Source organism: Camelus dromedarius, chromosome 2, assembly GCF_036321535.1.
Source record: "Camelus dromedarius isolate mCamDro1 chromosome 2, mCamDro1.pat, whole genome shotgun sequence".
Classification (NCBI taxonomy): domain Eukaryota; kingdom Metazoa; phylum Chordata; class Mammalia; order Artiodactyla; family Camelidae; genus Camelus; species Camelus dromedarius.
In genome coordinates this window covers 118,850,219-118,989,766 of record NC_087437.1, presented here as the reverse complement: position 1 = coordinate 118,989,766, position 139,548 = coordinate 118,850,219, and the positions used below count along the sequence as shown (strand labels likewise).

Genomic DNA, 139,548 nt, shown 5'->3' with positions numbered 1-139,548 from the left:
GATTTTTTCCTCTTACAGTCACTGTGCTGTGCATCACATCCCCAGGACATATTTATTTTATAACTGGATATTTGTACCTTTTGATTCCCTTTGCCTATCCCCTCCCCCTACCTCTGACAACCACCAGTCTGTTCACTGTATCTATGCATTTGTTTTCTTCTTAGACTGTATGTATAAGTGAGATTATACAGTATTTGTCTTTCTGTCTGACTTATTTCACTACTCATAGTTATTTTAAAATTCCAACCTGACAGCTCCAACCTCTGGGTCACTTGGAGTCTAGTTGTGTTGATTGCTTTGTCTCTTGACAGTGGATTTATTACCACCCGCCCCCCCCCCCGCTTTTTTGTATGTCTTCCTTGTTGAATCTCAGATATCATGTGTTCATTTCAATGGACATAAAGTGTTTCCTTCTGGGAATGGCCGTGTCTCTTCTGTAAGGCATCAATGTGTTGGAGGGAGGTTTGAATCAACCTGCTCAGGTGTTGGCCTCAGTTTGGGACTTTCAGGGTACCAGCAACTTCAGATTCCAGTGGGGATGCCAGTGTCTTGTGCTTAGGACAAGGGCTGGGGGACACAATGTTTTGCTCTGCCCTATGTTTTCAGCTGGCCCTGCTTGCCTGGCACACAGAAGGGACCTCTACACGTATCTGCCTTTCCCCGGTGGAGACTGACACAGTTCAGGCAGCTGCGCTGGCCGGGCTGGAGTCGGGAGCCAGGAGGGCTCTCTGGTCCTGGTCCAGGGCCAGCCTTGGCAGGCCCTGTGTGCTCGGGGATTGGAGGGTGAGGCTTTCTCAGACTTCCTGCCTCTTCTCCTGGGACATCCAGCCTCCCCTTTGTAAGTGTGGTGGGTTTGTGTGGGTGTTTCTGGCCCTCCCTGTGTAGTCATCCTTTAGGGACCAGGTGGGACCCAGGCCTGTTTCCCGTCCGCCACTCAGAGGGAGGGAAGTCCTCCCCCACCCACGGCATGAGCCTCGAGGGGTGGACATGGGGGCACACCTTCCTGACCCTCCACTCACCAAGGCCCCCCACCCCAGCTGGGCCGCCAGGAGGAGGCTCTGCGAGGGGCCTCTGCGCTGTGCTTTGTTCATACCTCCAAGGAGAAACTTCAAAGTATGTGATGATAGAAAGTGAGGATGATCATACTAAGTGAAGTAAGTCAGACAGAGAAAGACAAATGTCATATGATGTCCCTTATATGTGGAATCTAAAAAAAAGGTACAAATTTATTTATAAACCAGACATAAATTCATAGACAAAGAAAAAAACTGTGGTTACTAGAGGGGAAAAGGAGGGGCAGGGATAGATCAGAAGTTTGGGATTAATAGATATACATTACCATATATAAAATAGATAAACAACAAGGACCTACTGTGCAGCACAAGGAGCTCTATTCAATTTCTTGTAGTAAGTTGTAATGGAAAAGAAACAGGAAAAAAAAGTATGTGTATGTATCACTGAATCGCTTTGCTGTTTATCTGAAATTAACATTTTAAATTGATAATACTTCAATAAGAATTAAAAAAAATGGAGGGACACACTGCATTGAGAAAGCATGATTTATTTGTCACACATGGGGTGTGGCTTCCTGCCGGAGACAGAGAGGGACCCTGGGAACCAGGGCTTCCAGAGGGGATGCGCAGATTCATAGAAGGATCCAGATCATCCTGCCACGTTCTCGCCCCAGAGTTCAGAGGGTTGGTTCATCATGCGTTTTTCATCTGCCACGTGCAGAACCTGGAGGCCCATGGAGGACTCGTTCTGGGAGGGGCACAGGTATGAACTCATCTGCACAGGGGGCAGCTGGGAGGAGGCTCACGGTCAAAGGCACGAGGGGGTGCTACAGGAGGTGGGTCTGCAGACCAGGGTGGGGCAGGGGGGCTGGTAGCACCCGGAGGACTGGCAGGAGGGGGCCACATACACGACCTGTTTGTAGCTCACGGGCACACGCACAAAGGACTGGCAGGAGGGGGCCACACCCACGGTGGGCTTGCAGCTCACGGGCAGGCACACGGGCCTGCAGCTCACGGGCACGCACACAGCTGGCTTACAGGTCAGGGGCACATAGCAGGACGCCTGGCAGGGCCTGGCCGTGCAGCAGGACGCCTGGCCGGAGCTGGGCACGTAGCAGGCAGCCGGGCAGCCGGAGGAGCAGCTGGTGTGGCACATGGTGGCTTAGGGCTGGGCTGGCGTCGGGAGGAGGGCGGTGATGTCTGCAGCCTCCCTGCCCGGGCGGCCTTTATACCCGGGCCGTGGGCGTCCCAGCAGCGCAGAAGCTCACCTGCTGACTTCCTCGAGGTTGTTGCCAACATCTTATTATCCTGGGACGCGCTTTCCTGTATTGTTCTTCACCACAAGTTAGTTTGGCTTTGAGGCCAATTCCTCCTCCTGTAAACAGGATGTTCTGGTCTGAATTTACGTGGGGTGTGTGCTGTTCCTCCGGCCATCACTGTGCGCAGCACACCCTTGCATGGACTCAGAGACGTAACCTCTTACTCCTTTAGGTCTCGTGATGTCAGCGAAGACTTTGAGGCAATACTGTATTTTGAGGGTTTTTTGCAGAGGAAAACGCCGAAGCGGGAGCCTGTGGGACAGCGCTGGCCTGCTGCCTGTGTGGGAGCGGAGCTCTGTGGGCACAGCCCGCCTGCGTGCTTAGCATCCGGGGCCGCTCCCCCGGCCACGCTGAGCTGTGCTGAGGGAGGCCGCGTGACCGCAGAGCCTGAGAGTCTCGCTCTCTGCCCTTTACAGAAAGTTTGCCGGCTCCTGCTTCATAGTAATCAGTATAAGAGCTGATTCGTTCATGCAACAAATTACACTACGTGCTGGCGAGGGAGATGCCCCCGCCGCCTGAGCCTTCCAGGGCAGTGAGCAAATGAGTGCATGAAACATTCATGCATGAGATGATTCCAGAGGGGCTGAGTCCCGGAAAGGACGGCAGGCTCAGCAGATGGAGAGAAGTGGGGAGCTGGTGGGTGGTGTGGGGGCCTCAGCGGGGAGGCGGCGCTGAGCTGGCTCTGCGTCCAGAGAAGGGGTCGGGGCGGCACTCCAGGCAGAGGCAGCCAGGGGGCTGTGAGGACAAGGCTGCAGAAACGGGCAGTTCCAGGGGCAGCGGGGAATCCCACAGCTCGGGCTGACAGGGTGCGGGGGCCGGTGGAGGATTCCGAATGTGGGAACCAAGGAGCAGGCGTCACCACCCTGGGCTGATAGAGGGAAGGCTCGGTGGACCTGAGGACACGTCAGTGGAAATCATCCAACCTGAAGAAGGGGGACAAGGAGCTAAGAAAGACGGGGAGGCCTGTGAGACAACATCAGAGAGGCTAACGTGCGAGTGATTTCTGCCCGGGGAGGAGAGGAGAATGACACTGAAGTATAACAGAACTGGGAAGAAACAGCAGACAAAATTCCCAAATTTGACTTTTTAAAAAAAAATTCCAATCGACAGATGCAAGAATCTCAGAGCACACGCCCAGGGCCCCAGCGCACGCGGCACAATGTGAGGACTGGGGACCCAGGGGGCTGACACCTTCAAGTGCCTGCTTCTCCGTCTCAGCGCTGAGACCGTGCACCCGTCATGGGCTCCTTCTGAATCGCCCTGAGGGACCGCCTGTGCACACGGGCCTCCCGCCGCCCCCGGGCGGTGGCAGGACTGGTCATCAATCAGTTACGAGGGGGTCCACGTGAAACACTTAACTCAGCCCCGGCTCGAAGCTGGAACCCCGTCGCTGTGATCATGGCAGTAGTGTGGCTGCAGCTCCCAGTGAGGAGCCCAGCCCTGTGGAAGAACCTTCTGGATCACTGAGTTTCCAAATCAAAGTGGGGGACACTGTGCTTGTGCGGACAGACACAGGGTCTTTACAACTGGGGAGGACCCTGAGAATATGATGTGAGACTTCTGTCCCCACATGATGGCCCTTCCCTATCCAACCCAGGCTCCAATTACAGATGTCACAGGACCACTGTGTCACTGGGTGCCTCCCGCTGAGAAGGAGCTTCCTGAACTGGGTCACTTCCACCGGGAACTCCAGGAAGAGACTGTGGAGAGGGACGAGGAGGAAAAACAGCAGGCAGCCAGGAGGAGGGCACTCACATGCCTTGTGGCCAGGATGCCATGGCCTGGGCATAAAGGTCACCCAGGGGAGGAGCCTCCAGACCAGCCCTGTACTCAGTCCTGACCCCACCTCAGCGCCTCACCAGGTGTCACACTAGCTGCTCTGCGGGCTGCCGGCCGGCCTGCCGTGTGCCCAGCCCCTGCCGGGAGACTTGCTATGTGTCACTGAGCAGCAGGCCTGTCGTGTGTGTGCCTGTGAGCTGCAAGCTGACCACACGCCTGCCCGTGAACTGCAAGCCCCTGTGTGTGTGGCCCCCTCCCGCCAGTCCTCCGGGTGCTGCCCGCCCTCCTGCCCCGCCCTGGTCTGCAGACCCATCCCCTGTGGTGTCCCTTCCTGCTGCTGAGCCCAGGCCCTGCCGGGACCCCTGCCCGTGTGTGGGTCAGAAGCAGCCAACTCTGAACTCCCAGGGGGCGGCCCAGACATCGTCCTCTCCACACCTTCCGTGCCCAACGAGACTGCGTCGCAGCGAGGCTGCTCGATCCCAGCTGGCCAGGCCGAGGGCCTCGTCCCCGGCGGGGTCACCTGCCCGGCGCCCACACCGGCTGGGGCGGCGTCCAGGCTCGGCAGCCTCCCGCACCGAAGGTCTAGTAAACGTCAGAGCGCGATGCTCGCGGAGCAGTGTCCCCCCCCCCACCACCGCCATTCCCTAAACTGCTTCCTCCAGGGGTGGTTCCCCCGGATTCTAGAAAATTCCTTTTACAGAGCAGGTCAGGTCACCAGATGGCCATGTGGGTGACCAAGCTCATGCCGAAGGTGAACTCCCAGCGCTCAGCAAGGGACCCAACTCTGTACCCTGACCTTACAAGACCAGTCCTCACCCTGCTCTGGGTGGACCGAGGGCATTAAGGTCCTGAACTTACCCCTTTTGTGTAAAATGTCCTTCTGTGCAGCATTGATAGGTGGCGCTCACACCACTAAATTAAACCCGGATGCTCTGCAGACACGCAGGGCTCCTCCCCCTCCCCGTGGGTGGGAAAGAGCCTGGCGGGGCGGGGAGGACTTCTGTGGTTCCCCAGGGATGCCATGTCCTGCCCTCAGGACCTGCGATACGTCCCCTTACACGGCAAAGCGACTTTGCGGACGGGAGTAAATTGAGGGCCGTGAGATGGGAGATGGTCTGAGTCCTCCAGGTGGGACTGATGGGGGGCGGGGAGATGGCCACAGAAGGGGAGGCCCCAGGAGGGGGAAGCAAGACTCGAGGCCACAAGCCGAGGATGCAGTGCCTCTAGAAGCTGAAAGGACGGGGGTCACACTCTGCCCTGGAGCCTCCGGGGGAGCCCGCCCTCTCACACCCCAGCTGTGGCCAGGAGACTCCCTTCCCATTCTGCCTCCACGGCTGGGGGACAACACTTTTGAGCTGCTTCAGCCACGTTCGTGGTCACTTTTACGGCAGCCACAGGACGGCCCGCTTCTCGGTGGCACAGCCCCCCACTTCCACACTCCGTCTGTGATCCTTCAACTGTGTGGTGACCTTCAGGGTTGTGGGTGGAAGTGGGGACACAAAGGGCAGGAAGGAGAGCCACGCGGGGGCTGCGGAGCCGGCTCCCCAGCCCTGCTGCCGGTCTCGGAGCCCATTCTCCCCCTCGGGGCTCTTCCTGCCCTGTGCCCCCAGCCAGGGGAAGAGCCCCTCCAGCCGGACCTTCCCTCCTCGGTCACTTGGAGGCTGATGGTCTTCCTGCCCAGGTCTGTCCTGCTCCAGGCTCTCTCCCATGGCCTGAGTCCACCCTGCCCTCTCTCCTGTGGGTCCACACCGGGGCCGCGGGGACTCTCGGGTGGCATCCCCCTTGGCCCACACCTGTGCCCCCTCCCCGAGCATCCAGCACAGATTCTCGGCATCACAGCCCGGGGCAGTGGTGGTCCTCCCTGCAGGGGACTCTGCTGCCCTCGTGGTGACCCCCTGGGAGCCCCCTCCCTTGCCTGCAGAGGATGTAAAGGCCCCACCTCCCTCCCTCAAGGACAGCTTTCTCCAAGGACATGCTCTCCAGGGCTCAGCACCCCAGGGCCTGGGTCCCTGACCCACAGGCACCCTCTTCTTAGCCTCTCCACCCTCTGCAACGGCCAGAGTTGGGGAGGGGCTGCAGCATCCTCTTTGGGCTATCATGCAAAGCATCCAGACTGGGCGGCTTCAACCGCACAAACGCATGGTCTCACAGTCTGGAGGCCAAGGTGTGGGAGGCTGGTCCCTTCCAAGGGCGGCAGGGAATCCGCTCCATCCCCTCTCCTGGTTCCCCATGTTTGCAGGCATCTCTGGTGTCCTTGGCTCCAGGCACCACCCTGATCCCCGCCTGCATCTTCTCCCGTCTTCCCTCTGTGCATGGCTCTGTGTCTGCAGCTTCCTTTTTTATAATGAGGACACGGTCATGTGACCTCTGGATTGGGTCCCACCTTCCAGGCCTCATTTTAACTTGATCAGATTTGCAAAGATGCCATTTCCAAGTAAGGTCATGTTCAGAGGTATTGGGATTAGGGCTCCAGCATGTCTTGTTCAGGGAACACGGTTCAGCCCATCACAGGGGCAGCTCGAAGCTGCAAGACTGGTCTGGCCCCTCCTTTGCACACCACATGGCTGTGCCATGGCTTCCTTTGTTCCAAGGAGAGTCCAGTTTGAGGCAGGCCACACTCCCATCCGGAACCACAGCGATCGCAGGAACACTGTGTGTGGGATGCCTGCGCTATTCCGGGAAGGGGAAACCTGGCCCAGAAACCGGGGGGGGGGGGGGGGGCTGCCCTAGGAAGTGCCAGCTCAGCCCCCGTGGTGTGAACACAGGCCCCTGCAGAGCGTGGGCGCTGGGCCACCCTGGGCACAGGGCCGGGGGCGGGGGCAGAGATGCCGGGAGGAGGCATCAGCCTCGGCAGAAGGAGGCACTGCCATGCCAGGGTGCCTGCGGGAGCTGTTTGGGAACTGAGAAATAGTCTAGGAGGTGCACCACGGGGAGGCCGCCCTGAGCGAAGCCACATATCTAGAAAGATGTCATTGTGATGTCACGTGATCCCCAGGATGTGACGTGCAGAGGGAATCCTTACAGCACCCACTATGCCCGGCACTTTCTCATCCTTCATTCAATTCAAATCAAACCTCCTCTCCAGCCCTGTTTTTTTTTTGTCTCCTGTATCCAAGCCAAGCCATTTGATGTCATGTCCTGGCCTTGCCCACGCCCTCCCGGACACTCCCAGGAGCTGCCTGCGCTGTCCACCAGATGGGAGGAAGGCTTCACGGTTTACTCTTGTTTCATGTGGTACCTTGGTGGGTGGCATCTGTGAGTGGCCATTGTCTACATCTCAGTCACGTGGATGACAAAGGTGTCACAGTGACCCTGATCTGGAGGGTCTCAGCATTTAGAATTGTCCTTGTGTTACAAACATGTGCTAAATAAACTCTCCAAAGTAAAGACACCGTCATCTCGACTGATTCTTTCCTTTCATTTATCTCATTTTATTAATGATGGCAGTTGACCTTTGACACATGGAATATAAGAACCCAACCATGCAGAAGAGGGCTCCCAGGGCCGGCAGTCCCCCCACGGCTGGGGGGTTTGAGGGTGGCATGTTCAGGTCCCCTCTAGGCAGCAGCTGTGTGTCCACCAACGAGAGAGGGGAGGTCCTGGTGCCAGCAGAGGGGCTCCGGGGCTCCTGAGAGAGGACAGCTGGGCTCAGGGTCAAAGCCAGAAGCTGGAGAGAGGCCGGCAGTATAGCCAGTCAGCAGCTGGACTTCTAGGCTGAGTCGGAGACACAGCAGGCCGAGCGGGAGCACCTGGGGTGGCAGAGCAGGGACACGCAGGAGGCCGGGCGGCAGCAGCTGGGCTGGCAGGAGGGGGCGGGGGCACAGCAGGCGGGTCTGCACACAGGGCGGCAGAGCAGGGACACACAGGAGGAGGGTCTGCAGCAGGACGAGGGGCAGGGGGTGGGCTCACAGCACACGGGCCTGCAGCACACGGGCGTGCAGCACACAGGCCTGCAGGAGACAGGTGTGCAGCACACGGGCCTGCAGCACACAGGCCTGCAGCAGAGGGGCGCACAGCAGTCCTGCTGGCAGGGGGAGGAGGTGCAGCAGGAGGGCTGGCAGCTAGACTGCGGGCAGCACAAGGCTGTGCAGGAGCTGGTGCAGCCTGATTGGCAGGTGCTGGGCTCACAGGTCAGCTGGCAGCAGGGGCTGGGCTCACAGCTCACTGGGGCGCAGAGGAGGGTCAGGCAGCGGGGCTCGCAGCAGCGGGGCTCACAGCAGCTCTCTGGGCAGTCGTCCACCTGCCAGGAGGAGCCGGTGCAGGAGTCACAGGAACCGGGCAGGCAGACCCGGCTGCCGTAGCTCAGGTCGCTGGAGCAGGTGGACAGGGCGGAAGCAGCCATGGTTGGGGTGTGAGGCTGGAGGAGGGTGTGAGTGTGAGTGTGTGAGTGTGTGTGTGAGTGTGAGGTGCTGGGGCTGTCAGCTTTTATACCCCTCCCGGGTGTGCGCGTTGCCCCAGCGGGAGGAGGCTCCCACGCCCTCCCTTCCGTGTTGATGTTTGGAGCTGGGCGCACGGGACCCTGTTTAGTGCTGGTGTGTTTTCTACAATTAGGTTTTACTCACTCAACACGTGAATATTTTGCAAGAATCTGTTTTCCCATCTGTTCTTTGGCTCCAGAAAACTTGTAGAGAACATATGAGGCAAGTTTCTGCCAAGTGTCATGTTCATGGAGGGGCTGGGCGTGAGACACGCTCCCGGCCACTATCAGCCCCTCCCCAACACCGCCTGCGCCTGTGTGACACCCTGACGGGGAGAGGTGCCCAGAGCTGTGGCAGCCAAACTACAAAGCACCTAAGAAGAAAGTTAAGAAGATAAGTTGGGAACAAAATAGTAAACCTGACCAATGGACACACACCTCGTATGTCCACTGGGACCCGAGAGAGCTGTGGGCAAGAAACTCAGGGCTGTAGAGTCTCCACTTCCCCTGGGTCAATCCAGCACTGATGTGATTTCAGTCAGAACCCAAAAGGAATCTTTTTGATGTGCAAATTGGAGATATTGAACTGCCAGAAAATATCGCAATATAAAATCAAAGAGTCTTTAAAACAGGGCGAGATACAAAAGCATCAAATACATCCTCAGTTCAGATCCCCAATTAGCATATAAAAAGCTACTCGATTTCATTAAAAATTAAAGCTTCTCAGATTAAAACATAAATGTTCCACCTGTAACACCAAGCAAGGTTTTCAGCGCCGGTAACGCCCTGTGCTGCTGTGAGTGGGGGTCTTGCTCTTAGAAATCGTTAGCAGGCGTGTGTGTGTGTGATAATGTACAATATTAAAGTTACCGTTTTAACCATTTGAAAGTGTTCAGTGCAGTGGCATTTGGTACAGTCATCCTTTTATGTGTTTGTTGGCTGTATGTCTTCTTTGGAGAAATGTCTATCGAAGTGCTTTGTCCATTTTAAATTGGGCTGTTCGTCTTTTTGTTGATGAATTACAGGAATTCTTTATGTATTCTGGATACAAGGCCCTTATCAGAATTATGATTTGCAAATATTTCCCCTCGTTCTGTGGCTTTCTATTTTACTCTCTTGATACTGTCCTTTGATATATAGAATTTTTTAGTTTTAATGAATTCTAATTTATCTATATTTTTTGTTGTTGCTTGTCCTTTTGGGCTTGTATCGAAAAAATTATTGCCAGATCTAAGGTCATGCAGATTTACCCCTATGTTTTCTTCTAATAGTGTTAGTGTTATAGCTTTATCTATTATAGCCAGGTCTTTGATCCATTTTGAGTTAAATTTTGTACATGGTGTGAGGTAGGGTTTGACTTCATTCTTTTGCATACGACTATCCAGTTCTCTCAAAGTCACTTTTAAAGAGACTATTCTTTTCCCATTGAATTGTCTTGACACCCTTGTTGAAAATCAGTTGACCAAAGACATGTAGGTTTATTTCTAGACCCTCAATTTTATTCCATCAATCTATATGTCTACCTTTATGCCATTACCACTGTTTTGATGACTGTAGCTCTGTGCTAAGTCTTATTTCTTCCTTTCACAATTTGGATGTCTTTTATTTCTTTTTCTTGCCTAATTGCTTTGGCAAGACCTTCTAGTATAATGTTTAATAGAAATGGTGAAAGTAGGCATCCTTGTCTTACTCTTGATTGTAAGGGGAAAGTTTTCAGTCTTTCACTTTTGAATATGGTGTTAGCTGTGGTTTCTTTCCTTTTCTTTTCTTTTCTTTTCTTTTTTTTTTTTTGTAATGCCCTATGTTATACTGAAGAACTTCCATTCTAGTCCTAGTTCGTTGAGTGTTTTTATGATAAAATATTGTCAGCTTTTGTCAAATGCTTTTTCTGCATCAATTGAGATGATCATGTGTTTTTTTCCCTTTCAGTTCTGTTAATGTGGTACATTATACTGATTGGTTTTCATATATTGAATTACTCTTGTGTTCCTAGGATAAATCCCACTTGGTTGTGGTGTATAATCCTTTTAATTTGCTGCTGTATTTGGTTTGATTGTATTTCGTTGAGGTTTTAAAAAATCTTCATCTCTAAGGAATATTAGTCTATAGTTTTCTTTTGTTGTCTTTGTCTCTAGCTTTGATATCAGGATAATGCTGACTTAACAGAATGAGCTAGAAAGTGTTCCCTCATCTTCTATTTTTTTTTTTTTTTTTTTTGGAAAACTTGATGCTAATTTTTCTATAGATGTTCAGTAGAATTCAGCTTGAAACTTCCTGGTCCTGGGCTTTTCTTTTGGGGGAGGGTTTTGACTGCTGATGTAATCTCATCACCTGTTTTATATGTGTTCAGATTACCTGTTTCTTCTTGAGTCGGTTCACTCACTTTAGATCCAAAGATACAAACAGATTGAAAGTGAAAGGATGAAAAAGATATACTTTGTGCAAAAGTAGCTGAAAGAAAGCTAGATGGCTATAATAAAATCAGACAAAATAGACTTGGAGTCAAATATTATTGTAAAAGACAAATAAGGGCACTAAATATTGATAAAAGATCAATTTACCAAGAAGCTATGACAATTATAAATACATATGCACCTAGCATCAGACCCTCAAAATATATGAAGCAAAAATTACAGAATTGAAGAAAGAAATAGACAGCTGCAGTATTACAATAACAGTTGCAGACTTTAAAAAGGCATCTCCACTAATAAAAAACGAAGTAATACAACTAGACCAAAGATCAGCAATGGCATAGAGGGCTTGAAGAATGCTGCAAACCAGCCAGACCTAACAGGCGTATACGAAACGCTCAGCTCAACAACAGCAGAACACGCATTTGTCTCAAGTCCACATGGGACATTCTCCAGATTAGATCATATGTTAGGCCACGAAACAAACCTCAAGCCATTTAAAAAGACTGAAATCACACGAAAATATCTTCTCTGATTACAATGGAAAGAAACTAGGAATCAATAACACAACAAAAACTGGAAAAATAACTCAATAAAAAAGCTTAAAAATAAAAAAAAAGTACTTAGAGCTGTGCCTGAAAAAACAGAAAGAAAGAAAAACTGGAAAATTCATAAATAGGTAGAAGTTAAACAACACACATTTAAACAACAAATAGATCAAAGAATAAATCACAAGGGAAATTAGAAAATACTTTGAGATGAATAAAAGTGAAAACACAACAAACCAATGCTTATGAGACATTGCAAAAACAATGCTCACAGGGAAATTTATAACTATCAACACTTAATTTAAAAAGAAAAAAGATTTAAATCAATAACCTAACTTTACACCTTAAGGAATCAGAAAAAGGAAAGCAGACTAAAGCCAGAGGTAACAAAAAGGAGGAAATAAATGTTGGAACACAGATTAATGAAACTGAGACTAGAAAATCAATAGTGAAACCCTAGAAATCAATCAGTGAACCAAAATTTGGTTCCTGAAAAGAGCTACAAAATTGACAAAACTTTGGCTAGACTGACTAAGGAAAAAAGAGAAGTCTCAAAACTACTAAAATCAGAAACAAAAACAGGTACATCTCTGCTGACCTTACATAAATAAAAACGATCACAGTTGCCCCTTGAACAACACAGCGGTTAATCCACATGGCCTTCTATTTCTGTGGTTTCTCTGCATCTGTGGATTCAAACAACCATGCATCAAGTAGTTCTGTTTCATTTACTGTTGAAAACTATCTGTGTATAAGTGGACCCACGCAGTTCAAGCCTACATTGTTCAAGGATCAACTGTCTGTGAGACTAGTATACATCAAAACATTAGAAAAGCTAGATACAATGGAGAAATACATGTAAACTCGCAAACTACCCGAACTGTCGACTTTCCTGGTGTTACTTCTTCATACGGCTTCAAGCTACTGTTTAGTGCCTTTTGATTTCAGCCTGAATTATCGTTTCTTGTAGGGCAGGTCTGCTAGCGATGAACTCTTTTGATTTTTATTTATTTGGAAATGTCTTAATTTTGCCTTCATTTCTGAAGAATGCATTTGTAGGGTACAGACTTTTTGGTTGACAGTGTTTCCTTTCAACATTTTAAACATGGCATCCTACTCCTTCTGGTCTCACAGTTTCTGATGAGAAATTGGCTGTTAACTTTCTCTTTTGCTGCTTTCTGTCTTTGAATAATTTAGTTATAATGTGTTTCAGTGTGGATATTTTCAAGTTTATTCTACTTGGAGTTCATTGAGCTTCTTGGATGTGTGGGTGCATAGCTTTCTTCAAGTGTGGGAAGCTTTTGGCCATTAGTCCTTCATATATTTTTTCTGCTCCTTCCTCTCTCTTCTCTACTTCTGGGACTCCTATTAAGTGTATGCTGGTGTGCTTGACTCTGTCCACAGGTCTCTTAAGTTCTGTTTATTTATCTTCATTCTTTTTTCCCCCATCTACTCCTCAGGCTGGAATATTTCAGTTGACCTAGTGTCACGTTCACTAATTCTCTCTTTCGCCTGCTTAAATGTGCTATTGAGCCCCTCTAGAGAAGTTTTCGTTTCACTTATTGTACTTTTCAACTCTGGAATTTCTATTTGGTTCCTTTTTATATTTTTCTTTATTGATATTCCTTATTTGGTGAGAGATTATTCTCTTGGTTTCCCTTAGTTCTTTGTTCACAGTTTTTTTTTTTAACTCAGAGACTATATTGAGAGAGTTTTGTCTAGTAAGCCCAATTCCTAGGTTTCCTCAAAAATGTATTCTACTAATTGCTTTTTTTACCCTGTGAATGGGCCATATTTTCTTCCTTCTTTGCATGTTTCATAATTTTTGTTGAAAAATGGACATTTTGAATATTATAATGTAATAATTCTGGATATCAGATTCTCCTCCCTCCCTCTCATTTGTTGTTGCTGATTGTTGTAGCTTGTAATTTATTTATAGTGACTTTTCTAAACATTTAAGTTCTTCTATTTTGCTGCAGTTTGTTTTTTCTTGATGAAGAATTCTTTGGTTGTTGTAAACATTTGACTGTTTTCTGGAGTTCAGATAAAGATGATTCTAATAGTTTTGCTAATTTCCTCAGTGTTTCTGTGAAGGAGTGGGCCCTTAGATTTCTCTATTTCCTATGTTTTTTCTGACATCACTCTTGGCAAGCACAATTTTGAGGGCATTGACAGGAGGGTGGAATTAAAATTACTTTGTTATTATAAGGTATTAACACTACCTGTGAGTTAGTGTAGTGTTATTTGAAAGTGAACTTGGATTAACTATAAATGTATATTGCAAACTCTACGATAACCACTAAAAAGGGGGGAGGAGAAGAAGTGTAACCAATATGCTAACAAAGAAGAGAAAAAGGAATCATATAAAATGCTCAGTTAAAACCACAAAAGGCAGGAAAAGAGTGGAAGATAAAAATAAAATCAAAGAACAAGGGCAATAAATGGAAAATATTAACAAATAAGACATTAATCCAACTACATCAAAAATCACTTGGCACATCAGTGGTCTAAATGCACCAATTGAAAGACCAATTGTCAGAGTGCAGCAAAAAATAAGAGCCAACTCTGTGTTATCTACCAGAATCTCATTTTAAATATAAAACCACACATAGAATAAAAGGAAATGGACGGAGAAAGACATACCATGTTACTGCTAATCAAAAGAAAGCAAGATTAGCTATAATAACTTCAAAGAAATCAGATTTCAAAGTAAGGAAAGCTATCAAAAATAAAGAAGGATATTACATAATGATAAAAAGGCCATCTCTCCAAGTGTATATAGCAATTATTAGCATATGAGCTCCTAGCAACAGAGCATCAAAACATGTGAGACAAAAATGGATAGAATGGCAAAGAGAAATAGATGAACCCACTATCAGAGCTGAGGATTCAACATCCTTCCATCAAAATGCACAGGTCCACAGGCAGAAAATCAGAACAGACATAGTAGGTGATACAAAGATATTTACTCTTTGTGTCCACTCCCACCTGTCCATCCACATGGCTGTTCCCAAGACTTCCTAGCTGCCAATCTTCCCATCTTTCTCCTTCCGAGCCATTTGCCACTGCCTATTAATCTATGTGCACTCTACCCTCAGACCATCTGTACCTCCCAAAGTTCTGCTCATTGGGAGGATTTTCCTGATCACTCTTTCCAGGCAATCCCTTAGGAGCACTGCCCCACCTGCCAAGCCTACTATTTATAAACCAAGCTTGTGCTTTTGCCCTCTCCAAAATCTGATTGTAAAAGATCTTCCATATGATTATAGTTGAGGGAAAGCTGCTGGTACAGCAATGGTAGGAGCCATTGGGGTCTAAGCTACCTGTTCATGCAACTTGCGTGGATCCCCTGGCCTCAGTCTAACCATGGGCTGCTGCTGGATCCTCCCAACCTTATGATTTGGTGGGTCTGACAGAACACAGCTCAGCATGGGCAGTTTTGGTGCATGGTGCTCAGATATTCTGTTTCTATCAGAGATGAGGACCTGCTTTTCAAAAGGTATATTCCCCCCTACTGCAGGTGGCATGGCCTTGCTCTGGAACCCCAGTGTCCTGAATTGTGAGCCTACCACTGGACCTTGTCACGAATCCATATAGTATCTTTTCCTACCACTGATAGTTTCAATACCATACAGTCTGCTGGCCCAGCAGGGCCAGCTCGCTCTGGACTTGAACTTGCTGCAGACTCCTTTTTTTAAGGCTTTACTCAAAGCTGACAGTCTTTGCGTTACCTCATATGTGGGTCAAATTCATGTTTCCAGGTATAGAATATGTGTTATCTTCATCATACAGTGCTGCCTGTCAGGCACTGCACTTCCTTCTTAGTGGTGAAAAATACAAGACACGGTAATTTACCCTTTACCTTGAAGGGGGTGTCCTAGCATGCCCCAGAATACTGGACTCTTGAACATTTTACTTCTGTGGCTGCTTTCTGAATCTCTGAAGAGTTTATCTCCAGTACTCTGGAACACATGTGTCTTACCAAAGCTCCCAACATACTAGCCACTTCTTGCTCATGAGGGTCCAGTAGTCTGACAGTAACGATCCAGGGGACCAGGGTGGCGTTCTGCAAGAGGTCTTGATGGTTCAGATCTGTTTTGATATGTTATGTCAGCTATAAATATATAGCTTCGCTTGTTTTTTTTTTATTTTTTATTGATTTATAATCATTTTACAATGTTGTGTCTCCTTCGCTTGTTTGATATGGATGTGAACTCTTTACGATCCTCTCCTATGATAGGGATGGAAAAGTATATGTCGACTAAAAAAAGGCACAACCAGAAGTTGAGAGTTATGTTTTATTCAGCAGATTTTCTGAGAACTCGAGCCCCAAAATTGACCTCTCAGATCACTATAATAGACTGCTCCAAAGAGGCAAAGGAGGAGCCAGGATGTATAAGAGTTTTTGCAACAAAGACCAAATAGTTGGAACATCAAAAGATAATTGTTAATTAAAGAAAGCCAGACCTCTCAAGTGAAGGAATTTAGCGCTTTCGAGACGTGAGAAGGTGCAAAAGTCTGGGCTCACTGAAATCACTCCTTTGATGAGCACCTTAGCTGTCTAGGGCCAGTGTCCTGTTCTTTTCCACCCTGAGTTCCCCAGGGTGCACTGCTGGGGGTGGCTGCAGAGGCCAGACTCACAGTCAGCGGTGGCTGCAGTGTCTGATGACTTGATGGCCACCACATCCTTTGTTTACTGATCCGGCTGCAGTATTTCTCATTTACACATGCGCTCACCAAATCGGCAGGTGTTTACTGTGCATTGAATCCTGGGTGAGTCCTGGGTGAGGCTGCTCCAGCAAATAAGGCACGTCTGTCACAGCAGCTGCAGCTGGGGCTGCTCCTTGGCTGAGTTTGCAGTAGTTCACTGTCATTTTCAGGATCTGTCTGGGTGTTTCAGGGGCCGCACTGGTGAAAGGAGGTGTTATGGGAACCACCCCCACATCCTCCTGGTCTTTAAAGCAGCACTAATTTCAGTCATTATTCCCAGGTTGCAAGGCTGATTTTGAGTCAGTATCTTGACCTGTGGTGGGGGAGGGAGGGGGAAAGCAGATTCAGAGGCTTCACCTCCACCTCTCTTAATATGATCATTCCTTCCAAAGCCTAGAAATCAATGTGAGGGGTCTTTTAAACACCAAGGACATCCATTCCCACTATACATCCAGGGACACAGGAATGACCACTGGGATGGTCTGTGGGCCCAGTGGACTCACTCTGGGCTGAGTGTTGGCTACACTAAATACCTTCCCCATGTTGACAGGGAGCCCATAATGGTGTTTCAGGACTTGAACTCTGTGCTCAGCAGTCCTTGAGATGCTGGGGCAGTTCCCTTCCTCAGTGAGCTGCTGCATGAGTCAGTGCCTGGGGGGAAGGGCTGGGGTGGCTATTACCACATACTTGTGTCTTGACTGTAGGAGTCTTCCTTCTGGGGTGGGAGCATTTACATCAAGGAAATGGGCAAACACCGCAAACCACGACCTTTTTTTGGAAAGCCGGTTTACTAGCCCATCACTGCATGTCCTTCAAAATCTGTCAAAACAAAACAAAACACCTTCTCCCAAACCCTAAAATAACAGAAGTCAAAGCTTGTCAATCAGGAAGGGGAGGGCAATCGCCTCGATAGAAATCTGACCTCTTGCCTAGTTCCTGAACCGGAGCCAGTCCTCCGCCTGCAGCATCTTGACTATGTCTGATGAGAAGTTGTCAGCAGTGTAACAGCCAGCTTGCAGACATTCAATGCTTGACTCCTGCAACGTAGCACAGGTCAACTCCGGGCGGCTCCAGCAACCTGGCTGGCCGTCCAGCACTTCCCCGGAGGGAACCTGTGTTCTAAGAACCACTTCCAGCTACTCCCTGTAAGATTCGTTCACTGAGGTCTGCCTTTCACCGCAGTTCCCTCTACCTAATTTTAAAAAATTTCCTCTATGAGTAATAGTTTCATTAGGTTTTGGTTTATCCTTTCCTTGTTTCTTTAATGCAACCAAAAATCCGTGTGTGTTTATTCCCCCTTTTCACACAAAAGGCAGCGTATTAGACACACTGGTCGGTACCTTGCCTTTCTCCTCCCCCTTATACCCTGGGGACCACTCCGCAGCGGTATACGGAGACCCCCTCACTGCTTTTTAAGGCTGTGTGGCTCTCCGTATGTGAACATAACACAGTTTTATTGATGGAAAGCTGATTTTCCTCCGGTACTTGGCTGTTCTGAATAACTCAGCTACGAGCAGACATCGTTTACTGACTTTGCTGGTGTATCTTTGCAATGAATTTCTACAATTTGTTTTATTATTTATTGTTTATCTCTGGACCAAGAAGTAATTTTCCCTGATCCTGTCAAACTCCCCCGTGTACTGGGTTGCTCCATTTTGCACTCCTGTAGGGCATGAGAAGGCCAATTTTTTTTTGTCCAGTTTTTCCAACTGCACATGTCATCAAGATTTTGGCTTTTTGTCATTCTGGCAGCTGGGAAACAGTATCTTTTGTAGCTTTTAAAATATTTACCTTCCTCTTAACATGAGTTTGAGCATCTTCTTGTATGTTCAAACCCACGTGCGTGTCTTTTTCTGTGAATTGCTGTTCATGTCTCCCGCCCATTTAAAGTCTTGATGTGCTGGTCTTTCCCTTCCCTGACTTCTGGCAGCTCTTAAATATTAGTGATGAAACACATTTTCTGTGGTACAAGTTGTAAACATCTTTTCCTAACTTGTTTTTTGTCTTATACTTTCCTTATGGCATTATTCTTTCTTTCTATCTATCTATCTATCTATCTATCTATCTATCACTTACCATCTTTCTATTTTAATGTAGAGCAAAGGGAACAAAAGATAGTTGAGGAATTCTACAGCTCACTGATGGTTCTGTCTCTCTTATTTTAATTCAAGTTTCTTTACTGTGCAATCAAATCCAGTTCTCGGCCGTTGGCTGTAGAGAAAAAATAAGTGCTCACTGAATGGAAAAATGCATAAAATGCTTTATTCCAGTTGGAGAGCCTGTTTCTAGTTCCCATAAGTGTCACCTTAGAGAGCTCAATCGCCTTCACCTGTACAAGGGGGTAATGATGCCTGTTGGGCCAACACCGTGGGGCTGTGCCCAGATGCTCTCAGACCCCATCCCCCACACCCGTGCGCCTCCTGGCTTCTATGTGGGTTTGCCTGGGACAACCCTCACCTGCAGGTCTCCTTGGAGGACCTCCTGGAGGAGTCACTTTGCCACACATCTTAGCAAGTCTGCAGTGCATGGGGATTTCCATCCTCCCGGGCCCCACTTCCACCAGCCCAGGATGACAGGTGCACCCACAGCTTCCGTTCTCTGAGACGTGACATACGCACACTCGGTGCCCCCCTGGGATCAAGCTGGTACTTGGCCTTCTTCCGGTTCCTGAGCTGGTTGTCCGTCCCGGTCCCTTACCAGGCTCTCCTGGAAGCACTTACTGAGTGCACGACTTGTGCTCCTGGGGAACCTGCCTCACCGCCGGGCCGTGAGGATGGTGACGTGACAGTGTGCGAAGAGCTCTGTGTACAGGTGACCGGGCACCCCTACCACCACAGCCGAGCTGCAGTCAGTGTGACGGCTGCCCGGCACTGCTGCCCCTGCCCGGGCCTGTCCCCGCCTCACCTCCCTGCCCACGCCTGAGCGCCGAGGACCTTCCATGATGCCACCTCCCGGCCCCTCCTTGCATTCAGAGCCTCACTCTTCAAGGCTCAAATAACTTCACCTTCCTTTCAAATCCTTCCTCAATCCGCCTCCGCCCAGCTGGTGTTTCTCCCCTCTGAATTCCCATGAAGCGTCTCCCCTGGGCCGAACTGTGTAGTTCTTAAGTACAGACTATCTTGGTTTTTAATCTATTTCAGGTATAGAAGTCTGGTCTCTCTAACATGACAGCACACATCCTGTCAAGATGCTTAACTGCTGTACCTCCCGGACTCACAGCCACATTTTAACATCTCTGAAATGGGGAGACATTTTCTAAATGACGGCGTAGCGTAGTTCAGGTGGCAGCCACTACTTTTGGTTAGATGTTCATAAAATGATAGAGTATCTTACTGTGCGTGAGGTCTTTAGTCTTGAGAAAACATGGCCTGTCTAGGCCATGTGTGTGCACACGTGTGTGTGTGTTCCTTAGTACTTTGCCCCAAATGGGTCCAGTCTGAGCATTAAACACCCTGTGATGTGAATTATCTGAAAGCCTCAGGTAAAAGAAGGTGCCTAAGCGATTGTAGCCTCATCAGATCACTTTTTGAGTTTCAAAAGCAAGAGCAAGCCCTTCAAAGCCAAACGCATGTCCTTAAGTCAAATAGAAAAAGGATATCCCAAAGGAGGAAGCATTGGGCACTAACTGTATACAAGCACCATGTCTCGAGACAGAGGTACAAAATTAACAGCCTGGCCCTGAGTCCTCGGAGCGTGCAGCCGGAGAGCTGGCCCGGATCAGGACAGAGGAGCCAGCGCCGGAAAGGCGCGAGCCCCGGCCTCTCGGCTCCATCTCCCAGCCCGGCAACGTGCGTGAGCAGTCGGAGCTGTCTACAGGGGTAGTAGCAACAGGAGTTCTATTGTTGACAATTATGGGGGCAGACGAGCCGGCTCCTCACTGCTGGATTTGCGGTGCCAGGGTGGGGAGCAGGGCGGGGAGGACAGAGCAGGGAGTCAAAGGTTTCTGTTGGGTCCCCCACCCCCAAATCCCCGGAGCCCAGCCTTACACAACCAGTGGGGCTTGGATTTCTCAGGGCGGCCAGCCCTCTGGGAAGCCTGGCGGGAACAGCTCTTCCTGAAGGAGGCAGTGGGAGGGTCCCCGCATGGCCTCTGTCCTGTGTCCGGCTGCGGGGTCAGTGGATGGAATGCAGCCGGGTGGGTCTGGCCCCAGGCTGAGGATTTGCAGAGCAAGGGCCACGAGGAGGGAACCGTTCTCATTTCTCAGGAGTCTCACCCAGCAAATCGGGTCAAAGGCTTCACGTGTCCACCCTCAGGAGTCCGGAGCCTCCGGGGCCCCGGCCAGGGCGTTCTTTCCTGGGTACGTGCTGGTCCCTGAGCTGACCCAGCAGACCTGGGAGCGAGGCTAACTCACCTGGAATGTAAATATTTGTGCTCAGGTGCTGAGTTCATACCAACATCAGTGATACTCGGTGTGTGTTCTTGTAAAACAGGAAGGAAACCAAAACACTTCTCGGGTAAAACCCAGCTCTGTTTCACGTGGGGACACCTGCTCCCACCTCCAACAACAGATGATTATCTCATCAGAGTCAGAAAAGTTTTCCAGTGAAATCTTCCTGCCCTTTCCACCTCCATGTACTGGCAATCTTGCCGCCCTCAGCCGGGCAAAGAGAAGGATAGATCAGGAGGGAGGCCTAATTTAGAGTAAAAACAAAAGGGAATCAATCAAACAAACAAAAACTGGGGTCCAGAGAAGCCGAGCTTCTGCCTTTATGTTGCCTAACATGTTAGCAGACCACCCCCCACCCAGGACTCCAAGATCGCCCAGGGCGCTCGGTCACAGCGCAGGGCTCTGGGACGCACAGAACCCGGACACTCAGCCTCAGCAGGGGAAGCTGGCCCAGGAAGCCGGTCAGTGGTCACCTCCTGTGTCTTTACAGCAGGGCCTTCAGCCCAGGTCTCTTCTGATCAGATGACAAAGCCTCCGTGTAAACTCAGGTGCATCCTAGGAGCGTTCCCCTGCAAATCACATGCTCCCTGACCAACCCAGGTTTCATAATGTCTTTGTCTCCTGTTATAAGAAGTCACATGGGAGGCCCTCCATTTGGGCAGTGACCCAGTGATGCCATCAGGGACCCTTGCCTTTTTCATGTCTCTGCTCCACCCTCTTCAGGTTGGCTTTCATCCCCCAGGATATTGCTTCATGATTGTATGGTGGCTGCTACAGCTCCGGGCATTGCTTCTGCAGTTCAAGGAGGAAGAAAGAATGGGAGAAGGAAGAGTGGTGCCTGTTGCCGGGAAGTAAAAGCTTTCTCAGAAGTCCCAGCAGATTGCTGTTTATGTCTTGTTTGCCAGAAGAGTCAGGTGACCACCCTTAGCTTCAGGTGAGTCTGAAAAGGTGAGTACTTTTGCGGCACGTGTTACCTGCCTGGACATAACTGGAGTTCTGTTAGGATGCGGGGAAATGGATACTGGGTTGGCGATTAATGGTGCCTGCCCGTGTGGGTCAGTGAGGACACCAGGATCCCTGCCCGGCGGTGAGGTGTGCGCTTTAAGAAGCTGTCAATTCCTTGTGGGGAGGGACTGGCACGTACCATCCAGCCCTGTTTTCTCTGTGTCTTGCAAAAATTATAGTCTTAATTGCTAAACTCTCCCACTCTTCAGGGACTGTTAAGAGAACTTTTGCTTTAAAGAACTGAGAATGTCAGACACTGGTGTCTTTTGGCAAAATTAGGTTCTGTCTAGCCCAGCTGGAGAATTCCACGTGCTGGGAACAGAAGACACAGGAGGGCGTGAGGCTCTACAAGGCAAAAGGAAGAGATGGGGCTTCTTTAGCATGTGAGTTCCCCTTGATGGGGAAGAGGGTCCCAGGGCCCCCCAGGGTCCCCCACCCCACATGCCCAGGTCCCACCCTGCTTAACCCTGATTTCAGACCAGGCCCTGTGGCTTTAACCACAGTCAGTGGGAAAACCACGCCCCTCACAGTGAGGACATTCTGGATCCAACTTCCCTGACCCAACTCTATCCCTGAAGAGGAAACCTGAATCCCAGGTTGTTGAAAACTTACAGTGAAATTTGGCAAATGCTGACACAGCCCTGGTGACACGCAACACTGCACTGGGCGACCCGCCTGCAGCCCGGAGGAAACTGAGGCTCTTACTGATCTTGGCAGCCCCCCGAGTCCCCAGTTTGCACCCACACACGTTCTCCCAGACAGGACTTGCGCGGGACTGTGGTCCGCATCTCCTGGGGTGTGGGCCCTGCTCCCATCCACTTCTGTGGGCTCTGTGTTTGGGTGACTTGGCTACTTGGCTGGTTCTCCAACACAGCATCCTCTGGTCACCATCATAAAAGCAAAGGGACAGACAGACAGGCAGACAGAGATAGAGACAGAGAGATGGGGAGAGACACACAGACAGAAAGAAAGGAGAGGGAGCGTACTCTTCCTCCTGTGGACCAGGTGCTCTGCTCCCCCACTGCTGTGTGTGCTGCCCAGCGCCTGCCGCAGACGCGGGGCGCTGCCCCCTGATGGGTTCAGAAGTGCGATTCCAGCTGCCAGGGGGCAGCCATCTGCGTGCTCCCTGACTCCCAGGGATTCCCAGGGGGCACGGCCTCTCAGGCGTGGGGAAAGCTCCCTCCCCGGCACGGCAGAAGGCCCAGCTACCTCCTCTTACAGCGAGACATGAGGCTGGGCTTCCACCCAAAGCCCACACGAAGAATGGCCTAGTGGTTATGAATTCACATGAAAGACATTTTTCCCTCTACCCAGAACCAGCCCACAGCAGGGGCCTTTGCCGGCCGGCCCCTTCCCACGGTGGGCGGATTGCTCGTGCACCTGAGGGCACAGCCTTTCCAGACAGCAGCCTTCCGCACAGGCCCCCCGCAGCCCCCCCCCCCCCAGGGCTCGCCGCCCTTTCTCCTGCCTCCGGCTCCACGTTGCTCCGCCTGCGCGTAAACACGGAGAGCTCCCGTCCCCACTGGGAAGGACAGTCCCCAGGGCTGCAGGAGAGACGCCATCTCCCACTGGGCTTGGATGCCCCCAGGGTGTGTGTCTATGATTAATGCGCTCCAGGGCCAGAGTGACCTGGCCGCCCCTCTGTTGTCCCGGTGGCCATTAGGCTTAACTTAGGAGAGGGGAGTGGATGACGCCCGGGTGCTCTGGGAGGAGGTGATGAGTAGAGTGTTTGGGTAACCCACCTGTGCTCCGAGCGGGGACCTCGGGAGGAGGATGGCCAAGGAGGAGCTGAGGGGGCTTCTCCCTGCAGTCAGCGCCTCCGGGAGCCTCCTGGGCGCAGCTGCCCCGCCAGCTCCCTGGCCCCTTTCCACCTGCGTCTCTCCTCTTGCCACTTCTGGGGCCCCTCTGTTCAGTGTCGCTCATCACAGGTGGGGCCCAGGGGTGGGGTCTGCACTTGGGAGGGGAAAGGGAGCAGCCCAGGGCCCGCCTAGAGGAACCCATCCCCTGGGTTTCGCCTGCACCCTGGGAACCAGCAGTTCTGGAATTAACCTCTCCGCTCAGGTGCTGACTGGTTCCGTGACGTTATGGTCCAGGGGTGTTTGCTCAGTTCATTCCATAAAATGAAAATAGCACTCCCATCTACTTTACGAGAACGGTGTGAAATGAATCCAGCATTTTAAAGCGCTGTAAAATATGCTGGAGCCCGGCTACAATTAAAATGCTATTCAGAGTAATGTCAGCTGGATCCGCCCAGAGAGGGCTGAGGCCAGAGGGCACCCCCATCCCTCGGTGGCTCCCTCCCCCGCCCTGCTTCCCCCCCACCCCTCCCCCCACCTGCCTGGAGGAAGGCCACCCGTCCACCTGCCCGGCTTCTGTCCTCCTCCTGGAAGGCCACCCACCAGTCTCTGTCTCCTCTGGTCCTGTACTGTCATCCAGGCTTTTCTGGTCTCATCAACATTTACAACTGGCTTATGGGGCCCATGGCTCCGGAGTGTTCAGAACCACAGTTTGTATCCTAAATCTGGACCTGCTGCTGTAGAAAGACAGGGTCAACATGTCCATGTAGTGTTTGCTCTCGAAGCTGAGTTCAAGGCAATTGACAGTGAACTTAGGAGGATGCGGGCGGGTAGCAGGGTCTGTGACGGGTCTGGGAAGCAGAACCTGGGGCTGGGCTGGCCCCAGGAGGGAGGCCTCGGTCTGGGGGACTAGACTCCCCCGCGGGAGCCCCCACAGAGAAGTGGAGGTCCAGCCGCAGTGGCCGCACAGGCGGTTCCTGCAGGGCCGGGAAACGCCAGTGCGCGGTCTCTGCACAACACTGTGCTGATCCTGAAATGAACACACACTCCCTGGAGGTGGCTCAAGCCCCCAGGGCAGGTCACTTTCTTGGTTCACTGTGACATCCTGGTCCCAAACAGCAACTGCTGAGATCCCTTGGCCGCTCGGCCCGAGGAGATGGAATCCAGGGCCAAGGCCACGGGTACCAGAGGGGCCCTGGCCGCAGGTGTGCTTTTCTCCCTCCAGGGGGAGGCCCTCAGAGAGGGCCGATCTCAGGCATAAGCGGAGACTCTTGGGGTCCCCAGAGGGACTGCTGCACACACACCATGGCCCATGGGCCGGCAGCTCACTGTCATCCGTCCCAGAGGAGGGATTAGGCAGGTGAGAGTCGATCCTAAAGCCAAATTAGGTGTTTCTGTGGCTCTTAGGTACCAGATTTCTTCTCTGGGGCTTACAAGGGAGGCAAGGCCAATCCAGCAAAGATGGCAAATTGAACACAGATTGTCTTCAGGACCCTTCCATTCCCTCCTGGCACTTTAAATCCCTCAGCCTTTGGAACCCAGGTTCTCCCCCAAACCTTCTTTTTTCTATACAGCCGGTGGGGTAGGAGGAGGGCAAGCTATTACTAATTCTCACTTAAGTGTAAAGGACTGATAAGGATTGTCATAAGAGAATCCCCTTTAACAGAGAAACTCATCTCTAAAAGTGGCCCCCAGGCTATTATTGGCCCTCACTCATTCCTCCACGGTCATTCATTTAATTTCACTGGAGAAGCAGAGGAAATCCCCTCCCCTATGTGGCAGGACCCAGGACATGCTTTACCTCTGTGTGGGCCCCTGCCCCCACAAGGGTTCCCAAGGCTGAGGTCCTGCTAGCTCTGAGAGAGCCCCACTTAGATAACTGAGTAGAAAACAGGGGACAGCTAGAGGGCTGTCCTTTCCTCCCAGGAAAAGGCCAGAAGGGCTCCCTTGCCCCTTTGCAGTTCAGGTTACAAATCAGGATTCAGGGAGTTCAGAGGGAAGCCAACGGTAGGGCAGCTATTGGGATAACTCAGCCACAGCCAGATCTAATTTAAGGAAAAGCTGGGGGATCTTTAGCTCAGTGGTGAAGAGCTCCTGGAATTCGGGCTCCCACATGCACCAGCCACTGGCCTTTGGGCAACGTGTTTACTACCCCTAAGCCTCAGCTTCCTTATTCATAAAACGGGCTGGTGGCAGCCCCTGAGGTTTGCTGTGGACACTCACTGTGGTAAACGTATCAAGCACTTAGGACGGCGCGTCCTTCGTCTGGCCTCTGCATGGGCCGTGCTACTCACCTGGGCAGGGACAGGTGTAGAGAGAACGCTGCAGACAGATGTCATCTGGCCCCACGGACCACCCACAAAGGGTGTGGGTGCTGTGAAAGCATGAACCCTGGAGATGTGAGCCCCTCTGGAGGTCAGGGAAAGATTCCCCAAGGGACGAGGGCTTTGAGGCCAGAGCTCAGGTTGATTCAGCCATGTCAATGAGGTGAAGCAGTGGGAAGAGTGTCCAGGTAGAAGCAACAGCACGTGTGGGACTCCTGAGGCGAGAGGGAGCGTGCAGTGAGCGTGAGGGGAGGGGAGGAGCAGGGAGAGGGCGCACGGGCTCGGGGGTGGAGCAGCTTCCTTCGGGGGTTTGTCCTCGTTCTAAACCACTGGTTTTATCAGGAAGGGGACATGCTCAGACATCAGAGTCTCTTCATTTTCTCCTCTTTCCCCATATGACTGCATGCATTAAATCTAAATGTCACCCTAAAATCGATATTTTCTCAGTCTACAAATAACAAATGCTGGAGAGGGTGTGGAGGAAAGGGAGCCCTCCTACACTGCTGGTGGGAATGCAGTTTGGTGCAGCCATTAGGGAAAACAGTATGGAGGTTCCTTAAAAAACTAAAAATAGACTTATCCTACAATCCAGCAATCCCACTCCTGGACTTACATCCAGAAAAGATGAAAACTCTATTTCAAAAAGATACATGCAACCCAATGTTTACAGCAGCGCTATTTACAATAGCCAAGATGTGGAAACAACCTAAATGTCCATCAACAGATGCATGAATAAAGATATGGTGTATATACAGTGGAATACTACTCAGCCATTAAAAAAGAATGAAATAATGCCACTTGCAGCAACATGGATGGACCTAGAAATTATCATACTAAGTGAAATAAGTCAGACAGAGAAAGACAAATATCATGTGATATCACTTATATGTGGAATCTAAAATAGGACACAAATAAACTTACTTATGAAACAGAGAGTCACAGACATAGAAAAAAACTTATGGTTACCAAAAGGGAAAGGGAACCGTGGAGGGATATGTTGGAATTTGGGATCAGCAGATACAAACCACTCCATATAAAATTGACAAACAACAAAGTCCCACTGTACAGCACAGGGAACTGTACTCCACATCCTATAATAAACCATAATGAAAAAGAATATGTATACATGTATAACTGAGTCACTTTGCTGTACACTAGAAACTAACACAATATTGTAAATCAACTACACTTTGATAAAAGAAAGAAAATAAAATTGGTGTTTTCTCCATTCTTCGACATTGGAGTACAGTGGTCACTTTTATTACACCAAGAAATTAATAAATAACGTCATATCTAAAACTGAATTAGAGTGAGTGGGCCCCACACCGAGCTTTGGGTCGTTGGAGAGGGGTCCCCAAACCCAGCCCGGTTTGGACACAGCCTTTGGGAGAAGGAATTTGAAAGGCCCGCTGACAATTGTTTGAAAGACCACAAGAGACATCATCCCACAGCAACCTGCCTATGTTTCCCAGACGGGGACCCTCCAGCTCACAATACCACCAGCCGAACTGTGTTATCCGGGGGATGTACTTCACAGCAGAATTTTGGGGAAAGGAGAGGAGTGACGGGGAAAAAGGAAACGTGTTGCGTGTTAAGGGCAGTTTTTCGGCAGCAGGAAATAGGGGTGGTTATCTTGGAGCCACTGGGGATGATAAGTTATGCAAAAGGAAGAAGGCTTGGGGAAGGAGAGGGGGCACCCCGAGGAAGTCACACTGCACTAAACACCTGTCGAAAACCATTTGAAGAAAAAGCCGAGGAAAAGAAAACCCAACAGATGAGCAACAAGGAAGCAGCCTGGCATCGGGGGAGCTGCCCTTTGCTCTGCTTTCCACGGACCAGTGACTCACATGCCACATGAGTCACCCCTGGAAACGGCGCATTTTGCTACACTCACTGAAGAAATACAAAAAGGTGTCACGGATGGGGCAAGTGCATTCTGGGCATTTCCTATGACATGGCAACAATGATTTACTGACTGGGGAGAGGTGAAGAGGACCCGAGTCACCACTGGAAAAGCCAGACCTGGGGTGCACGCTGAGTTCAGGTCTGACTGCAAACCCCATGCACCTGGCCGGCCTCTGTCCGAAAAGAGACGGTGAGTCAATCCAGGATGAACCTAAATGTGAATTTGTAAACACTCGCTTACCAGGAAAGCACGGTCCTTAAGCTGAAAATATGTATCAAGTCTAAAATCAGAGAGAATGTTAGTATCTATTTCTTTCTGGAAGGTATGTACAATGAAGCATAGTAGAAAAAGGCAATTTGGAATTGTTGCCTTTCCCTAATCTTTCATTTCAGGAGAGAAAGAGAGAGAGGGAGAGAGAAGGGAGAGGCACCTGTTGCAAATATTCCCGAGTGAAAACGCTCCCCCTCAGCCCCAGGCGGATGCCTCTTTTCCTCGTCCCTTCCCAGCTTCCTCGCTGCCTCTCACTCCTCGGTGGTGCTACTCCTTCCCCTTCCTCATCCCACCCCCGCGGAAGGTGCAGTCACCTGGGGATGCGCCACCCCTGGGGTTCTTCCCTGACCTGGCTCCCTCCAGGTCCTGCAGGATCTCTTTCCCGCCTTCCTGGCAAACTTCCCGAGCCCGCAGCTTCTCACAGCCCCCTGCCCCCGTGTCCAGCCGTCAGGTGTCCATCTAGACTTCGATGGAAATTGCTGGACACCTAACCACCGCCCAACCACCTAACCCCAACCGCCTCCCCAACACCATCGCTTTGGGGGATTTAACATATAAATTTGGGGGACACAGACATTCAGACCATAGTGAGGTCAGAGTGGACACAGCAGACACAGGGCCACAGGGGACAGAGTGGACAGCATCTGCTGCCTGTAGGTGCCACGCCCCAGCGTTGGTGACCCACCAAGGCAGTGTTTCGTTGGATAAACAAGCCCAGCCCTTTAGGAGTTTCAGGTTGGGGAGGAGCTACAATGAGGGCAACGGTTCATAATTCTCTGTCCTATGGGCTGATTGTTGGGTTTTTTTTTTTTTTTTTAAGTTTACTTTCTTATCTGTAAGACAAACTCTGCCAACACTGGATTTTGGTTAAAATGCAAAATGCTGTGAGCCATGAGTTGAGTCACCTGCCCAAGGCGACTGTCGATCCTGCGGGGGCTTCAGTGGTCTGTGCCCTTGGCCATGGGCCCTAGGAACCCAGGGGACAAAGGCTCATTCTGGCCACCACAGTGGGGGCCTCAATTCATCCCTGGCTCTCCCTGTCCGCCTGGTTTGGGGGGCAATGAGGATACCGCTGGGCGAGGCTAAGGCTGTCCTGGGACACAATCCTGTCCCTTCTTCAGAACTACTGTGATCTGGGCCAGAGTTGACCTTGAAAGCCCCTAATCTAGGAGGTGTTGGGGGGGTAAGGGGGGTCAGGGGGGCAGGGAGAGAGAGAGGGAGCAAGCCAGCGCTGTGCACTCCTTACCCTTAGATAAGAGTCGTGTTTGCAGCCCTGCCAGATTCTATTCAGGAAAACTGCCTGGAGTCAGGTGACCAATTCTGCCCCAGGTAGAACCAAGCTACTACAGGGGGCCTGGGGGCCTTTCCCCATCTCGCTGTGGCCACAGACCTCGGCTTCGGACAAACTCCAACTGTGTGAGTTTGCTGGTCCAGAGAGTCAGCCAATCCCAGATGTTCTGTGCCGACGGAAGCACTCAGGATGTGGGATGCTGGCTGTCCAAGGTCACCCATCATGGGAGAATTTGGACCAGGAAGAGTCTGGTGAAGCAAGGAAGAAAGGAGTGGGGCTGAGTGGAACAGAGGGGATGGAGCAGAGGTCTGAGCACAGGCTGGGCTCTGCCCCGGTGCTGGGACCTGGGGAACCAGTAGCCTTGAAAGCCTGTTTCCCCATGTGTGAAGTGAGGAATCAAGGCGCTCCATGCTCCTTGGACACACACGAATGGCCCAGCTCTTGCAGCAGCATGCCATTAGCTGGGTCCCTGGGCAGCGCCGACAGTCATGGGCCCCTCGACCTGCAACTGGGTGACAGTTTTCATGGTGACAGCTGTCACCCGAGGCCACCAAGTCTCCAGCAAAGCAGCATCGGTACTTGTGAAGTGTTCTGGGAAAGGACCGGTGGTAAATCATCGTTTCCTGTTCTTGTAGCAGTTACTCAGGTGTGCGGTGGATTTCAGGGCATCGGGGAAGTGACCCCAAGGATGTCAGCATTAGGAGAGACGCAGCCGAAGCACCTGCTGCTGGGGGGAGGGGGGAGCCACGGGAGGAAGTGGCCAAACCTGCAGGGAGTGGTGTGTGGCGTTTCTCAGAGTGTGGCCGCCCCACCTGCAACAGCTGTCCTGGGAGGCTGGTTTAAAATGCAGACTCCTGGGCCCCGTCCCAAACCCGCTGACTCGGAGCCTCAGAGGGTCAGACCAGGCAATCTGCATTTTTAAGCTTTTCTGGGGGGGAAGGTAATTAGGTTTATTTATTTTTTTAACGGAGGCACTGGGGATTGAACCCAGGACCTCTGGCATGCTAAGCCTGTGCTCACCACTGAGCTGTACCCCGCCGGGAATCTGCATTTTAACGCCACAGGCTTAGGGGGGTTTCATGCACGTTCAGGTGTGAAAACAACAACAAGCTGGGCGGCAAAGTCTGACTTATAAAAGTCAAACCCGTCCAGGTTGGCCAGCTCTTATCCTATTTTAGTGAAAAATGCTCACCTAAGTCAGCCCAGAAATGCCCTTGGTGTAGACAGCCGTGTCCACGGGCGTAGACAGCCGCGTCCACGGGCATGGAGGTTTAAGCCCCCGGGTAAACCCTCTCCTATCAGCTTGCCTTCCGGTTCCCAGTGTCATCGTCTGACTCCTTAGGTGTTCACGTTTGCAGTGCTTGTTCCAAGAATGGTGATTGAGACTGACTCCAGGCTTCAGGCCACGGATGTTTTCTTACCCTTTCTGGGCTTGTTTACGGCAGGGCAAGAGTCCACGCACAGGGAACACTCCACGTAAGTGCTCGTTGAAATCGATTAAAATGAAGCACTTGGACAAAAGTCACTAGGCATCTGTGGAAGCCCCAGATAATCGCCTTATCTTCCGAAACCAAACTCAATGCTTTCTCGAGAACCCATTATCAAATTATTTTATAACCGCACATACATACACATGGGCTTCCCAGAGATAACCTCACCAAACAATGAACAACAAACTGATTTGTCCAAAGTTCCCCCAGTAAAACCACAGCTGAGATAAGAGTTCTGAGCCACCATCCGCCTCCAGTGAGCTACCAGTCGTTCCAGTTGGGAAAAGCGGAAGTAAGCTCAGAAAAAAAATATGAGTGAGCAATTATTTAAATTAATCATGAATTCTCTAGACAGTGCCAAAGTTCAGAAAGTGTGAATGTGGTTCATGCACGAATTCTTTATCTAAGATAATTGTGAAAATGAGCCATCTTTATACCTTCTCAAGGGCTCAGCGACCCATTATTTCTAAGAGGCTTCAGTACAGTTCACTGGACTCAATGCTTCTTGGTCCTTGGCCCAGAGAATCCCTAATTCAGGGATCCTCAAACTTGGCTGCCCCTGCGAAGATCTGAAAGCTCCTATCAGAGAGGCCTCACCCCTTATTGATCAAAGCAGCACCCCAGGGAGTGAACCCCAAGCACTAACAGGTTTAAAACATTCCCCAGGTATTCCCAACAGGCAGCCAGACTGCAGTCCACCCCGTCATAGAATCACACCTCTGAACTGTGCCTTCTCCCCCAAACAGATGTAAATTCCCTGGCAAATGAATGAGAAAAATTCACCTGGGATAGAATGAACCAAGTGAAATTCAGATTCTCCAATAGCTGCCTCACCAGAACCAACGAAGCTGTTGCCAGGAGTCCTAATTTCCCCCAGACAATAGCGAGTTGCATTAGCTGATGCGGTTTACTGATTCCCGTGCTCTTGTTTTAACCTCCCCTGTATTTGCTTTCCTTCTTCCTGAAGTTACTAGGTAGCACAGTGATTTCAGTCTTGGCTGAACGTTGGCACGACCTAGCGAGCCCGAAAACTACCAACGCCTGCTTCCGGAGCGTGGCCCGGGCACTGGAGTTTAGGGTTTTCCCCAGGTGCTTCCATGGGTATCCAAGGTGGAGAGTCACTGACTTTGTAGTTCCTTCATCAAAAGCCTCCGTTAAACTCTTCACTCTTAGTAAGTCTGAAGTTGTTCTTTTGCGCTCAGTCTTCATAACCATTTGCTTGTTGATAGAATTCCAGGTTGAAGGTCGTTTTCCTCTGCCTTTTGAAGTTTCCACTCACTGTTTTCTATCCTGAATATTGAGGTGTCAGCTTTTAGTCTATCATTCCTTTGTGTAGGCCACCTACCTTCTTCCTTTCTGCCACCCTTTAGATTTTCTCTTTTCCTTTGTTCTGCATTTTTACTGCGATGCATCTGACTGTGGGCTTATTTTATTCTCCTACTTGCTTCTCTGTGTTATCTTTCTGCTTGGAATCCCATATCTTTCTTCAACTTTGGAAAATTCCCTTCTAGGACAAGTTGGAGAGCTCCTCCGTTCTCTCCCGTATTCTCTAGTCCTGGACCTGCTATCAGATGCGTGCTGCAGGGTCTCATTTCATGGCCATGTTATTTAAGTCTTTTCCCCATTTTTTATCTGTTTATCTCTCTGTCCCGCCGGCATTCATTCCTTGGTACAATCTTCTGTTTCACTAATTGTCTCTTTAACTGTGTCCACGTTAGGGTTTATCCTGTGTATTAAGTTGTTTATCTCAATATTGATTTTATTTTCTAAATTCCAGGGTTTCCAAGTGTCCATTCTTTTATCCACTTCTTCTTGATTGACAGCTGCTTGAGTCATTTCACAGAATCCTAATTTTTGGTCATTTCTGTTTTGGTCCTTCCCTCTGTCTCATTGAAGGGCACACACAGCATGTTAAAGTCCTTTGATGACTGCTGAACTCTGGATTTCCTCGGAGCATCCTTCCCGTTGTTACACTTACTGGAAATGTTTTCAAGGCATTTCTTTCCCCTACACTTTGAAACATGATTTTGCGTCTCCTGCTGGTTTGTTTGTTTGGCTTCCTCTTCCTCCTGGCATCCTGTTACTGCTGGCAGGCTCATGGTTAACTCACCTGCAACTCCACCACCTTCCCAGGTCAAGCAAGCAGCCCTTGCCAAAAGCAGTCCCGCTTTCTGTTCACGGGAGGAAGCCCTGCTCCTGCTCTTTCTTCCCTAGTGTGAGCTGGCTCCCGGGTGCCTCTGGTGTCCTTTCCCATTTAGGGCGTGAAGTCCTGGTGGCCCTGCCTGTGTCAGGGCCTGGACACCAATAGGCTGGTAGCTTCTGCCTCTTCTCTTGAGTTTCCTCATTCAGTTTTGTGCCCATAACATTTTTTTTAAATGTGCACATAAAATACTTTATGTCTGTTAGGATACTTTGGGGTGCAAGAAACAGAAAGCCCAATTTAAAGTAACTTTAAAACAAGGAAAGTTACTTGTCCTGCAGCTGCACGTCCGGCAGTTCTTGCCCGATCATCCTACACTGCGCTGGAAGTTTCCACTTGCCCCTCCAGACTGTCCCAGCCCTCCCTGTGCTGCCGGACAGACTCCCAGCGAAATCTGGCTAATGAGGAACATGAGCAGGAGAGCCCAACAGGAGAGGGGAGTGAGGACGGTATCTCCTCTCCCACTTCCCCCCTTGCAGGGACCCCCGCAGGCCGGCTGCAGCCCACGGACGGGCCCAACCCCTCTGAGAAGGCCATCCCCACAGAGCCCCTCTGCCTCCAGGTTCCAGACTTCTCCTCCTCTCTTTCAGGACTTGGTGGAGTTGGGGGCGGGGGCAGAAGGCAGGAGGAGACAGCACCCCCCACTGGTACTATCTTTACGGGGGCACTGAACTTAACTCTTCTGCACTTTTTCAAGCAGTTGCTTTATTAAACTCTCTTCAGATCATTCCTATTTCAACGTGCCACCTATTGGGAACTTGCCTGAAAAAAAGTCACCAGAGATCAGGGCCTTTTTGTGTCTCCAATCTGCCATCCAGAGTATGAGCTCCCTCCTGAAGGTGGTTGGCTGTCAGATGGTTGTGGGCAGTCATTGTGAGTCCACAGTAACATCCAGTGAGAGAGAAAGAGGCCATCTCTTTAGACAATACAGAGTCTTTTCCAGAAGCCACCAGCCAACTTCCCTGGATGTTTCACTGGCCGTAGTCAGTCTCACGTCCATTCCTGAGCCAGTCCCTCTCCACCAAGGAAATGCCATGTGTTGACTGGCTTAGACAAGGTCGTTCTGACCAATTGCTGTTGAAGAAGCTGGAGTTTCTATGATTGGCTTAGATTCCCTAGCTCTGAGACCCACCCGCCAATCGTAGGGCTGCTGCCACAATGCGGCAGGGGTGGGATGAGTGACAAGGAGATAACCATCCTCTCTGCCACATTTGGAGAGGACAGAGGAGGACATGGTGAATCTGAAGGTGTGTTTCCATGACAACTCCCTTGACCACGTGGCTCTGCAGTCTACAGAATTTTGTGGTTCAGAAGATACCTCTTATTTGAAAGTAATGGCTCCTAAACCCTTCATAAGTCCCCAAATCCAAGACTACAGCCAACACACAAAATGCCTTTAGCCTCCTTTCCTGAAACAGAATGAATATCACAGTGTTGCTTTGAAGACTGAACATGATCTGGTGTCCCATGAGGACATCCATGCCGGGTGGGGAGGCAGCGGCCACCATCAGGCACCGCTCTGTGCGTGGCCCCTCTGACTTGGTGTGGCCATGGCAACAGTCCAAGGACAATGTTCAGAGCCTTGGAGGATGGCTTATGACAGGCCAAAGGCAGCCTGAGTGCCGAGTGTTGTGTATCACACCCTCTGTCCTTTCCTGTGGAACTGAACCTTGAGGTGATTTTTGTTTCCAGATTTATCACTTAAGTACTTGTCTTCGTGAGAAGAAAAATGAGCAGTTACATGAACCATTTTAGATCATCGTATACAACAATAAAAAGATGACTATATACGGGGCATATGCATTTAATAAAGCTTAAGCTTAATTTAAAAAATTTAACATATACACACTACTGTATATAAAAAAGATAAACAACAAGGTCCTACTGTACAGCACAGGGCACTATATTCAATATCCTGTAATAGCTTTTCCCTAATGGAAAAGAATCTGAAAAAGAATATATATATGTATGTGTAACTGAATCACTTTGCTGTACACCTGAAAGTAACATAACATTGTAAATCAACTATGCTTCAATAAAACAAGCAAACAAAAATTTAAAGCTTTACCTGCTCTCCTGGGGGTATCTTGACCTAGAGAACAGAGTTGTAGAAAAGAAAACAAAGGATGACAGATGTGTGTGTGTGTGTGTGTGTGTGTGTGTGATCAGGTTTGAGCACAGGTACACATATGAAGCAAAATGAATGCATATGTATATATAGCTGGGTGTGCACACCTGAGCCCATAAGCGTGCGTGTGCTTTGGCATGTGGGCATGTGTGTGAACTCCTGTGTGTGTATGTGCACACAGCTGCACTCTCCACTGTGCATATATCTCCCGGGCGCCTAGAAATCCAAAGGAGAATAGAATTTAAAGATCACAAATCTCACAATCTCTTTTGCTCCCAATCTGAATTTAATTAGCGCAAAAGACCCAGAAGGCTACCAACATCTGCCCACTGTCATTCTGCAGCAGGAAAAACTTGGTGAAAACAACAGCAAAAATGGAGAGAGGTAAATATTCAACTTGCCCTAGAAGTGTATCTGAATCATTGATTTATGCCTTCGCTGGAGAAGGATGTCAACGTCTGCATGGTGCTCGATATTGTTAACAACGCTCTATCTATAAAGCTTCAGATGATGTCTCAAATCCCCCGGCGGTTTCAGCATACTGATCTTGAGAGAATTTTGCAGACACTTTAATTTGCGCAGACTCACAGGCAGCACATCGTTACGGCCCCAACAAGCTCCCTGGGCGTGCGGTCTCCATCCACATCTGCCCATCAGGAAGGGTTTGGGGAACACCTATGAAGTCCAAGGCACAGGGTTTAGTTATTAGAAAATTCTAGACCAAAAATCCTATGGCTGTACCACTCTTCAAATAACCAAACAACTCAAAATAAGTTAAATTGATAATTTAAAAAGCTTAACAAAACAGTAACAGCTTGATAGTGGCAACTGAAAACAACTGCCAACTCAACACAACACAAATGATGCCAAGAAATAAAAACCTCTGGAAATCACCATCAGAGCACAGATCCCTAAATAAGCGTTTTCCCTAAAAAATTCAACCCCCAGTAAAGATCAGGTTGTCTTCTCTTTAAGTTCTTATTAAGTTTCTCACATTGTAAGGCACTCATAATTGCTTTTTAAAGTAATGTTGTTATTGTGAAATATAACACCAGATCTTTTTTTTTTTCTTTTTACAAAAAGCCAGCTTCTTCTCCCTGGAAGCACAATAACCTGAAATGACCTGGATCAGGGGTTGGTTGGGATGCTTGGAGTAGTCACCTGGTTGAATCACTCACAGAAGATAAAGAAGAAAAGACATTGAACAGAGACGGAATTATTCCAGAAGGAATGACCTCACACTCAGGGACCCAGGGTGTTAAATAAGCCTTTTAAAGACCACATTAAAAACAGAAGGGTATCTAGGTTATGTAAAGTCACCTACAAAAGGAATGAAAAAGAAACAATGTTCTAATGTTTTGTCAACAGATTCAGTTTGGGATAAAGTTTCTAGTGACAGCCCTCTGCCTGAGCCAGCTTGCTGTAACTCAAAGAAATTAGACAGACAAACCAAAAACCACATGAGTACCTCGGAAAACTATCAGCTAGAAAGCGGTGGCTTCCATGGCGGGGAAACTGGATGACAAATTTGTAAGTCACAAGTTGGAACAAAACGGCTTCATCCAAAGGGAGCGTGAAAAGTCAGCAATATGGTCAGCTGGAATTTATACAGGTGGTGTCTGATATTTTATGGTGTGTAATGAAATTAAAACATTTTATATTTTAAGTAGAGTTTTGACTATTTCTTCTGGGTCATTAAACCTTTTCTGGATTTTCTCATATGAAAATGTCTCTAACAGCCAGTGTCCCCTATCTCCGAGGACATGGGCAGCCTCTTGAGTTTAGGGGAAGCAGGAGACACTCTGGGCTTCTGCATTTTTAGTAAATGAGCAACTTGCTAATTTTCTTCTAGGACCTACAAAACCTTAGTAATCTTTAACCATTCGTTTCATAGGCTACAAGTAAACCACCCGTTATTTTACACAAAAAGCAAAGTCAACGCAATTAGGCCTCTTTTTCAGGTAAGAACCACAGACAGGTTCATTCTCTCTGCCCACGTTAGTCCTCCAGGAGAGAGAAACTTTGAGTTTGGGGGAGTAGATGGGCCAGTGCGGGAACAGAGAGGGCAGAGGGCGGGACAGGAACCCCACCAGTCTGAGACGTGGAGATGCTTGTAAATCTTTGCTCAGAGCCCCTCTCCTATTGAAAAGTCCCTTCCCCTCCCTTGCAATAGCCTTTCAAATACAGTCTCTCCTTTCTACATCCAGATGTCATTTGTTTTTAATTTGACAATATGTATTTATAGCTTTGGGGATTAAACTGTCCTGCTTCCTTAGAAGAAAATGTAGTTTTTAAATAACCTGCAACATAGGGTACCGAGTGTCAAAAATAGCTCTGGAAAGAAATGCAAATGGCCAAGAGGCACATGAAAAGATGCTCATCACTAATTATCAGGGAATGCAAGTCAAAACCACAATGAGCTATCACCTCACACCTGCTAGAATGGCCATCATCAAAAACACCCAAAAGCCCACAAATGTTGACAAGGATATGGAGACAAGGGAACCGTCATATTCTGTTTGTGGGAAAGTAAATTGGTGCAGCCACTGTGGAAAACAGTATGAAGCTTTCTCAAAAAACTGAAACTGGAACTACCATGTGACCCAGCAATCCCACTCCTGGGTATGTATCTGAAAAAAAAAAAATTAATTCAAAAAGACATATGCACCCCAGTGTTTGCAGCAGCACTATTTACAATAGCAAAGATATGGATGCAACCTAAGTGTCCATCCACAGATGACTGGATAAAGAAGATGTGGTATATTTATGCAATGGAATACTACTCAGCCATAAAGAAGAATGAAGTAATGCCATTTGCAGCAACATGGATGGATCTGGAGATCATCATTCTAAAGGAAGTAAGTCAGAGAAAGACAAATATCGTATGATATCACTTATATGTGGAATCTAAGTATGATACAACTGACAAATACAAAACAGAAATAGACTCACAGACATAGACAACAACTCATGGTTACCAAAAGAGAAGGGGTAGGATAAATTGGGAGTTTGGGATTGAGACAGAATGGAAGGGGGCAGGGCACAGCCATTCAAGGAATGCTACAGCAATTAACATCCAAATGGTGAAAGATTCAACCCCCAGGAGGCCTTGAGGCCTCAAGATGATGGGAGATTTAACTTCTAGTAGATCTTGAGCTACGTTATGCACTCATTGAAATATATTAACATGGTAAGTAACACGCCCACAGGCACCCTGGCAGTCCCAAGGCTAGACACAAAAGGTCAAAGAGTGGGAAATGGCCAGATTCCTGGGAATCCCAGTCCCTTCCACAGGCTACTTAGACTGGCCCTTCCACTTATTAGCATATGAAGCCACCAAGCCCATGAAAACTAGCAACACAGCGCCTGGAGGCCGCCTCTCTCTCTCCCTCTTCAGAGATGGCCCACATTCTGTCTATGGAATGTGTACCTACTTTTAATCTGAGCACGCAACCCCCACACCTCTTGGACTTTCTTTTGCCTTTCAATGTATCTCTCTGAATAAATCTACCTTCACTCAACTGTGGCTTGCTCTTGGATTCTTTCCTGCATGAAGCCAAGGACCCACACATGGCGGGGCACGTCCCAGGGGCTCAACGGAAGCCTGGGACACGGCCCTCCTCTCGCCCCATGCCTGTTTTCCTGCATCAGGATTAACATACACACCACTCATCTTTGACGTCTTTCACCTGCTGGGCCGGAATCATGTGATGTAAGCCAGGCTGCCAGGTTCCTGTCTCTGCCACAGGTTCACTGGCTGTGTGACCCAGGACAGGTCATGACACCCCTCTGCCCTGGTCTCCTCACCTGCTGGGTGCGCTGCAGGGTGTCCATCCCGGGGCTGAGAGGATTCCTGGGCTCTGTCAGTGGGGTCTCTAGCAGCATGTGGCAGACACGAGGGGCTCCCTCTGAGTGTTAAATAATGATCAACAGGCTTTCAAGGATCTCTGCCTGACAACCCACTCAGGTCCCTCATCTGCTCGGGTTTAAAGCTGTGAATTTAAAATGTCACCTGCCAAGTCAGTAAACAAAGGATGTTGTAACCATCAAGCCATCACTTTGCAGCCACTCCCAACAGTGCCCCATGTGGGGACTCAGGGTGGGAGAGAACAGGACACTGGCCCTGGGCAGCTAAGGTGCACATCAAAGGAGTGATTTCAGTGAGCCCGGACTTTCACACCTTCCCACGCCTAGAAAAGCGGTAAATTCCTTCACTTGAGAGGTCTGGCTTTCTTGAGTTAACAGAGATCTTTTGATGTTCCAGCTACCTGGTCTTTGTTGCAAAACCTCCTATACATCCTGGCTCCTCTCCTGCCTCTTTGGAGCCGTCCCTCAGAGCGAGATGAGAGGCCGCCTCCCTGGTTCGCGTCCTCAGAAAGTCTGCTGAATAAAACGTAACTCTCAACTTTTAGGTTGTGCTGTTTTTTCGGTTCAGTGGACAAAGCAAGCTGGAAGCTGCACCCCTCACCTCCTCCCACTTTTGGCACGTGGGGGAGGGGCGAAGTCAGCAGGTGGAAGGGGGCAAGGAATTCAGCTGATTCTCCACAGAGCAGTTCGAGTAAGGAGCCAGTTTAGGGGACGAAGATCTAGACTCTGACAACCTCTTGCGGAAGAGCCGTCAGGGACTCTCCATCACCCCTGAAGCAGGCGCCCGTCTCCCTCCCCGGGTCCTTGGAGTCCTTCCACCCCCACCAGGAAAGCCTGCAGGGAGCTGCCTTTCCCCTTCGAATGCAACAAAAGGCATCTGCATTTAAACACAGCTCCCTTCCCCAGGGCCTCCCCCTCCCTCAAGCCCTCCTCCCGACTTCTGCTCGGAGCCCGACGGCCGGTAGGCTGCCCCATCCGCGCGGCAGAGAGCGGGGAGGCGGCCCGGCGGGTCCCCCGCGCAGGCGCGGCGCGGGGTGCGCTTCCTGACCCGCGGGGCGGAGCGCGGCGCTGCGGGACGGAGCCCCACATAGCGCAGCCCGACGACCCAGCGCCTCGTAGTTTCATGAGTCCCGCGCATACAAAGTGGATGTTCTCCTCCGGTCAGTCTGCCTTACGTCAATTTGATTATTAGCCCAAAGACTTGAGGAGGGAAGAAGGGAAGAGCTTCCGCCCCTGCGTGGCGTTCCGTCCGCGCACGAGCCCGGGGGCCCTGTAGGGCCACATACCCCTCTCCCTGTGAGGACACCAGTCAGGGTGGACGCGGGCCTCTTTTAGCACAATCTTCTCTCTAAAGACCTACCTTCCAATACGGTCACATTCTGCGGTGGGGCGGGGCGGGGGGCGGGGCTTAGGGCTTCGAGCCTGCGAACGTGGGGGAGGGCACAGCTCAGCCCCCAGCCCACCGTGCCGGGCTTTCCTCCTGCCCCTTTGCAGGTTCCCTGCTGACCACGGGCTCCTCCCGGGCTTCCGCCCGCCCAGCCGCAGGCTTTAGCCGTCTCCGTCTCGGCTTATTTGTGCGAAGGACTCCCACCTCTCCCCTCCAGCGCAGCCCTCTCTCCGCAGCCCCAGCCTCCCTCAAGTTCTCAGTTCCCTTTCTGACGTCTCCATCTGGGCGTCAAGCGTGCATCTCGGATTTAACTTGTCCAAACCTGAGCCAGTCATCTCCCCACAAACTTGCCCCTTCTTATCTCATAGGTGACAGCTCCATCCTCCCTACAGGCCAGGCCAAAAACCCTGGAGGCTTAAGACCTGAGGGCCGTTCCTTCGCACCAGGAGAGCAAGACAATGAGCCCGAGTGCCTCTCTTCTAAACTAACACAAAGAGGCTGCAGAGAAACCCAGGCCCAGATGCTGCCAGCTGATGGCGGGTCTGTGTTTGGTACCGTCTCCCTGCATCTGCAGAGGCAGCTGGAAGGGCTTGGAGTGTGCAGGTCGCTTCCCAGCAGGCCTGTGCTGGCTAGGCGTCTGTCCTCGGGCCAAAGCTCACCTGCTGAGAGGCCAGGCTGGGTCCCAGAGGGTCGCCGTGGACCGTGGAACTCGGAGCGGGGCGTTTCCTGGATACTAACGAGGTGGGAGCCTCGGTCCCCTTTACAAACATTGCACAAGTAAGATGTCATGACTGCAGCCCTGAGGACCGGGGCCGCCGTCTCTCTGCTGGTGGGCTCCTCCTGTTCTCTTGCTGATGCCGCAGCCTCTGCGGGAGTCCTATTTGGATGGGTGTTCAGGGGAAGCTGAGTCCGGGGTACATTTCATTTGGGATGCATAAATGTTATATTGTCTGCCGTCATGTGTAGCTAATTTGCTGTTAACGGTGAGGTGTGGGAATGGCTTCTCCAAATGCTCTACCACCCACAGGGCCGGCTGGGGGCAGGGATGCAGGGCAGGCGTCTCCTCGGGACATGAGCGCTGTGTGTGCTCGGGTGCCTGGTGCCCTGCGACTGCGGAGTGCAGTGGAGCAAAGGTTCTAGACGTACGGGGCCAGAAGCTCCCTGCTAAGTGAGGAAAGGCAGAGGGTCCCTTCCATCCTCTCCACAGAAAGACTATTTTAAAATTGTTCTCTTAAGAAGTGTGAACGAAAAACACTGCAAGCCATATCAGTAAACAGAGAATACTGAAGCCATCAAGTCATCAGCTGCTGCCGCCGCCCCCCAGTGAAGACAGACCTGCAGCCCGACCTCTGCGGCCACTCACAATGGTGCCCTCTGAGGGGACTCAGAATAAGAAAGGACAGGACATTGAATTCAATGAGCCCAAATGTTTGCTTCCTCTGATACATAGAAAAGCACTAAATTCTTTAACTTGAAATGCCTGTTTTTCTTTAGATAACAAGTAACCTTTTATTGTTCCAACTACCTGGTCTTTGTTGTAAAGCTCCTGTATATCCCAGCTCCTCCCCTACCTCTTCGGAGCAGCCCCTCAGAGCCGTCATCCCGGCTCAAGTCCTCCCGCCAAATAAAACATAACTCTCAACTCTTAGGCTGCGCGTTTATCTTAGTTGACAGAAGTAAACAGAGTGTGTACCCCCAAAATGTAGTTTAAAAGTTACAGTAGAATTAATACGACTGTTAGGTTCTTTTTCTTAATTTGTGATATGGTGGTAATGTTAGCGGTTGAGAATTTGCAGTTTATTGTGGATTCTCATTTCAAATAGATGTCTCCTTTTGATCTGCTCTTGGAGTGATGATTTTGTATTTTACACCTTAAAGAGGGTTTTTCCAAGACAGGTAAGCTTCAGCTTCAGTGCAGTGCGGCTCTGGCCCTTGTAGGCGCTCTTGCAAATATGCATCGCATCCCTCCCCACCCCGCTTCAGCAGTGCTAGGCTCCCGGGTCCTGTGTAAATACTGGTTTGTTTTGCTATTGTTGACCTAGAAGAAGAGCTTGAACAAGCGACACCAAAGAAAACCAGGTTTCCCACAGGCCCCGGTTGCCGGCCCTGGTTGCCGGTCCCGGCCGGTTTGGGTTGTGGTTTTGTTTGGATCTCTGCAGTGTTTTTGTGCTTTTTTCTCTTTTCAAATCACTTCCAGATCCATCATTTCCTGGGCCCGTTGGTGCAGTGATGTAGGACGGGCACATCGCCAAGTCCCTCCCTTTCAGAGTTAGACACGATCACTGGCAGGCGGCCACCCTGCCAGACACCGGGGGTGCCTGGAGCCCAAACCCAGATTAACTGGCCTGGATGCTCGTCTGTCCAGTGAGGGGCCTGGTCTGGAATCTCAGCAACAGACAGCCGAGATTTGCTCAAGGCAACTTCTGGCCTCCGGTCCCAGGGAAAGAAGCCCTTGAGCCCCAGGGGTTAATTGTCTCTGCAGTTTCTGGTCCAACTGGACAAACCAGGCAGGACAGGCGAGTGGGAAGAGGAGGAATGCTTCCTGGTGTAACTAGTGAGACAGGAGGGAAGACCATTCACAAACCACCCAGTCCGCCCCTGGAGGGACAGAAACCGATCCTGGGTGCCGCCTAGGCCCCTCCTGCGAGAACCCCGGCTGTGGACACGGCCACGCGGAAGGATCAGGGCTCACCTAGCCTCTTGCTGAGTCCCCAGGTCTACCAGCTCCCCATCCAGCCTCCCAGATGTCAACCCAGCCCCCAAATAGGACAGGTGACCACACCACATGCGTCTCCTACCAACCTGGCCAGCCCTCCCTCTGCAGAGCAGACTGAACTTGGAGATGCCAGCGCCCGGCTCTCTGCCCTACTGGGCCTGCTGGGGGCAGAGGAGGGCCTCTGGGGCTCAGGCCTGGGCCCGGCTGTGCTGCCACCTTCTCCAGGCAAGGTGCCTCCTGCTGCCTCCCCCGCATCTCACCCACCTGGACGGCAACTCCTTGGCTCACGAGATCCCTCAGCCTCTGCAGCCGCCCCCAGCGTGCCAACTGTGGGGACTCAGGATGGAAAAGGACAGGACACTGGCCCTAGACAGCTAGCTGCACATCAGTGGAATGATTTCATTGAGCCCAGACCTTTGCACCTTCCCAGACACAGAAAAGCACCAAATTCCTTAATTTGAGATGTCTGGTTGTCTTTAATTAACAGTAATCTTTTGATGTTCTGACTACTAGGTCTTTGTTGCAAAAACTCCTGTATATCCTGGCTTCTCCCCTACCTCTTTGGAGCAAGCAGGCTCCTAGAGCCATCTCCTGGGCTTGGAGTCCTCAGAACGTCCACCAAATAAAACTTAAGTCTCAACTTTTAGGCTGTGCACTTTTTTTAAGTGGACAAAGGACACCCAGTGGGCATGGACTCCAGTCCACCCCACCCCACCCCAGTCCTGACCACACTGCAGCTCCAAATAAGATGCCCCAACCCCACCCCGTCTGTCAAGCAGGGCTCGTGACACTTAACTCCAGCCTTGTTCCTGGAATCCGAGCAGATCACATTCAGGAAGCACCATCGAAGAGCAGAGCATATGGTAGATCCAAGAAATTAAAAAAAAAAACAAAAAAAAAAAACCCAAAACTAAACCTATTTTCTTCATCCATTCAGGCTGCTATAACCTGAATAGCACAGCCCGGCTCAGACAGCAAACACCTGTCTCAGCTCTGGAGGCTGGGAGACCAGGATCAAGTTGCCTTGTGTTCAGTGTGTAGCTGGCTGTCTTCTCGCTGCATCCTCATGTGGCTCGAGGGACCAGGGAGCTCCCTGGGGTCTCTTCCGAGAAGACACTAATCCTGTTCATGGGGGCTCCACCCGCATGACCAAATCAGCCCCTAAAGCCTCCATCTCCATACACCATCACACTGGGGGTAGGATCTCAGCACACGAGTCTGGGGGGCCACAAGCATCTAGTCTATAGCACCTATGAGTCACCTTGAAGGTGTCCCTTCTTTTCTGGAGATTTTAACTTTTAAGTTAAGAAAGGCAGCAGGAGAGCGGGCTCTGGGGCACGGATGGTCCAGGTGATCTCCACGGAAGACAGGAGGACGCCCCCGGTGAAGGCACAGGCGCAGCTGCCCCTCACCCTTCCAGGCTGAGACCCCTCTAGAGGAGAACCCCTCGGAGAAGCGTTACAGCCCACAAAAGCAGGGGCGACCGAGAGAGGGTACAGAGTGTGGTCCAGACCACCAGTGTCAGCTCCACCCCAGAACCACCAAAGTGGGCTCTTGGAGGCGCAGCCCAGAAATTTGCATTCTTTTAAATTCAGGGTTTTGGGGTGAGTCTTATATTAGAATGAAACTTGAGAATTCTGGAGCTGTTACACCTACACACATAGGACCTCTGTGATGGCGTTCTTCCAACCTTCCAGGCTGACCCACCCTTCTTCTGAGTGACATGTTCTTCTGTTTTGTTTGTCTGTTTGCTTGTTTTAGCCGTTTTTGTACTTTAATTGGAGTAAGATAAAGTCTCACTGGTTTCGAGCTATTTTCTCTCTTAAATGGGGGCGCTGAACACCTATGCTCGGATCTGCTGTGAACTGCCTGCTACGGTGTTAACTGTCAGCAAGCAATTGTTTTATAATATTCAAGTTCTTGGGTCACCTCCTTGTCATCTATGTAGGGACAACAAATGCTTTTAAAATCCTGTTGTGCTCATGAAATCTCACCATTACAAACAAGTCTGCAAAGTCACCTTGTCCTTTGCAGGGGTTTTAGCCGTGGTTTCCTAGGTGGCGGGAGAGCTTTCAAAACCAGTTGCTAACAGCTTTTCTTACACTTCCCCTCTGCCTGCTCATTCCCACCCCAGCTGGCTCCGGACTTTATTTCTCTGGAGATTGGGGTGGCAGATGGAGGGTCTGCCAGAAGGGACCAGGAGTGGGTCTTTCTGGCTCTTTTAGTCCAAAAGCCCAAATCCTTAGGAGAACTATTTGGAGAGCACACTTTTGAAAGGCTATAAAATGAAGAGAGGAGAGAATTTGCTGAGAAAGAGAGGAACTTCCCTCTGCAGGGGAGGTGGGGGGGGCGGGGGGGAGGGAGGAGGGCTGGGCTGTAGGTACTGCTGTATACGCTGTGCCCTTGTCTAAGTGGGGATTGTTTCAGCTTCATCTTTTCTTGTCTTTTTCTTTCACCTTTTTTGTGGGGGAGGTAATTAGGTTGGTCTATCTATCTATCTATCTATCTATCTATCTATCTATCTATCCATCTATTATTTTTTAAATGGAGGTACTGGGGATTGAACCCAGGACCTGCTGCATGCTGAGCATGAGCTACACCCTCTCCCCTCAACTTCCTGCTGTAGACACTGCTGATCACTTTCTCCGGACGGGGTCTGAGGCTCCTGGTGCGGACCGTTTACCCTCCGGCACCCTAAGTAGCAAGTGCCGTGGTTTTGCAGGTTTCGCCAGTTTTGCCCTTTCCCTGCATGGGACCCTGTTCCCAGCACGCGGGGCCACGGAGGCAGCCACCAGCAGGGAGTCCTTGTCCCCAGCTAGTCTTCAGATTTGTGCCTCTCTTTCTACGGGGCTGCATGGTATCTATTTTTAAAATTTTAGTTTGACGTGAGTGGATTCATTTGGTTGGAAAAGTTGAGAATTTAATGTCACCATTATGATTTTGAAACATACCTTGAAAAAAAAAAAACCAGGACTGGGCATCCCTGCAAGGAGGCCTGGGAAGACTGCACGGGTGTTTTATTCGCTCGGATTCATTTATAAGCGCTGTCTCAAAATTTGGGTGCAAGATTGCAAAAAAATCCCCAAAAGACATAAGCAATCAGGTGACTAAAGTAAACAAACAAGAAGGATGAACAAGGAACAAGACAAAGCACGCTGACCACAGAGGGGAGCACAGAAAATTCGTTTCCAAGCTTCCTGGTAACTGAGGGCATCAAGGGACACACAGCAGTTCCCTGAGGGAGCAGACAGTCTTTTCCAGAAGGACCAGATTCCGCAGGGAAACCTCCCCACAGGCACAGACAGGGCTGTGTGATGCAGGGTGACGCCCGCAGGGAGAGCCAGTCCTCGGCTGGGTTTCCTTCTGTAAATAATGTAGAAGAAAATCTCCCACTCTTGGATGGGCTTTAATATTTCGCCTCCAAAAGGCATGGAGTGTCACCGCCTCCCCTTTCACTCTCTCTCGACTCCCCAGCACTGGGGTTTGTGTCCCCCTCGGTCCGCAGGAATTGCCCTGGCCATGGTCCCTGGATGGAGCCAGGGTGCAGCCTGGTCCTCCCTCACATCACAGGTCAGCTGCCGCTTCTGCTTGGATCCCATCTTCATTCATCCTCCCAGGCCCTCTCGCCCCTTGGTCGCTCCTGCCCACATCCCAGGCTGTGCCCTCTCTCCCTCCTTCTGGGCTCCCCCAGCCCTGCCCCAGCTCCATCCACGGGGGACACTCCCTTCCTGGGGGCCTGCCTAGATCCCTGGCTCTCTCTCAACAGCACCTTCTGCTCGTGGCCCCGACTTTGTATCTCCCTTCCTTCAGCTCCAACACAAACGCATCATCTCCACTGAGAGGCTCAACTGGCAACCGTGTCTGTTTCCTGGGGCTGCTTTGACTAAATGCCAAGACAGGCAAGGGCCTTAAACAACACATTTTCCCCCCTCATAGTTCTGGAGGCCAGAAGCCCAGGGTCAAGGTGTTGGCCTGTTTAGTTTCTCCTGAGGCCCCCTCCTTGGCTTTCAGATGACCATCTTCTCGATATGCCCTTCCACGGTCCTCCCTCTGTTGGCACACATGCTTTTAGTCTCTCGGTGTCCAAGCTCTCCTTCTCGTAAGGACGCCAGTCAGATAGAATTAGGGTCCACCCTAAATGCCTCATTTTAGCTGAATCATCTCTTTTAAGGCTCCACCCCCAAATGTGGGACATCCTGAGATCCTGGGGGTTAGGGCTAACCAGATGAACTGGGGAGGGACGTTCACCCAACACAGCTGCTCACAGTCAGCCTGCCCCAGACCACGTTCTTCATCACTCCCACGTCTGCTTCCCCATCTCCGTAACTGGCACTTCCAGTCCCCCAGCTGCTTGGACTAAACCCTCGGGGTCCTCTCTGGCTGCCTGCTGTCTCTCAGCCCCCATCCAGTTCATTAATGCCGCTGCTGTCAGTCCCGCAACGTCCCAGCTGCCGGGACACCGTGGAACGCGCCCTCTCTGTGGACCCTCCTCATCCGCGTGGTGTGCCAGCTGCAGGCTCCAGTCGCAGCGGGGAGTAGAGTGCGCCTTCCTTCCGACAGCCCTGTGATCTCTCTGCTGCCTTCCAACTACTAAAAACAAGCCAAGATTCTCTGGGTTGCCCCGAGGCCTCCGACAGTCTGCCCCAGTCCCACTGCCTTCATTTCCATCTCTCATCTGGTCTCTGCCAGCCTCTGGTTCCTTCCCCACGCGCTCCGGGAAGGTCCTTCCTCCACTCAGGTGCGCCTGTTTCCTCTCCCGCCTCTTTTGGGGGCCGCCCCCCACTCCTGTATGAGGAGGACTCCCTCGTATCATCACTCTGTCCCCACCCCCTGCCTTGGAGCAGTTAGCCCCATCTGACCCTGTGTGTTTATTGTTTGTTTCTGCTTTTCTGTTGGACCAGAAGCTGCACAAGGACTTGCAGTCGCGGTCCCCAAGCCCCCAGCACGGGCCTGGCGGTGGTTCAGTAAACTTGGCAGCGCCCCACAGAGCACAGGCAGGAGCCAGGAGGGAGCACAGAGGAAGGTGGGGAGGTTTTGTTTGCTTGGCAGAAGCGTCTGACCTCAGCCTCCAGTGAGACAGGGTCTCGGGAACAGGCTGCAGGGCACGCGGCATGGACCAGATCCAGCACCTTCTGGGAAAGCTCACACAGTGGTTCCAAGCGTGTCCCATGCCAGGGCTGGCCACGCAGATGCCCACATCAACAAAGGAGGCCAAAGAGTGTCGCTCAGCACCCAGTTCTACCGGGACTGAGGCGCGACCCACCGCGGTACCTGCCAAATGGGCACTGAGGGAAAATCAAGGCACTAACAGAAGGGGCCCTCTGTGCTGTGGACAAGCAGGTCCCCGGCATCATTAGATGCATATCTCAGGAAGCCTCTCAATGACCCGGTTCCCTGCTTCTCCCACACATCAAAAAGCACTCACATCATTAACTCGAGATACCTGTTTTTTGGAACCAGCAGTAATCTTTTACCCAGATGTATGCTTGACTGCATGAATTCCTAGCCAAAAAAAAGAAAAAAAGAAAAAAAAATCCTGTATAAACTGGCTTCTCCCCCACCTCTTCAGAGTAGTCATCTCAGTGTCACTGAGAGGCTGTCTCCCGGGCTATAGTCTTCAGTAAGTCCCCGAATACAACTTAAACTCACAGCTCTTACGTGCTGTGCGTTTCCCGTAAGTCTGCAGCTACAGGGCTGCTGGGGCTGCCCCGGCTCCATCTGAAAGGTGTGAGTCCAGTCAGCCAGGTCTTCCAAGTCTTAAAGAGGAGCTGGAAGGCTGGATTTTATGTGACATCTCCCGTTTTAAAAATGTTGGTTCAAAATGCTTTTAGAATTCCATGTTTCTGCTAAGACATGTCATACAGACCTCGTTTGGCCACTACAACCAATTGAGAGCCTTGTCCTAGAGCAAGCTAAAGTGGCTTTCCTTCTGGTCTCGAGTCATAAAGTCAAAGAACAATTAGGACACAAACCTGTAATTTAACCTTGAAAGCCATACAGAGGAGAGCACCGCTGTAGAGGTCCTTCCTCCCATCTCACAAGATGGACACAGATAGGCAGTCTCACCTCGAGCTTGTTCAGCACTTTCAGGGGAAATAGGATAAGTGCCCCTTTCCACAAGGCACTTCTTGGCACCTGCTGGAAACTCCCACGTGAAAGACCCACATCCCTCATGACTACAGATGTGAAAGGCACCCCCAGGAGTTGTGCAGTCCACAACCTGCACAGCCGCACAGGACAGCCTAGGCCTGGATGTCTCTGTCCAGCCCATCCCAGACCTACTCGGGTTTGAGAGTTGTCTGAACTCTCCACTCTGGAAAAAATGAAAACTTGTATTTGCCTGGCTCTCCCCAGTTGGCAAAGTCTCTCCTTATTCATTGGTTAGCCTGATTCTCCACGACCTAAAAATGTGTTATTGTGCCTGTTTTATGGATAAAGGGACTAGCTGAGCAGTTTGCCTCTGAGGTTACGGAAGCCGTTAGAGGCAGGAGTGCCGACCCCAGAGCCCTGCCTGCAGGGCTTCCTGGAGGCCTGGGGTGCTCCCCCAACCCCCGGGCGGCCCCGGACTCCCTAGTCCTCATCCTCAGCGCAGGCTCGTGCTCCCACTCCCACCCCCGCACCCTAGGTCACTGGGGGGTCACCCCCAGTCCCTCTCAGGGCACTGCCCCAGGGTTACTGGGGGGGACTGGGAGCCGTACTTTTTCAAGGAAGCAGTTGGTAAAAGAGAAAGGAGATTGCTGCCGTCTTCCTTTTTTACGTCAGAGTAATTCACTGTTTTACAGCAGATTTTTTCGTACCCAGAGCTGAAAGACTTTTACAACGGGCAACATGACTGCTGTTTAATTTTCTTTATTAGCTGTATTGAGTAATTTATCACCATCTACACAAAATCGGCCCATTGTTGTCAGGTGCAGGCTCCCCCAACACTGCTCACCCAGCAGAACAAAGCCTAGCTCACTAGTCACGGCAAAGGTGGGGTCTGCAGAGGCCTGGAAGGCTGGGTTAAGGCGGGGCTTTTAGGGGATGGGGGCTGGGGGTGGAGACGGGTGAGATTAGGGTTGGTTGTGGGTCACAGGACCAGAGCCGGACCGGCGAGAAGAGCCAGGCCAGGAGTTTGAGGCACGGCTTCAAAGAGCCTTAGGGCACGAATGGTTGGTACTTTCCATTGAAGAGCTGGTGGGCCTTCGGGGGATTTCTGTAATAAATGATGGAGTCGTTTGCCTGGGCCTTCTGGAGTAGTAGAGTCATGCTAATGAAGGCAGAGGAAGTAAAGCCTTGTTAATGTGGACAGTGAGCTGTGTGGGGCGTGGGGCGTTGGTGGTTTCAGTTTTGATATTTTAAAGGACAGATTCACTGAAGCAGCTATAGCTTCTAAACACCAATGAAAAAAGGAATAGCTGTGTACTTAGATCTTAAGTGTATATACACACACACACACACTTTACATATATACAGTGTTTACACACACGTACGTGCATGTGCACACACTTATGTACACGTAAGTGCACAGATATCGAGAGAGTGCTCAGCATGTCACAATCTCAGATAAACAAACGAGAGGCACTCGAGCCCAGAAGAACGATGCCATTTATTCATCAGCCTCGGTTCATCTCCCGAGCGGATGGATGCAGCTGCAAGGCGGAGCATCTTCGCGCCTGAAGACACGGGCGGGCCGGGCCGCCACTCAAGCTGCCAGCCTCCTTGGAGGAGTCGCTCCTAGTCTGCTTCGCATCGTGTTGCCCCCATCCTAACAGCTCGGCTGCCTGTCTCACACTTTGACTTACGGCTGGACATTGTGTTTCTCAGGGGAGAAGGAGATTCAAGGGTTTTATGAAACTTTGGGCCAGCCATTGCCAGGAAAAAACCCCCAGAAACATGCGCACCGCCCTAAGTTGCCTTCCTGACCCAGAGCTGAGGGGTTTTGGGGGTGTGGAAGGAGACTGGGGGCAGTAAATTCAGCATCAGTGTCAAGGTCTGAAAGTGTCATACATGATCTCAGTGCAGGGGGGACGTGCAGTCAGCACACGCTCAGGCAGAGGCTTGCTGCCCGTCACGAGGAACAGATGTCACCGTTAATTTTAGTGCTTTTCTAGATATGAGGAGACACAAGAATCTGGGCTCATAAAATCTTCTCCTGAAAATATCCGTCTGAAGGCCTGTTCTGCAAGTTTTCCCAGAACATAGAGCGCCTCATTCCTGACCCCACCCTGAGCTCCTTGCAGTGGGTGTTGGAGGTCCGCGGCTGCAGCGGCCCATGGGTTAATCCAAGCAGAGGTAGATGGCAGTGCCAATTTCAAGGTGGCAGTTGTTTGCGTGGATTTTAGCCATAAAAGAGAAATCGTGTGTAAGCGTGAAAAACTTAAGCATGTTTTATAATAAAATACTTGTGGGGAAAAAACCTCTGAAATTTCGGTTTTTAAGAAGTTAACTATGAATAAAATAATATTTATAATTTTTCTCTTTTTCAGAGAAAAAAGTTACTCAGATCATTGATACTCTTGAAAAGACTTGACTTTGTAGGGTGAGGGCGGCAGGAGGGTGAAGGTTCAGGGCTCACATAGGGATTGAGTGGGGCCTGTTTCATTAGAGCAACCCTTCTGCAAACACATTGCATTTGGTAATTAACGTGTTAATTTCTCTTGCCAGACCCCGGGTAATATGCGTTCTACAAAGAATAATAAAAACTGTATTGCTCATTTAGAAACAAATTTTAATAAAATGGTAAGAAAAATAAGAGGGGTGTAATATTATTTGCAATGCAAATGAAGCTTGTCACTAGGTCCCTGGGCTGACCACACTGAGCCCCTCTCCAGCCACAAGCACCTCCCCCTACCTGCTGTGTACCTGGTCGGGGAGGGGAGGAGGCAGAAACCAGAGGTGCAAATTCATCTCCTCTCTCTTCCTAAACCCTTCGAGGGTGTCCTTGCACTGAGGTCGAACCAAGCTCTTTGAATGGGCAGGCGAGGTCTCCGTGGTCTGACCCAGCCCGCTTTCAAATGTTCTCAAGCAGCAGCACCTTTCTAATGAAATATTGGCCACAGTCTGCAAAATGGACCCAAGCAGAGGTGGACAAAGGAGAGGGCTCAGATGTACCAGGGGCCGCCCTAGCTTGGCCTCCACGCCCCATGGGAGCTGGCCCTCTCGGAGCATGCGCGGTGGTTACAGGCCTTCCTGCCCGGGAAGCGGGGCAACGCAGCTCCTTTATGCTCTCTGTCCCGCAGTGGCGCCACTCACTGCCCCTGCCTCCCCCACCTTGCCAAGGCCACCAGCCTGGTCTTCAACCTGGCCCTGGCTGGGGAACCCCCAGCACCTGGACAGTCCCCGAGGGACAAGCTGGCCAGCACTTCTGCCTGCCTCACTCTCCTGGGAAGCATGGAGCTTGAAAGGAAAGGATCTGTGACGTGACATGACCCAAAGAGTGGCCCCTTTATGCCTCACACCCTTGACTTATACAACCTTTCATTCAACTCGGTGCTTTTCTCAAAGCCCAGGATGTGGGCTTGAAATGTAATTCAGGAGGTGGACCTGCAGTCAAGTTTGTTTAACAATAAACCGTTGTCATTGGAGCAGTGCTGCATCTACTAAAACGCTCTGAGGGCATGGCGGGCACCCAGTACACTCCTGCTTGTATTTCCCCTGCAGCTACACTGCCATTTATTATCTGAAAGTGTTGGCATTCAGCAATGAAATGAAAACATTAGTCTTGACCTGATGAAAAAAAGTCTTTCACTCACTAAGGCAGAGAGAACTCAGTCCACTGGGTTCCTGACAGAGGCTAGGTATGTGGGGGCTCTGGTGAGAACAGAGTTTTTAGTGCTTTGAGGTAGAATTGTAGTTTGACCAGAAATAGACTCCCAGACATAGAAAACAAATTTATGGTTACCGAAGGGGAGAGAAGGCGGGGAGGGATAAGTCAGGAGTTTGGGATTTGCAGATACACACCACTGTATATAAAACAGGCAAACAACAAGGAAGGTCCTCCTGTAAGTACAGGGAACTGTATTCAATATCTTGTAACAACCTGTAATAGAAAAGAATCTGAAAAGGAATATACATGTGTATAACTGGCTCACTTTGCTGTGCACCGGCAACTAGCACAATAGCGTAAATCATCGCAATCCTTCAATTAAAAACAAAACAAAGCAAAAAAGAAATGTAGTTTGACAGGAGACAGCTTGAAATTCACCAGGCTGAGGTTGGCGGTTCATCCAACAAGAGGTTGATTCCAGAGTGGATTAATTATAAACAAATCGGTGCACATACGTAGGAAGTGCACACCCTTAATTTACGGTTCCCAGACCCAGGGGTACCATCCTGAGAGGCTAGAATGCGTCTGCTTGATGCCGTGGCTCTGAGTCAGGGTAGGTGTGTCACGAGAGCCGTAGCAGACTGTTTCAGGAAAAGGTTGTGTGTCTGGGCACTGCTAGCAGTAGTTGTAATAATCACTGTGTAATAGTGACACTTTTCTAAACATTTTCCATGCTGTCACTCATTTAAACTGAGTTACCACCTTTCCACAGGAGGAAACTGGGGCTCGGGGAGGTTAAGTGACTGCTGCCCTGTGTCAGTTTCCCTGGGAAGCGAGAAGTTTCTCAAGGAGTGTTATTGGGGTCAACACTTCGGGGGCTGAAGGAAGCAGATGTGGATGGAAGGAAGTGCTGAGCTGTGGTGCAGTCACCATGGAGGCCTCGGCCAGCCCCGAGGAGCTGGGAGCTCAGCCCACCCCAACCCACCCGTCACTGGTGCAGACTCCGTCCTGGTGGAGAAGGGTCAGAGGACTAGGGGTCCAGTGCCTCGGAGCTAGAGGTGGGCTTTGGGGAAACACGTAGCCACTTCGGACGTCACGGAAGAGCCAATGCTCTCCGATGCACCGCAGCTATCTGGTTACAGGGCTGTCCCTTCACTGCTGTGAGAGCGGAGAGTCACAGATGAAGAAACTTGTCAGCTCAGGGATTCATACTCTCTAGAGGAGAAAAAACATCAAGCAAGAAAACAGGTACTGAATCATGGAAAAAGCCAGAGAGGTGCAGTCACCTGGCCTGGCCAGCATCCTTCTCTCTCTGAACCAGGACTTTGGCTGGTGGGGACCGAGGACCAAGCCTGAGTCTGGCTGTGGACCTGAAGACCTTCTCTCTAGACATGCGCTGGACCTGGCGGTGGCATCTCCTGAGATGCATCATCTCACACAGAAAGCCTGCAATCCCTCCGCCCCTGACTGCAAAAGGAAGTCCCCTGAGGGTAGAGCGGGGAGCCAGCAGCTCCTGTCGGGACAGCAGGCCGGGGGTCCCAGCCCTCCGTGCTGGGCAGGAGTGGGGGACCTCCAGGGGATCACTGACTGCTGCTGCTTCTCCTCCTCTTTTCCAAGTAGGGTTTTTTATTGCCATTGCCCTGTTTTCTCTCCATTATTATGAATTCGGTGTGTAGGGGACAGAGTTAGAAGTTAGCCCCCAGGGTCAGGTTCAAGGAGGCCTGCTGACCTCAGTGAGCACCCATTCACCAGCGTTCCTTGTCCCAGGTGCCTCGATGGGGGCGGGGGATGGTCTCCCCATGGAGTTGAGAGCGGCCGGGTGGGGAGGACCCAGATCAGATGCAGGGGACTCAGGGCCCAGAAGGCGGACAGAGGGAGGCGGAGGCAGGGCTGGCTGTTCCTCCGTCACCTTCACCGCCACCGCCAGTGCTGGTGACGCTCCCTCCCTACCCCGCACACCCTTTCCCCTGTAATTGTCTCCCTCTGGGCTCTGAGCAAAGGGGGCTCTGAGCAACTTGGCACACAGACTGGGGCCCCTCCCAAGTCTGGGAGCCACAGCCCCTCTGTCTGATTCAGCCCACCAGATGGCTGTGCCCAGAGACCCAGCTCCGGTCTCAGCCCCGCCTGTGTGCCAAAGGCAGGTCAGGTGCCACCGCCCTGGGCCCCAGGGTCCTCAGCTGTGAACGGGGAGATCAGCGTGCCTGTCTCCCAGTGAGGCAGCGCAAACTCCAGTGTGGGGCCCGGCGTCGTAAATGTTTAATGAGAGGTAATTGCTATTTTTACAGGGCCGAGAACCAGTACATACTGAGCCTCGGAGCAAAGTCTTACAACTTGCTTCAGCCACAAAAAACCCCAGCAAATACTGAAAACTCTTTCCTTGTTTGAACAAGTGGGATTTGAATTCACCCAAAGAACTTGCTGCAAGTGTGGTGACTGTACAAAGGAGCCCACAGGCGAGGTTATCTTCCCAGCAGTGGTGCTTGGATAAGGGGCCTCAAAACCCTTGGAGGGACAGGCCGAAGGTCCTGAGATCACCCGGGGTGGTTTCGTGTGGCTTCTGAACACTCCTTGCCTCCTTTTGACTCAGAATAAATCCTCTGTGTCCTGCATGTCTGTATTCCAAGGGGTTTGACTCTTTTTAGTGCCTCCAGGCTCTGGGTACCCATGGGAATCTTAGGGCTGGTGAGCATCAAACCACAGCCCAGTTATCCTCTCCCTCTCACCAAGTGTGGGGCCAGAGATGGATTTCTTTTTTTTTTTTAATGAAGAGTTTTGTCTTTATTAAGTTATGCATTTTTTGTATTTGCATATTTCTGGGTTTTTTTTTTAAATTGAAGTATAGTTGATATACAATGTTGTATTAGTCTCTGGTGTACAGCAAAGTGATTCAGCCATATGTAGATTACATTCTTTTACATATTCTTTTTCACTATAGTTTATTACAGAATATTGAATACAGTTAGTTCCTTGTGCTTTACAGTAGGACCTTGTTATTTATCTATTTCATATATAGTAGTTTGTATCTGCTAATCCCAAACTCCTAATTTATCCCTCCCCCACCCCCTTCCCCTTTTGGTAACCCGAAGTCTGTTTTCTACGCCTGTGAGTCTGTTTCTGTTTCATAAATAAGTTCATCTGTGTCATATTTAAGCTTCTACCCCCCAGTGATACTGTATAGGATTTGTCTTTCTCTGTCTGCCTAACTCAGTATGATCATCTCTAGGTCTATCCATGTTGCTGCAAATTGCATTATTTCATTCTTTTTATGGCTGAGTAGTATTCCACTGTGTGTGTGTGTGTGTGTGTGTGTGTGTGTGTGTGCGCACGCACACGTGCCACAACTATACCACAACTTTATCCAGTTGTCAGTTGTTGGACATTTAGATTGTTTCCATGTCTTGGCTGTTGTAAATAGTGCTGCTATGAACATTAGGCTGCATGTGTCTTTTCAAATTAGACTTTTCTCTGGATGTATGCCCAGAAGTGGGATTGCTGGATCATAGGGTAAGCATATTTTCAGTTTTTTAAGGAACCTTCATACTGTTCTCCATAGTGGCTGCACCAATTTACATTCCCATCAACAGTGTAGGAGGGTTCTTTTTTCTATGCACCTTCTCCAGCATTTGTTATTTGTAGACTTTTTAATGATGGTTATTCTGAACAGTATGAGGTGGTGCCTCACCATAGTTTTGATTTGCATTTCTCTAATAATTAGCAATGTTAAACATCTCTTTATGTGCCTGCTTATCGGCCATTTGTATGTGTTTTTTGGAGAAATATCTATTTAGGTCTTCAGTCCATTTTTTTGATTTGTTATTTGTTTTTTTGTTATTGAGATGTATGAGCTGTTTGTATATTTTGGAAATTAAGCCCTTGTTGGTTTCATCCTTTGCAAATATTTTGTCCCATTCTGTAGGTTGTCTTTTCATTTTGTTTATGGTTTCCTTTGCTGTGCAAAAGCTTATAAATTTGATTAGGTCCCATTTGTTTATTTTTGCTTTCATTTCTATTTATTCTATTTATTTTTTATTGCCTTGGGAGACTAACCTAGGAAAACACTGGTAGGATTTATGTCAGAGAATGCTTTGCCCAAGTTCTCAGAGATGAGTTTATTGCTGACAGATATATAGCTCCCTCATTCCCATTAAGGGACGTGTTTTCAGGGACACACATTTAAAAACCAGTTAGTTTAATGATACATACATCACGTGTAAAATTATGAAATATTCCATACATACAACAGGATTATATATAATGCAGAAAGGTATAAAGAAATCACAAAGTGAACACCTGTGTAGTCACCGTCCAGACTGAGAAGGATTGTCACCAATGCCATGATGCATTATGTCCAGTCCCCCCAGTTTGCATCTCAGCCCACTGAACCCCATCCACTCCCACTGGGGGAAAAACCACAGTACTGAACTGGGTGTTTATCCATTTCCTTCTCTTTCCTACAGGTTTGCCATGTATCAGTGTACCTCCAAAACTGTTATTCGATGTTGGATGTTTAGGACTTTATATAAAAGAAGCCCCCAGTATGTTGTCTCCCTGCAACTTGCTTTTTTTGTCTCACATTTTGGGAGATTCATCCACAGTACTGCGGACAGCTGTGGTTTGCCCATTCTTATTGCTGGGTAATGTTCCATCATATGAACAGACCAATACATATTTATTTCTTTTCCCATTTGGAGGAACCGACAGGGGTTTCCTGTTAGTACCTAGGTTGTTTCCATGATTTTGCAATATAAACAGTGCTTCTGTAAACATTCCTGTAGAAGTTTCTGGGCACCTTGCAAGAATTCTAGGTACATCCTTGGGAGTGAAATTCCAGGGTGAAAGTTTTACACATCTTCAACATCACCGCAGAACACCAAACCGTTTTTCAATGTGGTTGTACTAATTGCCTGCCTCCTCCTTTACCTCCCCCCTTTCCCTCCAGCTGACTCAATTTTGGTCATACATGGTACTGAGCAGATTTAATTTTTAATCAGTCTGGTTTGGTGTTTGTTTTTTTTGTGTGTAGTAAAATATACATTACATAAAATTTACCATTTTTCATGATGACTTCTACCTTTAAAAAAAAGTAAAAATTCACCATCTTAACCATTTTTAGGTGCACAGTTCACCGGCAGTAAGCACATTCACACTGTTGTGCAGCCATCACCGCCATCATCTCCAGAACTTTCCATCTTCCCCAACTGAAACTCAGTCCCCAGTAAACAGTAACTCCCCATTTGCCAACCGCAGCCCCTGCCACACTCCACTCTGCTTTCTGCCTCTGTGACCTTGACCCCTCCAGGGACCTCGTGTGAGTGGATCAGACAGTGTTTGTCTTTCTGTATCTGGCTTATTTCACTCAGCATCATGTCCTCAAACTCCCTCCATGCCGAAGCACTCAGTTTTAATTTGGGCTCCACGTCCTACAGCGATGTGTGTCTGTGCGTTTTTAGAAGGGGTTGGTTAGAGGACCTGCCCCACAGGAGCTGTGCAACCTGTCTCTGTGTGGCTCTTGTGCGCTCATCTGGTGCTGAAGCTTGCAGACCACAGGGGATGATGGCATGTTACTCTGCTCAGGATGCTGCAACAAAACCCCACAGTCTGGGCGGGTTAGACAGGAGACATTTACTTTCTCACAGTTCTGGAGGCTGGAGGCCCAAGATCAGGATGCCTGGCTGTTGGGGTCCTGGTGAGGGCTCTCTTCCTGGCTTGCAGACAAGTTCTCACGTGGCCTGTCCTCAATGCATGCACGCTGAGAGAGAGAGAAACAGACAGACATAGACACATACAGACAGAGAGATCGAATCTTCTTTCTGTAAGGCCAGCAGTCCTGTCAATCACCAATCTACCCTTGATCTCATTAAACCCTGATTAAGTCCTGTCTCCAAATACAGTCACATTGGGGTTAGGGCTTCATCAAATGAATTTGGGGTGCATGGTTCAGTCCACAAGCGGAGTAACTGGGGGGGGCAAGGACAAGCTGGAGCCCTTACAGTTGAGCTGGAGCCCACAAGGTCGGACTGTTGCCCTAACCTTGACCAAGTTGTCCTGCAGAGGCTGGGGTGGGGTTCACCATCACAGAGCAAAACACACACAGCCTTGAGTCACAGAAGCCGGAGGATCAGGGGAAAGGACCTGGCCACTGCCTTGAGCAGTGAGTGCCTTGAGTGGTGAGCCAGCTGAGCAGCAACGAGTATGGAGCAAACACTGGCCCTGATTCACTTCTGTCCGCCAAGCCTCCCAAGGGCTCATGGCCCAACCTAACCAGAAACGCACATGAAAGGAATTCTAGTGAGACTGTCCCTTTACAAAGCCACTCCGTCATCTAAACATTCTAGTCTTTTATTTTCACATGTGATCTTTAATTTACCCAAATTGATTTGCGTATTTCACATGATACAGGATTCTAACGTCACCTTTTTCCTTCTGGGTAATGAGATTTCCCATTAGACGTCTCCGCGGGCCTGTATGCCCCTGAAACATTTCGTGCTTCCGTACGGAGATGGCTCTGTGTCCAGGCTCTCTGTCTCTTCCCATTCACTGTTTCCTCTTCTCCCTACATTAATACCCCGATCAGCTTTCTGCCATAAAGTCGGGAGGCTCAGTCTCCTTCATTCGGTCTTCCAAGTGGGACAGTTTATTAATTTAGCCAAACCAGCTTCCTTTTACATACGTCCATTCTACATGGGTCTCATAAATTGTATATTTCAGTCTTTAAATATTAGACAATCTGATAATCTATATCTTTCAAAAAATCTATTCATATTATCTGGACAGTGTGGAGTATTTACATGTGTTATGAATTACATTCCACTACACAGTCTAAGAGTTTGCTTCTGCCGTGTGCCTGGGACATCACCAGTCTGGGACCACTTTAGATTAAATTCTTGACTTGATGTTCCTCTGACTACAGAGATAGTGGGGATTCGGGTGCAAAACTTAAATTCTCATAAGAGGGCTTGTGGTAGTTATAAATTCTCAGGAGAGTGTTAGTGCTGCTCCACTGAGAGCTGAGACTAAGAAATGGAAGTGTTTACTGGTCATCACCCATCAGTGGGATAGATACATTCTTAAAAAATCGTCTTCTTTTTGAGGGCAGGGCTTTTTGGTGCTGACTTGGTGCTGTGGTGCCAGAACAAGTCCCCCCCCCCCCCCCGCCCCGCTGAGGACTGTGACGTCGTCATTCACCCTCACCCTCTGCAAGACAGAGGTGGCTGGATGATTTCAGGATCTCACAGCCACCCTGACTTCCCCACACGGGAGCTCCCGCTTCACTTTTGTGTCTGAGGATTTGCCAAGTTTTCTTGCAAAATCATCTGTAACTTTAAAAGATTTTCAACAGTATATATTCTATCAAGTCCTGTTGGCTGTTTCCTAGTGTGGACAGTATCTCAGGATGTCTAGTCTGCCCTATGGCTATGAGAAGAACTCTGTTGCTTGTTGTTTTTTTTAATATCTAATAATACTGTTCTGTTTTCACTGTATTACAGCTACTCCCCTTGGTCAATAATTCTGATTTCCACTTGTATTCATGAAAGAAGTGGGAAAGGGGGCTTACTTCAGAGTTGGTTTGAGTCAGTGGTTGGATGATGTCATCAAGAGCTGGGTTCCCTGTCATCACTATGCTACAGGTTTTGACGGAAGAGCCATCTTTATCCCGGTACTCGCTGCCTGGTGATGGGAAGATGGCTAGCAACATTTCTGAGATGACTGGCTGCTTCTTTCTCCCAGCACAAGGAGGAGGGTCTCTGGAAGCTCCCATAGAAGAGTGAAAATACACCATCCTCCCCACCCCGACCCCACGCCAGGAAACCTCTCTTCCAGGTCTCACTGGCCAAAAGCGGGTTGTGTGTTTATCCCTGAAGCAAGAATCCTGGCAGGCAATGGGCTTAAGCTGCTGAACCAGACACTGGCCACAGGCCTGCTGCTAGCACCGGGATGGAGCTGGCTCCCCAAGTCGGTGATCTACTCCTGGGAGACGTGTATACCTCCAAAAAGTTCCAGAAAGTTGCAAAGAGAAGGGGATGTGAATAGTGAGAGAACAGCCACAAGAGGGATGAAGGTGCGGACACATATACAGCCTGGTGGACAGGTGGACACTGGTGTTCTGTGGAGCAATGGTGTCATTTGGAGGGCTCCAAACATGCTACTCAAAACATAAATGAGTCACTGCCAAAGACCCCGTGACCTGACCTATCTGCAGGAGACAGTCCTCAAGGGTCTTCTGCTTGGACAAACTTGACACCAGTGAAGGATGAGAGATGAGAAGGACTGGGGCATGTGCCGGAATGTCCCCTGTGGTGGATCTAAGGGTGGGAGCCAAAGGAAAGGATGCGAAGAACTTACTAGGTAAGTCCAGCTCCCAGGACACCTGCTCAGGAAGGAGCTCTGAGCCGATGCAGCAGGTGATTTGGAATGAATTCAGCTTCCTTTCTCTTCTAAAGCAATCCGCCTTAATTTACATATTGCAAACAGCATTGGAAAGAGCCTCGTAAGGATGATGGAAAAGCCATGCCTTCTGAACTAAGATTTCTCTCACCCTCTTTCCTCACCCCCTGTTTCTCCTCTTAGGTGGGCGGGAAGACTTCAGCCACTCTTGGGGTTGTTCCCAGGGAGGGGGAGGGGCTTGGGACCTGAGGGCAGAGAGATGCCGCCCCAACGGACTGCGGAGGGTCCTTGGCGCGAAGGGCTCCGTCCTTGGGCTCTACTGCCCGGGCCAGCGGTCCCTGGGCGCAGACTCCTGGGTCCTCGCCTTGGGCACAGAGGCCATGCCGGAGCCAAGACCCCGCCGGCCCATACAAGACTTGATCAGCGCCCCCAGGATCCCTCTCCTGAATCCAAACTCGACTCCTCGGGCCGCGAAGCGCCGCGACCTGCTCGGCCAGGGAGGAGTACGGCGGGAAATGCCCTCCTCCCCAACCCAAAACTGCCTGCCGGGGACGGAAGCGTCCTCGGAACTCCCTCTGGGTCTGGCCAAGGTCCCGGCCCGGGCTTTCCCTGGGGGAAACTCCTCCTCCCGCAGCCCCCTCCCCCGCCCCGATCCGCCCCGCCTGGGACAGCCGTTCCCGTCCGTCCCCTCCCCCTGCCCGAGGTGACCCGGGACCGGCGCTTGGGGGTGTCTCCCTGGGTATACTCGGACACCGCCTCCCGGGATTAAAGCGAGAGCCGGGGAGGATCGGGGACTCGGCGCTGGGCAGAGGAAGACGCGAACCCGGGGGGAGGCGGAGGAGGAGGAAGGGTGAGGGGCAGGGAGCGCCGCGCCCCGGAGCTCCGCAGGTAAGCGGCACTCGCGGTGGGTTCCCTGCGCAGGGCTGGGGGCAGGGAGGGGGTCCCGGGAGCAAGGGAGAACCTGGGCGCCAGGGAGCGACCTAGCCGCCGCCCCGCGCTGGGTGGGAGTAGCAGCAGGTGAAGCCAGGTGTGAGCAGCTCCGGCCCTGCAGGCGCGTCCTCCCACCAGCCGGCGCGCGGGGCCGAGCCGGGCAAGAAGACGTCCGTGGGGCCTGGAGGGTTCCGCGCGCCTGGGAACCCCTTGGCGCGTCGGTCAGTGGCCTCTGGCTGACACGTTGGCATCGCTTGCCTCGGGCAGGCTGCCCAGCGGGTCCTTAGCCAACTGGTCGGAGAAGAGAGTGCCTCCGGGTCCCTCAGGGTGGGTCCCCTCGGCGGGACCCGACTTAGCTCCACCTGCTTCTGCGGAATCGGGGATGCGCCTTTTCCCCTGGGGACGAGTTAGAGGGGGAATTGTCGACTCGCTTCTTTGTTTCGGGAAAATCTCTGCAGTCCCGGAGTGCTACCTGAACTCCTTCTGCTTCTTGGTTCCCTCCCGAAGTGGGGAGAAACTGGAAACTCGCTGAGATGCTGGGAGCGATACGGGCGGCGCGGCGGGGACGGCGGGGACAGGCCCGAGGGACTCGGGGCGAGGTGCAAACCGCTCAGCGGCCCCGGGGAGGGACTGCCCACGGCCCGGGCCCCGTTGCCGCGACCCGGAGGCGATGATCAGAGCTGGACCACCTGGGCAGCGGGCACCTGCGGGTGCCTCCCCCGGCCTCGAGGGGTGGTCTTGATCCCAAGGCGCGCACTTCCTGCCAGGGACGAGGCCGGGCACCCGGGCGCTGCGGTCCACCGCAAGCCGTCCGGCAGGACGCGGGATGGTGGACTGGCAGCCGAGCGCACCAGCCTGTCAGTGGGTGCCCTGCCCGCGGCTGCACGGGCCTTGCTGAAGAATTGCCTTATGGCCCCAAATTTCGTGCTTCCACTCCCCAGGGGGCCTGGTTGCTGGTGGCAAACGACATTGGCTGGAGCCCTGGCATTTTCGTGCATGGAGCCTTGAGCCCATGCGGCCAAGGGCCCGCCTCGCTGGAGGGCACAGAACGGTGATTCTGAATCAAGATTACTGCCTCTGAGGCACAGGCCGCGCTGGCGAGCCTGGTCAGGTGGAATCCTAGTGGATCGCTTGAGAGGGAAATGATAGCGACCCGAGGTCCGCCTGGTGGGCAGGGGTCACCCAGGGCTCGGCCTCCAGGCTTCGAATCCCCAACCTCCATTCAAACAGGCGCGGTAGCCTCGGGGCTCAGGAAGGAAGGAGGCACACAGGTGAAGCGCTGATTCCCTGCACTCCTGTAGTGAGCCACCCGAATAATGGAAAATTACAAAGGCTGCTAAGGAGAGTTCCAAGGTGTTTAGAAAACCTGAATTGAGAGGAGGGTTGTTGACTTAGCCTGGGAGGTCACGGAAGGTTCTCCAGGAAGTGAGGCTGGCGCCAACGTCTCCCGGAGAAGGGGTGGCGACTGGACGCGTGGGCAGTGCTTACCAAGGACAAGGAGCCTGGGGGAACCAGCGCTGCTGCAGGAGAGGGGGGTCTGGTAGGCCAGGTGGGGGGGAGCCCCCAGGGAGTCACTGGAGGGGCACTCTTAGCTTCCTCAGCTTTATCATGTGGCGCCTGCCTGTGTCCCCCAACCCCACCGACCTTTACTGGACCAGTGAGGTCAGAATGAAAGGTCCCGGCGCCATTTCTAGGGCCTAGGGGAGTGCTTGGAGCTTGGCCCCTTGGTGCCCTGGGCTGCTCCACCCTGGCTCAGTCACCTTACTTGTAGGAGACACTTTGGCCACACTGGTACCATCATGATACCAGTGGATCGGCACTTTCTTCCAGGCAGGCATCATTCCAAGCTCTGTAGAATGGATTTAACTCAGTTGTGTGGAAATTGAGGCAGAGAGCTGAAATAACTTGCCCTATGTCCCGAGGCCTGTAGGGAGAACTGGGGATGAAGGCTGGTCATCTGGTTCCAGGGAAGCTGAGTGAGGCCTGGACTCCTCATGTGGTCGGGGCTTGTTCCCAGACAGGGCTGGTTTCCCCATCATCCAAGAGCAGGGGCCCCCTTGGGCTCCGATCTGCCCCCTTCCGGTGAGACCTGGGTGGGAGAGCAGGGGATGCTTCACTGGGGCAGCGCAGAGAGCTAACCTCCCAGGTGGTGGGGCTGCAGGTGAAAATGTCCTTTAGGCGAGGAAGCGCAGAGACACGAAAGCTAAGTGGGTAGTGATGGTCATCATTCTGTAAGTGGCTGACCACTGCTCTGGGCCCAGCCGGGGGTGGGGGTCAACCAGGAAGTACAAAAGTGAGAGCGGTGGCTCTCAGCCTTTTCCACCTAAACCTGTGGTGGGAGTCCCGGGGGCTTTGCTAGCATTTGGGGTCATGGCCCTGCATCAGCCTCTGATGGAATAGGAAATCTCATTTTCTGAGCCTTCCAGAGAATTCCAGGTTTGGGAACCAGGGGTCAAGTCTGAGCCTTGGGCATGGACGTAGAGAGGAAAGGCGACTGGGTCAACTTAGAGCCTGGTCAGCTTTGCTTACTTAAGGTGTGGACGCTGGCCCTGCTGGTGCGGAGGGTGGAGGAGGGGCACGCCAGGCCCCAGGTGCTCTTCCGCCTCTGCTGTTTTCACAGCTCTGGGTCTCCTGGGGTGGTCCTGCTTCCCACAGCTGCTCTTCCTGGCCCCTCCTTTACTTTTCAGGGGCCCTGCCGTTGGGTCTGCCCCAGGATGAGTTGAGTGGCCTCTGGGGATGGGGTGCACGCACGGGTGTCACATGCCTGAGTGCTGAGGTCTGAGTCGGGCCGGCCGGCCTTAGTGAGTCCCTTGCTAGCTGGGTGTTGGGGAACATTGGCTCGCAAGTCCCCAGGGCTGCAGGCCTGGGTGTAGGGGAGGGGACTCCTGGTGCCCCCGTGCCCTTGACCATCCTGGTTCCAGATCCACGTGGATTCCTGGGGAGTAGCCAATGGCTCAGCTGATCATGCAGGCAGTTCTGGGGGACACACTAGAGGCAGAGCTTGAGGTCAGGAAGGAAGGGTATATGACCTGAGACTTGGTTTGCCCCGGCCACTGGACAGAGGTCAGGCGAAGAGGATTGGGAGTGTGGAAATGTCGTGGGCAGCCTAAGAGGCACCGAGGGAGAATGGCAAACCCTGATTTTCTGATGGAGGTGTGGGCAGTTCCTTGGACTGTAAACACTGTGGAATTTGAAGAAGGAAGGTGACTTAAGCATGCTTTTTCTCTTGTTAGAGGTGAGGAAGGAAGGAAGGACTTGCTGTATGGGTGGAAACTCCAGGCATTTCGTTTGTGTGTACAGAGTTAAGCCATCAGGCATTGGTGTGGGGAGTTGGAGGTGCAGGAGGGGGTGAGGATGCAGAAATGCGATAAGAAAGCACGAAATGTTTGAAGGCACCAGGTGAAGCCTGGAAGCTGAGGCAGGGTCAGGCTGGACGGGGAGCTCAGTCAAGGAGGACTGGGAAGAGGGGCTGTGGCGAGCCAGTGGACATTTGTTAGGAAAATATTTTCTAGTGACTCTGAATTGGCAGATGAAACTAAGGCCCGGTGTTAATGATCGCTTGCTGGTGCGTGGCCCGGCGTCAGAATCCCTTTAAGGCCCTTGCTTTCTGAGGGCCTTCCCGGCAGCGCGCACACCTGGCCTCATTTGAGACTGGATCTGAACCCCGGACGTGTGGAGTTCATTCTTCAAGTTCTAAATCACAGGTAATAAAGGAACATCATGTCTGGCCTCGCAGCTCAAGCCCAGTTTGGTTCTAGAATGTGCTTGAGAAACGATCTTCCAGGCCTGGAGCAAACTTTTCTTGGTTTGAGGAACTCTGTTTCTTCCAAAGCAACCCAGTCAATATTGAAACGTTCTCATTGTTGGAAACTTGGTTTCCCTGGATTGAGCTAAACCTGCCTTTCTGATATCGCTGACCATTTTGATGCTGGATTCAGAGTCTGCTTTCCACATGACAGTCCCTTAGCTGCCATCAGTATCTCATTACTGAGGGCTGCCGTGTGTTGGGGTCGGTGCTAGGACACTCACACACTTATCTGTTACATCTATTTCACAGACTGACCTGGGCAGGTTCTTCCAACCTTAGACAGTGGCCTTTGCACATTGTCCCTCCTGGAGGGACCGGGCCCCTCTCCAGCCCACCTGTCATGGCAGCATGCAGTCAGTTTTGTGCACCAGACCTGTGAGGTTACCCACATCCTCAATTTGGAGGCTGTTTTTTTTTTTTGGTGTTTTTTTTTTTTTTTTTTTTCAGGTGCAGGCTTTCCAGCTCTCTCTCTCTTAAATTTCATCTTACTCATTTGGCCTTTGGGATACCTAAAAAAAAAAAAAAAAAAGGAAGACTTTCTTTGTATGGTACAAAGCTAGATTTTAAAAAAAACAAAGGACCAGACCCAATTCCTGCCCTAAAAAGTTTGCAATCTCGTTTGGACAATGAGGCATTCATAGAAAAAGAGACCTGGATGAGGCAGGCAGGGCCTCTCCTGAGCTGGCGTGCCCGCCCCACTACCCTGTGCCGGTCGCTGCGCATGCCATTTGTCTGATCGCCTTAGCCTTGTTTATATTGAACTCTTCCTTAAACCCACCACTGTCTGTTAGCTTTCCTCTAGCAGTGCATTTTATCCCCAACAGTCGAGAGCATCTTTACGTATAATGTGATTTTATGCAGTGGTTAAGGCATCAGTGATCTGCTGATCATCCATCTGCTCATTGGGTAGGGAGTGTCTGTTGCTCCTGCTTGCTGTGGAGTTTAAAGAAGGGGTACCGAATCTGAGGTCAAGGAAGTGCGGTGGAGGGGCTTACAGCCCATCACACCTCATCATACTGCCAGCATCTCAAGGCACCTGGAGGGCTCAACTCAGGAGCATGTGCATGAATGGCGGTGTGTGGAGAAGTCAGTGGAGCCTTCATTATAGGGGAAATTCCTACCCCTGATGTGAGTCAGTGTCTATGAGATTGACCTCATTTGTGTTGGTTTAGTAGTTTTCAAAATAAGCCTCCAGTGTGTTCTGAGATCAGAGGAGCGATAGCGCACGAAGAGACTCCTCTGATTTGGAAATAGTTTCATTACATCAAGGGGTGCAGGAAGGAGGGATGGCCGGCAGGTGACTCGAGGCATGAGTCAGCTCCCCCGAAGGAAAGCCAGAGTGGACAAGACAGCCGTGTTCCGTTGTGTGACTCGAGTGGACGGCGTTGGAGCAGGGCCTCCCCCCCCGAACAGGGAGGGGGCGGGGCTTCGGCTCGTGTTCTCTCTGTCACTTCAAGGAGAGGTGCGCCATTAAGACTGGCTTTCACGAATCAAGGGCAATCACCTGTATCCTTTAACAGATGGGACAGAACATTCGAGAAACAGTGTTGTCTCTCACCATCCAGGTTGTCTTGTCCCTTTCAGGGACCAGTTAAAGAGACGTGCTGCCTTTTGTGGGCCTGGAATGGCTGGTTTTGAAGATGAGCGGCACAGAACGTGCTCTCCTGGTCTCCTTGGACAGCGGGGCGTCTCCCGTCGGATCCAGTTCCCAAGGGAGACGCTTCTCCCTTCTTTCCTCTTTGGCCACTGGGAATCAGAGGCAGCACGACTCTCACCTTCTCTCCCAAAGTCCGTGGTGGCGGGTCTGGGCGTGGCTGGTGCTCTGGTTCAAAGGCTCTATGGGCTGTGGGGTCGCTGGATGAGATAGGATTGTGCTGCGATTATTGCTGGCTCCTGGGCTTATACTGGGCCATTCATGGCCATGGCCCCCTGGTGCCCCTTCCTCTCCTGGCTTCCTGGTCTCTCGCTGTTAGGGATCTTGAATGAACAGAAAGCGTGGATTTCAAGCACTGATTCATTCCTCCCTTCAGAGGGCTCTTAAACTGGGAAAGCAGCCAGTGGTATCGAATTTTCATTTCCTGAAACTTCAACCAAACCTATAACTGGTGAGATAGCTCAGGGGCACAGGGAGCTACCGCCTGAGGGCAGAGAAAGCAGCGGGTGAGAGTGCCCACCAGGGCGGGTCTCCCTTGAAACTGATCTGAGGAAGGTGGGACTTTTCTGCTTAGACTAGAGGATTGCGCTGCTGTCAAGTCTCAGGACCCTCTCTTTTTACAGAGCAGACGTGGGAAAGGTTATTAATATGCGATAATCACGTCCACTTACAGGCTGAAATGTCATGTATGTTCTAAATTGTGATCTCTTCCTCCTGTACACAGGTCAGGTTTCTTTCCTCATACCCAGAAGGTGTTGACTCTTTTTTCTAGTCTTAAAAAAAAATCTCAAAGCTATCAGTACGAACTGGTCTTTTTATCTTTATTTGAAGAGTTAATAAATGAGCTGGTGCATTTTTCTTGTGACTTGTTCAACAAGGTCTCCCAAGATTAAACAGCCATACTCAATATTTTTATTTATAGCAAGTTGATGTTGGTTTGTTTTTTTTTAAAGTGCAATGAGTCAAATAATAACTTTGCTTGGGAGGCAGAGGGGCAGAGCCGGCTGGCACCGGCTCTGCAGCGTTTGGGCTCCACTGGGTTTTCAGAGCTGGCGGATTTTGTGTCAACATCTCAGGATCACTTTCCAGATGCAAATCTTAGAATCTGCAAATGCTCCAAATGAGGCCCACCCTGCCTCTGTGGGCTCTTCAACATGTACCAGCTTTGCAATCACTTTTATTTAGCGAAAACATATGGAGCCCTGATTGTGTCCCAGGCACTCAGAACTTCACTGTCAGCTCGTTTTGCTTCCCTGATGACCCTAGAGCGGCTGCCAGTGTCAGCCTCCTTTGCACGGGAGGACACCGAGGCTCGGAAGCCCCATCTGACCTGCCCAGGTCGCAGCCAGCCAGTGCCTGAGCGGGGTCTGGACCCGGGGTCTGGTCCCCGAGGTCGAGGCTGCCGCGCTGCCCCCGGCTGTTTGAGCACCTGCTGTGTGCCGGGCACCTTGGGGGGAGAACCTTCATGCCTGATCTGGCCGGCCTTGAGGCCTCGAAGCCTCGAAGCTCAGAGCTTTCTTCTCTCTGGGGACCCGGCCCTGGGGGCACGTGATGGCAAAGGCCGTTTCCTGGAGCCTGCTTGGTCATTTCAAGGCAGCCGGGAGCAGAGGACAAAAGCTGTCCCTCGCTCGTGACGGGAGAGTGACGTCGGACGGGCTTTACTATGAGGCCCCTCATGCCGAGGTCTTCCTAGCTACTGCTGTTAGCTGTTCACAGACGTTGGCAAACGAGGTGACCGGAGCTTTCTTGTCACTACCGATAACTTTAGAAACCACCAAAATGCTTAGTTCTGAATTTCTTTCTTTTCTGGGTTTGGGGTAGGAAGTGGAGTAGCCAGTGGATGTGAATGTGTTTTAAGAAAACTTTTTTTTAACATAACGTGTTTATTAACATCGAGGGGATTCCATACGGCTTCTCTGAAAAGTCAGGTGTGCCCTCCACCTGGGACTAAGCCCTACACCGCCCGCCCCACGGTGGGGTGGCGGCTGCTCCCTGGGCCCGAGGATGCTCCGCGGGGACGAGCCACAGCCCCGGCGTGCGAGGCATCTGCCTGCACCCTCGCGCTAAATCTCCACCTGGGCGAGCCAGTGTGATGTTACATCCACCTCTGTCCAAGCTTCCAAGAGCTCACCTGCCCAATGACTCCTCGGACGTAGCACTGCCGGGAGTTGACCCTGGGGCTTTGCCCTCCCCTCCCTGCTGCCAGACTCAATGTCCTCTCAGTCCTTGTGCGTGTATGCCTTCCCCGGATGCTCCTTTGGGTGGAGGTGACGTTGGGGAAGTCTGGGCTTCCCGGTGAGGCCGGCTCAGTGCAGCAGGCTCTTGACTTAAGGACCAAGCAACTGGGTCCCCGTCTTTTTCAGGCGGAGCAGCTGCGGCAGGAAGAGGTGGTGAGGTGAAGGTTAAGGTGACCGCACAAGGCCGCCGTGGTTCTGGAGAGAGGTGACCCTCGCCCAGACGTCCAGTCCTTTCCTGATTCATCTTCCGCACACTCGCCGGCATGGAAGTAATAGTCTTGCCCTTCCATCTTCTAGGTCACCTTGAACGTTCCAAATACCTGCCTTTCCCTGATGCTGCTGATAAAGTCAGGATGGCTCTAAACTCAGTAAGTGTTTAATTATTAGCTTCCTGGCCTTTCCTCTGCTCCCTGTTCCTTCTGTTGCTTCCAGCAATGTGTGGGGGTCAGCATTTTAAGAGCTGCTTGCAGGGAATGCCTGTGCTCCAAGGATGCTCTGAAGGCATTCTTGGGGTTGGGGCTGAGCAGGAAGGGGTGGGAGGGGAAGCCATGTGGCAGTTGGACAGATGGGGGTCTTGGAGCTGCTGGGTGGGGTGGGTGATGTGATCTCCCAGGGCCTCTTCTCTTCCACTCTGAGTGAGGGTGGGGCAGGGGTCAGGGGTGGGGCAGGGGACAGAGAGAGGCAGAGGGAGTGAGTCCCCTGGAGGAAAGTGTGCGGGATCCCCCGGCCAGCAGACCACAGTGTGGCCTTGCTTCCAGGTGGGCTGGGACAGGCCACGGTTGAGTCGGACACTGCGCTGACCGCCCCTCAGCCCTCCCTGAGACCCTCCCGCAACACACACTTCGGCGACAAGCGCACTGCCTTTATTCTCCATCATACACACATCACCGACTCACCTTGTACCTGCGAGTGAGCACATTAAATAAAGCATTAATAACAGAAATCTGCGGTTAATAACAAAAGTTTTCCGTATCTTCTGTCTGGAAAACAGATCTTTGATTTCCTCACCCCTGCACCTGGTGGGATTTCTTTTCACTGGATCCTTTTAAAATGTCAAGTCAGGGCACAGGCGTTCACAGGGACAAAGCACGGGGCTTGCTGCGACCTTCCCGGGAAGGACAGTGTGTTCTTAGAGGCCAGCGCCTGTGCGGTGGTGGCTGTTGGTGTGTTTTTTGCCTCTGGCACCATCATTTAGATTAGAGATTACATTTCATTTTCCTTTTCTGTTGCTGCTCTGGTTTAGAGTGTAATCTTTGGACTTTTGAAGGAGCCCGTTGGTGAGTTATTAAGCTCCTGTTTGGCTCAGTGGTTTATAACCGCACTCCCTGGAGGCCCCTTTAAAATTCTAAGCACTCCATTGCTTTTAGTCAACAAGAGACAAGGGGCAAAATTAATGGGTGAGAAGTTGTCTTGCACAGGGACACTCAGATCAGGGGGCAACCGTGGCCTCCCAGAGTGTCCCAGCCAGTGGGCAATCCAGGGGACCTGGGGAGGGCAAGGTCACAGGCTGCTGGGGTCCGGAGGGGCCTCTGGGGGGCGGGGTCTTGAGGGGTAGGTCTGGAGAGGGCAAGTTTTAAGCAAGCAGAGTGGGAGGAGAGGGCTTTCTAAGAAGACAGAAGCCAGTCGAGAATGGAGCTGAGAGTGAGGCTGGCTGGCTCCCTCCACACTTCTGGATGGACACACTGCACCCCAGAAATTCCACTCCCAGGGGCAGAGTTGCTGAGCACACTCTCCACACAGTCGCAACTGCTGTAAGGTTGCTCACAGCAGTGGAGCTGCTAGCAGCCCCACCAACACACACAGAATTGTAAACCGTTCAGGTAGATTTCTTAACCTCTGTCACTCACATTCCTGTCTGCAAAATGGGCATATTGATCACCCCTTAGGGGTCACGGTGTCATCCTAGGGGCTCTGGTCAGGTTTCAAGGAGACCATGAATGCAGACGCCCTGCAGCAGCAAGCTCTCAAAGGTCAGCGATCACTGTTCTCATTACAATTCTGGTCTTGCTAGTTCGTAACTTTGCAGCCCATTCTCGGGGCGTAGGACATTGACTCACTCTCAGACTTCTATGCATTTTTTCTTGAGTTTGTTACAAAGTCTCAATGTCAATTTAAAAAAATAGTAGACAAACACAAAGCAAAAACTATTGCCAATTAGTTTAAAACGTGCTGGTTAGTTTATTTTAGGTGAGGTCAGTGTTTGGCATAATGGAAGATGCCCCCGGGGAATCTGTGGCTCTGTTCCAGGGCCTTGTCTGAGTGCGACGGGCTGTGCAGTCGCCCGCTAGGATAATCAGTGTTTACATCGTTCATCTTTCTCGTTGTTCAGGGATCACCACCAGGAGTCGGACCTTACTATGAAAACCATGGGTACCAACCCGAAAGCTTCTATCCTCTGAAGCCCTCTGCGGCCTCCAGTGCCTACATGGTGTATCCGGCTCAGTATTACCCGCCTGCGGTGCCCCAGTATACCCCAAGGGTTCAGACGCACACTTCGACACCCGTCATCCGCATGCAGCCCAAACCCCCGTCGGAGACAGTGTGCACCTCAAGTAGGTCCCCTTTTGCATGTATTTCCTCTAACGGAACCCGGGCCTTGGGTCTGCCTTCCCCGGGGGGCCCTCTGCTCCCCCTGGCTCTGCTGCCGGCTCTCCTCTGCCTACCGGGCAGGTCTGTCCCAGGATCCTCTCACCTCTCCCCCGCTGCATCAAAGCTGCAGCCCGGGTCTCGCCTCCGGCCTGGGGGACGCCCGGCTGCAGAGACCTTCATCTCCCATTATTGCTCGTGTGCCAGCTTGGCCAGTACCACCCAGGGGGGGGTCTTTCCAGCCAGGTTTCCCTGAACTGCTTTTTGCCAGTTCATCTTGAGCAGATGGTAAGCCCCCAGCACAGGAATAAGCGAGCCAACCTTCCTTCATGGTACTGATCCCTGGACACGTGCTCAATGAGTATTTCGTGTTCGGTGAATGAAGTGGCTGGTGGGGCTGTTGCACAGAAGCAGCCACGACATTTCTCTTGGCTATGAGGATCTTGAGGACAGACCTGAGCGGCCGAGGAGGAGGGCTGAGGGATCAGAGGTCGCGTGTCCTCACCCATCACCTTAATTCCACATCTTTCTTATCTCATTCGTCTGTCTCCTTTCCCTCTGACCCTGTTGCCACGCCCCTCTTTTAGTGCAGGCTCATTTACATGGCAGGAGCCACCCAGGCAGGACTGGCAGAGCGGTAGACCTGCACAGCACACTGGTTCTAGCACAGGGCTAGTGCCGGGGCTCACTCAGTGAACACTTGCATTGATAGGGTTTTTATTTTGTGAGATATGCAATCAGACACACACAGCTCATGCAGTTAAAGATGAATGGCAGGTGGATTTCCACGCCACCATAGCGGCAGTGGGTCATACTCGCGCTCTCTGAAGCCCCAGGCCCCCCCAGACCTCTCCCACACTTTCTGAGCGCCTTCACTCTTGTATTTCTGCCTCCAGCCTGGCCTCTGCCCCCCGATGCTTCACAGGTGGCCCTTCCATCCTTCCTTCTCCCCACCGCTACTCTCTTCCATCCTTGCATTTTCTACCCCTTGAGGGTCCTTCCTCCTTAATCACCCCTGCTCCTTTCCTCTGTGGCTCTCTTTCCCTCCATCAGTTTCTTTCAAATCAAGGAAATGCTCGTCTCTGCACTTATGTCCTTCTGGCAGTGGCTGGGTAGGTTGAGACTAGTGACTCCTAATTGGGGCGATTTTGACCCCTAGGGACATTTGGCAATGTCTGGAGACAGATTTGCTGTTATAAATTGGGGGAGTGATACTGGCATCTCCTGGGTAGGTACCACTGACACTGCTAAACATCGTAGTGTGTAAGATGCCCCCTGACCAAGAGGGACCCAGCCAAGACGCCAGTGCTGCCAAAGCTGAGGACTTCTGGCCTCGGTCCACCATGAAGGTTGGAGGCAAGCCAGGCCGAGGAGGGTTAAGGATCTCCTGACAGGGGCATCTGCCTCCCCAAGAAAGAATACCAAGGGTGGTCAGAAAAACCAAGGGTCCTCTTGAGGTCAGCATTTTCAAAAGGGGGTGCTCAGACCAGTGACTGTCCAATCCGGGTGCACAAGAGGGTCCCACTTGCCTAATAAGCACATTTCAACTTTTCTGGAGGAAAATGCAGTGATGACAGAGAGTGGGACAGGCATGTATAAATCCCTCATCTGTTGCTTCATAAGGAAAGACTATGAGCCTACATGGATGACTTTGCATGAAAAAACTGTCCTTTAAAAGCTAGCTTAGTGACCACACTTAAACTTTAAAACACTTCCTTGACTTCTATAGAAACACATACCTTTTATAAGTGTGATGTTTGATCTTGGAAGTATTTTTTTTAATGAATAGACTATTCTTTAGAGTAGTTTTAGGCTTATAGAACAATTGAGGAGGGAGTTCCCATGAACCCTCTTCTGTCCGCCCCACGTTTCCCTTTGCATCTTGCCTAAATGTGTCACATTTGTTACAATTGATGAACTGATATTGAAACATTGTTATTAACTAAAGTCCATAGCTTTACATTAGGATTACATTCTTTTTGCTGGATATTCTCTAGGTTTTGATGAATGTATAATAATGTGTCCAGGATTACAGTCTCACACAGAGCAGTTTCCCTGCCCAGGAGGTCCTTGGTGTGCTGCCTGCACGTCCCTCCCCCCAGCCCTTGGCAACCGCTGGGCTTACTGTCCCCATCGTGTTGCCTTTTCCAGAATGTAGAGTGGGAAGCCTGTAGCCTGTCAGAGCCTTGACAGTATTTTGCAAGTTACTTAAGTGACACAAATTCAAGGGAACTCCATCAGGATTGCAAGGAACATGAAATTTGAGAGTCTGATTTCTAAGAAATTCGACCACTAAATTGTGTCCTCACTTCTTTTCCTCCAGAGACTAAGAAAGTGCTGTGCGTCACCCTTGGCCTGGGGGCCATCCTAGTGGGAGCAGTGCTGGCTGCCGTCCTGCTCTGGAAGTTCAGTAAGTGCTGAGGAGCTGCCCTGAGCCGGAGAGGGCCAGGTCGTGGGGGGCTGGCCCTTCCGCGCCCCTGCTCTCTGGGCTGGGGGACCACCCACAGTCCCTCTTGAAGTTTCCCACCTCTTGCCTTCTGTTTGGTTACGTGATGCGTGAATAACCTTCCTTGAAAGCAGCCAGTCTGGTCTGTGTGCTTCATTGTAATCTGTGGTTTGTCAAGATCCCATGTGCTTTGTGTGTCATGGACACATGGGAGAAGCGTGTGGCACTTACCCTGTGCTTTGGGGCACTAGGTGGCACCTGGCATTCGTGAGCACGGCTGCCCCACCTGGGGCCACACCTGGTCCCTGTATCTCAGTGTTCAGCGGTGGCTCCCTGGGCCACCTCCTGTAACCCAGTGCAGGTCTCCTCCATCAGCCCGGGGCAGCGTTTGTGGACTGCAGGACTCACCTGTGTGGCAGAGAGGACGGGGGCGCGCTGTCCAGATTCAAGGCTAGGGGTCCTTCCCTCCGCCCGGCAGTAACGGACCCGAGGGGCTCGGCGTTGCTGACGGCCAGCCCCGGTTCCTTTGATATACGCAGTCCATGCAGTTGGCGAGGGCTCATCCCCTTCTTTCAAAACAAAGGGGAGGAGCTGACTTCCTCTCATCACGTGGGCGCTGGGAGGTTTTCTTGGTTTCTCAGCCTGACGAGCACCTCCCTCCCGTTTCTCTGCAAGAGGAGAGCAGGTGCTCGGCGTCCGAGATGGAGTGTGGCTCGTCGGGGACCTGCATCAGCCCCTCTCAGTGGTGCGACGGCGTCCTGCACTGCCCCGGCGGCGAGGACGAGAACCAGTGTGGTGAGTGGGAGAGGGCCGCTCCTCCTGGGCTCCGGGCTCTGGGTGTGTACTGGAGGAGCGGCCGCCAGGCTGGGAGTGACGGTGCGGGGCCCGTGTCCAGCACTGTGATCGCTCCATCACTGCATTCCTATCTGGAGGCTGAGCCGTGCATCTAAGCCAGGTTTTCAGATGAGGAGACAGGCTCAGAGTGGGTGAGCTGCTGCCTGACATCGCACAACCGGGGTCCGGGGAGGGAGAAGACAGCCCAAGGCCAGGCCAGCGTGTGCACCCAGCTGCCACAGGATGTCATCTCTTGGCAGCTAAAGCGAGCAAACTGTTTAAAAGATAAAGTTGGGAGTGCGCTGTGCCTTTTTCTTTAAAAAAAATTTTTTTTACGGTAACTAGGTTTGTTTATTATTTAATGGAGGCACTGGGGATTGAACCGAGGACCTCATGCATGCTAAGCACGCGCTCTACCACTGAGCCACACCCTCCCCACGCCTCGCTATGTGTTTTCTAAACAAGCTGAACTTAAAGCGATCTGTTGTCACAGGTGGGCACCTCTTCTGCTTCTATAATTTTCTATTAATTATTTCAGGGGTGGTAAAGTCCTGCAAAGGGGAAATCGATTCTCTAGTCCGAGGGCTGCGCTAATATCCACCGATGGCCGTACCAGAGCCTGAAGTCTGCTGTGTGCTCTGGGAGCCATTAGCATTTAATGCAGGTGGTGCCAGAGAAAGGCCGTGCTCGTGGGACCTGCAGGAACCTGCAGCTCCCGCCCCGGGAGTGTTTGCACGTGTCAGTGGCTCACTCACTCCCTAAACTGTCAGCGGAGTGCCTTGCCTTTATTTTGGTGATAATATATTTGTCATCATTTTCTTAAGTAAAGGAGGGAGCTTTTGAGATTGAGCAGATGTGGTTAAGATGTCAGGCGGTTTTCCTGCACACGCGCGTGTGTCAGTAAACTCCAGCCAGACAAACATGTAATGTTCCTTGGAGAGACTTTCTCGCTCTCTTCTTAGTATTGAAGTTGTATTTGTTTAAATACTTTGAGTCCATGTGCTCAAATAGATCAAAATTCAGAAAGTCCCTAAGGGTGTGCAGTGAAAAATCTCATCTCCCCACTTCCCTTACACTCACACACAACACACACACACACACACACAAATGCACTCACATACCATGAGACAATAGAAAATACATGCTGGTCTCCACCCCTACTTCCCGGCCCGGAGCTCCTGGAACCCTGGGAATTCCTAAGTGACAAGAGCACCAGGAGCATCGTTTGTCCCAGCGTCTGGTCCCTTCCTGACACAGGACTCCTGAAACCCTTGTCACTCCCTGGGTGACAGGCGTGTCCTTTGTTCTAACGAGGTGACTGGGTGGCTCCTGGATGGGAGCTGGTCGCCACAAAGAACAAGCCGTGGTTAGAAGCTTAGAACTTGCAGTCCTGCCCCCCCGTTCTCGAGAGGGGACAAGGGCTGGAAAGGGAGTTAATGATTGGCCGTGCCTACGGGATGGAGCCACCACGAAATCCCAGAAGTGCAGGGTGGGGAGCTTCTGGGTTGGTGACCGCGTGAAGGCCTGGGGAGACAGGCGCGCCCAAAGAGGGCGCGAAGCCCCTGCCCCTCCCCACATGCCCGCCACACGCGTCTCTTCCTCTGCAAGTTCATCTCTGTCCTTCCCCATGTTCCTTTATAATAATCTGGTGAACAGAAAGTGAACGGTTTTCCTGAGTCCTGTGAGTCACTCTAGCAAGTTAATCGAAACTTGAGGAGGGGGCCGTGGGACCCTCTGACTTACAGCTGATCATTCAGGGGCACAGGTGACAACCTGGACTTGGGACGGGCATCTGAAGTGGGGAGCAGTCCTATCGGCCTTAACCTGTGGGATCTGATGATCTCACCAGGTAAAGAGTGTCAGAATTGAGTTAAATTGTTGGACACCCACTGGTGTCCCCGAGAATTGCTTGTTACGGGGTAAAAGCCGCCCACGTTTGGTGATCAGAAGTGTCAGGAGGAGAGTGTTCCGCATGAGCAGTGAAGGGACGCACGGTAGACAAGGACTCCAGGAGAATGAAGAGCTGGGTTGTTTTACCATCACACACGTGTGTGCTCACACGCACGCACACACGCCTGTTCACTAACCAGTCATGTTTTTCCCTTGGGGGCAATTAAAAGAGTATCTTGTTTGTGCAGTTTTTGCACCAGAAGTAAATACGTGTTTGCATTCTTGATCTGCTCATTTCCCAATGGTTGTTACCATCCGGCTGATTCCACAGTACTGGCCACACATCCTCAAAGTCATTCTCCGCCCAGACCCCAGCCTCCCGTTTCCCTCCACTGCCCTCCGCTGCCCTCTCCGTGTTCCTTTGCATGGAACACCGAGCAGTTTCATGTGTACAGAAAATCGAGCAGACAGCACAGAGCTCTCTTGTCCCTATTTTTAACATCTTGCATTGAGTGGTTTGTGCGTTGTAAGTGATACATCAGTATCAATACATCCTTTTTTTCTTTTTATTTTTTTAATATTCTATTTATTTTATTAATGTGTTAATTATCTTTTTGTGGGGAGGAGGTAATTAGGTTTATTTATTTTTAGAAGAGGTACTGGGGATTGAACCCAGGACCTTGTGCATGCTAAGCATGTGCTCTACCACTGAGCTATGTGCTCTACCACTGAGCTATACCCTCCTCCCTTTTTTCTTTTTTTTAAATTGAAGTATAGTTTACAATGTTGTGTCAGTTTCTTGTGCACAGCATCATGTTTCAGTCATACATATACATACATGTTCGTTTTCATATTCTTTTTCATTATAGGTTACTACAAATTATTGACTATAGATCCCTGTGCTATATAGTAGAAATTCGTTGTTCATTAATTTTATATATAGTAGTTAGTATCTGCAAATCTTGAACTCCCAATTTACCCCTTCCCACCCCCTTCCCCCCAATAACAAGCTTGTTTTCTATGTCTGTAGGTCTGTTTCTGTTTTGTAAACAATTTCATATGTGTCTTATTTTTTAGATTCCACATATAAGTGATTTCATATGGTATTTTTCTTTCTCTTTCTGGCTTGCTTCACTTAGAGTGAGGATCTCTAGGTCCATCCATGTTGCTGCAAATGGCATTATTTCATCCCTTTTTATGGCTGGGTAGTATTCCATTGTATAAATATACCACGGCATCTTTATCCAGTCATCTGTCAATGGACACTTAGGTTGTTTCCATGTCTTGCCTATTGAAAATAGTGCTGCTGTGAACATTGGGGTGCATGTTGATACATTATTACTGACAAAAGTCCTTAGTTTACATTGAGGTTCATTCTTAATATTGTGGACAAATGTCTAATGTACTTAAACTTGGACAGTAGGTTTGGACAGATGTATAAAGACATGCATCCATCATTACAGTATCGTACAGAGTAGGTCCACTGCCCTAAAAGTCCTCTGAGCCCCGCCCATTCACCACCGAGCCCCCAGCCCTGAGTAACACTGATCGTTTTACCGTCTCCATGCTTTTGCCTTTTCCAGAGTCACAGAGTTGGCATCACACAAAGGGTAGCTTTTTCAGATTGGCTTCTTTTACTTAGACACATGCATGTAATGCCTCCATGTGTCTTCATGGTTCGAGGGCTCATTTCTTTTTAGCACTGACTCATAGTACGCTGCCTGTTTACCACTCACGTGGTGTATGGACCCACTCATCATGGAAGTGTTAGGACAGGATCACACCAAGGCCGGTCATCCCATGGAGGAGTGAGCCCAGACATCAGGCTGGCCGTCCAGGGAGTCGGGGTCACCGAGGGGAGGCGAGAGTGAGCCCGGGGAGCAGCCCGGTCCTCCCCTCACACTTAAGCCCACATGCATCGCCCCCAGCCACAAAGCGGCGTTTTCACGCTGCGACTTCCCAGAGGTCGTGCCACACAGAGCACGTCATTCAGCACCTCGCCATCTTGTGCACAGTGCCGTCTTCTGGATCGTTCATGTTAACGCAGGGCGCGCTGGTTAACCCTCAAGTGTTAACGCAGGACTCCCCTCTGCGAAGAAGACACAAGGTGTTTCCCCCACAGCACGAAGAGTCTCGGAATTCTGCAGGAGGAGGGAGGGGGTGGGCAGGGAGGGGGCTTCAACTATATTTATAATGTTTTATTTCTTTAAACAAAAGAGTTGGGGTTGTTGTGGCAAAATGTTAATGAAGTTAGAGGCAGAGCTTTCCAAAGGACTCAGCACATCCCCGGGAGCTCTCTGTTGGGCCGAGGGGTCAACCTGCTGCTCAGAGTGATTGTCTAAAAGTGTTTTTCAAAGACAAATGAAAAATCCATAAAACCAAACAAAAAAACACTTTTTAAAGCCTCTTCATCTTATTCATTTATTTTCTTAAGAAACAGTTTTATAATACACGCATAATTTGCAGGCCACAAAGCCAACCTTTTACTTAATTAATTTAAGTGAGGTACCACCAGTTACAACGTGTCAATTTCTGGCGCACAGCACAAGGTCCCAGTCGTGCATGTGCATACATACGTTCGTTTTCATGTTCTTGTTCATTAAAGGTTATTATAAGATACTGAACATAGTTCCCTGTGCTCTACAGAAGAAACTTCTTAAGCCAATCTTTTAAAAGGCTCAGTCCAGTGGTTTTTTGTTTTTTTTTTTTTTAAGTAGAGGCACTGGGGAGAGCACCCAGGACCTCGTGCACGCTAAGCACATTCTCTACCACTGAGCTGTCCCCCTCAGGCCAGTGGTTTTTATCTATTCACAGAAACTGGCAGCATCAGCACAATCGTTCTAGCACATTCTCTTCATCTCGTAAGGAAATCTCAAGCTCTCGCCCCCTGACCCACCTCCTGCGTCCCCCTGGGCCCTGAGCAACCACGAGTCTACTTCCTGTCTCGTGCGTGTTCCTGCATGTGGTGTGTGTCAGCGCTCACCCCCTTTCATGGACGAATAATTCATGTTCCATTGTGTGGGCACCATCCTTCGTGCGTACACCTGTTGACGGACATCTGGGCTGTTTCCGCCTGTGGCTCTTGTGAATAACGCGCCCAGGAACATTTGTGTACCATGTTTGTTTTGTCTGAATACTTGTCTTCAGTTGTTGGGTGAAGGGCACTTTTTTTTGCCGGGAAAGGCTGGATTCTCAGCACACCTCATGAGTGTGGTCAGAGCCTCGGGAAGAGGGAGCCCTGCACGCCCCCTCCCGAGCCTCTGTGTCCCCGGGCGGGAGGGGCTCGCCCGTGGCAAGACCATGGTCTGGAGCTCACGAGCATCTCCCTTCCGCAGTGCGCCTCTACGGACCCAACTTCATCCTTCAGGTCTACTCACCTCAGAGGAAGTCCTGGCACCCCGTGTGTCAGGAAGACTGGAGTGAGAGCTTCGGGAGGGCCATGTGCCAGGACCTGGGCTACGGGTGAGTTTGCAGCCCCCCGCCTCAGAGGTGGGGCCGTGACGGTGACAGGCATAGAAACGTCAGAAGAAGGACCAGTGCTTCCCTCTGCCCCTCCCTGGCAATGCCAGGCCGCGGACACCACAGACCCTTGTCTCCATCCCACAGCTGCTCCGGGAAGCCAGCAGGGAAGCGTGTACCACACCAGCCCCCTCCACGGCATCTCCCAGCTCTGCCTCCTCCTGGGCCTCCATCCGCCCCGGTTACTCAGGGCTGTCCAGTGCTGTGATCACCAGGGTCCGGGGTGCTGGCCGAGGGCCTTGGGTGGCTCATTTCCTGAGAAGCCTCTGGGCAGAGTTGAGACCTTGACTTCATTTGTCTCCTTGATGGGGGCTGGGGCTGGAGGGCGAGCAGGGAGGGCTGCGGGGGAGGTCAGAAGGAACAGGTCCCACGTGACCTCCCCTGCATGAGTGCAGGAGACGTTCAAGGCTTCTGAACAAGAGACAACTGATCATCAGACTGATGCATAAGAGAATTCACTCCTCATGCAGCCACCAGAGGAGGTGGGAGAGGGAGGTGGGAGGGCCCCTCCCTGGGGTCCCAGTTAGTGGCTCACCGGGGCGTCCCTGCGGATGCCTGGCAGCCGTCTGGCCTCCCAGAGGAAGGCTGTGTGATTTCACTGCCTCCTTTTCTTCCTTGGGGGTGTCCCTGTGTGACTTCTGTGCAATTCTAGGGTATTCCCTGTATGCCAGTTTTCAAAATGAATTACCACTCCACAAGAAGGCTGGCTTCTTAGTGAAATACTTCAAAATGCCACCCCCCCAAACTGTAGCACAGGGCACCATGGCTGACAGTGAGCCCCCAGCACGGTTCAGAATCTGTGTTCCGTAACAGAGCATTTTCACACGTGTACCTTGGCTCATTCACAAGGCCTCACACACCCTTACCTTCACTGCTTCTTCAGCCTCATCCAGATTAGGCTGGACGCACGACTGCTGGACGACTGTTACCTGACACTTCAGGGTCATCAGCTGGAAGGATGGTTATCAGGCAGTGTCACTTGATTGGAACTTGTGGTTTTGTTTTTCGAAATGCTGAGGTGTTCTTAATCTGAACGTCATGCAAGAGAAGGATTATGACACAGCGTAGGATCTGCGTAGGATTTGCAAATGCTTACAGCAGAACCATTATTTTAAGCAAGATTTTCTGTCTTTTTTAGGAATAGTTTTTATTCTAGCCAAGGAGTAGTGGATGACAGCGGGGCCACAAGCTTTATGAAGCTGAACATCAGTGCCAACAACATCGATCTCTATAAAAAGCTGTACCACAGGTATTTCATTTGGTGGTTTCTCGTTTCCTTCCAAAAGTTTTACAGGTAGAATGAGTGGGAGACATCGGGGGGGTCACTGTCGGAGTTTGATTTCTCTGCTGCAGTTGTGGGTTTGGCGTGGATTCTCAAGGGGAGGATACTGGACTCTGCGCAGGACCCATTGCTCTGGCAGCTCTGGGCTCGTTCTTGGGAAGCGGCTCCGTGTATCTGCCATCTTGTTTGTGCCGTCTGCCCTCTGTGGCATTGGGTAACACTGCAAAATTGAGATTCTTCTTCCCTGATTTTCTTGGCTCTCCAGACATTAAAGGAGGACCTTACTATGTGTCTGGATGTGGGTCTAGGAATCCAAAAGAATGTCTCGAGGTCCCAACCCAGGCGACCTACTTACTCATCCTGGTTTGCCCAGGACTCTGCTGGTTTCACACTGGAAATCCTACTTCCGAGGCATGCCCCGAGCCCCAGGCAGCAGGGGCGGTTGGTCCTCAGCCTCAAGGCGTAGCTGTCCGACGGTGCTGTGTGTGTGTGGGTGCGGGGGCTGCTGGAAGTGAGCAGCTGGTCCCTGCAGCGGCCCACACATCCTTCTTCCTGTATCTTTGTTTCCTGTGCCTGGAGGCTGACTAGCAGTGCTGGACGGTTCCCAGTGTGCCCAGTGGGTGGGAATGAACCTAAGCTGGTCCCCTGAGGGATGGTTTAGCTGGTTAGGAGGATGGGGAAGAGGGCTGGGCTTTAACTAGTCGTTTTACGTTGCATATGTTTAAAATGATTGCGGTCTTCTTAGCATCATTACTATTTATTTGAATGGTTTTTTTTTCTTCTGACTTTTCTTCTGTTTACAATGTTGTATTATATCTGAATGTTCTTTAATGTGGAAGATACACAGTGTCCTTTGTGCAGAAGCCTCCCAGGTCTCTTATCACTCGTCCCCAGGTGGCCAGCCAGGCCATCACCTCCCTGCTGGCCAGGTGCCAGTCACTGCATTTAGGGGAGAACGGACTGGTCATGTGTCCCCTCCTTCCCTGTGAGTGGGAGACTGGAAGCAGGTTTGCATTCCTGGCGGCCCAGGCTGAGGTGTCTGGGGACTGACTTCTGCCTGAGGCACCTGAGCTTGGCCGTCTGCCGGAATGGGACAGGGCGAGCCCAGGAGGAGGGGTGGGCACAGCCAGGTGTGCCCATCAAAACAGCGCCCCATGGTTTGCCCACCCAAGAAGCTAAACACAGCTGCCCGGGCTCTTTTTAAATGCCGAGTGTCTCTTTGTCCTCCTGGTTCCGTGGAATCGGGGCTGAGCAGGGGCAGGAAATCTACCACCTCTCGGTTAAGAGCCTTGGAAACTCTCCGGGTAGCTGTAGGGTTTGGAGGAAAGAAGAGAAAGTCATTGGCAGCTGGTGTTCTGGGTGCGGGGCAGGGGTGGGAGGACTTCCTTCCTCTTGGCTTTCAGAAGTTGCTCATTATTACCTGAGTCTCGGGCTCTTGGTGGGGTTTCTCCAAATGGCTGCTTTGTGCCCTGATGCTGGTGGCTGGACAGTGTGCCTCCTTGTGGAGGAGAATGGTCCTTAGAAAACATCTCTTAATGGCAGTGTGTCTTCTCTTGGCATCCCAAAACCTCTCAGCCAGAGACCACCAGGACACGCTGTGTCCTGGAGTCAAGGGTGTCTCAGTGGGACGGTGCTGGAAAGAACTTATTATAGGACATAGGCTTGTGTTGGGTCATTTTGGGGAAGGTTCCAGGAAGCAGAGCTTTGCCCTGGATTGAAAGCTGTCAGGAAGTGACGGTGATTCTGTAGTTGGTGTCTTAATGCTTTTTTTTAGAAGGTGGGTGGTGGAAACCCGGTTACAGCTGAGAAGGGCAAAGAAGCATGGTCACTCATGTCAGCCAGCAGAGGGGGCTGTTGGTCACTGTGTGGTTTGGACCAGGTTCATCACGGTCGGTCTGCTCAGAGGGGACATTGCGGTGGGCTTGCCTCTGTTCTGCTCCATCACATGACAGTGCTCTGGTCTGATGCTTTGTGGGGTTTTCTTCCTTTTTTTTTTTTTTTTGATGGGGGTGCCGGGGATTGAACCCAGGACCTCGTGAATGCTAAGCACGAGCTCTACCACTGAGCTCTACCCTCCCCTACCACCCCCGGCCCAATGTTGATGCTCTGCAGTCTATGTTCAACGGGAGACACAGCCAGCTGTGACCCCCTGGCTGTCAGGGCTGCTTCTCTCTTCAGCATATTGGGGAGAAACTCACTCTGTGACAGACGCATTGGTTATTTCTTGTCTGTAACTCTGAATGTCTGTCTCCCAAATGAGTAACTTTTCTTTCTTTTTGCTCCCAGGCAAATGATTGGTTGTCAACTTCCTGTGCAGTAAATGTAAAACAGTTATTGGAACCCAGAAGTTTACAAATGTCTTCCATACAGAATTAAAGGATGGAATTTAAGTTCCAAGAAAACAAATAATAGCTGCTCTGTTGTGTGCTGCCCTTCCCAACCGCCTTATGAGTTGGTGCTATTTAGCCCATTCTGGAGATGGGGAAATTGAGGCGCAGGGAGGTTGAGTGCTTTCCCAAGGTCACAAAGCTTGAATTTGAATCCTGCACTTTGACTCGGCATCTGCTCTTTGCTACTGCCCCCTGTGGGTGTAGATTCACTTTCCTTCTTCACTTTCCTTCTTCATTTGTGGCCTCTTCTATGTCTGGGGAGGCAGGGAGTGAGAACACTGGAAGAAAATATTTATTTCTAAGTATTTTGAGAATCAAGTGTTTCATTTATTATAGTGACCACAGTGTCCCCTCTTCTTTTGTAGTGATGTCTGTTCTTCAAAAAGAGTGGTTTCTTTGCGCTGTATAGGTAAGTGACCCTTGGTTTTCCTTTCTGTGCTTCTAAGTAGGAACCCTTCTGTACTTACAGAAACGTGTCCCCGTGTCTTTGGGGGGCGTGGAGAGAAGAAGGCTGGGACGTGGGTTGGGATATGCCCAGTGCTCTGCCCCAGGGAGCGCCTTTCTTCAATTTTGATGCACTTTCGGTGCCTTCTGCCTCGGGTCCAGGAAGCAGCTGTCCCACGAGAACGGGCACGTTCAAGACACCGACGGGTCCCGCTCTGTGGTGTCCCCAAGGCAGAGCTGGGGGCCTGTGGGAATCCCCATCCCTGGGTTCGGATTACTTAGTTTCCAAACTTTCATCAGCGTGGAGGACACTGGGATCCCTTCTCTGGGATGGCCCCACCCTGTTTCCACACGAATCTTGGGCCTGAAGCTCAACTTTTGAGTTTGAAGAGGTAAAACGAGCAGGTACCCCCAGTGGACGCATGTCCCAGTTGTCCCATCAGTAATTTCCCAGCCAGGCTGGCTCAAACTTCTTGACGTACCCAGAGAGCGTGGCACCCCCTGCCCGTGCCCCCTGCCCTCCTGCCCAAGCCGTCCCCTTGTGGTGGCATGGGAGCAGCACACGCAAGGAAGGCCCTCCTTAGCTTGTTCAGGAATCTTCAGGCCTCTGAGCATTCAAGGAGGTCCCAGGGCCTTCGTTACCCATGCCTCTGCTCCACCTGAGTATGTGGGGGACGCTAACGAATCACACTAGCGCCAGGAGAAGGCGGCACCCAGTGCCAGCAGAAGTGGTGCTTTCTGACTTGAAGCGAAACACGATGAAAACTTTAACATAAATTCTCTTAATACATTTACAGTCTTGTATTTACAAGCTAAATATATATAGGAAATCACAAATAAATCCCTTTTAATTAAAAAAAAAAGTGGCACTTCCTCGGGTGTGGGGCTGGGGGCTAGAGGAACGTCCTCTCCTCTCCCCCACCTGAGAGAGACCAGGACACATTTTCTAAAACTCAGACCCCAAACAAACAGGAGCAAGAGGTGACAATGGTCATCCTCGAGCCAGGCAGAACCCCTGGGATGGGAGCCGTCTGGGCGCCCGGTGCAGCGGCGGGTTGGCCCTGCTTCTGCTCACCGGCCCGCTGCGCTCTGTTTGTCGCCCCCAGAGTGCGGGGTCTCCGAGAAGACGAGCCGCCAGAGCCGGATCGTGGGCGGCTCGAGCGCCAACCTGGGGGACTGGCCCTGGCAGGTCAGCCTGCACGTGCAGGGCATCCACGTCTGCGGAGGCTCCATCATCACCCCCGAGTGGATCGTGACTGCCGCCCACTGCGTGGAGCAGTAGGTTCCCAGTCCTAGGGGGCGGGGCCCGCGGGCAGGGGCGGGGCCTGAGGGCAGGGGAGGGGCCCTGGAGCGGAGGCGGGGCCCGGGGGCGGAGGCAACGCTGTGCCCTGTGGCCTTGAGGGAAGTCTTTGACCTGTTCAGGCTCCGGTTTCCGAACAAGTGGGGATTCTAAGGGAGCCCACTTCGTGGAGTCTCTGGGAGGGTTACATAAGTCGTGATGTGAAGCCCGTGGCCAAGCCCATCCCTTCAACAAATGTCCACCGCAGTAGGGCTCCGGAGCAGGGATGCCCTGAGGGGCTGGGGTGATGCTGTGATCAGAACTCCTTCCAGCCTGTGGTCTTCTCAGCTCCAGCCTACCTTTCTTGAGGCCCCTGCCCTCTTGGGAAGCCTGGTCTCCCCTGGGTTCTCCTCTGAAGAGAGTGTGCTCAGGGACACTCAGACCTCACTCTGTCCTGCCGGAAGATTCTCTGTGGTTCCTTAAACACCTTTGGCCACAGCGTTGCCCAGACAGATGTGTGGGGAGGGGTGAGGGTAACCATCATTTATAGCTTTAGCTTTTGTAGAAGATGTTGTCCCTGTCCCCACTTCTTTTTTCTTAAACATGGAGTTTTTTGGTCACATGCTTACTTTGAGAAAACCCTACTCATCAGAGTGAGGGTGAGCCTGGCGTGGCTCCTGGCCCAGCCGTTCTCTGCCTGAGTAGCCCTGGACAGCTCACTCGGGGCATCTGACTGGACCGTGTGCACCTGTGAGCCAGGTGCGCCGCTCCTCCCGGGGCTGTTGTGAAGGCTGAAGGAAGCGATGTTTATTACCCAAGAGTGTCCCTTCCTTCCATCCACTGGATTCCGTGGGCTCCAGGATTTGGGATTCTCTTAGAAGAGAAACAGCTAGGTGAAGGTAATGCCCGGATGGCTATTAGACCTAGAGTCCATTAATCAGCACACATTTATCAAGCACCTACTGTGTGCCAGGAAATGCCCTAGCTTATAAAGATAAGTCCCAGTCCTGCCAGAAATGGGGCTTCAAACCCCAGGGAGGCATTTAGGCTCCAGAATACGTGTTCTCAGGAAATTCGAAGGTTTGCAGGCTGGTGCCGGAGCACAGGATGAGCAGGATTCGTTAGTGAGGTGAAGGGGAGCTGTGGGAGGGCGAGGCTGTGTGAGAGGGGAACAGGGAAGGGCCTGAGACCGCCAGGCCAGTCTTGTCGGGTGGCTTTCGGCAAATTGTGTCACCTTGGGGACACTTGGCCCTGGCCAATGACTTTTCAAGATCCTTGTGGTTCCTTTGTGGTTCTGAGATGCTGAGGGGTGTTCATCTTTGTCTTCTAGGCCTCTTAGCAATGCCAAGATTTGGACAGCCTTTGCAGGAATTTTGAGTCAATCTCTCATGATCTATGGAAATGGATATCAAATAGCAAAAGTGATTTCCCATCCAAATTATGATTCCAAGACCAAGAACAATGACATTGCTCTTATGAAGCTGCAGACACCTCTGACTTTTAACGGTAATACCTGTGTGCATGTGGTCCCGCGTGTGTGAACAGTTTTGACCAAATCTTAAGGACAGATTGGAAATAAAGCATGCTGTGATGCAGGAAGGACGGAATTTGCACTGAGTGAGGGTGTGTGCAGGGAGGGGGTGGGGAGGGGCTTGGCTGATAGAAGAGGGCTCAGCAGAAGACAAGTTACCCAAAAATGTGCCCGCGGCCACTGAGGGATGCGGTCAGCATGCTTCCTCCGCCGCACAGAATGAGATCACGGAATAAGTCAGCACACGTGAACGTCTGGAAGAGGCGAATTTGGTGGGCAGTGTCCGGCCAGTCAGCTCTGACTGGCTGCTGGCTGTAGCTGCCCTGCTGTGAGGTTCACTGCAGCAGGCTGACCGTCCACCTCCGTCCTTGTCCATTTAGTCTGTTGTTGACGCAGCTCTGCCGTTTCCAGTGTCAACTGTTTGCATCCAAAGACTGTTGACCTTCAATCTCCCAAAACATAATTTCCAGAAGAGGACGTCTGGCCTCTTAGAAGGGGGCCAGGCAGGGACAGGAAGGGGGCGTGCTAGGACACACTGGAATCCGGACGTCTCCTTAGGCAGGATGGTGGTGGTCCCGGTCCCGGGCCCACGCATGCACATGGCGAAGGCCCAGGTGGAGACCGTGGCCCCAGGTCTTTAGTTAGACCAGACCCCCTCACCGTGTTTTCCTCTCTTGAGACAGACAGAGTGAAGCCGGTGTGTCTGCCCAACCCGGGTATGATGCTGGAGGCGACACAGTCCTGCTGGATTTCCGGGTGGGGGGCCACCTACGAGAAAGGTGAGGCTCACGGGACGGGGTCAGCAGGTCCCACAGAGCAGAGCACGGGGCTCCCGAGAGGGAGGTCTAGGTTTCAATCCTGATTCTACCGCTAAATGATTGGGTGACTTTGGGCAACTGACCCAGTCTTTGTGCCTCAGTGTCCCCATCTGCTAGATGGGACAATGCTACCTGCCCTACCTAACAGTGTTTTTATTACGATAAACGGAACAATGTGTAGAAATTGCTTTTCGAAGTGTAAAGGCCACGTAACGTGAGGGGCACACGGCCCCCTGTGTTCACACCCCTTTGTTGCTAATGGGCCGCCCCAGAAGTCCACCTGCCATGGACGCTGTGTGATCACAGACTCGGTCAGGACGGGCTTGCGGGACCGGCGATGTCCGGCTACAGGTCATCAAAGCCTTTGTCCTCCTGCCTCGACCCCCTAGAGACAGAGGAGCTAGACCACCCTGCTGCGGGCAGACCTGGCTCCCTTCTTTTATAATGTGCTTTCATTCATCTCAGATGTTTTTCAAATGAGGCGATCCTGGCTGTATCATTTTTATGAAGCGTTGGAAGTACTTAGTGGTACAAAAAAGCATTTTATATACTGTTGACATCCTTCCAAAAAGTGTTTGGGGCACCTGCGTTGAGCCTTCCAGTAGCGAGCAAGGATTCCCAGCAGCCAAGATGAAAGGGAAAATCAACTACGTTTTGCAGGGCACCTACCTCGGGCTGGGAATGCAGCAGTGAACTAAATAAGACAAAATCTCTGCCTGCGGGAACTTCACCTTCTCTGTGCATGTCTGGGGGCAGGATGTGGTCAGAAAGGAAACAACCAAACTAGGTGCTTTATGACAGCGAGGGGTGGTCAGGGAATACTTCTAGGAAGAGGTGACATTTGAACTGAGAGCTGCATGACAAGAACATCTTAGGAACAGAAGGGCCAGTGCAGCTAGGGCATGATTGAGCAGGGGCGAGGGGGCAGGCTGGGGCCAGATTGTGTCGGGCCTCGTAGGCTGTGATGAAGACACTGGCTTCTATTCTGTGTGAGACAGGGAGCTGTCAGGAAGTTTTAAGCAGGGGAGTGACATGATCTGATGGCTGTGTAGGGAGTCTCGGAAAGGGTGGGGCGAGAGTAGACAGAATGGTGCAGTGAGGGGACCACTGCTGCGTCCTCTGAGATAAGAAGGCAGCTCAGACCAGGGAGTTGGGTGTGGAGGCACCTTTGGGTCAGAGCCACTAGGTCTGCTGATGGACTGAGCGTCAGCAGGGAGAGAGTGAGGAGTCAGGGAAGGCGGCTACGAGCTTATGGTCTGAGCCCCTCGCGGGTGGTGGAGCCGGTTCCTGAGCCAGGGAGGACTGGGTGGTGTGGACTGGGGTGGAGGAGGGCTCCGTGAGAGGTTCAGCTTCGGCACATTAAGCCCACAGAACCTAAAGACACCCTAGTGGCGGAAGCAAGGTGGGAGATGGAGCAGAGGCAGCAAGGACCGGGGAGTGTCTGGCACTTTCACAGTCATGGTGCAGAGGGTCGGGTGCGATCGAGGAAGGTCAGTTTGTTTGAGGTGGAAACACAGGAGCTCCTTGTGTGCCCCTGGGAATATTCCACAGAAGACAAAGTGACGAAGGAGGAAAAGTGACCTCAGGAAACCAAGTGGCTGGGTAATGAGAGGGTGACTCTAGGTCACAGGTGGAGCCCCACAGCCCCAGAGGCAGGCAGTCTTCCCCCCGAAACAGAATCTAAAGCCACTTTAAACACAGGCTCCCGCAGCTGGAAGATGCCCTGGTTCCCCAGGAGACGGCACAGGAGCAGGGAGAGAGGGGAGGGGCAGGGTAGTCCGTCCACGTGTCCGGGAGGGAGTCCAGGCTTCCTGGGAGAGCCCAATGCCATCCTCTGTCGCAGGGAAAACCTCAGACGTGCTGAACGCCGTCATGGTCCACCTCATTGAGCCCTGGAAATGCAACAGCAAATATGTGTACAACAACCTGATCACATCGGCCATGATCTGTGCGGGGTACCTGCAGGGAGGCGTCGACTCCTGCCAGGTAATGACCAGTTCGTGTCTAGCTTTTGGGCCTGGCCTAGCTCCCAGCGAGCCCGTGAGAGAGCCCCCTCCCTGACCTGGGACCTGGTGGCGGCCGTGGGAGGTGATGGCTGCTGACATACCAAGGCGCCTTGTATCCCCAACAAGGCGAGCCACTGCTTCCTCTGAAAGGCGCTATTGGGTCAGAGTGTCAGTGCAATGGAAGTATTTTGACTCTAAAAATAAGATTTAAAAAAAAGATACAAATGAACTTGTTTACAAATCAGAAATAGATTCACAGACATAGAAAACAAACTATGGTTACTGAAGGGAAAAGGGGTGGGGGGATAAATTAGGGGTTTGGGGTTAACATATACATACTACTATGTATAAAATAAACAAGAACCTATTGTACAGCACAGGGAACTATATTCCAAACCTGGCAATATCCTATGATGAAAAAGAGTCTGAAAAAGAATATATATATATGTACATGTATAACTGAATCACATCGTTGTACACCTGAAACTAACACAGCAATGTGAGTCAACCACACTTCAATTAAAAAAAAATGGACAGTCATTTATTTGTTAACTGTTAGCTGATGCAGGCAAAAATTAATGCCCGGTACAGTCTCCCTGGGGGACTGTATTACTGTCACCTCACTGGAGGTGGCTTGAAGCCCGCAGGCACTCCCGTCCCCCCTGCTGAGCCCCACCCCACCTCCCTGCCAAGCCCCTACCCTACCTCCCTGCCCTCTGTGATGTGAGGCTTGGGGTGTGACTTCTGCTCTTGTAACTTGCTATGTCCCCCAGGGTGACAGCGGAGGTCCTCTGGTCACTCTGAAGAACAGCGTCTGGTGGCTGCTTGGGGACACAAGCTGGGGGTCTGGCTGTGCCAAGGCTTACAGACCCGGAGTGTACGGAAACATGACAGTGTTTACAGACTGGATTTATCGACAAATGCGGGTAACTTTCCCGTCCTGACTGGGTTCTCTGACTCGCTGTGTCAAAGCCCAGATGTCCAGGAAGTGTGGTTGGCTGCAGTTGGCGTCCCCTCCCTCACCCTCCAGGACCCACCGCTGGTGTTTGGGTGAACGCGTCTGGGGCTCAGCTTTGTGGGATCCAGAGCTGACTGTCATGGGTTTGTGGGGCTCTGCTGACCACGCTTAGTTCTGGCTCCACTGGCTTTGTTGACTCACCTGGATGTCATCGAATCAGATTTCTGGTGACAGGCAGAGAGCAGAGGGAGGCCGATCAGCCGGTAGTGACTCTCCCTGGCCTTTTCTGGGCTGTGCTGTGCGTGCTGGGGCGGAGGAGCAGCTGGAACTCTCTGGTTCAGGGAGAGGTGGTGAGGAGGGGAGATGGTCCCCAGCGACCCTGCCCCCCTGACTCCCGGCCTGGCCCAAAATGCTTAGTGAATCCCTGTCGTTGACCTCTGCCCAGATCCTGGGTGAGGACCGGACCCCTGTCCATCACAGGGGCCTCGGGACTGGCAGTGCTTACAGATTTCAGCCCCCTCGAGGGCTAAGCCTCTAGTGGAAGAAAAAGTTTTATTTTGTCCCCTCTCGAGTCTCCAAAGGTGCCCCGATGCCAGGAAAGGCAGGACCAGAGGTGCTGCCCAGTGAGACCGTGCCTGCCTCTGCCCCATGTGACCATCGGTGCTCACACTTTCAAGCGACCATGGGGCCCGGCCAGTCCCTACCCGACAAAGGGCCGAGTGCTGAAACTAGACAGCTGTCCTCCTGTCCCGCCAGGGACTGCATGGAGGAGGGAAGTTGAGGGGCCCAGGGGGGGCACTGGGAGGGGCAGGTGCCCCGAACACCTGGACGGAGGTGAGCCAGGCCTTGGGGTGACTGTCCCTCCAGGATGAGAGTGCAACGAGCACAATGGGTTTAGGCACTGCCAGTGGCTGAGCACCTTCAGAGCAGGGAGTGAGAGGGCTGGGCGGCAGCAGAGAAGGCGGGGTAGAAGGTGGGGCTAATTAAACACTTGATGTCTTTCAATGGCCAAGGTCAAGCTTGATTTGCCCAGAGAGAGGCCTGTGTTCCAGCCTTGCTGAATGGTCTGGTTCCAGCCGTGCTGAATGGTCTGATTCCCGCACACCCAACTCTCCCTCCTCCCTCCGAGCCTTTGCACGTGCTGGTCTCACTCCACTGGTCAGCCTAACTCCTTGACCTTCACGCTGTAGGAAAAAAATATCCCTCTGTCTTGTTGCATCTGTTCATTTGCTGTGTAAGGGCCTCATGTCAATCTAAGGGGAAATAGTTTTCTACCTTCGTTTGTTTTAAGAAGATGACATCGTTTCGTTTTCCTTTTCTGAACAGGCCAACAGCTAACCCGTCCGGCCTTGGGCACTGGCACCGCTCCCCAAGGGAGTGAAGGGGCAGGCCTTCACCTCGTGCATCATGGCTTTGTAGAAATGAGTCCCAGGTCCTTTCATTTTGATTAAACAGCAAACTTCTCTGTCGATGGCATTCTCCGCAGTTCTGTGCAGGCCACGTGGCTCTTCCCCAGGGGCCCGCTCCCGGACCCCCATCCGAAAGGGGAGGCCCAGCTGGGTGTGGACACGCAGGACCAGTGCAGAACAGAGGGGTGGGGTCTGCCCCCTGGGACCTCCTTTCTGACCTCATTTGAGGGGCCACCCTTGCAGGCACATGGGGCTGGTGACTTCTCAGCTGCTGGACAGCGTGAGCTGGAACGGAGAAAGCCCCAGGTGCTGGGGTCGCCTGCCCTCTGGGACCGCGGCCAGTGAGGGCCCCCTGGGGTGTCCCCCAGGGCCTGTCGCCCCAGAAGGAATTTTGATGATCAGTGTTTGTGCCTTCTCAGCAGCCCCTGAGGGTGGCCCAAGATAAAGGGACGAGCCCTTCATGGGGGATGACTTGAGAGCCACTTGTCAGGGCACAGAAAACTTTCTCCTTCCTTGGAGGGGTGAGGGTGCGGACGGAGTGCCCGGAGCATGGGATGTCATTGCAGATGTGCCCCCCACCCGCTAAGCGCTGCAAGGGCAGGGGACCAGCCTTACTCCCTGCTCCTCCCTGTCCTCTCCCCAGCCCCCCTGGAGATTGTGACCCCCTCACCCCCTGGTCCTCACGGGGGTCCGGGTGGGGTGCCTGTTGATCCTCTTAAGGCCTGATAATCACCTGGAAATTGAGGTCATCAAGGGAAATCAGGGACGTGTGATTAAAGATACACTATTTCCTGTAAATTTTCCACACGTTACTACCTCAGCGCTCATGGCATCTCCGCCGTGATCCTCTGAGTCCCTACACTGGGCTCTTTGAAGCCCCGGAGAGCTGTGGCCGGCTTGTGCTGCTTTTACGAAGTGGCTCCTGATTTAATGTGTTGTAAGCGATGTGCTGCGGCGCAGCCCCCATGCTTGTGACAAAGACGAGAGGTGGATGTTGGACTCCTGTGGCCTCTTCCGGCCCCTGAGGTTTCCCCTGGAGGGAAAGGGCCACCTTGAGTTGCCAGGTGTGACTCAAAAACTCAGGGGCAATGAGTGCCACTCTCCCAAGGTCCTGCCTCCTCTCAGGCACGCTGGTTTCCAAGAGCAAAAGAGCGATGCTGTGCTGGGTCTCAGCCTCGGAAAGGAAGGCTGTGCAGCCCACGCGCAGGAGGCTCCCACCCCGCAGCGGCGGTGCACGCAGGCCTGCTCCCCGGGCGTCGCGGTGGGGGCGCGTTTCTTCTTTAGTGCCTCCTGTGATTTATATGACGTGTGTTTGCCTTCCGTTTTGTATCTTTTTTAAACTATAAAATTCAATGGTGGACGATTGTACAAATAAATTATGCTTTTTTTTTCCAAACAAGTGTCAAGCCTTGAGTGATCTTCGTGGCGAGCAGAAACAGCCTGCTTGTACTCACCGGGCCGTGACCTTGGGGCAGCTGCTGCGTGGTGGGGGCAGGGTTGAGGCGAGGTGGGGCCAGCGACCCCGGTCTTCTGGGTGTCCCCCCTGTTCCCACGGCCTGTCCTGTCCGAGCTGACTTGAGGACAGCTCCTGAATGGCCATCGCCTGTGCCTCCCTCTTCTCCCAGATTCAGACCCTGAGACCAAACTCTTCTCGAGCTCTCTGCCCAGTGTCCCACGCGCCCTCAGACCCAGCCTGCCCAAGCTGGAGTCCAGCATCTCGTCCCAGGAGCTGTCTTCCTCAAACCCCTGTGAGCTCGTGTATTAGCTGCTTCGTCAATAGCGAGTGTCCCCGGCCCTGGAGGGTGTGACACGAGTGAGAGAGAGAGACGGGGTGAGTGTTCCCTGCCTCAGACAGAAGCCCATTCTTACTCTCCCAGTTCCCCAGATCCAGGAGTTCCCAGCACACAGCAGGTGATCAGAGAACAATGACTGCTGACTGTCTTCATTAGGTCAAGTTGGGTTAAAGTTATGAGACAAGCTATGAGGAAAAGGTAAAGAAAGCACACGTTTGTCAGGCAATATTCTTAAATGCAGCTGATTCTGTTATTTGAGGTAATTACGTTGTACAGAGTCCTCGCGAGCATTCAGTCGGTGAAACCTGAATCCATGCTGCTCAGGGACAAACAGGGTCAGGTGGCTGCCAGCCTCCGGTCTTTGTCACCGATCGGTATACAACCCTGTTCAGTGTGTGTTCGTTTAAAGACACCTCGCTGGTGTGTGTCGTTGGTTCACTGACACTGAGCTCACAGCCGGCAGCCCTGGGCTCACTCCTGAGGGACGCTCATCTAACCACGTGGCTTCCCCAGGGGGCGCGGCCCAGCCTTCCTGCCCTCGCCCCTAGACAGCTCCTCCCGCTGTGCGTGGGGCCGCTTTGACAGGGAAATCGGCAGCGAAGAGTGCAAAAGCGAAGAAAACGCGGCACTACACGGGCTGTGGAAAGGGTCCCTGTGAGCAGTCTGAGTGGAAGCGACAGGCAGGTCCCCCTGTGCCACCTCAGTGGGCAGCCCAGTTTCTTTCCCCTCTGCCCGCATCCACAGAAGCGCTGCTAGTAATGCTGTGGGGTAACAAGCAAATTGTGGCGAGTAGGTGAATCCACCAGTAAGGGATCCGGGAATAAGGAAGACCGACCGTTCACCTAAAATTGTCCACGTGGGCAAGGCGCTGGCCCTTCCGAGTTTCCATGATGCATGTCACTCCGGAGCCCCCTTGTGAATGGCTTTACTTTGGGAGGAGGTTGGTTTCCCTTAAAAGATCAGCCAGGATGCTGAGACTAGGAAATACTGACATTTTTGTATTTAAACATTTAATAGAGACATAAGTTAATTTGCTTGATACAAATGAACCCCAATACTGATTAAAGTGGAAAGACGGGTCTTAATAAAAGCGTGGGATCTGGGCTGCTCATTTCCTTGCTCCTCGCAGCTGCAGCAGGTGGTGAGTCCAGAGCAGAAAACGAATCCCCCTTGATCCGCTTCTCCCTGAGCTTTACGGGGAGGGAGGGCACGCTGCCTTCAACTCAGGTCCCTGGTCTGTTCCCAGCTCTTTCCTTCTTGCTCTCCTATGGTTTCCCTGACCCGATCCCGATTTCAGAGACGTTTTCCCTTCTGACCGAGGCTTTACCCCTGAACCTGACTTTGTAAAGGAGCCGCACACACCCCAGCTTGGAGTCAAATCCCATGGCCACGGCACTTTCGGCTTTGGACCCAGAGACGGTGACGCATGAGGTGACACCAGCCAGAGCTCTCCCCCGGGTTCAACCGGTGTTTTAACAAAAGGGCTACAATTTATGTGGCTCCCAAAGAAACATTTACAAAATTCACTGCGTACCAGCTACCTCATTTAAAATAAATTAACCCCATGAATTTTGGTGTTTGAGCCATTGCTTTGCTATGATTAAAGGCCCTGTTCTTACAATCCCCTGAGAATCCACTGATCCATTTGGACCCACTGAACCACGGAAAGCCAAAGCCGTTGCCCCTTCTGCTGCATTACAGCTCCCTGGTGGCCAACCGGCCACTTGGACTGGATTCCTTTCCCCCCAAACAGAAACTGATGGAGGAAATTCACCCTGGCTGTCCGGTTGCTTTTGTTTTTGCTTTTTGCTCGAAGAGGAAAATAATAAAGGCAGGTGCTCCATAGCATCTTAGAAGATAGTCACGAACCCAGAAAGTCATCTGGACAAGTGCCCAGCATAACCCATGCCCACTCCATCCCAGAACATTTACTGAGCACCTGCTGATGTCAGGCCCTGCATTGGTCAGTCCAGTGTTATCTGGCCCCTCTCCTTGCTCTGCTCCAAACTCAGCTCTGTCCTATGAGGTGAACTGAGCCCCAGGCTTGCCTGGATGTCCTGTGAGTGGGCATCTGTGCTAATCTAGTCTACTCTGCACAGGTTGATGGACCTTCGAGCCAGTGCTGTGGAGCAGGCAGCAGGGTCTGGAGATGCAGGTTCTGATCCCGGAGCTGCCCCTCATGGGTGGAGATGGGGATGGGCGATGGGGGAGGGGCAGTTCACAGCTTGTCTGAGCCCCACCCCCACTGAGTGAGGGGTCACACTGAGTGGACTCCAGGGCTGTCTCTCCCTGTCCCTCCTTGGGAGGAGGGACAGTGTACTTTCCCCCTATCGATGGCTGGTCAGACAGGCCTGGGGGGCACCGAGACCCCTGCTTCTTGTGGCTAAAAGGAAAGCAACTGTCAGCACCTTCTGAGCTCCCCGCAGACTTGTTCCCTGGGGAAATTCCCGATCTCTGAAGCACATACTGTCGGCTTTCTCCCTCCATCCTGTGGAGGACTCGCTGGGAAAACTGAAACAACAGCAAAGAACCCTTGGCAACACTGACCCTCTGGCTGGTTCGGGTCTAGGCAGATGCTGCCCTTGGTGGCCAGGATGCCTGGTACTGGAGCAGTTACTCAGGCCAGACACGAGGGGGCGCCGAGTAGCCTGAGCGCCCTCTCTTGTGCATAAATTCCACAGCGTCCCAAAGCCCTGAGATCACTGAGCCCTGAGTGTCAGAGGGACCTGGGATGGAGGGTGGGCGGGGGCTGGATGGTTGTCCAGCTTGGCCTGGGAGTGGACAGATATCCAGGCAGTCACTCCCTCTCTGACCGGGTGCCTGTGAGTGTCCCCAGCTCTGCTCAGTCCAGGGGGGCAGTCAGGACCCCACCGTGCTGTTTGGGCAGCTCATGCTGAATATTCTGCCCTCCCTGCCTGCTGGCCCTGCACCTCCTGCAAAACCCCACTGGGGGGGCAGCGACCCCTCTGGACTCGGGCTTGGACCTTTCAGCCCTGTGCCAGGTGCCCGGTGATGAAGCAGACTGCACACCTGAGCAGCACACATTATAAACGGCGACTGCCCATTGCTCCCCATTCTGCTCCATTTCTTAACTTTGTTCCCCATTTCCCTTCAGCCTCTTGTACATAACTGAGCACATTCCTTTGCTCAACTGTTCTTTCTGACCTGACCCAGCATGGAGGGCAGCCTCAGCGCCCATCGACCGCTCCCCTGGCTCCCACCTGCTGTCATTTACAACTTCCTCACCCAAATAAAGAACGTGTCAGAGAAATGTCTGGGAAAAATGACTTTATTAAAAATTGAAGAAACAGGCTTCGGTGTGCAGTCACACGTGGCACTAATGCCCCTAAAACGTCGGTGTGAAAGGCTATTACAGAAAGCAGGAAGACCCGTCTAGGATGCTGGTGCGTGGGTGAGTATCTGATGAAGAAAGGGAGAGAGTTGAGGGAAGGGGAAGAGCAAACAAGAAAATCGCTGGATGCCTGAAGCCCACCTGCTCGTCACAGCTCCTTACAAAGTCCTCACTCGCTAAGAGCAGAGAACCTACTAGTCGCTCAGGCATCTGTGAAATGGGTTGCTAATGATGCGAGGCTACCAGGGAAAGACGTTGGTCCTCCGCTCCCTAGGGATGTGTCCTGGAGACCCTGGACGGGCCGGAGGGCCGGTTTACCCAGGGAACTTGGCGAGCCGGCGCCGAGCCTGGGTCAGCCGCGACAGCCGCTCCTTCAGGAACTTCCTCTTGTCGCTGGTGTGGCTGCGCTCCTTCAGAAACCAGTCATACTCGTCCTTGTTCTGCAGGAGCTGCAGCATGCCCTTCTGCAGCTGCTGGCCAAACGACCGCAGCACAAAGTACTGGATGATCAAGGGGATCTGGCTGGAGATGCGGTTGCTGACCTCCTGGGAGGAAGGAAGGGACAGTTCATAGCAAGTGAGGGGCCGCTGCAGCCTGGACACCTGACTTCACCACAGGGCCTGGAGACAGACCCGACCTGGCAGGCGGCAGGTCCCCGCCTGGGTTCACAGCTGCCTGCATCCTCTCTGCTCTGGGCACAGGGGTGAGCGCCAACCCTGTGCTCCAACCACCTTCTCCTAGTTACTAAATCACTATTTTTCTTTAGTCCTTCTTTTCCTTTTTCTTTTTTCTTTCTTTCTTCTTCCTTCCTTCCTTCCTCCCTTTCTTTCTTTCTTTCTTTTTTTTTGATGGAGTTACTGGGAGTGAACCCAGGACCTCACACATGCTAAGTATGCTCTCCGCCACTGAGGTCTCTACCCTCCCCCTCTAAATGGTCACTTCTGATGGAAGAGGTTAAAATGTACTCTAAAAAGTACAGACGGACAGAGTACAAAAACTACAGTTTCAAGTTATTTAGAACTCTACTCCAAAGATTTTATGACCCTTTTTTTAAAACAAGGCTAAAATTATTTAGCAGGGAAGAGGCTCGGTCATTAATGGCCACAGAAGGGAGCCCTCTGAGTTCTACGTGTGTTGAAAATCAGTTTCAGCCTCTCCTGTCTCCTTCCCTATAACTGAGCAGTACCCCATGGGGCCTTCCCAGGACAGAGCCCCTCAAGTCCTCTGCCTGGCTTGTCTGTTAAAAAAAACTTTACCCAAGAATAAATTTTACCAGAAGAATTAAAAAAAAAAAAAAAAAGGAAAATAGTCAAGCAAGTTAAATAATAATCATTTAGCCATTAAACGAAGTCAAGGGCCCTTAGTTCCTCCTCAAAGGCTACAGATCATATTCTGAGCCATGTCCTTTGAGCTGTTTTACAGACAGTAAAACCCATACCAGGCGGAAGAAGTTAACTGCATGCTGCCCACCAGCAAGGAGACCCCAGACTGGATGGAGCCAGAAGGTGGACGCTGCTGACTCCCAGGTACCTCACCACCAGCCAATCAGAAGAATGTTCATGAGCTGATCACAGACCTCAAACCCTTTCCTTAGCATGTCGCCCCTTCCTCTTGTCCCTACAGAATCTCTGAAGAAAACCTAGAAAATAGGGGGTTGGCTGCAACAGCGCTTCCTTAGAAGATGCAGGAGGGCTCCTAGCCAGGGATGCGGGCAGCCTGCAGGAGCTGGACGAGGTGAAGAAACGGGCACCCCCTGACAGCCTCCATCAGGAATCGAGCCCGCCTGACACCTAGACTGTGGCCAGTGAGGACCGTCCTCAGCAGGAGAGTGGGGTTCTCACTAACATCAGAGACGAGGCATGGCTGTTAGTCCAATACTGCTTTAAGTTGCACTGAAGAGACCAGAGGCAAGAAAAGGAAGTTTGAGCTAAAAATGGAAAGAGGAGAGGAGGGTAAAACCACCATTTGCAAGAGGATGAGTGTTCGCTGGGCAAACTCGGGAGAATCAGCTGTAAAACCACCACCAGCAGGAAGAGGGTCAGTGCGGGTGACAGAGTCAGACAAAACACAGAAAGCACGCTTGCTAACAACAAGCAGAAGACGCATCGCGGGACAAGGCTCATGCACACTAGAGACAGAGATGAGACAAGGCGGAGGAGCAAACTTGAGACGTGTTCACGGCCTTCCTGCAGAGAACTCTAGAACACTTCGGAGGCCACCCAGAAGGAGCTCTTACAACTGGGAAGACTCAAGACGTTCTTGGAACTGAAGCTGCAGGCGGGACGGAGATCGCTCATCAGCTGACGTGAACTAGGGAGCGTATCCATGGTCACCCGTGGTGACCCGCGATCTCCTTGGACAGGAACATCTAAAGTCACAAAGATGGCGACTCTTCTGTGCAGACCTGTGCACTGAGTGCCGTCCCAGTAAGGATGCCAACAGTTCCCTTGTTTCATAAGGAACTCGACAAGCTACCTCTAAACTTCATACTGAAACTGGAACAGACAAGAAGAGGCACCCAATGTCTGCACAGAGAGGCAGGAGCACAGGTAGTTGTGCCCCGTGTTCACTGCAGCCTCATTCCTGAGGGGCCGAAAGGTAGGGACAGAGCTAGTGTCCGTGGCCCGATGGATGGATGGACAAATGCAGGACATACACACCATGGAGTATCATCCCCTTCAGCAGAGGAAGGGAGCCCTGACACCTGCCACACGTGTCCTCTCAGGGGATCAGAAAGGATGAACCTTGAGAACATTATGCTGCAGAGAATAAGCCAGACACCAGAGGACAAATACTGTGAATCTAGTTACATGAGCTACGGAGAACAGGACAATTCAGAGGCAGAAGGCAGAATGGGGTGCCAGCGGCCAGGCAGGGGGTGGGGAATGGGTGTTCAGTGGGAGCAGAGTTTCATTTGGGGAAGATGAAAAAGTTCTGGAGATGGTTGGTAGTGATGGTTGCTCGCCAGCGTGGATGGGCTTAGGGCCACTGAATCGTACACCTGAAAACAGTTAAAATGGTAAATTTCATGTGATATATGTTGTATCGCATTATAAAAAAAGGAAAAAAAGGAAATGAGGGGCAGTGGGTTTAGCATCGTACAAAGATGGACAGTTGTGGGGAGGGTAGAGCTCAGTGGGCACGCCCGTGCCTGGCAGGCACGGGGTCCTGGGGGAAACCCCCAGTACTGCCATCTAAATGAATAAATAAGTGAATAAGGAAGTAAATCAATACATAACATCTTTCCTGCCTAGACTTTTGCAAATCCCCACAGCTCTGAGCTGGGCACCCTTCCCCGAGGTGACTGAGAGGGCCCTTCGCATCGTGTGAAATGCGGGGTGGCTGTCCAAGCACGTGTCGCTGCGGCCAGCTGCCTCTGAGCTCCAGTGCTGCTGGACGGGTTTCCTCATACCCCTCTCACTGACGATCCACAAGAACCCTGAGCGGAGACATCGTTTTACAGAGAAGAAAGCTGAGGCTCAGAGAGGTTAAGCAACTTGGCCAGGACCACACAGCCAGCAAAACCAGACACGAGTCACAGGCTTCTCATCTATCCGATGGAGCTGCTTCCTCGGAGGTTCACCAAGGACTGAACCGTGGAGCTGGTGGTCCCCTTGCACAGACAACAGGAATGAAGGGAGAGGCATTCACACACAAGGGAACAGGCGAACAGCGCCTTTCTCAGACACTCGCCGACTCACCTCGTGGTAGGCGGTCAGGTGCTGAAAGATCTCTGCTATAGAGGGGTCTATGGAGGGGCTCGGCTGAAAGGACCAAGGCTGCAATTTTTTCTTCCTTTCTTCTTCGGCCTCCTTCTCCCTGGCCTTCTGCAGCGCACCCCGGTACACCTTGTCCTGGCAGTAGACGATCTGCTCCATTTGGAAGTGTAATCGGATCAGCTTCTCAGCTTCATTTTCTAGATCTAATTTAATGTCCTCAACTTTGGACTACGGCGAAAGAGAAACATGACAACATTTCCCTCTGGAATGAATCAAGCAGTCGGAAGAAAATAAATCTTTGTAAGCGCCACCCCCAGCAGGTGCCAACTTCTGCCCGACGTGGCTGGCTTCTCCAAGGCGGACTCCCGCCCCTGGTGGAGGTCAGAATTCCCCAGGGAGCCCGAGCCGCACGGGTGACCAGACCCCTCATCCCCAGGGCCCGGGACCAGCACGGGCTCTGTTCTCAGGTCTCATTTCTAGCCTCTTCGTTTTCTCTTTTACAGGCTTTTCCATCTGATGAGGAGGAGTGTTTTTCCACCAGAGAGCTCACAGGGATAAGTGGGGGCCAGATTTAAATCAGGCAAACTCCATAAGTTTCATGCTTCTGGGGGAGGGGGACTTACTGGATAATGATGATAATGAAGATCAGGGGATTACCAGCTGGAGGTGATCAAGAAGGATGAAAAAGAAGTTGAGGAAGGAGAGGATGACAGTGCCAGAGGCGAGGGTGACTCTTAAGCACATAGTGGGGTTTAGAATCTTGTCCCATTATTTCTTCACCTAGGCTCTTGTCCAAGATCAAAATTTTCACCAGGTCCTCTCCCCTAGTATCTTTGCACATCTCTCTGTTTCCCTCCTCCTGGTCCTTCCCATGTCCTTTGATTCATATTGCCCTGCGCCTAGTCCCGTTTTCACGTCCCTTGACGCTCCTAGTAGTTAAGTCTTACCCTGCAAGTGGCTGTCAGAGAGCCAGGAGGAAATCTTACACACGGAAAGTATCTGGACCCCCGGACTTCACTGGGTACCACCGAGGGTGATGTGTGACGCCAGGTGCATCCTGAACCTTTTCTTCTATGTTCAGTACATCCTGCTGAAGCAGGCCTTCTTTTTTTAATTGAAGTATGGTTGGTTTACAATGTCGTATTAATTTCTAGTGTACAGCACAGTGATTCAGTTATATATATATATAATATACACATTCCTTTTCATACTCTTCTTTGTTATGGGCTATTGCAAGGTATTGAATACAGTTCCATGTACTACACAGTAGGACCTTGCTGTCTATCTGTTTTATATATATTAGTGTGTAACTGCAAATGCTAAACTCCCAATTTCTCCCCCCACCTCCCACCCCTACCTGAAACCAAAATTTTGTTTTCTATGTTTGCGAGGCAGTTTTTGTTTTGTAGATGAGTTCACTTGTCTCATTTTTTTAGATTCCACATATAAGTGGTATCATATGATATTTTTATCTCTCTTTCTGGCCTACATCACTTAGTAAGACAATTTCCATGACAATCCAAGTCATTACAAATGAAATTATTTTATTATTTTTTGTGGCTGAGTTATATTCCAACTTCTTTATCCATTATCTGTCAATGGACATTTAGGTTGCTTCCATGTCTTAGCTGTTGTAAATAGTGCTGCTGTGAACATTGGGGTGCGTGCATCTTTTCCAGTTAGAGTTCCCTCTCGATATACGCCCAGGAGTGGGATGGCTGGAGCACAGGGTAAGTCTGTTTTTGTTTTTTTATGGAAAGTCCATACTGTTTCCCAGGAGGACTGCAGCAAACTGCACTCCCACCCGCAGTGTAGGAGGGCTACGGAAGAAGGTCATTCTTACTCCCATTTTGGGGGTGAGGAGCGTCAGGCCAGGCAGGTTAAGTGGCCCCAGGAGCTCCGGCTTGGGAAAGGCAGAGCCAGTCTTCCCCAGAGTGCGGGGTGCTGGGTGCTGGGTGCTAGGGGCACAACTTCAGTGTTGAAAGCCTCATCTGCAGTGTGAGGGCACCTGGAGGCGGGGTCTTGGGGGGTGGGTGGGTCTGGGCGGTGAGAGAGGAGCCCTGAAAATGGATGCAGCCCCTGGAAGAAGAGACACCAGAGAGCTCTCCCTCCAGCCCCCCTTGCCCCGGGGGAGGGACAGTGGGAAGGCAGCCGGCACCTGGGCCTGCCACTGCCAGGCCCTGCACGGGGAGGAGGAAGTGCGGTGGTGCCCGAGGCAGGACCAGGGACCCAGGCTCCGAGGGCAGCCGGCTCAGCTCTCCGGGCTGATTGGCGGGGGAGGGGGGCCTCGTTGCCCTTTTGCTCTCTTTCTTCATTCTTGAAACATCACTTAAAAACATTTTTTAAGGGAGTTACTGGGGTTTGACCCAGGACAGCATGCAGGCTAAGCACAGGCTCCACCGCTGACCTCCCTCCCCACAAGGATGGCAGGTTTACCCGTGGCTGCCTCAGTGGGCCTCCGCACTCAGGGCCACATTCTCCAGACGTGACAACGCTCTACACTCAGGACGGCTCTCTCGTGCTCCTGTGATTCAACATGTTGTTTGTGGATTCTCTTGACGCACTGGTCACATCGTTAGAGTCACTACTGAGCTTCGCGATTTCTTTCTCCAAATACGCGATAAAGAATCAACAGTCTTAACCTAAGAAATCTCATCCCTAGTGCCAGGCCTACATTTTTTTTAATTAAAAAAAATAACGTAAGGTTGGTTTTACCTTGGCAGTTCTGTGGAGGTTGAAAAACTCGTTAAAATGTGTTTCTGAAACATTTGTGAAGGCAAGCCGGACTATATCTGGTGAAAGAGAGACAGAGAAGCATTGCTAAGGGGTCGGGAGCTTCAGAGAGTGAGAAACGTCAGAGGGTGAAGCGGCAGGAGCAGCGCCCTCCGCCCGCCTCCCTCCAACCTCCCTTCTCTCCAAACGGGGAAGCTGAGATGTTTTACTCAAAAACTCCCTGGAGGAATTTTAAAACATAAATGTCCCCAGCATATTTACTTGGCATTAAAACATTTTAACTCAAGTATAAACAGTGGCAAAGAGTGTAATTTCTGGTAAATTACAAATATATCAATTGTTTATAGAAAAACACATCACTCTTTTAAATACAACAATAGAATCAAAATGGCCACGTTCTTCATTTGAAAGAAATACGCAAACAAGGTCTGATTTCAATCAGAAAGTTTACATTATTTCTTTCTATTTTTGAAACTCCTATTTCCATTTGTCTTCCTCACAGAATGTTATCTCAGTCTGATGGACAGTATCTTTGCGCTTGGAAATCTTCGACACCACATCACAGCTTTCCGAAACAGAAGCAGGTATCTGTGTGTATATATAGATACAAATGTTTTGACATGTTTTCTGTGACTGGAAGCCGAGAAGTGCTACAAATTCCTTCAGGACTGAATGAAGGATGCACACTTGGTCAGCACGACACAACCGCAGATTTTGCTACACAGCTCTTAAGCCTAGAGGCAGACTGTTACTAGAAATGCACCTCCTAATGGTCCGCTACGGGTCTGTCCCCACCACTAGCTGCAGGATCTATGAATGACTATGACTGTCACTCAGCGCTAAAATGAGACAGTTGAAGCCTGAGCGAAAAAGGTGTCAGCCAAGGAGGCAACAAAGAAAAGAGACTGGCTGAGACCTTGGAAACCAAGGGGCAGAGCACGTAGGGGGAGGGCGCGGTCAGCGCTGCGGGCTGCTGCGTTTCTGCTGGAGGCGGGGGGCACAGCTTCCTACTCGTACCTGACAGCAGGGACACCGCCCCAGGGCCACACAGCACCTCAGAACCTCAGAAACACTTCCAGAATGAGCACCTGTTTAATCGTCAGCCTGACTTCCCAGAGATTTAAGAAACAGCGTGCACTGAGGCTGCGAAGTACGCACAGCAGCGGAGTGGAGGGAGGTGACACAGGACAAGAAGCACACTCGGCCCTTGTCCCTGGGTCCCAGCACAGGCTCCTAAGTCCCCTAGAATTTCCTGGGTGATAGGAGCATCTCTCGTTCTAATGCGGTGACTCTCGGTGGCGCTAGAGGGCTCCAGCATGGGGACAGGTCGCCAGAAGGACCAAGCCCTGGTTAGCAGCCTGGAAGATTCAGTCCGACCTCCCCCTTCTCCCCAACCTCCGGAGGGTGGGTGAGGGGCTGGGAATTGAGTTAAAAATTGATGTCGCCTCCATAAAAGCCCTTAATGACAGGGTTCAGAGAGCTTCCAGAATGCTGAGCACATCCATGTGCCAAGAGGGTGAGCTCCCCCCAACTCCTCAGGACAGAAGCACTGCACTTGGGACCCGCCCAAACCTCACCCAATGTATCTCTTTCATCTGGAACTTTATAATATCCTTTATAATAAACTGGTAAAGGAAGCAAATCCTCTGCAACAAGCCAGTGAAGGGAAGTCGAGCGTGTTCCCGAGTCCTGTGAGCTGTTCTAGAAAATCATCAAGCCCAAGGAAGGGGTCAGGGGGACTCTGATTTACAGCTGGTCAACCAGAAGTACAGGAGCCAGCGGCCGTGCAGATGCCACCTGCAGTGGGCAGTCTCGGGGCCTGAGCCCTGACGCTGTGGGCTCCGGGCTGACTCTGCGTGGGCAGAGCTGGAACGAGCTGTTGCACTCCCAGCTGACATCTGGAAAACTGGCTGGGTTGTTGATGCTGCTGAAAACCCCCCAAAAGGAGGCACTGGCTTGACTTTGCCCTTTCCCGGCCCTAGAAATAAGACGCCTAAAAGCAAAACCGAGAACTCACCAGTTACTCTGTGCAGCATGTCGACAGCCGGCTCTTCCAGAATCTCCACCTGCTTTTTGATGATGGTCTCAAACGTCTTGTAATTCACAAACCCCGGCAACTCTCTGCCACGATACTGGTTTTCAAATTGCTGGATCTGTTTACAGATATCGTCATAGCCTACAGAAGGAAAGAGGGCCTCTGGGTTATTTTACAAATATAACCTTGGGGGGTTTTGTAAACACAGGATCATTCTGCACTTTCTGAAAATACAGACGGGCAGGGAAAAAAATCACATCTGATTTTCAAATAGGTATAGAATCAGGGATTGCAGTAAAGACACAGATCCCAAGGTGACTGTCCTTAGTCATCTCCAGACGGTGAGCATACAGCCAGGCTATGACGTCAGAAAGCGGGCGGTGACTGCAGAAACTTAGCGTAAGACACATTCTTGAACAGGTATTCAAGCAGGAAATTTTGCAAATCAAATTGGATTTTCAAAAACCTGCCTCATAGAATACCATACCCTGCAGGCCCTTCAAAAGTCAGAAACGACCATGACGCCCTGTGCAGTCAGGGACGCGGCACAGCTCGCTGGGCGGGAACAGGAGCAGGCAGCGCTATGAATCCGTGGCCCTGATAGAGCTAGAGCACTGACCCGAGGCGGCGCCACTGTTTACTCTGTAAAACATTTAGGTTTTCCTTTATACATCTGGAGTTCTTTTCCCCCTCAGCAGACGAGAGTATGGAGAAACCCCACAGGGGGTGCAAATTCAGCAGGGCTCTGGTTTCTTTTCTTTGCTAAATCAAGGATGGTAACCTGGTTACCCTCTTTTGCTCAGGAGATACTTTCTCACAGGCATTTTTAAAAAACTGAGGTCAATACACAAACCATAAAATTCACACTATTAAGGTGTACGGTTTTCAGCATAGTCACAAAGTGGTGCAACCATCGAGACCGTCTAATCCCCCAAGACTCCATCCCACGATGGAACCCTGTACCGACCAGCAGTCCCTCCCCGTTTCCCTCTCTCCTCAGCCCCTGGAAACCACTAATCAGCTTTCCAGGTCTATGGATTCGCCTCATCTGGACGTCCATATAAGTGCAACCATGCAGCAGGCGGCTTTTTGTGCCTGACCGCTTTCACTCGGCCTGACAGACTCCAGGTTCATCCGAGGTGTAGCGCGGGCCAGTCCCTCGTGCCTTTCTAGGGGTGAATAATGTTCCACTGAGAGCTGAACTCTGTCTCCCCAGAACTCGTTTGTTGAAGACCTATCTCCTGGTGCCTCAGAATGGGATGGTACTGGGACACAGGGCCTTTAAAGAGGCAGTGAAGGTGAAATGAGACCAGGAGGGGAGCCCTCACCGGTAACACTGGTCCTAACAGCAGGAGATCAGGACACAGACACACCCAGAAGGGTGACCACGTGAGGACAGTGGGAGAGGGCCGCCACCGGCAAGCCAAGACAGGAGGCCTCAGAAGAACCCGAACTGGTTGACACTTGATCTTGGACGTCCAGCCTCCAGCATTATGAGAAATTAAACTTCTGTTGCTTAAGACCCTCGGCACGACAGCCCTAGCAAATGGATACGTACCAGCAGACCACAATTTGCTTATCCATTCATCAGTTGATGTACATATGGGTGGTTTCCATTTCTTGGCCATTATGGACAGTGCTGACAAGGACATTCAGAACGCATTTATGTGAACACACACGTCCATTCTCTGGAGGATGGACCTACGAATGGAACCGCTGGTCATGTGGCAGCACATGCTGAGCGTCCGGAGGAACTGCTGGAAAGCTTCCCAGAGCAGCTGCACCATTATTCTTCCTCCAGCGGTGCGGGGGTTCTGCCGTCTCTAGACTCTTGTCAACACTCCCTGTCAACGTTTTGCTGACAGGCATCCGAGCAAGTGTGAGGTGGCGTCCCGCTGTGGGTTGATTTTGCATTTCTCTGCTGGATAATGAGCTTGAGCACCTTGTCATGGTCTTATTAGCCACAGGCACATCTTCTTGCTTGGAAGGATGTCTACACCAATCCTTTGATCATCCTTAAACTGGATTGTTTGTTTTTTGTGCTTGAGCTGTAGAGCTTTTTATATACTCTGAATACATGACACTTGTCAGATGTAAAATTTGTAAATGTTCCCTCCCAACCTGTGGGTGTCTTTCCACTTCCGTGCTAGCGCTCTCTGATGCACAAATGGTTCCTATTCAGATGAATCCAAATGATCTTTTTTTTTTTTTTTGCTGCTCCTCTTTTAGGGGTCCCGTCTGAAGAAAAGAGAACCACTGCTGAATCCTGCTCACGAAGGTCTAATCCTATGTTTTCTTCTAAGAGTTTTACAGTCTCAGCCATACTTGTTGGTTTTTGACCCATTTTGAGTTTATCTTTTGCCTCGAGGGTGAGTTAGGGGTTTCAGTTAATTCTCTTGCATTTGGGTGCCCAGTGATACGTAACTGATCGTTGCTGGGAGGGGTTTAGCATCTAAAAACTGAGACACTAGCTCACAGGCCGCCTGCCCTACACACTTACACCATAAAAACCTGGCTGGACAGTGCACGGGGGACCGCTGGAGGTCAAGGGCTGTCGTCGTCCTTGAACGGGGTCCCCCGGCTGACGAGAGGGCACAGCACGCAGCAGCGAGCCGCCCTCTCTCCGCGGGTGGATTTAGCTCCTGCAAACAGCGCAGGGACCACGGAAATGGGGCAAGTGACTGCCGCGAAATGAGCTTTCCGGACTTTTCTCCCTCAAGGGCACTGTTCCTTACCCTCCCTGCCCTCTGGCAAGGAACAAAGGTGTCACCTCTGCTTTATGTAGAAACTTGCATGATTTATCTTCCCATGTTCCTGACTCAGAGCCCAGGAGGCCTGCCAATCTGAACCTGGGGTCAGCCGAAATCAATAAGGAACACACCTGCCACCCCAAGTTGTTTGAATAAAAGCAAAGTTACTTGATATTGTCCTCAGTGGCTGATCTATGATTAGCTTCAGGCGTCTTGAAATATTAAAAGTAAACTTCAGATCACAGTGTCTACCTTTTTCAGACTCTGGAGGCTTTGATGATGCGAGGCTGGTACCTCACGTGCTGTTCTCTGTGCCTTTCATCACTGCGGCTGTGAAATCTATCACCAAACGCCTCAGGCTTCAAGGCCTCGGTAGGTTAAGGGAGAGGGAATCGGGGCCGTTTCAGGGGCAGCCCGACTGGCAACGCAAAGAGCCTCACACACGCGCCAGGCCCACGGGCTCTCTGCGGACGGAGGGCTGCTCTTCTGAGCGTCTCCAAGGAGACGGGCCAGGGAGGCTGCGTTTTCTCTCTGGGTGTCCTTTGAAATCGGTACTAGAGGCTTCCGGGCCAGACTCAGGGATATGAAACGGCAAACGAGACTTTCCCACTACTAACCCCTTACCGTGGCCGCCTTCACCAACGGCATCTCCCCCACCCCGCCCTGGGCTCGACCCCCTTGCCAGGTCTCCCTTGTTGCCTGGGCTCACCTTTTTGGAAATGTTTTTCGATCACAGCACTCCATTTGCTGAACTCACTTCGGATTCTGGTAAACAGCCGAGACTTGTGCTCCCCCACGCATTCCTCCCCTTGAATTAAAACTGTGATCTCCTTATTAAACGCATCAATTTTCTGTCAAGAAGAAAAACACATGGATAAGGGTAGATACTCCAGATACGAGCAAGGTGGTCTGGGGGTCGCATGCATGAAGCGGAGGGCGAGTCCCTCTTTCCTGCCTGAGGGGTTTGTGCGCGGAGGGGAGAGAAGAGGCTTTGGCAGCGGATGACCCCCTCCCGCCCTCCCTGCCTTCAGGGTCCCCCTGATGAGGAGCCAATGGCAGCAGTGGGATGGTCCCCTAAGCCCGGCCCCTTTTCGGTGCCAAAGGGGCAGAGTGACCTGGATTAGCTCTGGGGGAGTGAAGACAGACGTGCCCGAGGAACACGACCCCTTTCCGCACAGTGACGCACGAGTCTGCAGCTTGGTCCCCTGGCAACACTCACCTCTATCAGAAGGAACATTTTTCCACTTTTGTCTTCCGGGATGTCGGAGCCACACTTCTGTAACTCCTCTGATATTTTCTGGTGACTCTCCTTTATCTGATTTTCTAACAGGGGCAGGGATTTCTGAGAACAGAAAACAATGGTAATACACAGATGTGGGCAGGATGAGCAGAGGCCCGGGGTTCTCCTGCAGGTGCTGGACAGTGGCCCAGGGCGCTCCATTCCTGGCCCCTCTAGAAGGCAGATGTTCCCAAAGGAGGGGGGTGTGGGAGCAGGAACTGCTGCCCATTAGGCCTCCCCCCTGCCCGCTCCTGTGGAAGCAGCCTCAGAGCCACGCTGCGTGCCTACGGGTCCTGTGACAGCAACACAAGGACCACGTCCCTCTGGGAGCCTGTGGCATAAACTGTCCTCAGGGGGACTAGCAAAACCCGTGTGTCTAGTGGGTCCTGAAAAAGTGGCCATCGGAATAATTTGAAATTCAACATTTGTAGGTTGTTGTTAACCGATTAAAAGTTATCAGGGACTTCTGTCTCTCATCACATGGTGACTGCACCTGCTGGCTTGCCCGCCAACCGCAAACACCTCAAACTGCTGGCCTGAGGGTCACAAGCACCCCTTTAAATGTGTCAGTGAGCCGGCAGGGGCAGGTCAGAGACAGAACTCCAAGGCCAGGTGACAGTGGGTGCCCAGTGACTCAGGTGCCAGGGTGCCGGGGGAAGGGCTAAATGTACAGTGGGCTGCGCAAGGCGGGGAGTCCTGCATGCAGCCGGGACTCCAGCCAGCTCCGCTCTCACTGTAACGGTCAGCAAGGAACACCCCTGCCGTCCGGCCCCACTCCTGGCCTGAACGCCGGGGCTGGGAGGAGGGGAGAGAAAGTCTCCCCTGGGAATCTGTAACCACAAGCCAGCACTCAAACACATCTACACTTTCAACGTCACACTCCCTAAAGTGTCCCCAAACTCAGGCTGAAAATCTAACGTGATTCAGAAACACTAAAGGGCCTGCCTGGGGCCTGGCAGAAACAAACACGGTGTTCCCTGCAGAAGCCCTTTTGAACCTAGGCCCCCACAGACACCCTCAGACCAGGTTCCAGGAAAGAGAGGCTCACAGTCCCAACTCCAGCCAAGTCCCTTGGGGACGGCTGGGAGAACCCGGCTGCCGACGTTGGAATCATCCCGTGAAAAAAAAGACAGAAATACGAGCAAAGACATGGTATAAAAGGTTTGTAAATGTGAAAAAGCAAGAGACTCTGTCCAGGCAGATTTGAAAAGGACCACAGAGAAATCTCAGAAGTGGCCCACACGACCGTCACAGCGACCCCGACGCCATGACAGCGGTTGGCAGTGAGAAAGGAGCGGGTGGTGCCGTGCTCGGAGAGTCTAGTTTTCACCCAGGCCAAGTGCATCCGCACCATCAGCATCCCACTCAGCGTGTGGGTCTCTGACGGGCAACGTCCGCAACACCTGGGGAGCCCAGGCCGCATCGGGGTGCCCTGCGCCTCACTAAGGCCCCCAGGAGGTCGCAGTGAGTGACCAGCGCGGCCCAGCTTCGCGCCTGCGGGACTCTATTCAGAGAACGGGCCGCTCTGCGTGCACTTACACAGATGTGCGTGATGAGCTCTGCGGTCAGTTTCTCCGCCAGGCGGGGGACCGTGGCCCTCCCTTCCTCCAGAAGATCCCTGCAAGAGAAGACAGCGAACACGTCCACCTGGGTCTGGCCGGACGACGCAAGCCTGCTCACTGCTGCCGGGAGAAGCCACGGCAACTCCAGGTCCTCCCCACGGGGTGTGCTGTCCTGCTGCCAGTGCCCAGGAAGTGCTCAGAACTGGGGCGCATGGAACCAGGGCTGAATTTTAGTGATGCTGGGTATTTCGAAAATGGTATAGAATGATCCCGCCCAGCTGAGACATTGACTCTGACTCAGGACATCGGCCTAGAGAACCGGTCTTTATAAAGATAGTGTCCTCTAGCTGTGTGTTCATAACGTGCACGCCCTTCTGTGTACACGACGCATCTCGGCCCCGGGCTTCATGAAAATGTACTGACGTGTGTTTACACAGGTGTGGGGTGCACTCTGAACGAGGGGGCGCACCTTCCCCAGGACGAGAACTGAGACCTCGGGCGCTGGGAGGGAGGAAGCCAAGCTCTCCTCTCACGCTTTCAAATCTGTGTTCACCGGCTGAGCGGTTACAGGGCTTCCTACATTTTAAAGGGCTTTTGAGGATGAAGGATTCAAGCCAGGAGGCGTGAATTTTCAGGCAGATTTGTGGTAGTACACGGACACCTCCCTTTCAGTTTCCACCCCTGTCGATTTTGTAAACTGTGTAAAAATATACATAACATAAAATCCACCATATACATAACATAAAATCCACCATTTAACCACGTGTAGGTGCACACTCAGGGGTATTAAGTGCAATTACATTGTTGTGCGACCATCACCGCCACCCACCTCCAGAACCAAATCTTCTTCCCGAACTGAAACTCTGACCCATCAGCAGCAGCTCCCCACTTCCTGCCCCCAGACCCGGGGAACCATCCTTCCACTCTCTGTCTCTGTGACGCTGACTCCTCTAGGGACCTCGTGTGATGGAATCATACAGGGCTTGTGTTTTTGTGACTGGCTTATTTCACTGAGCACACTGTCCCCCAGGTTCATCTGTGTCACAGCCTGTGTCAGAATTTCCTTCCTTTTTCAGGCCGAGTCCACTGTCTGGATGGACCACATTTTGTTTCTCCAGGCATCTGTCAGCGGACACGCAGGTGGTTTCTACGCGGTAGCTATTGTGAAGAACGCTGCTGCGAACACGAGTGCACAGGTGTCTCTTCTGAAGCACGTGTCTCTGCAGGCTTCTGGGGGAGTTCAGTGCGATGCGGTGACAAAGCACGTGGGTCTCCACCCACGAGCGCATGTCTGCACACAAGGGCTCTCAGTGACTGTGTCCCTTTGTTCTCAGCATCTATATGCACCTTTGTGTTGGCATCTGATTGACACAGCTCTCGAATGCTTGCAAAGTCTGCAGTCTCTTACTCTGGTTCATGTATACAAACCCCACGATTTCCAACGTTTAGATTCCAAATTTTCATGATTAAAAACAAATCTGTGCCGAACACCCTTTAGCCTACAGGACTGCACACATCCCTGTATTTTCCTGGGTAGAATTCCCAGAAGTAGAACTCAGCCTCGAGGATACACCTGCTCAGACTGGCTCGCATGTGACCACAGCACATGCTCCCAGTAGCAGAGGTGAAGGCCCACACCCCTCCTTTCCCATCAACTCAACATCTTCTCATTATTTCAAATCTAACCAATTTAAAAGTCTTTTTTCCTTTTTAAAAAATTTTGTTTTCGGCAATAGAGTTAGCAAGATATGGGATTATAAACTCTCCACCTCTGTTTTCCTCTGGGATGCTTAAGGTGTCTTTCTTGTATTTAATTTTAAATTTCAATTGATATTTATTTTGGATCCCATACTAAGTAGGGGCACAATAAATTTTTCCCAAATATTACACAATGATCTCAAAGCCACTGATGGATAAACTGCTGTAGCCCAGGGCTTTCAAATGCCACATTTATCCAAGACCAAATATATCAATCTGAGTCAATTTCTGGATTTTCCACCTATTCTGTTGCACCTACATTTATAGTCTTGTTTGAGAACTATACTATTTAAATTATGGCAGAAAGTCTCTTTCTTATTTTGAATTTTAAATTTGCCTTTTGCAACATGTTGTCAATTCTTCCTTGAGAATTTGAAGCAAATTCTGAGGTTACTGTCCAGGAACAAACGCACACGACTACGCTCAGTATCTGCTTTTGGACGGCATCCATCCTCCCCCCTGAGGATGGAGGTCCGTGATTTTGTTTTAGCCTCAGGAAGACACTGATGCACGTACCTGAAATGTGTGTGGTCCTCAAAGAAGGCCTGCTCCCTCTGCAGGGCCTTGGCCAGGCTCAGCCGGGCCTGGATGTCCTGCTGGCCCCGGCACTTAACGATCATGTAGCCCTTCTTCAGGTGGAAGACGAGGTTTCGTACCACGTCCACCACCTTGTCTTCAGTGCCCTTGTCCACAAGATCAGGCTTTGTCAAGATTCCTGCAGGCCAGAGACCTCCGATTAGAGAGCTCCCAAAGCTTCCCACAGTGAGAAGTGAGCAGAGCTCCCGGCCCTGGGGAGGACGGTCCCCTGGTCCCCGGATTCCTCCCACCTTTGCTGGAGGGCAGACGATGGGGCCAGCAGGACAAAGGTGCGAGTCCCTGCTGCTGTGAGGACACCTGGCTGTGGGTTCTCCCCATGCACACAGCACCCAGAGACACGGCAGCATCTCCTGGCCTTTCTGAGTCCCTTCCGACCAGTGGAAGAGGCCACTCTCTACGACACTGCTCTCACTTCCCTGGGCAGCTGAACCGCCTTCAGGTGAGCCCTGTAATGCAGACTCTCAGGCCCTCCCCAGGGATCAGCCTTAGACTTTCAGTGGGAGCCAGGGACTTGTGTTTCTACAAATTCTCCAGTGATTTCTGATGCATGTGGGGCCTGGCGCACATTCTGAGAAACACAGGACGGGCCAAGACCAGCTACATCATTTGTGGGGCCCCCTGCAGAAGGAAAACGCAGAGACCCATGCTCAGACGTTGGGTACCACAAGACGGCAGTGGCACAGCCTTGCAGCACGCGTGGACCCCTCCGGGTTTTGGGCCTGGGTGACGGCCCAGGCTGAATGCTAGTGAGGCCAGGACAGATCGAACCCTCAGGTTTCCCGGGTCCACTGGCAGCTGCTGCCCTGGCCGAGAGACTCTCGCCCCGGGCCTGGTGCGCGGCAGGACGAGGGAGGAGTCAGGACCACGGCTGAGGGTGGAGGAGAGACCGGTCCTTAAGGCTCACCGCCCACGGGCAGAGAGGGGAGAGGCCTCTGCCCAGGTTACTTCTTCTGTGTGAGGATAAATCTCCATTTGTTTCAGCCCCTGGACTCAGGTCCTCCACTGTTCACAGCCAAATGCAAGGTTTTAAACATAAAATTGACAATTCTAACCGCTTTTAGGTGAGCAGCTCAGGGCGCTAAGCCTTTCTCGCACTGCGGTGCAGCGCGCTCTCCTGTCCGCCTCCAAACCTTCCAGCTCCCACAGCTGAGACTCTGTCTCCACCAGCAGCTGCCTCCTCCCCCGCCCGTTCCCCGCACTCGACTGTGTCTCTTTGAACCTGACTCCTCTCCATCCGCCATGAAAGTGGGTCCCACGGGTCTGTGCGCTCGCACTGGCTCATTTCGTTGAGCCTAATGTCTTCAAGGTCCATACACACTGGCGCACGTGTCAGAACGTCCTTCCTTTTTAAGGCTGACGGCTCTAGCAGCGCATGGACACGTCACACTTCCTGTGTCCTTTCAGCTGTCCGGGACACTCGGGCTGTAGTGCTTCAAATGCCTTGTCAACGGATATAACTGCTTCCTGATTTCGCTCTGCCCCCCGAGCCCACCAGGCCTAGTATAAGCAGCTAGACAAGGACCACGAGCCAACACACGGCCAACAGGAGTCAGATGTGGCCCGTTTCATCTGGCCTCAGTGGGTTCTCAAGTGCTCCTCACCTGCTGGGTGCAGTCCCCCACCTGCCTGGGGGCCAAGAAACAACCACTGCATTCAACGGATGCTTTTCTGCTGTCGAGCCGCCTACCATGTTTAGACTCCTCCCTCTTCTTACCTATGGTCCTGTCCCCATCGGGGTCCACCTCCTGAGCCATGCGCAGGGCCTCGGTGGTGGCGATGTCCACGTTACAGGGGACCACCACCAGGTTGATCGTCTCCTGCCTCTGGATGTACTTCCTGATGAGAGACTTGATCTGTTGGAAAATGAGAGGGTATGAGAGTTAAGACAGGTCCTTCCCTCGTACTAGCTTCAGGCCCTCCCTGTCCCAGAGGTATTTCCCCCAAAGAAGCAACTACAGAGAAATGAGTCCGCGACACAAGCCTGGTGGCACTTTCCAAGCCGGAGAAACTGAGCTCTCTGTGGCTGAAAGAGAGCTCTGAGGTCAGGGAAAACTGTGAGGTTTTAGCTTATTAATTATCTCCTCAGACCTCAAAGCTGATGATCACGATGAAAAACAAGATGCCAGAAGAGCTGCTTGCATTTCCCGAAATCTTTACTCCACAGAATGAGGTTCCCTGAGTCAGAAGCAGCATTATAGTTGTGCCCATGCTGTCCCTTCCCACATGAACCCCCTTCCTGAAAAGTGCCAGTTTAGGTATGTGACAACATGTCACTGTCAGCAAAAACAAACCACTGCATAAACCACAAAATGCACTTCCAACTTTACCTGTTTCCCTCTTTCCGCAGAAGCTTCCTCCTATCCTGGTGGAGTAGATTTCGACCATCACAAACTTCGTAGGTTTCCCTATGACAACCCCTGTCACCCGCTCTTCAAACTCAGTCCTGATCTGACTGATGCGTGAGTGCCCAGGCCAGGATGCAGCTTGAAGTCTCACCTGGTATTCAATGTCGTGTGGCTGATTGCCCACGGCCACCCTGGTGATGCCGGGAAGATCTATCAGGGTTAGATCCGGGACGTTAGGCGAGCTGACCTCCAGACTAATCAGCTCATGGCTGATTCCCACTCCTTCCCCAGCGATGGCAATCTGGGCTGGAGAAGAGCAAACAAGAAAATTTGAATAGAGCTTAGGATGGAATCTCTCATTACAGCGAATCCTCTGAAAGCAACCTCCACCCGCTGTGATTCACGGATAAGGCCTGTTTGGAGCAGATTCCCTTTTCTAGAGCAAAACAGGGCTTCAAAAGATAACTCGGTTTTGTCACTGCCATTGGCTAGAATTGTCTGCAGAGGGATCCAGTGAAAACATCTCTAAAGATGACACCCAGCGGCACCAGTCCTAACCTGAGCAGAGCCGGTAAGTTCTGCTGTCACACCTAACTGCCCCCATGGATGCAGTAGGAACTTAACAACCAAGTAAAATTAAAGCAAATAAAAATACATGGTGGTTCCTGAAACATGACGTCGAATATTACAGAGGGGAATGTGCTTGGCTCGGGCAAGATGAACGTTAGCTGCTGGGAGTCCCTTGAGGGATTTCATTTTGCCACGTCCTCCTGAGTAATGACATTTCAAGATATGAATCCAGTTCGTCAGATCGTTAGCTAACACTACATTACCGCTGTCTACACTGAGAACGTATTTTTGGTATGATTCCTAGCAGTCAAGGACGCAGAATGGAAACAATAACAACAGTGGTATGTGCGGCCAATCTGCTGAGTTTTTCCCTCAAATCTATTTCCCGGAGACGTGGTCATGAGATTCAGGGGGGCTTGTGGGACAGATGTGAAGACACTACGTGCAACCTCCAGAAAATGTGCTTAAGATACGATGTGCCATTGCCAATGTCCAGCTGACCCGAATGGAGACTTGCTGACTGAATCACGAGGCAGCCTTGGGACTGCAGGCTACACAGAACAGAGAGAACAGATGGGAGTCTGGGTTCCTGACCCTGGAACCCCCACACCACCTGTGGTCTGCCCACCTTCAGACTTCTACAAGAGCGAGAAGTAAAACTGGAACATTCTTTAAACCCCTGTGTTAGTAACTCGCTTGCACAAATAGTGTCATATTCCCTCCCATCGGGGAAGCTTGCTGCTTTACAGGGTGACTGCTACTTGTCCCATGCAGGGAGTTTGCTCCTTCAAATTGGGCTCAATCACGTGACTTTCTTTGGCTAATAGGACATTACAGAACATATTCTAGTAGACATTCACAGGTGCTTACACATTGGGCTCGCTGCTTGGAACTGCTCCACCACCACGTAACAAAGCCCCGCCCAGCCTCCTGAAGGGTAACAGACCACAGGGATACAAGTCCTGGTTATTCCAGCCCAGCCTTGGGATAAGTGCCTGAGGCGGTCCTAGAGTGCTGGCCGCAGCCAAGACAGCCCAGAGGGAAAGAACTGCCCGGCTGACCCTCTGAATCACAAGAAATGTACCCTTCTAAGCCATAAGGCTTTGAGCTTGTTTTCTTACACAGCAAGGGCTAACTGATACGCACAGTGATTTCGACTTTTCTGCACCAGGCAGGCAATGTAATCCCCAAAACACACAGTAACATTTGATTATATCATTATTTAAACTTTGCAGAACAGCCAATAAAAGATCATCAGTGCTTCCATCTTTACATGAGTCAGACCCACAGTTTCCTACTGCTGGATATCAGTTAATGTCATTTCTCAAATGACTGGAATTGAATTATGTGACATGCTAGGAAGAAATTAAAGTCAGTAAGGAAAAGTTGTGTGCTCATCTCACTTACACGTAGCAGCAGCTAAGTGCATCATTGTTTTGTCCCTATCTGCTGGACCTGCTCTCCTTTCAGGTGTTTCAGACTGGTAAACTAATCCCCGTGGTTTGCATTTACTGGGAGCTGCCATAAATCTGCTGCAGCTAGGACTGTGCAAATGCTCACATCACGCTCCTGGGGGAAAAGAACCTCCAGTGCTGAGCGGGATTCAGCAAGGATGCAGTCAGCATTTTGGAATGCCTTTTTACCAAGTTAACAGGAAAGGGGATTCCCCCACCCCGCACCCTGATGCCTCTTCCATCATATCTGTGCAGTCGGGGAGCCCTTGAATAAAGGAGAAGTCCTCCGTATTAGAACACAAGCTTCAAACCTGACATTATGTTCAGATGCTTACATAAATACTAGGCAATAAATCACTGAGATCAGATTCTGTCCAAGGCACTGGTATTTTTCCCCCAATATTAAAAATTGAATTATAGTCAATTTACAATGTGTTAATTTCTGGTGTATAGCATACTGATTCATTTATATATATATATACACACACACACACACACACACACTCACATATATATGTATATTCCTTTTCCTATTATTTTCCAGTAGAAGCCATTACAAAGTATTGAATACAGGTCGCTGTCAAAACACTGGTCACAATGAAAGTAAAAGAAGAGAACATACAAGGGAGCTGGGGGCCTCATATAAAGGAGGAAGGAAAGGAAAGGGTGCCCCAAGGACCAGGACAAGCCCAGAAAGGGGAGAGTGGGAACAGCGATGGGCGATCCCACCCAGGTCACCCAGTTGACCAGATGTTCAAATAAGTGATGAACACGGGACACTTACCTTGATTGACTTCCTTTTCCACTTGCAAAGGATCTGAAATCTCGGCCTCGTAGTCCCGGAAACTGACTTTGCCTCTCCATCCATCTTCGTTCACAAGTTTTTTCAGTTTCAGCACCAGAGGACATCTCGTAACAATACCTAGGAGGTCGCTCCCGTCAGATCTATATTCTTCACGGTCCTGTACGGCGGCCTGACATCAGTGGCTCTCCGAGTTCCGTACAGTCATCTGGGGAGACCGCTGAAACTGCACACCTGCTGCTCGCACCCTCTGACAGCCCGCCGCGCTCCTTCTGGAGGGGCTCCAGATTGCGCATCTTGACTGGGCATTTCAGGTGGCGTTTGGCTCACTGAGGCATGAAGCCACTACGCTAGACCTCCTGCTCCCCCACCCCGCGGTCTCCATCAGCTCAGGAGGCAAACTGCAGTGGGAAACCCCAAACGTCTGCAGACATCGTCCACCACCCAGGCGCACACAGCCCGCTCCTATCGGGAAGGCCCACTGCCCTCACCAGGCCACCTCACAACGTCCCTTTGCTAACAACTCCAGGTCCCACCCGCCTTCACATCTGACCTGTGTTTCAAGACCCAGCCAGGTCGGCCTTCATCCCTCGAGGCCTCCCTGATCCTTGGCCTCGTAGCTCAAGCAGCACCCTAACCAGAGCACTAACCTTTACCCCCGGACGGAGGGTCAGCTCCTGGGAAGGGGCTCAGGAAAGGCAGCAACATGCAGAGCATTCGAGGCTGGGGTCCCACATACATTTCACCAGCCCTCCACCCTGCAGGTTGCAGACAGTCCACACTCTGCGATGAGGGGGGGTTACTGCCTGAATTCCATCCCCCACAACGTCCTCAGTAGAAGCCCGCACGCCCAGCGCGACTATACTTGAAGATGGGCCTCTCTCCTTAAAGAAGTCATTAACATTAAACGAGGTCCTAAAGTGGGGCCCTAGCAACATGCCTGGCATCCTTATAAAAAGAGGACGAGAAGCCAGACACGGCTGCACGCAGAGAAGAGGCCACGTGAAGCCACAAGGAGGACACGGCTCTCTGTGAGCCGCGGAGACAGGCCTCGGGAGAAAGCGCCCCGCCGCCAGCTCGCGCGCGGGCTCTCAGCTTCCAGAGCGCTGAGCCCTACGCCGCTCGCGCTTCCACCGCCCTCTGAGGTGCTCTGTCGCGGCAGCCTCGGCGGAGGAACACGAGGCCAAGGGCTTACCGCTGCCTCGGGGAAGGGCGACCCCCGACAGCGCCTCCAGCACGGAGCTCTTGCCCGAGCTCTGGTCCCCGATGACGGCGATGGCGGGCAGGGCCAGGTCCTGCTCCACGCCCAGGGCCCGCAGGGAGTCGACGAGGTCGATGCACGGCCGAATCTTCTCCTCGTACTGGCTGTACAGGTTGTTCTCGGGCCCCTGGGGGAGGACAGGTGGAGATTTTTGTCATATCTGCAGGTCATGTTCCAGAGAGGGACAATTCAATCAGCCTCAAATATACGGGTGATTCGGGTTCCCCAAAGAGAGTGGGACTGAAACAGAAATAAGTGTTTGAAGAAATAACAGCTAGAATTTACCCAAGCCTGGTGAAGATTATTGACCTGAAGATCCAAAAAGCTCAACGAACCAGAAGCATAAAAAACGTAAAGTAAGTGACATCGGGGCACATGACCGACAAATTGCTCAAAGCCAGAGATAAAGGGAAAGTGTGTGAAGCAGCCAGAACATGACAGGTTACACGCAGAGGCGCACAAGTGAGATTCACAGCAGATTCCGCGCTGGAAACAATGCAAGTCGGAAGACAGTGGCACAGCGTTTTTAAAGTGCTGACGAAAACCATCAACCTAGGATTCCCCACCGAGCAAAAAGATCTCCCCGGGAGGAAAGTGACGAAGCACTGCTTTGGACGCACACGGGTCAGTGACTACGTCATCAGCGGACCTGCCCTACAGGGAACGGCAACACGGATGGTCAACTGGAGGGAAAGGGCCGTTGAGTAAAATCTGAATCCACACCAAAAAACTTACATCACAAGCAGTGACAAATGTACTTTTTTATTACTTAAATATCTTCAAAAGACATTTCACTATTTGAACAAAAGTAATGAAATATACAGTGGGGTTTAATATATTGGTAAAATTAACTGTCATGATAAAAGCAGCATGAACGGTGAGAGGACAGAAATGGAGGCACGCTAATGTAAGGTTCTCACGTTGCACGTGAAGAAGCAGAGCAGCATCAGAAGGCACATTTGATATGTTAAAGACGCACAGTGTGTTCCCTGACACCATTACACTCAGTAGGTCCATAAGGGAGGTAAGATGGAATCACACACACACACTCACAAAAACTTGATTAATTCAAAAGAAGGCAGCAAAAGAGGATAGAAGAAATTAAGTAAAAGACAAATATATGTGGAAAACAAAAAGCACAATGATCTTTCCAAGTCTAATCATATTAACAAGCAAGGTAAACATAAAAAGTCTACAGACGCCTACAACGGTCACATGACACTGAAAAGGAAGAACACAGCTGGAGGCTCAAACTACCTGATTCCCATAATTACTACAACGCTGTAGCAACCAAAACACTGTGAGGCTGGTGCAAAAATGGAGAAAGAGATCAACGGAACAGAGCACACGTTCCACGAATGAACTGATACGTACGTGAACAACTGGGTTTTGACCACAGTGCAAGGGCAATGCTGCGGAACAAAGGTAATCCCTTCCACTCATGGCACTGGGGTAACTGACTATCTATATGCAGAAAAAATGACCGTGAATCTGTGTTTTACATCATACACGAAAAATAACTCAAAACAGATCATAGACCGAAATGCAAAACTTAAACCTACAGAACTTCCAGAATAAAACACAGGAGAAAAATCTTTCTGACTCTGGGTTGGGCAAAGATTTCTTATACATGGCCCCAAAGTACAACCCATAAAAGAACCACCTGGTAAATTGGCCTTTACCACAATTGAAAATGTATGATCTTCAAAAGACACTGTTAAGCAAATGAAAAGACAAGCCACAGTCAGGAAGAACATATTTGCAAAGCCTGCATCTGACAAAGGCTCTGCACACGTGACAACACTCACAACTCAGCAACAAGCAAACAAACACCCTCAGTTGAAAAGAAAATGTGAAACAATCATTTTGACATTGGCCTCTTTCTTTCCAACTTCAATTTTTGTGTGTTCGCTGTAATATAATTCACTTCTGCTAGAACAGCCCTTTGGATCATGGTGAGAAGGCACTAACATTCGGACCAGAGACGTGTCTGCGGTGGGGCCGTCCCGGGCCTTGCAGCAGGGCTGGCATCGCGCCTGGCCGCTCTCCACCGCTCACTCCGAGTTGTGGCAACGAAAATGCCTCCAGACTTGCCAGGTGCTCCAAGGGGCAAAAGTGCCCCCAGCTGAGAACCCCCTCCTTACGGAATGTCTGAGCGCCCCATCTCATCTGCAGGGAATGCTGACGACACTCAGCAGAGAAGGGGGAACCCCCGACAGGGGCTCCTTGAGCGAACTTCAGTGGGGCTCCTGTGAGCCTTCCTCTCCACTAGGCCCCACCTTGGCCTGCTGCACCCACACATAGCCAGGAATGGAGCTAAGCCAGCTCATCCAGCACCCCCTCACCCCTGTGAGTTAATCAGGTCCCTCCCCCCACCCCCACTCTCCCCTCCCCCACCCCAATCTCCCCTCCCCCCACCCCCACTCTTCCCTTTCCCCACCCTGCGCACTGCCCCCCACCCCCAACTTTCCTGGTATCCACGGTGAGCTCAGTCTTTCTCCCCTATTGCAATACACGTGAATACCGTCCTCTTTGCCATTTGTAGCAAGTGCCCTCTACAACTGTTCTCAGTAACAACACTTAAGAAAGGACTGGGGCCCAGCCGCCCATGGCCTCTCCGCAGAAACCTGGCTGAAACTTGACACTCGCCAGCGGCCTCAGTCCCAGTCCTCCTCGTGGGGGCCTTTCCTTTTCACTTCTGTACCGCCCATTCACAAGAGTTTATAACACATGAGCGAGAATTGGCAAAAATGCACGTACCAGCCAGCTGGCTTGAGAAAGCCGGCATTCCCAGCGCTGAGGACTCTCCACCTCCCCTCCCCAGGCCCCTTCCTCCTGAATCCCCTTCACCCCCAGGGGGCGCTCTGCTCTAGGGCTTGGGAGAACCTCCTTCCTGCTCCTCAGCGCAGCTCTCACCCCCAGTCCATCCTTCGCTGAGCAGTACGTGGCTCACGGTTGCCTGCTGGGGAACCTCATATAAGTGGGATCACAGAGTATACCTCTTCCGGGACGTGCTTCTAGGGTTCAGCGTTGGTGGTTAGACTCAGCCACCCTGGTCGCCGGGACGCCAGCTGAGTCCGCGCGCTGCTCCTGGGAACCCTGCCGCACGGGCCGGCCGACCTGTGCAGGCACTCCCCCCGGGGGGGACTCCGGGTTTGTGCATACTCGACGCTGTATGAACATGGCAAAGTGCTGCTCAAACTTTAGCACAAAGGAGAATCCCCTGGAGGGTCTGGTAAAGCATAGATGCCGGGCCCCGCCTCGGAAATGTCTAGTTCACTAGGTCCGGGGGCAGAATGTGTGAGGGTGCTCATTTACACTCTGAGCTTCCCCGGGGACTCTGATGCTGCAGGTCTGGGGGCCACACTCTGAGGACCAAGCTCTGCACCTAGAAGTGGGGCTGCTGCGCCCAGGACACGCCTGCTCTAGCTGCTGGAGGAGGCCCAGCTACATCCAGACGCGTGAGTGTGAGCCGGGCGGTTCCGACTGCCCCGGGCCCGGCACGGCCAGGCAGGAGACGACAGTTACATCGGGGGGCGCAAAGTGCGGGTCCTTCTCAGTTTTCTACGCCCTTCACTGTGCTTTCTAATATAGTTTAAAATAGTGTTAAACACTGGTTAAGAACATGGAGTCACCTAGAAAGGGCTGAAGAGCTACAGCTTTACAACACATGACAGCAAGATACAGAGCTCTTTCTAAGCGCCCAGCCTGTACCCGAGTCCTCCAAAAGCCACACAAAGTAAATCCTAAAATCTTCCTCGCTTTAGAGATGAAAAGCCAGGCGTCTAAAGGGAGAAATAACCGCCCAAGCTCATAAAGAGGAAAGTGGCAGCACTCGGGTCAGATTCGGGTTGCACTGATTCCGGAGGCCAAGTTTGCTTCCCGCAAACATGTGACGTGATTTTGGGAAGAAAGCTATCAGGTGGCTTCACGGTGAGGGGGGGTCACAGGGACACCTCAGAGTTTTGCGCTGGAGACTGAACCACGACGTATGCATGTGAGAACACAGGGCTCCTTGGACCCATTGCGCGGGACCAATTCCTACACCAGCCATTCAGCACCCTGCCTGCTCTCCCAGAACAAAATCCAATCCCAACCAGCATCAGCTAAAGCAAAACACTGGCTACATCTGGCTGCAAGAAGGGCCCAAGCAGCATGAGTTCCTTGAGAGCATTTGCACCCACATCCTGCCCAGGAGAGATGTGGCAGCAGGCAGCCCCGGGCGGCCAGGGCGTCGCTGTCCGCACCGGCAGCCCTCAGATGGACACAGCTCGTGTCCACGCCGTTAGTGGTTTTCAGGCATCAACTTACTGTTTCCTGATTTTTCTCCACCATGTCATCATTTCCATTTAGGGACGCATGACTGGATGCAGAAGCTGAATCAAATTCTTTGTTTTCCGAGTCAGAATAAACCATCTTCTTCCTTTACTGGATCAGCTTAAAATCAAGTAGGTGAGCATCAGCACAACTCAGAAGACAGGTACCTTCAGTCACGGAGCCAAACCCCCCAGGGGACACGCTGGGACACAGCGGGGCCCATTCATTCCCTGCTGACTGATAAACCAACGACAGGACAATTCCACGGAGCCAAATGTCAGATGAGGGCAAATGCTCTCTCCTGGCTCGACTCTCCTCAAGGGCATGTATGCTTCCAGACCCCAAAAAGAGGTTTTGAAGTTCTGCAGGTCCCGTCACGATTCTACACTGTACGTCAAAAGAGTTTTCACCATAAATGTAAATTGTGGCAAAGGATGAAATCTCTGATGCATTTTAAAATTTACATGTAAAAATAAAAGTATTATAAAGCTCTTTCCAATGGAGACGACGGATTCTAAATATTATGATGATTTAACACTCGAACCTATATTTTAAAAAAATATGAGCTCCAAGTCATTTCGTGTGTTCCTTTTGATACTCGACTTCAGAGTTTGGTTTCATTTCCCCCAAAGAACTGTGTCTTAATGTCATTCATTTGACTTCATAAGCACTTCATTGGCCACTGTGTCTCACTTGTCTGCATCCAAAATATATACATGCATATATGTGAGATTCATTCAGATTTTATTCTGGAACCAAAATCTCTAAATATTAAATTTTACACATCTAATACCCATGGATAAAAGTCAATGAAAAAATATGTCTTAAGACTTGAATAAATGCTATAAAAACCCTAAAGCACGTACCTGCAATATACCTTCCTTTTACTTGACGATGGAACAATGACTAGTCACCAGAAATGCAGAGCTGTTGTCCTACACCTCCTTGAAATTAGGCAAAATGTACAAATTACACCAAACCCCAGATGAATAAATGAAAGCACTCGTCACACTGCGTCCCCATGGCTGAGGATGCTGTGAAAGCAGCGGGGACGAGCTATAGGAAGACTCAGAGTGCCCTGAGTCCTTCCTATAATCTGAGATATTTAAATTCTGAGACAGACTTGTAAGGCACAGAGCAGGCTGTCAGTGCACTGCCTGAGCCAACAGCCCTTTTTTCTCCTTTTCTCATGCTCTCCTTGCTTCTTCTCAAGGGATCTTCCCCAAAACCTATGAAATTTGGGGTCTATGTTGGTGCCATTGAAAGGTCAAGGCTGCTTAAGAATCCAAGGGAGGGAGCTATGCCCTCTGTTCATTGAATTGTGGGAGAAAGGTGATTTTGAAAGGCGATCAGTTTTAAAGAGGACTTACAGAATTTGGCCATCTGGAAAGTTATTCTCCAGCCCCACGTCCCCGCCCATGCCTTTGGAGAAACCTTGTGCAGCCAGGGCTTCCTGGACTGGAGCTGCGGCCCCATGTGAAAGACAGCAACCTCACCTGACCCTACTGTGCCTAGGCAGGTGGCATCACTGGTCCCCAGGCCTCGCCACTCCAGGACCGCGGGATTTTTTCATAAGCATACCCTCTTCCTCTGTTTGTTTCACAAAATGACATTCCCTGAAAGTCCCATCTTGCGGGTTTCCTCTGCACATCTTAATCGTTTGTACTTGTCTTGGGTCATCTTTGAAAATCCCTTTGGATTTCAGGAGCAAGGCAATCTCAGTACTGAAGATCACTTTCCTCCGTATTCATTGCATTTGGCTTCCAGGGGCACTTGTCTAACTGAGCAGAGAGCATTCGCCAGTTCTGGCCCTGAGACCCTCAGCCCTCTGCCGAAAACTGCTCAGGAAACTCACCCACGCCTGGTGTTTGCAGACAAGGCTGCAGGGAGCTTCCGGGCAGGCACAGCGCATGGAATCTCTCCTCCCCCACCCCCACCTTCCTCAGGCCTGCACACCCACAGTGGTCGCTGGTGGGGTGGCTGTGCCAGGCTCTTCCTCAGGCCCAAGTTTGGGGTAGGGATGGGGAGAAGGTGCCCAGGCGCTGTGGGTTCTTTCCGTTCTCGCCCAGGGCAGGTCTGCCCGCTCAGGTTCCCACGGTCCACGGGGGTGGCTGTCTGGATGGCCCTTCCCCACCTGCAGATTTCACAGAGGGCTAGCTCCCCTGTGGCTCCCACACCCAGAGCCCATCTCTCAGCAGTGTCTTGGCAAATCCCCGGGAGGGCGGGGAAGGCATCAAAAGGTTTCCCAGGGGGAGCCTAACCTCCTAAGAAAGCTTCCTCTGCCCAGTCCACAGAAGAAGCAGGGATGGGAGGGAGCAGTCAGTGACCACAGGCCCCGACAAGGACCACCCACCGAGCAAGTCAGAGGAAGTGCCAGACTCAGTGTCTGCAACTCGCTCAAAATAATTCAGGCTAGTTAATCCGCAGGGCACTTAGCTTTGCTTTTTCTCATGAAGGTTTGCCTTTCAAAAACTCCCTGGCGTGTACATTTTCTGACTGAAAAGGAGACGCCTTGCTCCTTAGACCCAGCGCTCCCTACCAAACCGCTCCGACCTGAGCTTCAGGCGGTGGGGGAAGGGAAGCTGGGAAGGAATTGCAAGGCCTGCCTGCAATGGGAAGGGCAGAGTGGGGCAGGGGACTTCCTGGCCAGCAGCTCTGTTGCAAAGCAGAAAGGTGACAAGGACATTTTAGGAGCCTTTTTAAGCTGGACAGTCAGGGGAGCAGGGGCGTTAGCATCACTTGACCCTACTTCCAACAAAAACTTGCTGTAACATTTGACCAAATAATTTCGAGAATCCCACTTGCACAGCTCAGCGGTCACCAGGGCAGGAGGGGCGGGGCAGGCGGGGGGAGGGACGGTGTCGGCAGCACCTGGGTTATCCATCAACCCCCAGGGCTGTCCTCCCTCCCTCCATCCCGACTATTAAGTGTGCCCGCCCCACGCAGTCTCTCCCCGCGCCACATCTGCGAGGACGGGAGACCCTGGGCATCTCCCCCTCCCCTGCGTTAAGGGTACTCCGCGCAGGGGCCTTCTGCGCATGCCTCATCTCTCCGCCCGCCCTTCCCGTTCCCAGCGCGGCTCCCGTCCCTAAACCTCCCGGCGGAGACTCTCAGCTCCAGCCCCCTCGCTTCAGCAGGACTGGTGAAGACCCTGCTCCGTGCGCGTCTAAGGATTCCACGGGCCGAAGATCTGTCTGGGTTGCACTCGTTAGCAGGAAATGTAAAGCGATACATCCAGCGATGGTCAGCGTTTGGGGTGCGCTTGGAGGTCACGCAGCCCTGGATGTGACACTCTCTCAGCGCGCTCTCCTTAACCAGCGCGCTCCCTCCGAGACCCCCTCTGCCCGCATCTCCTCCACCTGCCCACCTCCTCCGGCAGAACGCCGCCAGTTTCGGGAGGGGGGTGCCTTTCGATGTGTCACCCAAGAGCCTGAGCATCCTGTCGGTGGGAAAGTTGAATCAGGAGTGCTCTGAGCCCAGCCAGCACCGCCATTAGTGTTATTTCCATTACTATCATCACCATTGCGTCATCATCCCTATTCATCTTGAGCATTTTTACTGTTACACCCCGAGCGTTCATCTCTGCAGCCAGTCCCCCAGATGCCCCGAGCCCTCTGACTGGTCAGATGGTGCCCAGAGCAAGAAGCGCGACACTTACCCGTCAGCTCCCAGTGCTGTGACCAGCCCCAGGTGCCGGCTGCTCCTTACCTTCGAGCAGCTTCAGCACCGCCCCTCGCTCCCCCCTCCCTCAGCCCCCAGCCGCTGAGAAACGAAACTCCTGGGATAGTCCCAGGGCTTCTGGTCAGAAACGAAACCAAACACCAGGCTTGCCACTGCCTGGGGCAACGCCAGCACCACTTGCTCCCAGCCGCAGCCCCCTGGAAGCCCTCCAGGTATGCCCGCCACCACATCCTTGGGAGCTTGCGGGCAGCGCAGATTGTGGGGTTCCAGGCAGACCTACTGCATCAGACACGCAGGCTCAGGACCTCAGCTTTACTCGGCTCTCCTGACGGCACAAATGCAGAGCCACTGCCCGAACAGCCTCGAGTCAGCCAAAGCCGAGCAGAGCTGTGCGATGCTTTGAACCCAGCAGGTCCCTTAACCCCTGGTCTTCTGAACACAAACACTGATAACTGGGTGCTTCAAATCCTGCTGTAGTTTCACTGGGAACATCCAGGGATTCTCAAGCATTCTAAGCCCCACAGCTTCCCCCAAATCTCCCTCCCCAAGCAGAGCCATGTCTTCTTCCTCCTTTCCTGAGTCTCCTCGTCAGATGCAAGCCCTCTCTGAAGCTCAGCTCAGTGGATCTCCCCAGAATGGAAACGGGGCGGAGGTATGGGCTCAGGTCAAGTAGACCCATGAGTGACCCTCCCGGTGAGGGCTCTGTGGGTGGGGCGACACCCCATCTCCTTAGCCCACCGGACAAGCCCAAAACAAGCCTCCTCCCCGCCACCCCAAAGACTCTTGTGATTAGAAAAGGCCTCCCCCACCCCCACAGGAAGACCCGGAAGCTGCTCAGCTCCTCGGGCTGGGGTCAGGCGTCCACTGGGAAAAACACTGCGCAACCTAAAAGTTGGGAGTGATGTTTATTTGGTGGATGGGTTGAGGGCTTCCCCCAGCACAGCCTCGCAGTCGCTCTGAGGGACACTTCCTAAGGGGTAAGGGAGGGGTTAGGATACATGGGGGGTTACAACAAAAACCTGATAGGCTGAACCTCAAAAGATTACTGTCACAGAAAACCCAGGCATCTCAAGTTAGTGAATTTCGTGCTTTTCTGTATTTGGGAAGATGCAAGAGACGGGGCTCACTGGAATCATTCCTCTGGGCTGCACCTCAGCTCTCTAGGGCCAGTGTCCTGCTGTTCTCCATCCTGAGTCCCCTCTGGGTGCACAGTCGGAGGAGGCTGCAGTGGCTGGTGGCTTGATTGCCGCAACATCCTTTGTTTACTTGATATGGCGGGGGCGTTCCTCATCCACACAGGGAAAGCTTGGACGGGAACAAATTCACTATGGCGGCACCAGAACGAAGACGAGGAGCCACCCCAGAGCTGCTCTCTGGCCTGACGTCTGCCCTGCTCTGCAGGGTCCACCGCTGGGGGCTGGGCCGTCCCACCCAGGGCGCGCTGGCGGGAGGGCACAGGCTTCCGCGGTAACTATCAAGGAACCTTTGCCTGGCTGCTCACCCGTCTGGGCCTCAGATACTTTCTGGTCACAAAGAAGAGTGACACCGTTTCTGGGTGGGCTGTGAGCAGGATGTGCTGAAGGAGCAAACCTGCACCGAAAGGCAGGGGAAAGTGGGGAGAGAGAGGCACTTGGTGGATGAAAGGCTCAGCTCTGAGGGATGATCCTGCACCTTCAAACCGCGGGAGGCTCTCCCCGTGACTCCTGTTCAGGGAGGAATTCAGAAAGAGCCACCGGCAAAGGTGAAAACTGCTTGGGGCCAGAGCCAGGGCCAGGGCCAGGACTGGGGACAGCGGGCAAGGTGTCTGGGAGGCGGATATAAGGAGCCCCTCACTCTCAGGGCTGCAAGTGTCGCCTTACCTTTGGAGCCCCAGCTGATCCCCACCCCTCCCCTTCTCGCCTCCTGGCCTGGGATTCTGGGACCTGCTGTTTCTCACAGGCTCCTTATGTGGCGGTTCCCTGAAGATCCCAGGGGCTTGTTTGGGGTACAATTCAACACTAGTACAATAATAGCTCCTGTGTACTAGGCAATAGTAAGTGTGAGGGGCCAGGCTGAGAGAATGACTCACCTTCACCACCACCCTGTGGAGGGACTCAGGGTAGCACTCCCATTTCACATAGGAGGAGACTGAGGCCCAGGACCTCTCTTACTGCTGGGCCCCATGTCCAAGAAGGGGGAGAGCGGAGATTGCAGTCTAGGTTTTCTTCCCAGGCCCGTGCTGTGCAGCGTCCCCTCTCCAGGCCAAAGCCCACAAGGTGAGCCCCTGTTCTCAGGAAGCTCACAGCCCCCACCCGCGTTGCTGACGCTTCTTTCCCTCCTGTAGAACCCTTGATGCCTCTGTGTTCTACCAAGGAGTTTCAAGCTCTCAGCCCTTGAGAGCTGTGCCCCAGGCCAGCACCCCACTCACCATCCCTGAGTGCGGCCCAGCTTCCGTCCGCCTGTCTGTCCTTCTCCCTGGGCTCCCAGAGACAGTCTCCTCCCCTGCCAAGTCCCGACTGCATGGTCCGTGTCTCTGCAGCTGCCCTGGGGAGCTCCTTGCAGGCCTGGCTCAGCTCAGGCAATGATGCTTTGCCTCTCGGATGGATGCTCTGCATCTTGGAGAATGCGGGCACCACCGCAGCGGTCTCACAGAGGCCTCGACAAAGGTCTTTTCAAGCTTGTATCCCTCCAGGGCCTGCCACCTACTAGCAGTAGGTGCTGAGAAGTCACAGGCTGAATGTCATTGGACTGGGCCCAGCCCCTTGCGCCCCCGAGACCCCGCCATGCCTCTGGCCGGTCCTGCTCTCTTACTGTTGTTTCCTCACCGCGCTGAAACGTGTCTGGCAAAACCCCGGCATCCACAGGGACACATGTCAGAGGTCAAAGATACTCTCACCGCCCACCCCCTGTCGCCTGTGCAGTCATGGGTGCCCAGGGCTCTCCAGGCCTCTCTGTTCCTTGTCCAGTCGTCTCATCAGATGCCCGGCCTGGCCTGGCCTTGCCGAGTAGAGGTGAGCTGGTGTTAATGGGAAACCAGGCCTGGCAAGCTTCTAGGCATCGCGCTCTACCTACAAACTGGTGCATCTCCTCAGACACCTGTGGGAAGGGAATAGCACCCTGTTTAAATGCTGCAGGTGCCCCCTGCAGGGCTGGGAGGGGTGAAGGAACTGCTCAGCTTAGGGCACCAGGCCTGCCTGCGCTGGGCCTCACCTCGCTGCTCCCCCATTGCTTGGATGTCCACCTCCTCACTACACAAGGTCTCCCTCCAGCTCAGGAGCCCGGTTCCTCCTCCACCTGCGGCGCTGGGCTTCTTCCCAGAAAGCACCCTCACTCAGTCCTTCTCCAGGCCTAGCGCACTTGCTTTCTGGGAGCCCCATGCCCAGCCCCCCCCCCCTTCCCCAGGATCATGGCCTCCTCAAGCTGTCTCTGGCCTTGTGAAGGTGCAGTGTGTCACCAGGCCGTCAGTGGGCAGGACCAGGTCGTGATGTTGGCTGTTTCACTTGGGGTCTAGCACAGTTCCTGGCACATAACGTTTCGATCAGTGTTTCTAGAATGAGTGGTGCTTCTGTGATCTCCTGAGAGTTACCCTAAGCCACTGGGTTTCCTGTATTGCCTCCTCCCCTCCTGTCTTCTCTGATCTCAAGTTTCCCAGTCAGTTCTAGTAAGGTTTCAGTTTCTTTTTCTCTATCAAGAGAAAGGAAACCTAGAGCAACTCAGGAATCAGCGGGGAGGGCGGAGGGGCGGAGCCCAAAGAAAGAAGGGGCAGGGTGAGGGAGTACAGGGAAAGGGGCGGGGCCAGAAGAAGGGGCGGGGCCGGAGGCAGAACGGGGCGTGGGGCGGGGCCCGGAGGAGGACAGTGCTGGGAGATGCAGACGGAGCAGAAGCAGAGGAAGTTGCTGGAGAACCAGGAGGCGACTGGGGGTGAAATCCGGAGGAAGGGGTGGTACCTAGGGGAGGGTCGGTGTCAGAGGCCCGCCCCTAGCCCAGCACCGTCGCTGCTCAGCCTCCCTGCAGGTGAGCTGTGCTCTCTGACCAGGCAGCAGCTCTGACATCACGTGGAACCTGGACACAGTCCTTAGGAGCCCGGGATCTTGCAGAGCGGTGTGGCATTCCGTAACCTCCAGGGTAATGCGTCCAGGCCTGACGCCGCGGGGGCTGAAGAGCAGAGCAGCGCGCCCTGGCCCAGCGCCCTTCTCTCCTGCCTGAAGCCCGTGTCAGCGTCCTGTGTCACTGCCGCGTTTTGTTTTTTCTTCTGTGCGGGTGGCGTAGACCTGTGCTTCTCAAAGTCTCGTCCCTGGACCAGCAGCACTGGTTTCACCTGGGGCCTTGTTAGGAACGCAGGGTCTGTCACTGATGGAGCTGAGCTGGTGGCCCTGGGCCCTGAGCCCTGGCTGGTGAAGTACACGTGGCCCAATGCCCAGTCCCTGGGGAAGGTCGGAGGCATTTCCAAAATCAGAAGAGCTCTCCAAGAACATGGGATGGTTCTGAGCCTAAGGGTGTGCACTGTCCAAGTGGGTTCTTGCAGGATGATCTGGACTTCCCTTCTTAGGGAGCTCAGGCCTGAATATGGAGAGAGGGTGACAACAGAGCAGCACAGAACACCTCCATCATCTCAGAAAGTCCCGCTGCACAGCTCTGCCCTTGCTACGGAAACGACGGGCCAGCCAAGAAACAGGCACCACTCGGAGGGTTGGAGTACTCAGATTTATTATGCTGGCGGGCTCAGAGGGGCTTCTGCTCCAAAGCCCTGAGCACCACCAAAACGTGTGCATGAGGCTTTATAGGGTTAATTACAAGCTTGGGGTATTCAGCCAATAGGCATGGAACAGCTGTAGCAGCATCATTACCACAAAAGGCCAGATATGTCTCTCTGAAAATCCAGCTGGCTAGCAAAAACCATGAGTAGGGACTGACAGTTATCAACTTAGATTCATGAGGAGGCCCAGCCCGGCTCTTCCCTCACGTTCCCCCCTCTTGATGCTTTCACAACCCTTGTTGAGTAAGCGTCGTCACTCACCTGTCGCCGTGGCTCGTAGTTGGAGGTTGACATCTGGAGCTTTATAGCCTCCATCTGCTCCCTGACAAAGCCGGTCAGGAAGTTCAGGACACAGGCCCAAATAGCAGAGCTGCAAAAATCAGGAGCAAGGGACTGATGAACGGTGCCAGCCAGGAGGCCCAGCCCCAGGGGCCTGTCCACGGGCTCTTGTCTAAAATGTGCTTTTCTGTTTTTTCTACTCAGTCCTGTAACTCTTGAACCATCCCTCTGACCATTGCTGATGATTGGCATACAACAGCACTCTTCGTTTAGGAAGAGGCACAGTCCCCCTTCTCTGGCCGTGAGCAGGTCCAGACCCCTCCTGTTTTGTGAGACCACCTCAGCCAGAGAGTCAATCTGATTTTGCAGAGCCCCCAGGGTTTCTGGTATTTGTTGGAGATCCTGGCTGAACTTACCTGTAAGCTGATAATAGTAATAAGAGGATGAGGCTGTGCCACCGACTCCTGTGCCCATCCCTGCTGCCACTCCCAGCCCCCCTGGCAAGGGGAGTGAGGGCGTTAGCGTCAGCAACGTCAGCCTCAGGATAGTCTTAGACATGACGCTGCGGCGACGGCACTAGCTAGCAAGGTGTAAAGTAACTCTCAGGGCGCTGCGGCCTGTATCCCAGCCAGGCGGGGCGGTGCTGGCCAGCCCTACTGCCAACATGCAGGCTGGTATAGCAAACAAGGAAAGGGGCAAGGGAGCACAAGAGGAACGCATTTAACTGCTTCGTTGAGCTTTCCTCAAGCTTCGGCCGTGCATTGACTAGCCAGCTTCCAGGTGTGGCTAGAGCAGGGCTTGTCTATCTTTCTCTGGTCCCTCTTGATCTTGATCTTGAGCGGGTCTCCTGGGATGCTCTCAATTTTCCAGGGACCCTCTGTCCAAGGTGAAGTCGCTCTCTTAACCCTTCCCTGAGCTCTGAGGCCGGTATGCTGTGTGCAGGTTCCAGCGGATTCTCGGTGTCTTTGCCACTTGCTGTACAATCTCTGCCATGGAGGTGGGTCCGTTGTCGGACCCGATGGAGGTGAGCATTCAAAACCTAGGGATGACATCCCTGAGGAGAGCCTTTGTTACCTCTTTTGCTTTTTCTGTCCTGGTGGGGTAGGATTTTACCCACTCTGTGAAGGTGCAGACAAGAACCAGCAGGTACTTATATGCCTTACTGGGCCCAAGTTTAGTTAAGTCCACTTCTCAATCTTCAAAGGGAGCCAGTCCGCATCGTTGTATTCCCGTTGGCCCAGTGGGCCCTTGTTTTGGGTTGTTTTGAGCGCGGAGCAAGCCGCGTTGGGAGACTGATGCGCACGGAGTAGGGAGACGAGAAATCAGGAAACACCGCTTTAGGAGGGCCTCCAGAGCCATTTTTCCCATGTGTGTGGCCTCGTGTTGTTGTTGGACTATGCGATAAGTTAGTCGTTCTGGGATGAAAACCCTTCCATCCATCATGATCCACCATCTGTCCTTTCCTTTCTCCCCTTGTTCAGCCTGTGCCCACTTGTTTTCATCGTGGCTGTATTCTGGGGCAGTGGGTAGCTCTGGCGCTGCCATAATTTTAATTACTGGGTGTTTCCAGGCGGCTGCCTCTTTTGCCTTTTGATCAGCCAGCCTGTTCCCCTGGCTCACAGGGTCATTTCCTTTATGGTGTCCCTTACAGTGAATAACGGCCACTTCCTTTGGATCCCATACTGCCTCCAGTAACTGTAAAATTTTTTCTTTTCTCTTTTTTTGATTTCCTTTCCCCCAGCAGTCAAAAGTCCTCTCTCCTTACAGATGGCTCCATGTACATGCAAGGTTGCAAATGCATATTTGGAATCAGTGTATATATTGACTCGTTTTTCTTTCCTTTCCCTTAGTGCCTGGACTGGTGCCCAAATCTCTGCTCGCTGTGCAGACCTTCCTGGGGGTAGGGACTCTGCCTTTATTACCTCAGGTTTTTGTTACAGCGTAACCTGCTCGCCGGTGTCCCTCCTGCTAGTAACTGCTGCCGTCTGTGAAGAGCTCCAGGTCTGGGTCTTGAAGGGGCTTGTTGGTTAGATCAGGCCTGCTCGCGTGCACCTCTTCGATGATTTCTTCACAGTTATGGTCAGGCTGCGCATCTCCCTCAGGCAAATATGTGGCTGGGTTTAAGGTTCACACAGTCTCTAGACGGGCTCTTGGATTTTCACATAGAAGCCCCTGGTAGTGGGTCATCCTTGTGTTAGTGATCCCTTTGTAACCTGGGCCGTTCATCAGGGCCACCACGGAGTAGGGGCACTTTTACATTTAAAGTCTGTCCCAGTGTGAGTTTGTCTGCCTCGTTGACCGGGGGGCTGTGGCAGCGAGGGCCCGTAAACAGGGTGGCCATCCTGATGCCACAGGGTCCAGTCTTTTAGACAAACAGGCCACAGGGCGCTGCCACATTCTAATTAAAGACTCCAAGAGAAAGTCCCAGTCTGGTCTGGTGTCAGGGGCCCGTGTCGTGCTCACCCCTCAACATGCAGTGTGTCCCTGGGGACTCGGCCCTGCAGCCGTTTTCATGCTTCAGTGACAATGTGTCTCTTCTCCTCTGTATTGAAAAGAGTCAGAAGCAGCTGGCGGACATCTCCCCAGGTGGGATGGTGAGAATGGAAGACAGACTCTACGAGGTCAATCAGAGCCTGCAGTTTGACAGCCTGATTACAGTTGTTACACACCACCAAGTAGAAATCATCGTGGGCTGGACAGAGACCAAATATTGGCATATGCACGACAGAGCCCCATGACTGTCCCAGCATCGCTTCAGGGCTGGGCAGGAGCCGGCGCTCCCCCCCAGTTGCCATGGCGGCGGTGGAGGCGGCGGCGGAGGCAGCGGCAGAGGTGACGGAGGTGCCGGGGCCGCAGGGGCTGCTGCTGCCGCCGCCGGGCGGCCGCTCCCCCTGAAGCCATCCGCAGCCCGCTCCGACACTTTCTGCTCCTTTTCTTTGGAGGGCAGGCCAAAATTCCTGACCGGTTCACCAGTGGCTGTTCATCTGTTATTACTGTGGAAGCTCTTCTTCTTAATTCTGTTCAGACCATGATGTGATTGAAATGCCTGCGGCTTTTCAGAGTAGGAAGGAGTATGATGGCGCCAATTGAGAAGGGCTGTGGTGCTAAAGGGTTGATAGCAGAGTACGGGGCGCCCGGGCTGAACAGTCCCATCCTCCCCAGTTTGCTGCGGCCCTTGTGTCTCCCGCAGCGGCATTTGGAGGGCCGGCGGTGCTGGCCTCCCGGCTTGTGCTGAGCGGAGTCTCCTTCCTACCGGCTCAGGCTGGGGGCTGGGCTCTGCCTCTGGGTCCTCAGGTTGGGGAGGTGGTGACACAGAGGGTGGTAGTGTCTCCAGAGGGATCGGAGGTGTCGGTGCCCTGGGGGCATACGGAGGGGGCAAGCTCATCTCATCCTCTGTGTTTCCCTGGAAAATAAGCTTTTCTCTGTCTGTCTTTTTGGCCTGGACCGGCTGAGCTGCTAATATCTTGCATTGTCCAGGTCCATTTGAGCAGAACCGAATCCATGGGGGTAGAGTCTGGGCGATATTCAGCCAGGAGTCAATGTACAGGGGTTGATCTGGGTGGCCTGGCATTCCAGTGATTATTCAATAGACCACTCGCACTGTTGCTAGGTCCAGAGTTCCTCCTGGGGCCACCTGACTCCGAAGGTTGGCCATTCAAGCTCACACAAAGTGCGGAGCCTGACAGGGGTCATTTAAACTCCATAGTCTCCTGAGAACTCCGTTTTGAAATTCTTAATCACACAGTCCAGAGCTGTCGGCTTTGATTTTGAGGCTCCCATTATTAGTTGACAGATTTTAAGGCCTATAGGTGTGGGTCTGCTCCTGGCACCGAGGACTGTGACCCCAGTATGTCTCTTTTTTTCCACTCCTCAAAACGGTGAAGTTCTTAAAAAGCTCGCTGCCTCACTGGGCCTAATATCTATCTTCTTGGCTGTAAGTGCTGCCAGTGAGTTAGGGCTTCAAGATAGGCAGGTGTCCCTGAGGCGTCCCTGGGCCTGGCTGAGCTCTAGGGGGTCCCTGCACAAAGCCCTCTTTCTAGCCTAAATTGGCAAAATATGAAGCTGGGATGGCCGGCCGGTGGCAGAATAAATGGACCAAAAGGGGACCTCAAAAGAGGGTTCCAGCCAGTCCTGGGGTGGCTCCCTCTGTCTCAGGTCTTGCGGGCTTTACTTTAGACAGAGGGGTAGTACTGAGGCTGGTTTATTAATCGCGACAAGATATTCTGGGGGACTGGTGACAAGGTCACGTCTGAAACTTTTTAAAAGTAGTCTCATCTTAGTCCCCAGGGGCACAGGGGTCGTTTACTTCTATGCTGTTCTATGCCCCTTTCCCTTCCAGTGTAGCCACCCTGTGCCGGTGTCGCAGACAAGACGAGGGAGGGTTTTTGCTGCGTCCATCTGGCTGCTCCCCTCGCAGGGACGAAGGTGCCTCTTAGCTTTGGCGGGTCAGTATAAGCCGCTGACTCCGATCAATACCCCAAGGGGCCCATACCGCCCCGAGCCCCAGGTTGGGACTCACTTAACTCCGTAGCAGAATGCTGTGGAGCTACAAACTTGAGCCTGATCGCATGCTTCACAGGCCGCATATTCACTCGCACAAACGTACAGAGGCTATTTGCACATTCCACTCCTTATCACCGGGGTGTCCCTAATCTAACCTGATCTCCCTGTCCAGAATACCGTCAGATGGGGAGCCTGGAGGATGGGCTCATCCTCCTCTTGTGTCCACTAGGACAGGATCTGATTTACTCCCTAGGGGTTCCTATCTTGTCCAGGTGGCCACCTGGTGAGTCAGTCCGTCCCTCCACGGAGTCTGGCTCTGGTTGTAGCCCAGCCACCTGAGGGGGGCCGAGTTTCCATCATGAAAGAGAACCCGGAATACCGTCAGATGGCGCCACCTCATTCCTTACCGGAGTCCCGTCCCCCGGTCGGCCAGAGCCACCAGTCCAGCAGCTCAAAGGATCGGCGTGGTTGAATCTCGCTGGGGCCTCCAGAAATGTTACAGAAACGACAGGCCAGCCAAGAAACAAGCACCACTCGGGGGGTTGGAATACTCAGATGTATTATGCCGGCGGGCTCAGAGGGGCTTCTGCTCGGAAGCCCTGAGACCACCAAAACATGTGCATGAGGCTTTGTAGGGTTAAATACAAGCTTGGGGTATTCGGCCAACAGGCATGGAACAGCTGTAGTAGCATCATTATCACAAAAGCGGAGCAGGGAGGCAGCAAACCGACATTCCAAGGCCAGATGTGTCTCTCTGAAAATTTAGCTGTAAAAAAAACACGAGCAGGGAATCAGCAAACCGACACTTATTAACTTAGATTTACGAGTTAGTCCAGCAGAACTTAGATCAGTGATCTGACTGACACTTGTTACACTTAGATTTAAGAGTAGGCCCAGCCCGGCTT

General features: G+C 51.8%; 4 protein-coding genes, 3 long non-coding RNA genes and 1 pseudogene across 13 annotated transcripts; 3 read left to right on the top strand and 5 right to left on the bottom strand.

Annotated features, from left to right (window-relative positions):
* Window positions 1-1,541: 1,541 nt before the first annotated feature.
* On the bottom strand, window positions 1,542-2,504 carry LOC105101660 (keratin-associated protein 12-2-like). Its single transcript, XM_031446897.2, has one exon. It carries the CDS (start codon window positions 2,167-2,169, stop codon window positions 1,822-1,824), a length of 348 nt encoding a protein of 115 aa, XP_031302757.2. The 5' UTR covers window positions 2,170-2,504; the 3' UTR covers window positions 1,542-1,821.
* Window positions 2,505-3,730: 1,226 nt separating this feature from the next.
* LOC116152193 (keratin-associated protein 12-1-like) lies at window positions 3,731-4,452 on the top strand (annotated as a pseudogene).
* A 3,106-nt stretch (window positions 4,453-7,558) lies between these two features.
* LOC116155354 (keratin-associated protein 10-12-like) lies at window positions 7,559-8,517 on the bottom strand. The gene has a single exon (XM_031459906.2). The coding sequence runs from the start codon at window positions 8,451-8,453 to the stop codon at window positions 7,821-7,823; it is 633 nt and encodes a 210-aa protein (XP_031315766.1). The 5' UTR covers window positions 8,454-8,517; the 3' UTR covers window positions 7,559-7,820.
* Window positions 8,518-15,783: 7,266 nt separating this feature from the next.
* LOC116155357 (uncharacterized) lies at window positions 15,784-23,604 on the bottom strand. Of its 3 annotated transcripts, none has more exons than XR_010376766.1 (6): window positions 23,332-23,604; window positions 18,655-21,934; window positions 18,274-18,408; window positions 17,120-17,234; window positions 16,885-17,016; window positions 15,784-16,510 (listed from the first exon to the last, which is right to left on the bottom strand). It is a non-coding gene; the product is annotated as an uncharacterized LOC116155357 (long non-coding RNA). The 3 variants fall into 3 exon arrangements; XR_010376773.1 differs by having other exon boundaries at window positions 20,549-21,934; XR_010376768.1 differs by lacking the exon at window positions 23,332-23,604 and adding an exon at window positions 22,202-22,585.
* A 16,321-nt stretch (window positions 23,605-39,925) lies between these two features.
* LOC135318992 (uncharacterized) lies at window positions 39,926-41,890 on the top strand. Its single transcript, XR_010377515.1, has 2 exons — window positions 39,926-40,021; window positions 40,617-41,890. It is a non-coding gene; the product is annotated as an uncharacterized LOC135318992 (long non-coding RNA).
* Window positions 41,891-56,880: 14,990 nt separating this feature from the next.
* On the bottom strand, window positions 56,881-61,408 carry LOC135318593 (uncharacterized). Of its 2 annotated transcripts, XR_010376764.1 has the most exons (3): window positions 60,268-61,408; window positions 59,126-59,265; window positions 56,881-58,461 (listed from the first exon to the last, which is right to left on the bottom strand). It is a non-coding gene; the product is annotated as an uncharacterized LOC135318593 (long non-coding RNA). The 2 variants fall into 2 exon arrangements; XR_010376763.1 differs by lacking the exon at window positions 60,268-61,408 and having other exon boundaries at window positions 59,126-59,830.
* A 411-nt stretch (window positions 61,409-61,819) lies between these two features.
* TMPRSS2 (transmembrane serine protease 2) lies at window positions 61,820-93,178 on the top strand. Of its 2 annotated transcripts, none has more exons than XM_031459890.2 (14): window positions 61,820-61,985; window positions 70,024-70,094; window positions 72,056-72,278; window positions 74,636-74,722; window positions 75,434-75,553; window positions 80,818-80,944; window positions 82,140-82,250; window positions 85,039-85,082; window positions 86,224-86,395; window positions 87,727-87,902; window positions 88,611-88,706; window positions 90,589-90,731; window positions 91,525-91,677; window positions 93,036-93,178. In XM_031459890.2, the coding sequence occupies exons 2-14, from the start codon at window positions 70,080-70,082 to the stop codon at window positions 93,045-93,047; spliced, it is 1,479 nt and encodes a 492-aa protein (XP_031315750.1). In that variant the 5' UTR covers window positions 61,820-61,985; window positions 70,024-70,079; the 3' UTR covers window positions 93,048-93,178. The 2 variants fall into 2 exon arrangements, with proteins under 2 accessions (XP_031315750.1, XP_064332182.1); XM_064476112.1 differs by lacking the exon at window positions 61,820-61,985 and adding an exon at window positions 69,870-69,931.
* A 5,006-nt stretch (window positions 93,179-98,184) lies between these two features.
* On the bottom strand, window positions 98,185-129,192 carry LOC116155343 (interferon-induced GTP-binding protein Mx1-like). 3 transcript variants are annotated; one of them, XM_064476092.1, is made up of 15 exons: window positions 129,104-129,158; window positions 126,312-126,389; window positions 125,440-125,565; window positions 121,063-121,255; window positions 119,850-119,987; window positions 117,193-117,347; window positions 116,411-116,549; window positions 114,616-114,814; window positions 112,319-112,397; window positions 110,720-110,842; window positions 110,210-110,351; window positions 106,733-106,891; window positions 104,698-104,774; window positions 101,965-102,210; window positions 98,185-98,808 (listed from the first exon to the last, which is right to left on the bottom strand). In XM_064476092.1, the coding sequence occupies exons 3-15, from the start codon at window positions 125,542-125,544 to the stop codon at window positions 98,578-98,580; spliced, it is 1,986 nt and encodes a 661-aa protein (XP_064332162.1). In that variant the 5' UTR covers window positions 125,545-125,565; window positions 126,312-126,389; window positions 129,104-129,158; the 3' UTR covers window positions 98,185-98,577. The 3 variants fall into 3 exon arrangements, with proteins under 3 accessions (XP_064332162.1, XP_064332165.1, XP_064332160.1); XM_064476095.1 differs by lacking the exon at window positions 126,312-126,389 and having other exon boundaries at window positions 129,104-129,192; XM_064476090.1 differs by lacking the exon at window positions 129,104-129,158 and having other exon boundaries at window positions 126,312-128,285.
* Window positions 129,193-139,548: the final 10,356 nt, after the last annotated feature.

What these genes read in the sequence shown, in the direction of transcription:
- LOC105101660 (XM_031446897.2), bottom strand. Translation starts at nt 2,169, where the DNA reads ATGTGCCACACCAGCTGCTCCTCCGGCTGCCCGGCTGCCTGCTACGTG.
- LOC116155354 (XM_031459906.2), bottom strand. Translation starts at nt 8,453, where the DNA reads ATGGCTGCTTCCGCCCTGTCCACCTGCTCCAGCGACCTGAGCTACGGC.
- TMPRSS2 (XM_031459890.2), top strand. An exon ending in GGAGACAGTGTGCACCTCAA is followed by an intron (nt 72,279 to 74,635) that starts GTAGGTCCCCTT and finishes CTTTTCCTCCAG; the next exon opens with AGACTAAGAAAGTGCTGTGC. An exon ending in GCCGCCCACTGCGTGGAGCA is followed by an intron (nt 86,396 to 87,726) that starts GTAGGTTCCCAG and finishes TTTGTCTTCTAG; the next exon opens with GCCTCTTAGCAATGCCAAGA.
- LOC116155343 (XM_064476095.1), bottom strand. Translation starts at nt 125,544, where the DNA reads ATGGTTTATTCTGACTCGGAAAACAAAGAATTTGATTCAGCTTCTGCA. An exon ending in AAATGTTCCTTCTGATAGAG is followed by an intron (nt 110,352 to 110,719) that starts GTGAGTGTTGCC and finishes TCTTCTTGACAG; the next exon opens with AAAATTGATGCGTTTAATAA. An exon ending in CATGCTGCACAGAGTAACTG is followed by an intron (nt 104,775 to 106,732) that starts GTGAGTTCTCGG and finishes CTCTTTCACCAG; the next exon opens with ATATAGTCCGGCTTGCCTTC.